The sequence below is a fragment of the Nycticebus coucang genome, chromosome X (genome assembly GCF_027406575.1).
Source record: "Nycticebus coucang isolate mNycCou1 chromosome X, mNycCou1.pri, whole genome shotgun sequence".
Classification (NCBI taxonomy): Eukaryota; Metazoa; Chordata; class Mammalia; order Primates; family Lorisidae; genus Nycticebus; species Nycticebus coucang.
In genome coordinates this window covers 22,403,353-22,547,531 of record NC_069804.1, presented here as the reverse complement: position 1 = coordinate 22,547,531, position 144,179 = coordinate 22,403,353, and the positions used below count along the sequence as shown (strand labels likewise).

The window sequence follows — 144,179 nt, the reverse complement described above, 5'->3', positions numbered from 1 at the left end:
GAGATGGAGTCCTAGTTGGTTAATTAGAATCTCCAGAAGGGCAGGAGGACCAATGTCAAAGATACACAGCTAAGATAAATGCCCCTCAGTCGAGTCAGATGACTGATCTGCTGCAGAACCCATTGCTACTACTATCAAAGACTCCACCAATTTTACTAGAGTGGATTTAGTGATATTTCTGCTTTATTCTGTTATTGCTTACTTTATCAGGAAGGGTTCTGACAGGAAATAGATGGCATGCTCCAAGTGGTCATCAAGAGAATTTAACAAATGGATTATTTTCAAAGGAACAAGAGGGGATGATGAAGCACACAGGAGCTAGAAACAGAGGGGAGACTTTACCACCTCTTGGTCTTAAGGGGCAAGGAAGGGAGCAATTACAGGAATCCAGCAAGATTTAGTACCATAGGAGAAGGTCTGTGGCCTTTTATAGAGAAATGCAGCCATCTCAGCATGGAAGAAGCAGGGGAATAGATATTTTAATAATACTCTCCTTTGGTCCTCTGATCTCCTTCCAGTAGTTTTCATTGGCTAAACACAGTGGTGGGAAGGAGTCCCAGGAGATGTGATGTCCCGAGGTTAGCTTCTTGGTAAAAGGGTAAAAAATGGATTCAGAGGGGTATATGAAAATATCCAGGACAACTTCCAATTCAAACCATGATCGACAGATCCTAGATAATTGGCAGACCATGACTTGACTTCCAAGGAACTTAGGGAAGCAAGTCTCTGGCATTTTCAGAATATATACTGAAACACAGGCTATGTTCAAATAATAGGGGAGAAAGTTCAGTCACAACAAAATGACAGCTGTCCCCTCAGTGGCCAAGGATAGGGACACCGACATTCAAGATGGAGGTGTTTAAAGAGCACACTTGGAAAGGCAACTGAAATGGTGTGACTAAAGGAGGAAGGAAAATCGGGAGACAAGAGTCACGTGAGCAGAGTTACCAATGTCAGGGGCTTAGAGGGGTGGATTGAGAAAAGAGCTGTTTCTGTGATGTGGAAAGCATGGAAACTACTACATGGAAAAGTGAATGGGAAGGGATGAGGTGATGAAAGGGCATGTATATTACTCTTTTAGAATCTTAGCATTTTATTTTATTTATTATTATTTTTTTTTTGTCGAGACAGAGTCTCACTGTACCGCCCTCAGGTAGAGTGCCGTGGCGTCACATGGCTCACTGCAATCTCTAACTCTTGGGCTTACGCGGTTCTCTTGCCTCAGCCTCCCTAGCAGCTGGGACTACAGGCGCCTGCCACAACGCCCGGCTATTTTTTTTTTGTTGTTGTTGTTGCAGTTTGGCTGGGGCTGGGTTTGAACCCGCCACCCTCGGCATATGGGGCCGGCGCCCTACTCACTGAGCCACAGGCGCCGCCCTGAATCTTAGCATTTTAAAGGAATTTTTTAGGAGAGATAGAATAACTTGTTGGAGGTCATGAATTTGAATTTGAATCTCCTGTCCTCCTGGAGATTCTTCCTTTAAAGAAGAGGAGACTTGAATATTTTTCATATGTGTGGAAAGAGCTTCCACGTTATCCACTACAAAGAGAAAGCATTTCTCTGTGTCTCCCTCGTTCTTTCATGTCAATGCTTATTTTTTAAACCTACCTACTTATTTTTAAAAAATGGGATTATTCTGCTTATGCTGTTTATAACATATTTTCCATTTTCATATCAATAACTATATGCTGATGCCATAATTTTTAACTGTTGTAAAAAATAATACAATTTACCACTTAACTCTTTTCAGTTATAAGTATAATAATGCTATCTATGTGACCTTCATTGTACAACAGATTTCTAAAATTTCTCCATCTTGAAAAACCGAAACCCTATGCTCACTGAAAAACAATCCCCCCTTTTTTCCCCTGTACCCCAAATCTGGCAACCACCTTTCTGCTTAGCACATTGTATCCCATAAATGCATTAATGTACACATGATATGTGTTTATGATTTAATAAAAAAGAATTGAATTTGACTACTTTAGATTCCTTGCATAAATAGAATCTTACAGTATTTAACTTTTTCTAGATAGCTATTTTACTTAGCATAATGTCCTTAATAATCTACATTGTTGTATGTTTCAGGATTACCTTCTCTTTTAAAGCTGAATAATATTTCATTGTATATGTCATATTCATTGTAATGTCATATTCCACTGACATTAACCTCTTGGCCAGTGGTTCTCAACCTTCCTAATGCCTCAGTGTATTTTCATTGTTAAAAAAGGGTTGCAACCCACAGGTTGAGAACTGCTGCTCTTGGCTATTATGTCTAGTGCTCTATTGACCATGGGCATGCAAATATCTCTTTGCAATTCAATTTTCAATTCTTTTGAATACATACCCAGATGTGGAACTGTTGGATTATATGATAATTCTATTTTTAATTTTTCAAGGCACTTCCATACTATACTTTGTTGCATTAACTACACCATTTTACATGTTCACCAATCACTGAACAAGGGTTCTAATTTATCGACAACCTTGCCAACTTGGGTTTGCTGGAGTATTTTTGGAGGGCAGGGGGAAAGATAATAGCCAATGAAGAACTAGCTCATTGTGGTTTTGGTTTGCTTTTACCTAATGATTAGTGATGTTGAAAATATATTCAAATCAGCCATTTGATTTCTTCTTTGGAGAAATTCTACATAACTCTTTGGCCCATTTCCAAATTAGGATATTTTGTTTGGTTTTGAGTTATAGGATTTTTTAAATTGTTTGTTGTTAGTGTATAGAAACACAGCTGATTTCTGCATGTTGAACTGCAACTTTGCAGAATTTGATTTTTCTTAGTGTTTTTGTAGACTCTTTAAAAGGATTTTTGTACACATAAGATAATGTCCTTCATCAACAGGTATCATTATACTTCTTCCTTTCTAATTTGAATACATTTTTTTTTCTTGCCTAATTGCTCTGACTAGTAGAAGAATTATGTTGAGTAGATGTGGTAAGAGCAGGCATCCTTGTCTTGTTCTTGATCTTAGACTGAATTTTTTCAGTTTTTCAACGTTGAGTATGATGTTAGCTGTTGGTATTTTGATATGTGGCTTTTATTATGATGAAGTTATTTTATTGTACTCTTAGTTTGCTATATGTTTTTATCATGACACTGTTTTTAATTTTGTCAAATGTATTTCTATACCAATGAAGATGATCATGTGCTTTTTTTTCAGTTTCTGGCTGGGGCTGGGTTTGAACCCACCACGTCCCTACTCCTTTGAGCCATAGGCGCCGCCCATGATCATGTGCTTTTTAAATGTAGTGTATCCCATTTATTGTTTTTTAAATTTTATTTATTTACTTTTTTGAGACAGAGACTCAAGCTCTCACCCTGGATAGAGTGCTGTGGTGTCATAGCTCATAGTAACCTCCAACTCAGGCTTAAGCAATCCACTTGCTTCAGTTTTTTTTATTTTTAGTAGAGACAGGGGTCTCATTTTTTGCTCAGGCTGGTTTCAAACTCATGAGCTCAAGCAATCCACCCACCTTGGACTCTCAGAGTGCTTGGATTACAAGTATGAACCACCACACCTGGCCTATTGTTTTTTTTAATGTTGAACTACTCTACATTCCAGGTATCACTTGTTCATGGGGTATAATCCTTTTAATATGCTGCTGAATTTGAATTGCTAGTATTTTGTTGAAGAGTTTTGCATCAATATTTACCATTAATATTGGTCTGTTATTTTTCCTTTTTAAAGTATATTTTTCTGGTTTTGGCATCAGGGTAATTCTGGCCTCATAAAATGGGTTTGGAACTGGTCCCTGCTCTTCAATTTTTGGAAGAGTTTGAGAAGGATTGGTGTTAATTCTTTTTTAAATGTTTGGTAGTATTCTTCAGTGAAGCCATCTGGTTCTGGGCTTTTATTTGTTGGGAGGATTTTGATTATTGACTCAATCTAGTTACTAGTTATAGGTCTGTTCAGATTTTTAATTTCTTCATATTTAATCTTGGTAGATTATATGTTCCTGGGAATTTATCCATTTCTTCTATGTTGTCCATTTTGGGGGGCCAATAGTTGTTCATAGCAGTCTCTTACACTCTTTTTTATTATTTCCATGACATCAGTTACAATGTCTCATGTTTCATTTCTCATTTTTATTATTTGAGTATTCTTTCTTTTTTCTTCATTAGTCTAGCTAAGCATTTCTCAATTTTATTGATTTTTTTCAAAAAGTCAACTCTGTTTCATTGATTTTTCCCCCATCGTATTTTCTATTTCATTTATTTCTTCTCCATTTTTTATTATTTCCTTCTTTCAACTTTGCATTTGTTTTGTTGTTTTGTTTTTTTTTAGTTCCTTGAGGTGTAGGGTCAGGTTGTTTATTTGAGATCTTTCTTCTTTTTGAATGTAGGCATTCACCACTATAAATACCCTTCTTAATACTTCTTTTACTCCATCTCACAGGTTTCAATATGTTTTATTTTGTTTTTGTCTTGAAATATTTTCTGATTTATCCTGTGATTTCATCTTTGACCCATTGTTTGTTCAAGAGTGTGTTTAAAAAGGTAACATGGGTGATATAAATAGAAGAGGGTTTATGATATTTGGCCTTTTGTGTGTTGTTGTATGTTGCTTTTATACCTAGTTTGTTAATTGTATTGATCATTAAGAGATGTGAAATTTTATACATTGCTTTTTCTGAATATGTTGACATGGTCATAGGTTTTTTGTCCTTCATTCTGTTAATGTGGTATATGATGTTTATTGATTTGTGTACGTTGAACCATCCTTGCATCCAACTGATATATTTGACTTAATCATGGTGAATTATTTTTTTCTTTTTTTTTATTGTTGCAGATTCATTGAGGGTGCAAGAAACTGGTTACACTGATTGCATTTGTTAGGTAAAGTCCCTCTTACAATTGTGTTTTGTCCCCTAAAGGTGTGGCATACACGATGACCCCATCCCCTCCCTCCTTCCCTCTCTCTGCTCTTCCTTTCCCCCACCCTCCCTCCTCCTTTCTCTCTCTGCTCTCCCCTTCCCACACCCCACCTTGTCATTAATTGTCATTAATTGTCCTCATATCAAAATTGAGAACATAGGATTCATGCTTCTCCATTCTTGTGATGCTTTCCTAAAAATAATGTGTTTCACTTCCATCCAGGTTAATACAAAGGCTGTAAAGTCTCCATTTTTTTAAATTGCTGAATAGTATTCCATGGTATACACATACCACAGCTCGTTAATCCATTCCTGGGTTGGTGGGCATTTAGGCTGTTTCCACATTTTGGCGATTGTAAATTGAGCTGCAATAAACAGTCTAGTGCAAGTGTCCTTATAATGAAAGGATTTTTCTCCTTCTGGGTAGATGCCAAGTAATTGGATTGCAGGATCCAATGGGAGGTCTAGGTTGAGTTCTTTGAAATTTCTCCATACTTCCTTCCAAAAAGGTTGTATTAGTTTGTAGTTCCACCAGCTGTGTAAAAGTGTTCTCTTCTCTCCACATCCATGCCAGCATCTGCAGTTTTGAGATTTTTGTGATGTGGGCCATTCTTGCTGGGGTTAGATGGTATCTCAGGGTGGTTTTGATTTGCATTTCTCTAATAATTAGGGGTGATGGACATTTTTTCATATGTTTGTTAGCCATTCGTCTGTCTTCTTTAGAGAAGGTTCTATTCATGTCTCTTGCCCATTGATGTATGGGATTGTTGGCTTTTTTCATGTGGATTAGTTTGAGTTCTCTATAGATCTTAGTTATCAAGCTTTTGTCTGATTCAAAATATGCAAATATCCTTTCCCATTGTGTAGATTGTCTATTTGCTTTGGTTGTTGTCTCCTTAGCTGTACAGAAGCTTTTCAGTTTAATGAAGTCCCATTTATTTATTTTTGTTGTTGCAATTGCCATGGCAGTCTTCTTCATGAAGTCTATCCCCAGGCCAATATCTTCCAGTGTTTTTCCTATGCTTTCTTTGAGGATTTTTATCATTTCATGCCTTAAATTTGAGTCCTTTATCTATTTTGAATCAATTTTTTGTAAGTGGAGAAAGGTGTGGGTCCAGTTTCAGTCTTTTACATGTGGATACCCAGTTCTCCCAGCACCATTTATTGAATAGGGAGAGTCTTTCCTCCAACTTATGTTCTTGTTTGGTTTTTCAAAGATTAGGTGTTTGTAACATGTTAGTTTCATTTCCTGGTTTTCTATTCGATTCCAAATGTCTATGTCTCTATTTTTGTGCCAGTACCATGCTGTCTTGACCACTATGGCTTTGTAGTACAGCCTAAAATCTTGTGTGGTGATGCCCCCAGCTTTGTTTTTATTATTAAGAACTGCCTTAGCTATACGTGTTTTTTCTGGTTCCATACAAAACACAGAATGCTTTTTTCCAAGTTTTGAAAGTACAATGTTGGTATTTTAATAGGCTTGGAATTGAATTGGTAGATTGCTTTGGAAAGTATAGACATTTTAACAATGTTGATTCTTCCCAGCCACGATCATGGTATGTTCTTCCATTTGTTAATATCCTCTGCTATTTCCTTTCTGAAGATTTCATAATTTTCTTTATAGAGGTCCTTCAACTCTTTTGTTAGGTATATTCCTAGGTATTTCATTTTCTTTGAAGCTATGGTGAAGGGAGTTGTGTCCTTCATTAGCCTCTCATCTTGGCTGTTATTGCTGTATACAAAGTCTACAGACTTGTGGACATTGATTTTATATCCTGAGACATAACTGTATTTTTTTATGACTTCTAGGAGTCTCATGGTTGAGTCTTTGGGGTTCTCTAAGCATAAGATCATATCATCAGCAAAGAGGGAGAGTTTGACCTTCTCTGCTCCCATTTGGATTCCCTTTATTTCCTTGTCTTGCCTAATTGTATTGGCTAGAACTTCCAGCACTATGTTGTAGTAATGGTGACAGAGGACAACCTTCTCTGGTTCCAGTTCTAAGAGGGAAAGCTTTCTGTTTTACTCTATTCAGTAAAATATTAGCTGTGGGTTTGTCATAGATAGCTTTGATCAGTTTAAGAAGTGTCCCACAAGTGCGTATACTCTTCAGTGTTCTAATTAGGAAAGGATGCTGGATTTTTATCAAATGCTTTTTCTGCATCTATTGAGAGGATCATATGGTCTTTGTATTTGCTTCTGTTGATATGGTGAATAACGTTTATGGACTTGCGTATGTCAAACCAGCCTCGTATCCCTGGGATGAAATCTACTTGATCATGATGTATGACTTTTTTGTTGATAAGCTGTAATCTATTGGCTAGGATTTTGTTGAGAAATTTTGCATCTATATTCATTAGTGCAATTGGTCTGAAATTCCCCTTTTTAGTTGGGTCTTTTTTTCCTGGTTTTGTTATCAGGGTGATATTTGCTTCATAGAATGTGTTGGGTGAAGATTCTTTCCTCCTCATTTTTTGGGAATAATTTCTGCAGTACGGGAATAAGCTCTTCTTTGAAGGTTTGATAGAATTCTGGTGTGAAGCTGTCCAGACCAGGGCATTTTTTATTGGGAGATTTTTTATTGTTTCTTTGATCTAGGTGCTTGAAATTGGTCTGTTCAGGAGCTCTATTTCTTCCTGGCTAAGTCTAGGGAGAGGGTGTGATTCCAAATATTGATTCGTTTCTTTCACATTGTCAAATTTCTGGGCATAGAGTTTCTGGTAGTGTTCAGAGATAATCTCTTATATCTCTGTGGCATCAGTTGTTATTTCCCCTTTATTATTCTGATTGAGTTTACTAGAGATTTTACTTTTCTATTTATAGTTAGTCTGGCCAAAGGTTTATCTATTTTATTTTTTCAAAAAACCAAGTCCTTGTTTCGTTAATTTTCTGAATGATTCTTTTGTTTTCAATTTCATTAATATCCTGTTTCATTTTGGATATTCCTTTCCTTCTGCTGAGTTTAGGCTTAGATTGTTCTTCTTTTTCCAATTCCATAAGATGACCTGTGAGTTTGTTGAAGTGCTCTCTTTCTGTTTTTTTGGATATAGGTGTTTAAAGTGATAAATTTTCCTCTCAGGGCTGTTTTTTCAGTATCCTGCAGGTTTTGATAGCTTGTTTCATCATTGTTGTTATGCTCAAGGAAGTTAATTTCCTCTTTTATTTTTTCCTGCACCCAACTGTCATTCAGCATAAGGTTGTTAAATTTCCATGCCTTTGTGTGGGGTTGAACGTTTTTGTTGGAGTTGAGTTTCCCCTTTCAGGCCTTGTGCTCTGAGAAGATACAAGGTAAAATTTCAATTCTTTTGATTCTGTTGAGGTTTGTATTGTGTTCTAGGATATGGTCAATTTTGGAGAATGTTCCACAGGTCGATGAGAAGAATGTATATTCTTTAGCTTTGGGATGGAGTGTTCTATATACGTGTATCAAGCACAGTTGTTCTAGGGTCTCATTTAAGTCTGTTATATCTTTGTTTATTTCTGTTTAGAGATCTTTCGAGCTCTATAAGAGGAGTGTTAAAGTCCCCTATAATTATGGTATTATCAGATATCATAATGGTTAGACTGAGTAAGATCTGTTTCATGAATCTGGGAGCATTTAAGTTGGGTGCATAAATACTTAGAATTAAAATGTCTTCTTGTTATATTTTTCCCTTCACCAATATGAAGTGTTCATCTTTGTGTTTTTTGACTTTAGTTGCTTTAAATCAATTTGTATCTGAAAATAAGATAGCAACTCCTCTTTTCTTTTATTTATTTATTTTTTATTGTTAACTTATAGCTGTGTGCATTTGTGCAATCAAGGGGTACAATGTGCTGGTTTCATATACAATCTGAAATATTCTCATCAAACTGTTCAATGTAGCCTTCATGGCATTTTCTTAGTTATTGTATGTAGACATTTGTATTCTGCATTTAGTAGGTTTCACCTGTACCCATTCTAAGATGCACCGTAGGTGTGGCCCCATCAATTACCCTCCCTCCACCCTGACTTCCCCCCTCTCTTTCCCTCCCTTGACCCATTCCCAATATTCTTGTGCTATAGTTGGGTTATAGCCTTCATATGAAAGCTATAAATTAGCTTCATAGTAGGGCTGAGTACATTGGATACTTTTTATTCCATTCTTGAGATACTTTGCTAAGAAGAATAAGTTCCAGCTCCATCCATGTAAGCATGAAAGAGGTAAAGTCTCCATCTTTCTTTAAGGCTGCAGAATATTCCATGGTATACATGTACCACACTTTGCTAGTCCATTCGTGGGTCGATGGGCACTTGGGCTTCTTCCATGACTTAGCAATTATGAATTGGGCTGCAATAAACATTCTGGTACAGATGTCTTTGTTATATTGTGATTTTTGGTCTTCTGGGTATATACCTAGTAAAGGAATTATAGGATCGAATGGCAGGTCTATTTTTCTTTCTTTTTTTTTTATTGTTAAATAATAGCTGTGTACATTAGTGTAATCAAGGGGTACAATGTGCTGGTTTCATATACAATCTGAAATATTCTCATCAAACTGTTCAATGTAGCCTTCATGGCATTTTCTTAGTTATTTTATGTAGACATTTGTATTCTGCCTTTACTAAGTTTCGCCTGTACCCATTCTAAGATGCACAATAGGTGTGGCGCCACTCATTACCCTCCCTTCACCTTAACCTCCCCCCTCCCTTCCCCTTGCTTGGCCCTTTCCTCATAGTCTTGTGCTATAGTTGGGTTATAGCCTTCATGTGAAAGCTATAATTGACCTTCATAGTAGGGCTGAGTATATTGCATAATTTTTCTTCCATTCCTGAGATACTTTGTTAAGAAGAATATGTTCCAGCTCCATCTGTGTAAACATGAAAGAGGTAAAGTCTCCATCTTTCTTTAAGGTTGCATAATATTCCATGATATACATGTACCACACTTCGCTAGTCCATTCGTGGGTCAGTGGGTACTTGGGCTTCTTCCATTACTTAGCAATTATGAATTGGTCTGCAATAAACATTGTGGTACAGATGTCTTTTTTATATTGTGATTTTTGGTCTTCTGGGTATATACCTAGTAAAGGAATTATAGGATCAAATGGCAGGTCTATTTTTTTTTTATTGTTAAATCATAGCTGTGTACATTAGTGCAATCAAGGGGTACAGTGTGCTGGTTTCATATACAATCTGAAATATTCTCATCAAACTGTTCAATGTAGCCTTCATGGCATTTTCTTAGTTTTTGTATGTAGACATTTGTATTCTGCCTTTACTAAGTTTCGCCTGTACCCATTCTAAGATGCACAGTAGGTGTGGCCTCATCAATTACCCTTCCTGCACCCTAACCTCACCCCTCCCTTCCCCTTCCTTGGCCCTTTCCTCAGAGTCTTGTGCTATAGTTGGGTTATAGCCTTCATGTGAAAGGGCTGAGTATATTGGATAATTTTTCTTCCATCCCTTAGGTACTTTGTTAAGAAGAATAAGTTCCAGCTCCATCCATGTAAACATGAAAGAGGTAAAGTCTCCATCTTTCTTTAAGGCTGCAGAATATTCCATGGTATACGTGTACCACACTTTGCTAGTTCATTTGTGGGTCGATGGGCACTTGGGCTTCTTCCATGACTTAGCAATTATGAAGTGGGCTGCAATAAACATTCTGGTACAGATGTCTTTGTTATATTGTGATTTTTGGTCTTCTGGGTATATACCTAGTAAAGGAATTATAGGATCGAATGGCAGGTCTATTTTTAGTTCTCTAATATTCTCCAAACATCCTTCCAAAAGGAACGTATTAGTGTGCATTCCCACCAGCAGTGTAGAAGTGTGCCCTTTTCTCCACTTCCATGCCTCTGGTTTTGGGATTTTGTTATGTGGGCTACTCTTACTGGGGTTAGGTGATATCTCAAAGTAGTTTTGAATTGCATTTCTCTGATTAAGGATGCTGAGCTTTTTTTTTTTCCATGTGTCTGTAGATCGTGTATCTGTCTTCTTTAGAGAAGTTTCTCTTCAAGTCCTAGCCCACCCTGAGATGGGCTCCCTTGTTCTTTTCTTGCTAATATGTTTGAATTCTCTGTGGATTCTGGTTATTAAACCTTTATTGGAAGTATAACCTGCAAATATTTTCTCCCATTCTGAGGGCTGTCTGCTTGCTTTACTTACTATGTTCTTGGCTGTGCAGAAGCTGTTTAGTTTGATCAGGTCCCAGTAATGTATTTTTGATACTGCTTCAGTTGCCTGGGGAGACCTCTTCATAAAGTATTCACCCAGGCCGATTCCTTCAAGAGTTTTCCCTGCACTTTCCTCAGGTATTTTTATAGTTTCATGTCTTAAGTTTAAATCTTTAATCCAGTGAGAGTCTATCTTAGTTAATGGTGAAAGGTGTGGGTCCAGTTTCAGTCTTTTACAGATCGCCAGCTGGTTCACCCAGCACCATTTGTTAAATAGGGAATCTTTTCCCCACTGAATGTTTTTAATTGGTTTGTCAAAGATCAAATAATGGTAAGTAGCTGGATTCATGTATTGGTTCTCTATTCTGTTCTAGACATCTACTTCTCTGATTTTTGTGCCAGTACCATGCTGTTTTGATCACTATTGATTTTTAGTACAGTCTCAGGTCTGGTAGCATGATTATTCCTGCTTTGTTTTCATTTCTTTTTTTTAATTATTAAATCATAGCTGTGTACATCAATGCGATCATGGGGCACCATACACTGGTTTTATAGACCGTTTGACACATTTTCATCACACTGGTTAACGTTGCCTTCCTGGCATTTTCTTAGTTATTGTATTAAGACAATTATATTCTACATTTACTAAGTTTCACATATACCCTTGTAAGATGCACCGCAGGTGTAATCCCACCAATCACCCTCCCTCTGCCCATCCTTCCTCCTCCCTCCCTTCCCTTTTCCCCTTCCCCCTATTGTTAGGTTGTGACTGGGTTATAGCTTTCATGTGAAAGCCATAAATTAGTTTCATAGTAGGGCTGAGTACATTGGATACTTTTTCTTCCATTCTTGAGATACTTTGCTAAGAAGAATGTGTTCCGGCGGTGCCTGTGGCTCAGCGGGTAGGGCGCCGGTCCCATATGCCGGAGGTGGTGGGTTCAAACCCAGCCCTGGCCAAAAAAAACCCACACACACACAAAAAAAGAAGAATGTGTTCCAGCTCCATCCATATAAACAAAGAAGTAAAGTCTCCATCTTTCTTTAAGGCTGCATAATATTCCATGGTGTACATATACCACAATTTATTAATCCATTCGTGGATCGATGGGTACTTGGGCTTTTTCCATGACTTAGCAATTATGAATAGGGCTGCAATAAACATTCTGGTACAATTATGTTTGTTGTGATGTGATTTTTGGTCTTCTGGGTATAGGCCTACTAGAGGAATTATAGGATTGAATGGCAGATCTATTTTTAGATCTCTAAGTGTTCTCCATACCTCTTTCCAAAAGGAATGTATTAATTTGCATTCCCACCAGCAGTGTAGAAGTGTTCCCTTTTCTCCACATCCGCACCAACATCTCTGGTCTTGGGATTTTGTGATATAGGCCAGTCTTACTGGAGTTAGATGATATCTCAAAGTAGTTTTGATTTGCATTTCTCTGATGATTAAAGATGATGAGCATTTTTTCATATGTCTGTAGGCCGTGCACCTGTCTTCTTCAGAGAAGTTCTTTGTTTTTATTTCTTTTTTTTTTTTTTTTTAATTTTTTTTATTAAATCATAATTGTATACAATGATATGATTATGGGGCATCATACACTCACTTCATAAACCATTTGACACATTTTTATCACAGTGGTTAACATAGCCTTTCCGGCGTTATCTCAGTTACTGTGCCAAAACATTTACATTCTACATTTACCAAGTTTCGCAAATACCCCTATAATATGCACCACAGGTGTGATCCCACCGATTCCCCTCCCTCTACCCACCCCCCCCTTTCCCACTTCCCCCTATTGTTAAGTTGTAGCTGGGTTATAGCTTTCATGTGAGAGTCCCAAATTAGTTTCATAGTAGGGCTGTGTACATTGGGTATTTTTTCTTCCATTCTTGGGATACTTTACTAAGAAGAATATGTTCCAGCTCCATCCATGTAAACATGAAAGAGGTAAAGTCTCCATCTTTCTTTAAGGCTGCATAGTATTCCATGGTATACATATACCACAATTTATTAATCCATTCGTGGATCGATGGACACTTGGGCTTTTTCCATGACTTAGCTATTATGAATTGGGCTGCAATAAACATTCTGGTACAAATATATTTGTTATGTTGTGATTTTTGGTCTTCTGGATATATGCCCAGCAGAGGAATTACAGGATTGAATGGCAGATCTATTTTTAGATCTCTGAGTGTTCTCCATATATCTTTCCAAAAGGAATGTATTAATTTGCATTCCCACCAGCAGTGCAGAAGTGTTCCCTTTTCTCCGCATCCACGCCAGCATCTCTGGTCTTGAGATTTTGTGATATAGGCTAGTCTCATTGGAGTTAGATGATATCTCAAAGTAGTTTTGATTTGCATTTCTCTGATGATTAAAGATGATGAGCATTTTTTCATATGTCTGAAGGCCTTGCGCCTGTCTTCTTCAGAGAAGTTTCTCTTCAAATCCCTTGCCCAGCCTGCGATGGGATCCCTTGTTTTTTTCTTGCTGATGCGTTTGAGTTCTCTGTGGATTCTGGTTATTAAACCTTTGTCAGAGTTATACCCTGCAAATATCTTCTCCCATTCTGAGGGCTGTCTGCTTGCTCTGCTTACTGTGTTCTTAGCTGTGCAGAAGCTTTTTAGTTTGATCAAGTCCCAGTAGTGTATTTTTGAAGCTGCTTCAATTGCCCTGGGGGGTTCTCCTCATGAAATACTCACCCAGACCAATTTCTTCAAGGGTTTTCCCTGCATTCTCCTCTAGTATTTTTATAGTTTCATGTCTTAAGTTTAAATCTTTAATCCAATGAGAGTCTATCTTAGTTAATGGTGAAAGGTGTGGGTCCAATTTCAGTCTTCTGCAGGTTGCCAGCCAGTTCACCCAGCACCATTTGTTAAATAGGGTATCTTTTCCCCACTGAATGTTTTTAATTGGCTTGTCAAAAATCAAATAGCGGTAAGTAGCTGGATTCATCTCTTGGTTCTCTATTCTGTTCCAGATATCTACTTCTCTGTTTTTGTGCCAATACCATGCTGTTTTGATCACTATCGATTTGTAGTAAAGTCTGAGGTCTGGTAGTGTGATTCCTCCTGTTTTGTTTTTATTTCTGAGTAATGTCTTGGCTATTCGAGGTTTTTTCTGATTCCATATAAAACGAAGTAATGTTTTTTCAAGATCTTTAAAATATGACAGTGGAGCTTTAATAGGGAGTGCGTTGAAATTATATATTGCTTTGGGTAGTATGGACATTTTGATAATGTTGATTCTTCCTAGCCATGAGCATGGTATGTTTTTCCATTTGTTAACATTTTCAGCTATTTCTTTTCTTAGAGTTTCATAGTTCTCTTTATAGAGATCTTTCACATCTTTTGTTAGGTAAATTCCCAAATATTTCATCTTCTTTGGCACTACTGTGAATGGGATAGAGTCCTTAACTGCTTTTTCAATTTGACTGTTGTTGGTGTATATAAAGGCTACCGATTTATGAATGTTGATTTTGTAACCTGAGACGCTGCTGTATTCCTTGATCACTTCTAGGAGTTTTGTAGTAGAGTCCCTAGTGTTTTCCAGATACACAATCATATCATCTGCGAAGAGCGAGAGTTTGATCTCTTCTGACCCTATATGGATACCCTTGATCGCCTTTTCTTCCCTAATTGCGGTGGCTAAAACTTCCATTACAATATTGAAAAGCAATGGAGACAATGGGCAGCCTTGTCTGGTTCCTGATCTGAGTGGAAATGATTCCAATTTAACTCCATTCAATATGATATTGGCTGTGGGTTTGCTGTAGATAGCCTCTATCAGTTTAAGAAAAGTCCCTTCTAGACCAATTTTCTTGAGTGTTCTGATCATGAAGGGATGCTGGATATTATCAAAAGCTTTTTCTGCATCAATTGAGAGAATCATATGGTCTTTGTTTTTTAATTTGTTTATGTGCTGAATTACATTTATAGATTTACGTATATTGAACCAGCCTTGAGACCCTGGGATAAAACCAACTTGGTCATGATGTATAATTTGTTTGATGTGTTGTTGGATTCTGTTTGTTAGGATCTTGTTGAATATTTTTGCATCTATATTCATTAGTGATATTGGTCTATAATTTTCTTTTCTTGTTGGGCCTTTTCCTGGTTTGGGGATCAGGGTGATGTTTGCTTCATAGAACGTGTTGGGTAGTCTTCCTTCTTTTTCTACATTTTGGAACAGGTTGAGTAATATAGGTACTAATTCCTCTTTAAAGGTTTGGTAGAATTCTGACGTGAAACCATCTGGTCCCGGGCTTTTCTTTTTAGGGAGGTTTTGTATAGTTGATGCTATTTCTGAACTTGATATGGGTCTGTTCAACATTTCCACTTGATTCTGGTTAAGTCTTGGAAGGTGGCGTGCTTCCAAGTATCGGTCTATTTCCTTCAGATTTTCATAGTTCTGAGAATAAAGTTTCTTGTAATATTCATTAAGGATTTTTTGGATTTCTGATGAGTCTGTGGTTATTTCGTCTTTGTTGTTTCTGATTGATGATATTAGAGATTTTACTCTTTTTTTCCTGATTAGGTTGGCCAGAGGTTTATCTATTTTATTGACCTTTTCAAAAAACCAGCTTTTTGATTTATTGATCTGTTGTATTATTCTTTTGTTTTCAATTTCATTTAATTCTGCTCTAATTTTGGTTATTTCTTTTCTTCTACTGGGTTTGGGGTTGGAATGTTCTTCCTTTTCCAGTTGCATGAGATGTCCCATTAAGTTGTTAACTTCCTCTCTTTCCGTTCTCTTGAGGAAGGCTTGCAGTGCTATAAATTTCCCTCTTAGAACTGCCTTTGCAGTGTCCCAGAGGTTCTGATAGTTTGTGTCTTCATTGTCATTTTGTTCCAAAAAATTGGTGATTTCTTTCTTAATCTCATCTCTGACCCAGCTGTCATTCAGCATAAGGTTATTTAACTTCCATGTTTTTGTATGGGTATGCAGATTCCTGTTGTTACTCAATTCAAGTTTTATTCCATGATGGTCCGAGAAGATGCATGGAATAATTTCTATTCCTTTAAATTTACTGAGGTTAGACTTGTGACCTAAAATGTGATCAATTTTGGAGTAAGTTCCGTGGGCTGATGAGAAGAATGTGTATTCAGTTTTGTTGGGATGAAATGTTCTGTAGATGTCTGCTAAATCTAAATATTGGATGGTTAGGTTTAAATCTAAGATTTCTTTGCTCAGCTTCTTTCTGGAGGATCGATCCAACACTGCCAAGGGAGTGTTGAAATCTCCAACGATTATGGAGCTGGAGGAAATCAAGTTACTCATGTCTGTTAGAGTTTCTCTTATAAATTGAGGTGCATTCTGGTTGGGTGCATAGATATTAATAATTGAGATCTCGTCATATTGAGTATTACCCTTAACAAATATGAAGTGACCATTCTTGTCCTTCCTTACTTTTGATGGTTTAAAGCCTACTGTATCTGCAAATAAAATTGCAACACCTGCTTTTTTCTGATTGCCATTTGCCTGAAATATGGATGACCATCCTTTCACCCTGAGTCTGTATTTGTCTTTTAAGTTGAGATGTGACTCTTGTATGCAACAAATATCTGGCTTGAGGTTTGTATCCAGTCAGCTAACCTATGCCTCTTTAGAGGACAGTTTCAGCCATTCACATTGATGGAGAGTATTGATAAGTTTGGTGGAATTTTGGGTATCGAGTTTTTCAAAGGTCAAGTGGACATTTTTATTCCTTTCGCCAGTGTGGAAGTTGGAGTTTGATCCGAAGTTTCTGAGTGAGTTTACTTTTGTGGTATAGGATTGGGTTGGTCATTGTGGAGGATAGGTCTGAGAACATCCTGAAGAGCTGGTTTACTTATGGCAAATTTTTTCAACATATGAATGTCATTGAAGTATTTAATTTCTCCATCATAGATGAAACTCAGTTTAGCTGGATACAAGATCCTGGGTTGAAAGTTTTTTTGCTTTAGGAGATTAAAAGTTGATGACCAGCCTCTTCTTGCTTGAAAAGTTTCAGCAGAGAGATCTGCAGTTATTCTAATATTCTTACCTTTGTACGTTATAGTTTTCTTTCGCCGGGCTGCTTTGAGAATCTTCTCTTTCATGTTAACTTTAGTGAAGCTAATTATGATATGTCTGGGAGATGGCTTATTGGGATTGAATCGTGCTGGGGTTCTGAAGCTGTCTGCTATCTGAATTTCAGATTCTCTAGGCATGTCTGGAAAATTTTCTTTCATAATTTCATGTAGAAGGGCCTCTGTGTCCTTGGCAGCTACTTCATCAGTCTCCGAAATTCCTATAACCCTTACGTTGTTTTTTTTTCGAATTATCTGAGAGCTCTCTGAGTGAGTGATCCGTTTTTGCTCTCCATTTCTCTTCCTCTTTGAGAGATTGGGAGCGTTCGAAGACTTTATCTTCAATGTCAGAAATCCTTTCTTCTGCTTGCTCCATTCTGTTACTGAGGGATTCTACTGTATTTTTCATATCTTTGAGGGCTGTAAGTTCTTGTTTCAGTGTGTCTAAGTCTTTGGTGGTTTTGTCTTTAAATTCGTTAAATTCTTGAGACAATTTTTGAATTTCTCCTCGAATTCCTAATTCCATTTTATTAATCTTGTCTGCAAACCAAATTCTGAATTCGACTTCTGACATCTCAGCCAGTTGTTTATGAATGGGATCTTCAATCACATCTGCCGTATCTTTTCTTGGGGGGGTTGATCTAGTCTGGTTATTCATGTTACCAGAGTTTTTCCGCTGATTCCGCCCCATGGTTTACTCCCTTTGGTTTTTCCCCTGGGGTTTTATCGAGGGCCCGTACTGGGGCCCTGTCTGGTGTGGTGGAGCAAAGTGGTTCTGTCTTGTTTTCAGCTGGTTTCTGTTCGATCCTATTGCAACTTCTACTCTGGCTTGAAGTCTCAGCTGTGTGGAAAAATCAGCAATTAAGTCACCCCGCCTGCCCACCTCTGGCCCCAGTTGGAAAAGGAGAATCAAACCTTCCTACAATCGCACACCCAGGGCACCGCCTAAAGAGTCCTCAGTCTATTAGCCCAGTTCAAAAGGTCCGAATCAACTGTCTCAATCGGCACTTGTCTCGGGTGGAAGGGTTCAAGAGGTCTCTGGGAACTGGATCACAGGGGCCTGGTGACTCCTCTGACACGGCTCACCCCAGTGCAGCGTGGAGTCAGGAGGAGCCACCCCGCAAACAGAGCAGTCTGGGAAGGTTGACGTCTCCTTCCCCACTTTGCCCCTCCGTCGGACCCAGTCACTGGTATCTCTGCAGATGGCTAACCCAGTTGCCTGCAGTGAACAGACACTCCAGGGGTTTGCACCTGCCTGAATCGCAAGGAAGTCTGCCAGGCCCCCGCAGACTGCCGCTATCTAGCAGGAGGAGATGGGGCCTGACATCTTTGAGTGTTTGATGCAGGTGATGGGAAGGAGGTGTTCACTCAGGCTTAGCCCCGTCCCTGATGCATGCTGCTAACAGAACAGAACAGAACAGACAACTTTGTGAGGTTCTGTCTCTGTTCTTGTCGTCGCCTACAGGAGACGGGCTGTTTTGAGTTCAAACGTCTTTGCTGCTGGAGAATTGCGTCTGAACACCTCTCTGGGTCGGCCCCGCCCTGGAGGCTTCTGGGTTTGTGAGCCGTGTCACCGGTGGCCTCCTCTGGTTGCCCAGGGAGACAGGGGCTGTGGCCTCAGAATATCCAGAAGTGAGCGTTCTGCCGTTAAAGAAAAAACGGCTGTTGATCTACCTCCAGGGAACTGCTGCTCTGGTGTGGGCACTCAGGCGACCCTTTTCTCCTCTGTCCCGCGCCCCAGAGTCAGCACTGAGCGGCCACAGTTTGTGCTGGGTCCACACCCCTTAAGAGATCCCCCAAGAATCAGAACTCTTGGGGGATGGGCCCCCAGACCCCGATTGGGAGTGGGGCGGGGGGAAGCTAGAATTTCATTCAGTTTCACGCAATACTACGGTCCGGGGAGGGCTCCTGCACTGCACCGCAGGGAAGTGCCGCCAAGGCTTGATTTTCCCTCAGCAGAGTGCCCTCTCCTCGCTCACGTATCCCAGAGTCAGCGCTGACCTGACGCAGCTCAGGCACTGTGCACTCCCCTCGAGAAATCACCCAAGGAGCCGAACTCCGGAGGGATAGGCCCTCAGACCCCGAGTGAGAGTAGGGGCTCTCAGCTCTCAGCGGGGAGGCCAGAGTCTTATTCAGTCTTGTGCCCGGGGAGGGCTCCTGCACTGCACCGCAGGGAAGTGCCGCCAAGGCTTGATTTCCCCTCAGCAGAGTGCCCTCTCCTCGCTCACGTATCCCAGAGTCAGCGCTGACCTGACGCAGCTCAGGCACTGTGCACTCCCCTCGAGAAATCACCCAAGGAGCCGAACTCCTGGGGGATAGGCCCTCAGACCCCGAGTGAGAGTAGGGGTTCTCAGCTCTCAGCGGGGAGGCCAGAGTCTGATTCAGTCTTGGGCCCCGTATGCCTGGGGAGGGTTGCTGCACTGCACCACAGGGAAGTGCCGCGAGTCGTGACTCAGCCCGGTGCCCTCTCCTCACTTGCGCGCCTCAGAGTCAATGCTGACCAGTCGCAACTCGGGGACTGTCCACTCCCCTTGAGAAATCACCCAAGGATCCGAACTCCTGGGGGATAGGCCCTCAGACCCCGAGTGAGAGTAGGGGCTCTCAGCTCTCAGCGGGGAGGCCAGAGTCTGATTCAGTCTTGGGCCCCGTATGCCCGGGGAGGGTTGCTGCACTGCACCGCAGGGAAGTGCCGCGAGGCGTGACTCCCCCTCAGCCCGGTGCCCTCTCCTCACTCGGCGCGCCTCAGAGTCAATGCTGACCAGTCGCACTCAAGGGGACTGTCCACTCCCCTTGAGAAATCACCCAAGGATCCGAAGTCCTGGGGGACAGGCCTCCAGACCTCAGTGGGCGGGAGGGGAGCGCCGGGGATTCAGGGTTGCCGGCAGAGGATTCCCAAAGTTTTATTCAGCCCTATGTCCGGCAGGAGAACGCCACGGCACCCCAGTAGGGGAGGTAGGTCCAGTTTTTAGAAGGTCTCTCCCGTGGAGAGACCGTGGAAATTAAAGGGCTCTAATTTCTGCCCGCTTGTTCAATTTCTGCCCGCTTGTTCAATTATGGGGCTCTAGAGCCGGTCTCATGGGGGAGGGGGACTCCCGTCCGCTTGGTGGTGGATTTTGTACCTTTTGTTTGCGTCCTTGTGATCACAACTTGCCTCAGTGGTGTTGATGTGCGTTCTTCAGCCTTCTCTCTTGGTGAGGCTCAAGTCCACCAGGATACTTACTAAATTCCTGTCCCTTAACTCTCCTTCTGGACGGGAGCCTTTGTTGAAAGCTGGCTTCAGTCCGCCATCTTGTCTCCCCCTCCTTTGTTTTTATTTCTGAGTAATGTTTTGGCTATATGAGATTTTTTTTCTGATTCCATATAAAACAAAGTATTATTTTTTCAAGATCCTTAAAATATGACAATGGAGCTTTAATAGGAATTTCATTAAAATTATATATTGCTTTGGGTAGTATAGACATTTTCACGATGTTGATCTTCCCAGCCATGAGCATGGTATGTTTTCCATTTGTTAACATCTTCAGCTATTTCTTTTCTTAAAGTTTCATAGTTCTCTTTATAGAGATTTTTTCACGTCCTTTGTTAGATAAACTCCCAAATATTTCATCTTCTTTGGCACTACGGTGAAGGGAATAGAGTCCTTGACTGTTTTTTTCGTTGCTATTGTTGGTATATATAAAGGCTACAGATTTATGGGTGTTGATTTTGTAGCCTGAGACATTGCTGTATTCTTTGATGACTTCTAAAAGTTTTGTAGTAGAATCCCTAGTGTTTTCCAGATATAGGATCATATCATCTGCGAAGAGTGAGAGTTTGATATTTTCTGACCCTATGTAGATATCTTTGATCACCTTTTATTCCCTAATTACAATGGCTAAAACTTCCATTACAGTGTTAAAGAGCAATGGAGACAATGGGTAACCTTGCCTGATCTAAGTGGAAATGATTTCAATTGAACTCCATCCAGTATGATAATAGCTGTGGGTTTGCTGTAGATGGCCTCTATTAGTTAATGAAATGTCCCTTCTATACCAATTTTCTTTAGTGTTCTGATCATGTAAGGGATACTGGATATTATCAAAAGCTTTTTCTGCATCAATTTAGAGAATCATGTGGTCTTTATTTTTTAGTTTATTTATGTGCTGAATTACATTTATAGATTTACATATATTGAACCAGCCTTGAGACCCTGGGATAAATCCCGCTTGGTCATGGTATATAATTTTTTTGATGTGTGGTTGGATTCTGTTTGTTAGGATCTTATTGAGTATTTTTGCATCAATTTTCATTAGTGATTTTGGTCTATATGTTTCTTTTCTTGTTGGGTCTTTCCCTGGTTTAGGGATCAAGGTGATATCTGCTTCGTAGAATGTTTTGGGTAGTATTCCTTCTTTTTCTATACTTTGGAAAAGGTTTAGTAATACAGGTACTAGTTCTTCTTTAAATGTTTGGTAGATTTCTGAAGTAAAGCCATCTGGTCTTGGGCTTTTCTTTTTAGAGAGATTTTGTATAGTTGATGCTATTTCAGAACTTGATATGGACCTGTTCAACATTTCCACTTCATTCTGGCTAAGTCTTTGTAGGTTGCGTACTTCCAAGTATTGGTTGATTTCTTTCAGATTTTCATATTTCTGAGAGTAAAGTTTCTTGTAATATTCATTATGGATTTTTTGAATTTCTGAGGGGTCTGTTGTTATTTCATCTTTGCCATTTCTGATTGGTGAAATTAGAGATTTTGCTCTTTTTTTTTGGTTAGGTTGGCCATAGGTTTATCTATTTTATTGACCTTCTCAAAAAACCAACTTTTGGATTTATTGATCTGTTCTATAATTCTTTTGTTTTCAATTTCATTTAATTCTGCTCTGATTTTGGTTATTTCTTTTCTTCTGCTAGGTTTGGGGTTGGAATGTTCTTCCTTCTCCAGTTATTTTAGATGTCCCATTAAATTATTAACTTCCTCTCTTTCTGTTTTCTTGAGGAAGGCTTGCAGTGCTATAAATTTCCCTCTTAGGTCTGCCTTTGCAGTATCCCAGAGGTTCTGGTAATTCGTGTCTTGATTGTTGTTTTGTTCCAAAAATTTGGTGATTTCCTTCTTAATCTTGTGTATAACTCATCTATCATTCAGCATAAAGTTATTTAGCTTCCATGTTCTTGTATGGGTATGCAGATTCCTGTTGTTATTGAGTTCAACTTTTATTCCATTAAGGTCTGAAAAGACACAAGGAATAATTTCTATTTTGTTTATATTTGCCAAGGTTAGATTTGTGGCCTAGGATGTGGTTGATTTTGGAGTATGTTCCATGGGCTGACGAGAAGAATGTGTATTCAGTTTTGTTGGGATGAAATGTTCTGTAGATGTCTGTTAAGTCCAGGTGTTGAATGGTTAATTTTAAATCTAAAATTACTTTGCTTAGCTTCTTTTTGGAGGATCTACTCAGAACTGCTAAAGGGGTGTTAAAATCTCCAACTACTATGGAACTGGAGGAAATCAAGTTGCTCATATATATTAGAGTTTTTCTTATAAATTGAGGTGCATTCTGGTTGGGTGCATAAATATTAATAATTGAAATCTCATTGTATTGAGTATCACCTTTAACAAATATGAAGTGTCCATCCTTATCCTTACTTATTTTGGTTGGTTTAAAGCCTATTGCATCTGCGAACAGGATTGCAATGCCTGCTTTTTTCTGCTTTCCCTTTGCCTGGAATATAGATGACCATCCCTTCACCTTGAGTCTATATTTGTCTTTTAATGTAAGATGAGGTTCTTGTATGCAGCAGATATCTGACTTGAGTTTTTGTATCCAGTCAGCCAACCTGTGCCTCTTTAGAGGACAGTTTAAACCATTCACATTAATTGAGAATATTGATAAGCCTTTCAAGAGTCCAGTGGACATTTTTAATCCTTTTGTGACTGTGGAAGTTGGAATTTGATCAAAAATTTCTGTGTGGGTTTACTTTTGTGGTGGAGGATTATGCTGGTCTTTATGGAGGATGGGTCTGCAAATATCCTGGAGAGCTGGTTTAATTGTGGCGAATTTCTTCAACATGTGAATGTCATTAAAGTATTTAATTTCTCCGTCATAAATGAAGCTCAGTTTAGCTGGGTACAGGATCCTGGGTTGAAAGTTCTTTTGTTTTAGGAGATTAAAAGTTGATGACCATCCTCTTCTAGCTTGAAAGGTTTCAGCAGAGAGATCTTCAGTTATTCTATTATTCTTTCCATTGTAGGTTATGGTTTTCTTTTGTTTGGCATCTTTCAGAATTTTCTCCTTCATATTATCTTTAGTGAAATTGATTATGATGTATTTGGTGGATGTCTTATTCGGGTTGAGTTGTGCTGGAGTTCTGAAACTGTCAGCTATCTGAATTTCAGAATCTCTTGGCATGTCTGGAAAGTTCTCTTTCATAATCTCATGGAGAAGAGACTGTGTGCCTTGTGAAGCCACTTTATCAGTTTTGGGGATCCCTATAAGATGAATACTGGTTTTCTTTTCTTTTTTTTTTTTTTTTTTGTAGAGACAGGGTCTTACTTTATGGCCCTCGGTAGAGTGCCGTGGCCTCACACAGCTTACAGCAACCTCCAACTCCTGGGCTTAAGCGATTCTCTTGCCTCAGCCTCCCGAGTAGCTGGGACTACAGGCACCCGCCACAACGCCCGGCTATTTTTTGGTTGCAGTTTGGCCAGGGCCGGGTTTGAACCCGTCACCCTCGGTATATGGGGCCGGCGCCTTACCGACTGAGCCACAGGCGCCGCCAGATGAATACTGGTTTTCTTCGAATTTTTCCAGAGCTCTCTGAGGGAGTCATCTGTTTTTGCCCTCCATTTCTCTTCCTCTTTGAGAGGTTGGGAGTGTTCAAAAGCTTGTCTTCGATGTCAGAAATCCTTTCTTCTGCATGTTCCATTCTGTTACTGAGGGATTCTACTATGTTTCTCAGATCTTTGAGGGCTGCAACTTCTTGACTCAGTGTGTCAAAATCTTTGGTCATTTGGTCTTTGAATTCGTTGAATTCTTGATGCATCTTTTGGGTTACTGCTTGGAATTCTAATTTGATCTTATTTGCTATGTAGATTCTGAATTTGATTTCTCACATCTCAGCTATTTGTTTGTGCATGGGATCTTGTGCTGTGTCTGCCCCATTGATCCTTGGGGGAGTTGATCTACTCTGATTATTCATATTGCCAGAGTTTTTCTTTTGATTTCGTCTCATGATTGTTTTTCACCGTTGTCTCTGGCTGTCCTCAGAGTTTGGGTGATGTCTCTCCGAGATTAGACCCTGGTGGGAATCACTCTATTGTTGTTGGATCTTTGTAGTGAGTGACCCTGTGTAGCTCTTCTGGTGCTGTCCCAGCCAGGGAGTTCTGGTTGTGGGAGCAGCTCTGGGGTGTGACACCCCCAGATCCAGCAATAGGGCGGTGGGTGGTGCACATGGTTCTGGAAGTTCCTGGCACCCAGTGACTTTGGCACAGAGGGCCCAAGGCTCCAGCAGTATCTGGTCAGGAGAAGGGCTCTACACAGATGCAGGGAGGGCTCCGGAGTGCACACGGCCAGATGAGCAGGCCAGTGTGGAGGCAGGGAGGATGTAGGGTTGTGCGGCTCCTGGAGCTCCTGGTCAGGGTGTGGGGAGGCCTGGTGGCGGGGTAGCGGTCCTGGAGCAGCTCTTACTAGGGTCCGGGTGGGCATAGCTCTTACAGAAGTCCAGGACAGTGCTGATCGTGGGTCCCGGGGCAGCTTTTCCTGAGGTCCGAGAGGGTGCCAATTGCAGGTCCCAGTGCAGCTCTTCCAGAGTTCCAGGAGGGTCACAGCCCAGCTCTTACCGGGTTCCGGGAAGGTGCCGATTGTGGTTTGTGGCACTACTCTTCTGGTGGTCCGGGAGGATGCTGATCACGGGTCATGGTTCAGCTCTTCTGGAGGCCCAGGCGGGTGCCAATCGTGGGTCGTGGAGCAGTTCTTCCAGTGGTCTGGGAGGATCCTGGCGCAGGTCTTCTGGAGGTCTGGGAGGGTCCAGGCACAGCTCTTGCCGGGGTCTGGGAGGGTGCTGATCCCAGGTCCCAGCACAGCTCTTCTGGAGGTCCTGGATGTCGCTGATCACGGGTCCTGGCGCAGCTCTTCCAGAGGTCTGGGAGGGTGGCAATTGCACGTCTTGGCACAGCTCTTCTGGAGGTCTGGGAGGGGTTCTCGGTGCAACTCTTCCAGAGTTGGGAGGGTGCTGATCACGGGTCCCAGAGCAGCTCTTCCGGAGGTCAGAGAGGGTGCTGATCACGGGTCCCAGCATAGCTTTTCCAGAGGTCTGGGTGGGTGCCGATTGCAGGTCCTGGTGCAGCCTGCTACTCCTCTTTTCTTCTGAATTCCGTTTGCCTGAAAAATTGTCTTCCAACCCTTAACTCTGAGTTTTAATTTGTATTTTGAGGCTATGTGTATTTCTTGCAGACAGCAAGTGGATGGCTTCTGTTTTTTTATCCAGTCAGCCAATCTATGCCTCTCTGGTGGGTAATTCAAGCCATTAACATTTATTGAGATAATTGATGAGTGTAGTAGTGTTCTATTCATCTTATTTTGTGAAAGTCAATTGCTTAGTTTTATCTTTTCCATCACTGTGGAAGCTAGGTTCTGTCCTTTAATTTCTGGGTGCTACTTTGCTGGTGGTCCATTGTAATGGTCAGTGTGTAGAATAGGTTGAAGTATTTTCTGTAGAGCTGGCCTTGTGGCAAATTTCCTCAGTGTTTGCATATCAGTAAAATATTTGATTTCTCTGTCAATTTTAAATCTTAGCTTAGCAGGATATAGAATTCTGAGCCAGAAATGCTTTTGTTTAAGTAGATTAAAGATAGATGACCATTGCCTTCTGGCTTGAAAAGTTTCACTAGAGAAGTCTGCAGTCACCCTGATGGATTTGCCCCTGTAGGTCAATTGGCACTTATTCCTGACAGCTTGGAAAATATTTTCTTTTGTCTTGACTTTCAAGAGGTTCATCACAATGTGTTTTGGAGAAGCTCTATTTGAGTTGAGGTGACCAAGGTCCAATAACCCTCTGGAAGGAGTGTGTTAGACTCTTTGGTGATATTTGGGAAATTTTCTTTTATAATATTCTCTAGTATGGCTTCCATTCCTCTGGGGCATTCTTTTTCCACTTCTAGGATTCCTATAACTCGTATGTTTGAAAGCTTCATAAAGTTCCATAATTCTGTCAGTGAACAGTCTGCTTTCTCTCTCTTTTTTTCTGCATCTTAAACTGTGTGAGTTATCTCCAGAGCTTTGTCTGCTACCTCTGAGGTTTTTTTTTCTGCATGATCTAATCTGTTGTTTATACTTTCTATTACATATTTAAGTTCCCTAATGGACTCCTTCAATTTCTTAACTCTGTTATATCCTTTCTATATTCTTTGTATTATTCATCTCTTATTTGATTCTGTTTTTGGATTTCCTTTTGGTTATTTTCCACTTTCTCAGCAATTTCCTTCATTGTTTTCATCATCTGTATTTTAAATTCCCCTTCTGTCATTTCTAACATTTCCTTATAGGTGGATTTCCTTATGGGTGGAATCCTCTATAGTATCTACGTCCATGGTCCCTTTGCTCTGGACTGGTTTTTCATGTTTCCAGGATTTTTCTGCTGATTCTTCCTCATGAGTGTTTTCTTTTATCTGTTTTTTTGCCCTAATTTTCTTTTCACTTCCTCTTGCTCTTTAAGTTACCATGTCTCTGACCCAAGGTTTTGATGCGTCCTTTTGGTATAGGACTAAAAGGATAAGAAGATTGAAGAGCAAGAAGGGGAAAAAGATTTTAAAAAAGAACACAGCTATGATTTAATAAAAAAAAATAATTTTAAAAACAAATTTTAGGTCAGGCATGCTGAGTACTTCTGAAAATGGAAAGATTTTGGTGGCGCCTGTGGCTCAACGGGGTAGGGCGCTGGCCCCATATGCTGGAGGTGGCGGGTTCATACCCAGCCCCAGCCAAAAAAAAATTACAAAAAAAAAAGATAAAAAAATAAAAATAAAAAAGGAACAAAGAGAAAGGAGAGGGGTGAGTAAAAGGGAATATTGACAAAAAGAAGAGAGATACAGAAAGAGGGAGACAGGCAATAAAGTTGTAAACTAGGGTACTTTGACCCATACCTTAAAATCCCCCAACCTCTGGTGGTGCTGGGTTGGGTGGTTCCCTTGATGTCAGCAGCTCTTTGCCAGCCTGAGCAGATATGGTACCCCACCTCCACCAAATAGAGAGGAAAGACAAAAATACTATAAACCAAACCAAACCAAACAAACCAGAAACCTTACAGAACAAAATTGGGGGGAAAAAACAAGTAATGGGGCCAAAACACTAGCAAACATGAAGTTCTTATTATTAAAGAAGACAAGAATGGAAAATTATATTTAAACTAGAAAAATGAAGAAAGAGAGAGTGAAAAAAAAAGAAAAATCTAGGGGAAAATCTTGAAATAATGAAAATAACCCCAAACCAAAAACAAAGCAGTATATATGTCTTGCTGAATATATTGTCTGGGCAACAGGTGATCTTCTGGGGTATGAGATGCAATCACAATGCTGATACAGCTGAATGATATGGAGACTGGACGCCTTTGCTGACCTCTTTGCCCTCAAACCCCACAGGGTTGAGAGCCTAAATCTCTCCTCAGCCTGCTTAAAAGATACTTTAAACCATTAATCTTGGCTAAGCAGAAGTTTTCCCAGGAGAGCACTTGTCACTGGGATCTCTCCTCATGTGGCTGCCCACTTATCTGGTACACCAAAACAAGCCTCATTCTATGCCTCTGAGGGCCAAGGCTGCAAGGCAGCCCTCTTACTGCTAAACAGTGAAAGCTCTGCTATTCCCTGGCATCTCAGTCCTGGCCTTTGGCGCTGCTCACAGTCACTAGATCACTTGCCCAAGGTCTCCCAGCCCGAGCCTTGTTCCACGAACTTGAGGGTGGAGTCTGCAGGGAAGTTCTCTCTCAATGGATGTGTGTGGCCCACAGCCCAACAATGTTAGCTTTGTTCCAGCCCAGCGGTTCAGTCACAGATCCTGGGCAGTGCTTAAAGTTATCCACACTCTTGCCCAAGTTCTTCCAAGGCAATTCAACTGAGTGCCCAAGTCCAAGAAAACAAAAGAACCCACAGGGAAGGCCTTCCCTGTCTGCAGTGTTGCTGCTGTTGTAGGTACAGCTGTGGCAGCTTCAGACCGAGTGCAACCACTGCCACTTCTCCACTTTGTCCTCCTCCTGGGGTCCAGAAGTGTCTCACCATCTCCGTGCATCCCCAAAGGGATGTTTCTGGGAAGAGCCAATAAGCCAGAGATGCCTGGAGTCTTTTCTCTCCAATCTCACTGTGCCCGGTTGCAAAGAAGCTTTTACTTGGTTGCTATCTTGCTCCCTCCCTCCAAGTAGTGATATTTGAAAAGTCAATGTTCTCAATTCTAATATGAAGCCAATTCATGGTTTACTACATGCCCACATAAGAGGAAAAACTCAAATCACAAGGTTGGGGTGGAGCAATGAGAGAATGGGGAGAGGGAGGGGGATGGGGATGGGTGTGCTCCAACTCAATGGGCACAATGTTAGGTTATGTGCCACACCTCTTGGGGGTGGGACACAATTATAAGAGGGGCTTTACTTAACAAATGCAAAAATGTAACTGAATTCATTGTACCCTCAATTAACTTGAAACAATAGGGGAAAAAAGGAGATGTAAAAGACATTAGAAACCAAGAAGGATGGTGGGAGGGAGTGAAGAGTAAAAATGTTCCTATTGGGTAAAATGAGTACTATTCTGGTGATGGGCACACTAAAAACCCCGACTTAAGCATTTATTATAAAGGTGTATCCGTGTAATAAAAACATTTATACCCTTTCAGTATTTTGAAAAATTTTTAAATTGGCTCATTCTTGTTGGAAAGGAATGAAATATTTCTGAACTCAGGCCTATATGTTCCATATCCTCACCTTTTTCAAAACACAAAAAACTAGTCTGGGGTCCCTTGAAGCTTATGGTGCCAGGAGAACAGTAAGGAAGGAAGGATCGAAGATGGTGGTTTTTCCTTGTAAGAAAAATTGTTCTTCTGTGGTCTTCCTTTTCTAGCCTAGTAATCACAGAGGTATTTCTGTATAGATTTTCCTCAATTTCCGAGTTTTGAATCTGTTTCCCCAATTGCTTTTGAGAAAAACAACCCCACCCCTCATTCTCAGAGTGAGCTATATCACTTAGGCCTGAGATTCTCAGAGTAATCTAATTCCTTGACACAGATACTGGTTCAGGGCTGGATTTGTGACATAATACTAGGAACTCCTAGAAAAGAAGTTTCTAGGGTCTTTAGAGCTAGTTTGATTGTCTTCCTCCCTTAAAGAGTATGTAGTTCTGAGAGTCACTAGAGCTATCTTGAGACCAGGAAAGGAAAACATCCTGAGGATAAGGTTAGCATATAGAGGAAATAATCTGGGCTTTATATTTCACTTTTGAAATGCTGAATCAAATCTACCCTGAAACCTACCGGCCCTAACACTAGGCATTCAAATTAAATAAGCCTTTTATTGTTCAATCTATTTTGTGTTGGTTTTTCTGTTACTTGCAATATCCTTCACACTAATAATAGAGTGAATGTAAATGGGATTTGAGGAGGATGATTAGATGAAGACAGATTTCCACCATGCTTCCAAATTAGCAGATGAGATCTCTTGGAGTTGCTGGAATTCAGAGATAGATGGAAGGCATTTCTGACATGAAGGCATTTCTGGGATGCTAGTATTAATGTACGTATCTTTTTTTTCAGTGTCTATGCATAAGCCCTTGAGTAAACTGAATTTCTGCCATAACTGCCTAATATTGAGCAGGTACTCAATGACTATTGCATAGAATTGAATGAAAGCAATGTTATACAGGTGAGAAAGCATGTAGACCTCTTCCATTCACTTTTTGATCAATTTAGTAGTATCTTAAAGAGGTCATAGCCACAGTCCATCAGATTGGGCTTTATAGCGAAGAGATCTTTGGGATTATAGGTGATGAACTTTTGCAGGACATTGGAAACACAATCAGATGTTCTCAAACTTTTTAAACAGGGGGCCAATTCACTGTGCCTCAGACCGTTGGAGGTCCGGACTATAGTTTAAAAAAAAAAAAAAAAACAACTATGAACAAGTTCCTATGCACACTGCACATATCTTATTTTGAAGTAAAACAACAAAGCAGGAACAAATACAATCACACCGCCTCATATGGCCCGCAGGCCACAGTTTGAGGACCCCTGATACCATAGAGCAGAGGAAAGGCAGGTGGCACAAATTAAGCCTATATTCTTGCTGCAGTTGCCTCCAAAATATTTGATATTATCTTGCCTTCTTTAGTTCCTTTCTAAGTCGTGTTGACCTCTGTCTTTCAGTGTTACTTGTACTATATACTTATTATTCTAGAATGAGTGTGTGTCAAAGAACTTTCACTTTGTGTAAAATCAGTCAAGAATGAATAACACACTGTTTGCTCCTAAAGGAAGCTAACAGTACATACTGGCTGCCAATAGGATGACTTATATGTATTTCTCTTGTGGAAGGGGTTCCCCTGTTACTCTTCCTATTTTCTTGGCCCCACCATGGGTCTTATCACCATTTATGCCCATCACAATGTAGAGTCAACAGTTGATCTGAGTAGACTCACTTTTGAAAATAATTGACTTAGTAACTGTTTCTAAAACTGAATGAATGTAATCTATTTTACAATACCTCTAAGCATCAGATTAGAGGTAAACAACAATTTTAAGACTTAACATATAGGGTATCCTTAAAATCCCTGTGAGAGTCGAAGTTTTAATCAATTTATTTGTCTATAAGATAAACCATTTACAAAATGCAATAGAAAAACATTAACACAAGATTTAAGTAAAATTCTTAATGACTTGTTTGAATTGATTTATTTTTATTTCTTATGCTAAATACTCTTTGAAGTAGTGGCAACAGTTTACAAGTATCTGTTTCCATGAGGTATCAAAATTTCTCTGATTTCAGAGAATAATTGACCATTTTCATCAACTGAAATTACTTATTACTTTGGTAGTTAATTAGAAGTCAGGAGAAAGATTAAAACCTACCCAATTTTTCACCACTTTCCTCTCCTGTGTCATGGATTCTGAGTAGCCTCTGTTTTTTCTTTTGAGTGACATGAGGAAAATTTAGGTGACTTTTGTCTAAGATATTGGAATATTTGGTGGGTGAATGGTTGGACAGAGTTGAAAGAGGAATTGATAATTGATAGGAACAGAACATTATGATTTGTGTGCAATAACTAATTAGCAAGTTCATGCCTTATAAAGGATGACTGCACCAGACATACCATTTTTCCCATGGACCAATTCAGTATATACAATTTGTAATCAGATCAACAAAGCATGTTTTTTCTTTTCTGTCAGTGAGGAAGTAACCTTGTTCTTTGAACTTTTCACAGTGATGTATATTGTGATACTGTTTAACCAAGAGATTCTTTGAAATAGCAGTTTCCCTAGTAAATTAAGGAATTTTTGTGGCAATCATTAGTGAAAAAATTGATGGGTTCAAGCAAACAGTAAAAACGTGAACACTAGTTTCAAAAACATTCGCAATGTATCATTTACAAAGGTACTCAATGCAGATTCCTTTAAAATAAACAGAGAAAAATTATAAATAAAAAAGATTGGGCAGAATAATCCTAAAATTAATTTAATTGAGAATTAATTTGAAATTAAGAAAAACAGTCTAGGCTGATAATATGACTCAGTAGGGTTTCAACAGAAAACCTTTTTTATGATATGATATGATTTTTTTGTAATATGATTTTTTAAGAAAGAGGTATATTCTTTTCATTGACTAGCTCAGAGATAGCTTAAAAATGACGGCTCCAAACACCAAGCATCATCTTATGATAAAAAATACTATGTTAAGGAAATAAAGTTTACTTACATACAGATTAAGCACTCCACTCTTCCCCTTCCCACCCTCATCCCCTATCTCATGTACTTCTTGCCTTCTCGGGTACCCAAATGTCATAGTGATTCCCAAGTGGCAGGTTGCCATCTTGAATCCTACCACTGCCTCTGGAACTCTAATAAATTTTAAAATGAAGAAGAGAGCCTAGAAATGTTGCCTTAGGACTTAAGATGTTAGAAAATGTTAAATTTGACACATTATTACTACCTAGAACCAAGAGTATGTACTTGGGAAAAAATACAGGGGGTGCCAAAAGTACGTATACACTTTTAAAGAGATCTTGTTGGAAGTAAAATCTGTCATTGCCCCGGGGTGTACAAATTGCTGGTAAAATGGATGTATGTAGCATGTCTATGTACACTTGACCAGTAACAGCCCCTTTAATTCAACTTTGAAAAGTAATACATAGATAACATCTCTTAAAATGTATATACATTTGGCACCCTCTGTATATCAGGCAATATTCCTAGTTGTACAATAGTCAGTATTGTTTTCCTAATGGTTTCTTCATTAACAAGTAGTACCACGTGGCTGATATGGACAGAAGGGTGCAATGTGCTATAGTAGAAAATGAAATATTGTATAGATCACAGTTTCTCCAAAAGAAAACTTTCAGGGAATGGTAAAGAAATGTTTCTATTTGAAAACCTCTTAAAGAAATGTTGGAACTACATTGAAAGGTTCTTGTTTTACACATTGCTATTTCCTGATACCAGTCCTCAGATAAGAGCATGACTTTGTACAAAGGAGTTTAAAATCATAACCTTGATCAGAGCCAAGGGGCAGCTACTATGAAGAGAAGCCCTATAAAGACTGAATTATAAGCCACAGAGTGGTTTCTTCCTTGAGATGCTTTCTGAATACTACAACTTCCAGAGCAATATATACTAATAACTGAAACTTTATGCTAGTTTTTACTCCAGTTCTCCAATTGATGTAATTAAGAACTTATTTGTCATAAAATATGGGCACAGAACTCAACTCAAACCAACCACCTTAGCAGTAAAGAGGGCCAGCAAGGTGTAGAGAAAGTTTACTGAGGTGAAAAGAAATCTGAAGCGTACATGAGAGATGTCTTAGTAACTTTTCAAAAATTATTTTTTCTTTTTTAAATCTTACTAGATTTAAGGGGTACAAGTTGAATTCTAGCACATGTATATATTGTCTATTGGTGAAGCGTGGGCTCTTAGTGGAGCCATCACCTGAAGAGTGTCCCAGTGTACTGCGTAGGTAACTTTTCATCCCTTACACCCTCCCATCCTCTTGAGTCTCTAGTGTCCATTACACCACTCTGTGTGTCCTTGGTAGCCATAGTTCACTCCCACTTATGATTGAGAATATGTAGCATTTATTTTTTCTGTTTCTGAGTTACTTCACTTAGGATGATGGCCTCCAGTTCCATCCAAGTTGCTGCAAAAAATATTATTTTATTCTTTCTTATGGTGGGGTAGCATTCCTTGGCATATTTATACCACATTTCCTTTATCTGCTCATCAGTTGATGTATATCTCTGCAATTGTGAATTGTGCTATGATAAGCATATGAGTACAGGCATCCTTTTGATATATTTATTTATTTTCCTTTGGATAGGTGCCCAGCAGGGGCTTGCAGGATCAAATGGTAGATCTACTTTTAGTTCTTTGAGAAATCTCCATAATGATTTCTGTAGAGGTTCTACTAATTTACATTCCCACCAAGAGTGTACAAGTATTTCCTTTCCACCACATCCATGCCAATATCTATTGTTTTTTGACTTTTTTTTTTTTTGAGACAGAGTCTCACTATGTCATCCACAGTAGAGTGCTGTAGCGTCACAGCTCACAGCAACCTTAAACTCTGAGGCTTAAATGATTCTCTTGCCTCAGCCTTCCTGAGTAGCTGGGACTCCAGGTGCCGGCCACAATGCCTGGCTGTTTTTTCGTTGCAGTTGTCATTGTATAGCTGGCCTGGGCCAGGCTTAAACCCACCAGCCTCGGTGTATGTGGCCGGTGCCTTACTCACTGAGCTACGAGCACTGTGCTATTTTTTGACTTTTTAATGATGGCCATTCTAATCGAAGTAAGATGATATCTTATTATTATTATTATTTTTTGAGACAGGGTCTCACTCAGTCACCCAGGCTGGAGTGCAGTGATGTGATCATAGCTCACTGCAACCTCAAACTCCTATGTTCAAGAGATCCTCCCACTTCAGACTCCAGAGTGGCTGGGACTACAGGTACATACACACCATTACACCCTGTTAATGTTTATATGTTTTTTTGTTTGTTTTAGAGACAAGGTCTTTCTGTGTTGTCCAAATTCATCTCAAACACCTGATCTCAAGCAGTCCTTCCACCTCAGCCTCCCAAAGTCCCAAGATTACAGGCATGAGCCACCCCAACCAGCCCTTCATTGCGGTTTTAATTTGCATTTATCTGATGACTGGTGGTGGACTTTAAATTTATGTCAAACCAGAGAAAGAGAAAAGAGGATATTTTACTTTGAAAATGGATATACCTTTCTTTTTGAACACAGAAAAAACAACCAAGAGATTGGAACAGAATTCAGCATGAATTCTTAATACTTAATCCAACACAGAGAAAGAGGGAGGGGGTGAGGGTAAGGAAAAGAAAAAAAAAAGAAGAAGAAAGAAAATAGTGACTAAGTCTCACATAAATTGGATTCGATTTTGACTAAAGTACATTACTTAAACATGAATTTTCACCTGAACTTGTTAATATGTTTAGGATACAGGATACTGCATCCTCATTTATAAGTGAATTATGTTTGTAATTTCCCCTTTATAATAATATATTTTTTATAATTTTAATATCAGATGTATCCAGAGTAAGTAGAATGATTTTGAAGTATTTCTTCTTTCTCTATTATTTTCTTTCTTAAATCTGAGATAAGATTTGGCATGATCTGTTTTTTGAAATTATCTTTTATCTTTTTTTGTAAATATTAGTTGTCTATACTTTGATACTTTTGGGGGAAAATATAATAATAAGAAGTTAACTGACTCCATACTGAACCTCAGAGTCAAAGCATTCTATAATAGACATACTCTTATTTGACAATGTGAATGTTACTTTCTTTGCATTAGTATTATTATTATTACTTAATACTTTGTTGCAGCAATAGTCTGATTTCTTTTCTGAATGTATTTGTCTTCATTCATTCTTTGCAAGGCTTTTTTTTTTTTTATTGTTGGGGATTCATTGAGGGTACAATAAGCCAGTTACACTGATTGCAATTGTTAGGTAAAGTCCCTCTTGCAATCATGTCTTGCCCCCATAAAGTGTGACACACACTAAGGCCCCACCCTCCTCCCTCCATCCCTCTTTCTGCTTCCCCCCCCATAAACTTAATTGTCATTAATTGTCCTCATATCAAGATTGAGTACATAGGATTCATTCTTCTCCATTTTTGTGATGCTTTACTAAGAATAATGTCTTCCACTTCCATCCAGGTTAATACGAAGGATGTAAAGTCTCCATTTTTTTTAATAGCTGAATAGTATTCCATGGTATACATATACCACAGCTTGTTAATTCATTCCTGGGTTGGTGGGCATTTAGGCTGTTTCCACATTTTGGCAATGGTAAATTGAGCTGCCATAAACAGTCTAGTACAAGTGTCCTTATGATAAAAGGATTTTTTTCCTTCTGGGTAGATGCCCAGTAATGGGATTGCAGGATCGAATGGGAGGTCTAGGTTGAGTGCTTTGAGGTTTCTCCATACTTCCTTCCAGAAAGGTTGTACTAGTTTGCAGTCCCACCAGCAGTGTAAAAGTGTTCCCTTCTCTCCACATCCACGCCAGCATCTGCAGTTTTGAGATTTTGTGATGTGGGCCATTCTCACTGGGGTTAGATGATATCTCAGGGTTGTTTTGATTTGCATTTCTCTAATATATAGAGATGATGAACATTTTTTCATATGTTTGTTAGCCATTCGTCTGTCATCTTTAGAGAAAGTTCTATTCATGTCTCTTGCCCATTGATATAAGGGATTGTTGGCTTTTTTCATGTGGATTAATTTGAGTTCTCTATAGATCCTGTTTATCAAGCTTTTGTCTGATTGAAAATATGCAAATATCCTTTCCCATTGTGTAGGTTGTCTCTTTGGTTATTGTGTCCTTAGCTGTACAGAAGCTTTTCAGTTTAATGAAGTCCCATTTGTTTATTTTTATTGTTGTTGCAATTGCCATGGCAGTCTTCTTCATGAAGTCTTCCCCCAGGCCAATATCTTCCAGTGTTTTTCCTATGCTTTCTTTGAGGATTTTTATTGTTTCATGCCTTAAATTTAAGTCCTTTATCCATCTTGAATCAATTTTTGTGAGTGGGGAAAGGTGTGGGTCCAGTTTCAGTCTTTTACATGTAGACATCCAGTTCTCCCAACACCATTTATTGAATAGGGAGTCTTTCCCCCAAGGTATGTTCTTGTTTGGTTTATCAAAGATTAGGTGGTTGTAAGATGTTAGTTTCATTTCTTGGTGTTCAATTCGATTCCAAGTGTCTATGGCTCTGTTTTTGTGCCAGTACCATGCTGTCTTGACCACTATGGCTTTGTAGTACAGACTAAAATCTGGTATGCTGACGCCCCCAGCTTTATTTTTGTTACTAAGAACTGCCTTCGCTATACGGGGTTTTTTCCGGTTCCATACAAAACGCAGAATCATTTTTTCCAAATCTTGAAAGTACCATGTAGGTACTTTGATAGGAATAGCATTGAATAGGTAGATAGCTTTGGGAAGTATAGACATTTTAACAATGTTGATTCTTCCCATCCATGAGCATGGTATGTTCTTCCATTTGTTAATATCCTCTGCTATTTCCTTTCTGAGGATTTCATAGTTTTCTTTATAGAGGTCCTTCACCTCCTTCGTTACGTATATTCCTAGGTATTTCATTTTCTTTGAAACTATGGTGAAGGGAGTTGTGTCCTTAATTAGCTTCTCATCTTGACTGTTATTGGTGTATACAAAGGCTACTGACTTGTGGACATTGATTTTATATCCTGAAACATTACTGTATTTTTTGATGACTTCTAGGAGTCTTGTGGTTGAGTCTTTGGGGTTCTCTAAGTATAAGATCATGTCGTCAGCAAAGAGGGAGAGTTTGACCTCCTCTGCTCCCATTTGGATTCCCTTTATTTCCTTGTCTTGCCTAATTGTATTGGCTAGAACTTCCAGCACTACGTTAATAGTAAAGGTGACAGAGGACAACCTTGTCTGGTTCCAGTTCTAAGAGGAAAAGCTTTCAGTTTTACTCCATTCAGTAAAATATTGGCTGTGGGTTTGTCATAGATAGCTTCAATCAGTTTTAGAAATGTGCCACCTATGCCTATACTCTTCAGAGTTCTAATTAGAAAAGGATGCTGGATTTTATCAAATGCTTTTTCTGCATCTATTGAGAGGATCATGTGATCTTTATTTTTGCCTCTGTTAATAAGGTGGATAACGTTTATAGACTTGCGTATGTTAAACCAGCCTTGCATCCCTGGGATGAAGCCTACTTGATCATGATGAATGACTTTTTTGATGATAAGCTGTAATCTATTGGCTAGGATTTTGTTGAGAATTTTTGCGTCTATGTTCATGAGTGAGATTGGTCTGAAATTCTCCTTTTTGTTTGGGTCTTTTCCTGGTTTTGGTATCAGGGTGATGTTTGCTTCATAGAATGTGTTGGGGAAGATTCCTTCTTCCTCAGTTTTTTGGAATAATTTCTGCAGTACAGGAATAAGCTCTTCCTTGAAGGTTTGATAGAATTCTGGAGTGAAGCCATCTGGACCAGGGCATTTTTTAGTTGGAAGCTTTTTTATTGTTTCTTTGATCTCAGTGCTTGAAATTGGTCTGTTCAGGAGGTCTATTTCTTCCTGGCTAAGTCTAGGGAGAGGGTGTGATTCCAAATATTGATCCATTTCCTTCACATTGACAAATTTCTGGGCATAGAGTTTCTGGTAGTATTCAGAGATGATCTCTTGTATCTCTGTGGGATCAGTTGTTATTTCCCCTTTATCGTTTCTGATTGAGGTTATTAGAGATTTTACTTTTCTATTTCTAGTTAGTCTGGCTAATGGTTTATCTATTTTATTTATTTTTTCAAAAAACCAACTCCTTGTTTCATTAATTTTCTGAATGATTCTTTTGTTTTCAATTTCATTGATGTCTGATTTGATTTTGGATATTTCTTTTCTTCTACTGAGTTTAGGCTTAGATTGTTCTTCTTTTTCCAATTCCATAAGATCTCTTGTGAGATTGTTGATGTGCTCTCTTTCTGTTTTTCGAATGTAGGCATCTAAAGCGATGAATTTTCCTCTCAAAACTGCTTTTGCAGTATCCCACAGGTTTTGGTAGCTTGTGTCTTCATTGTTGTTATGCTCAAGGAAGTTAATGATTTCCTGTTTTATTTCTTCCTTCACCCATCTGTTATTCAACAGAAGATTGTTTAATTTCCATGCCTTTGGGTGGGCTTGAGCATTTTTGTTAGAGTTGAGTTCCACCTTTAGTGCCTTATGGTCTGAAAAGATACAAGGTAAAATTTCAATTCTTTTGATTCTGTTGATATTTGTTTTGTGTCCCAGGATATGATCAATTTTGGAGAATGTTCCATGGGGTGATGAGAAGAATGTATATTCTTTATCTTTGGGGTGGAGTGTTCTATATGCATCTATCAAGCATAGTTGTTCTAGGGTCTCATTTAAATCTCTTACATCTTTGTTTAATTTCTGTTTAGAGGATCTGTCCAGCTCTGTAAGAGGTGTGTTAAAGTCCCCTGTTATGATGGTATTATCAGATATCATATTGCTCAGACTGAGTAAGGTCTGCTTCGAGAATCTGGGAGCATTTAAATTGGGTGCATAAATATTTAGAATGGAAATGTCTTCTTGTTGTAGTTTTCCCTTGACCAATATAAAGTGACCATCTTTGTCTTTTTTGACTTTAGTTGCTTTAAATCCACATATATCTGAAAATAAGATTGCAACTCCTCTTTTCTTCTGAATTCCGTTTGCCTGAAAAATTGTCTTCCAACCCTTGACTCGGAGCTTTAATTTGTCTTTTGAGGCCAGGTGTGTTTCTTGCAGACAGCAAATGGATGGCTTGTGTTTTTTAATCCAGTCAGCCAATCTACGTCTCTTCAGTGGGGAATTCAAGCCATTAACATTTATTGAGATAATTGATGAGTGTGGTAGTATTCTATTCGTCTTTATTTGGTGAGAGTCCATTGCTTAGTTTTATCTTTTGCATCAGTGTGGAGGTTAGGTTTTGTCCTTTGATTTCTGAGTTCTTACTTTGCTGCTGATCCATTGTGGTGGTCAGTGTGCAGAACAGGTTGAAGTATTTCCTGTAGAGCTGGTCTTGTTGTGGCGAATTTCCTCAATGTTTGTATATCTGTAAATGATTTGATTTCTCCGTCAATTCTGAAGCTTAGCTTAGCAGGGTACAGAATTCTGGGCTGAAAATTGTTCTGTTTAAGTAGGTTAAAGGTAGATGACCATTGTCTTCTTGCTTGGAAAGTTTCATTAGAGAAGTCTGCGGTAACTCTGATGGATTTGCCCCTGTAGGTCAACTGGCGCTTACTCGTGGCAGCTTGCAGAATCTTTTCTTTTGTCTTGACTTTGGACAGGTTCATCACAATGTGTCTTGGAGAAGCTCGGTTAGAGTTGAGGCGACCTGGGGTCCGATATCCCTCTGAAATCAGTGTGTCAGACTCTTTGGTGATGTTTGGGAAATTTTCTTTTATAATATTCTCTAGTATGGCTTCCATTCCTCTGGGGCATTCTTCTTCCCCTTCTGGAATTCCTATAACTCGTATGTTGGAACGCTTCATAAAGTCCCATAATTCTGACAGTGAACGTTCTGCTTTCTCTCTCTTCTTTTCTGCCTCTTTTACTGTCTGAGTTATCTCAAGAACTTTGTCTTCTACCTCTGAAATTCTTTCTTCTGCATGGTCTAACCTGTTGCTGATACTTTCCATTGTATCTTTAAGTTCCCTAATTGACTGTTTCAGTTCCTTCAGGTCTGCTATATCCTTTTTATATTCTTCATATCGTTCATCTCTTATTTGATTCTGTTTTTGGATTTCCTTTTGGTTATTTTCCACTTTATTAGCAATTTCCTTCATTGTTTCCATCATTTCTTTCATTGTTTTCAACATGTGTATTCTAAATTCCCTTTCTGTCATTCCTAACATTTCTATACTGGTGGAATCATCTGCAGTAGCTACCTCATGGTCCCTTGGTGGGGTTGTTCTAGACTGGTTCTTCATGTTGCCTGGAGTTTTCTGCTGATTCTTCCTCATGGGTGATTTCTTTTATCTGTTTCCTTGCCCTAATTTTCCTTTCACTTCCTCTTGCTCTTTAAGTTCTTGTGCCTGTGGACATTTCCTGGATTCCAGGGTGGCCTGGCGTCTTCTTTACTGCCCGTGCAGGTCATAGAGCGAAGGAGGTGCTGGCGGAGCCACCTAAGCCTCTCAGCTAAGCAGAGACTGAACCCCGACCTTGGTGGAGGCAAGAAAGCCTTTGCAAGGCTTTTGTTTCTGGTCCCTATCTTAAACATTGTTATTGTTGTTAAATTTTAAGCCTTTTTAATTTTGTGAAGGCAAAAAGTGGAAGCCTAATAAACACACGTATATGTGAAAAAAATTAAAAAAAAGCTTTCATCATAATAAATATTTAAATCTTTGCCAAAAAAAAGAAAAAAAGAAACACAAGTTTTAGGTTATATAAGTCTCTTGGGAGGCAATAATAATTTTAAAATATCAAGGTTACAGTAAATGCAAATTAGTGTTGTTTACCTGTTTGAGCCATAGCTTACAGAAAGGGTAGCTTCTTATACCTGTGGTTGACAATGATATATGTTAGGATTTGTGGGGACATATAGGGATCCCTGAACTCTTGAGTGGGGAGAGAAAGCCAGATGTATGAACTGAATATGACTGTTGAATTGCATGTGCAATGTTTTTTGTTCATGGCTTAGGGCAGACATAATCTACATAAACTATGATACCTGGAAGATGGTTGAACACATGACTGTGATCCAGTAAGTGTTCATTAACTTGAGTACTCAGGACTTCTAGGTTCTGCCTTTGGATGGAAGTATAGTTTAATTTTACTTATAAATACATGGAGCAAATAGTGGATAAGCCATTGGAATAGAGTGGAAAAGACAAATTATAGATGCCAATGTGCAGGTGGAGGTAAAAGATTGCCAAAATCTGACCCAGAGGTACTTTCCTCCAAATAATAATTCCAAATCCAAGGAACTTCAAAGGCTGTGAGAAAGACAACAGTGAAGGAGAATCAGAGCCCTCCAGGAGGTCAGCCTCTACTGAATAGCCTCAAGACCCAAATCAGTGGTGTTATCCTCACACAAAAGTACTGAGGTAGTTAGAGGCATAAGCTTTGACATCAGGAACTGGGTATGTTTCAGTGGTTAGTCATTAGCCCTTCAAACCTTAAAAAGTAGCTGGATATTGAGGGAGAAATGCAGGCAGTGATGTGCTGGAGCTGGCTCAGGTCAGTTTGGGAAAGCCAATTGTTAATTTTTTAGATATTTGTAAGTCAGACAGCCAGGTGTTAAACTTTATTGGCATACAACTGGATATCAAGCTTCTTGGACATCAGAAGATAAGCCTAGAATTATAGCTCTTCTTGGTCCTGACACCACATCCTAGTTTTTCCCCAGTCATCTGGTTTCTTTCTTTTTTTTTTTTTAGGCCACGTTGTTTAATCCCCTGAGAGGAGCAGTCATCTTAAATGTGATGAACTGAACTATGATTAGTTCAAACGTCAGAGCTGCTCTCATTTGGGGTCCCGGACTATATTAGTTTCCAAAAGCAAGGTGACAGCAGAGCTGCACTGGCTCAAGAAAACAATCTGTCCCGGGACTCTCACCTAGCTCTTGGTGGTTGTTGGCAATCTTCAGCATTCCTGGCTTTGTCGCTGAGCTCCCTCCAATCTCTGTCTGTCTTTCTACAGCCTCCTCCTCCTTTCTACAGCTGTATCCCTCTCTCCTGTTCTTTGTTGGCTTTTTCCCCTTAGGACACAGTCCCCTGTTTCCTGGGCTAGAGTGCAGTGGTGTCTTGAAAGCTCATTGCAGCCTCAAACTCTTGGGCTCAAGTGATACTTCTGCCTCAGCCTCCCAGAGTCGTCATCTAGGTTCTTAATCCTGTTTATACCTGAGAATGATGTAGCTTCTAGAATACCACATGAGCTGTGGTCTTTATCTGTGTTGACTGTGTCTATGGCCTTAATTTTTTGTTATCCTTAACTTGAGGGATTTGGAGAACATTCTCCATCACGAGAATGAAAAAACAAGCACCACACGTACTCAATACTTAATTAGAACCAGTAGATTAACAACTACGTGCTCAAGTGAGAGAAAAACTCAAATTCAAAGGGAAAGGGGTGGGGGAAATTCCTACGTAACAGGTACATTGTATGAGTATATTGCACACCTCCTGAGTGAAGGGCACAGATTTTAGTTTTCTCTTTATGGCCTTATTCTGTTGGAGAACTTAACTAGACTTGACTTTACTTGCCTTTAGTCCTGGTTTAGGTCCCTGTAGCTCCAACACTCATGATGTCTTCGGGAACTAAATAAGAATCTGTTCACTGTGTATATATCTCTCTTGAATACTAGCCCTCATGGTAGCAGACCCTGCTGGTACTCTGTCCATATCCTTTGACACTCACCATTTTGGTGTCTGATAACACCATATACTGCAAAGACCTGCAGTCCTTTCCCTGAGGGCTCTTTTTTCAGTTCACAGATGAGGCAAATTAATGAGGAGTTGATAATTGTGAGTTAATAAGGAACCTTCATCCAATGTCTCATGGCAATGGAAATTAAATACCCCAACTTCCGCATTCCTCAGGTGAAATAAATCTGAAGCATGTTCTGCAACCTTTCCAGTAGGATTGGGGCTCCACTTGCCCAAAAAGGTAACCCATTCAGCAACATACCCTGTTGTCTTCCTTCCCTTCCTTTTCCCCTGCTGGTGCTCCTGGATCATTTCCTAAATAAACCACTTGGGCACACATCTTTTCTCCCAATCTGAGTCTGGGGGAGACCCAACCTGAAATACTTAACACTCTCATTATTATTCTAGTAACAAATTACAGGACATTTATGAATCAAATTCTGAAAATGCCTTAGTTTCAATATCCAAATAAGAAGATACTTGGCTAGCAGATCATACATTAGCAAATGTTCAGCTCGGCATCTGCTTTATTTGTAATGCCGGGTAATAGCCAAACAGTTTGCAGTGGTGTTTGTTGTGTTTTCCCTTTGCCATAATCAAAGTAATGCAAAAGGGACACACACATAATTGTGTGCTTTACTTTTAAATCTGTATAAATAAATATAGAATGATAGAGGTGTCTATTTACTAAACACTGCATTTGGTTGTGTGACATTATATAATGTGTCACAATATTTCAGCTCGTAATTGTGTCCTTTAGGTGCTGATGCATAATTCTATAACTTTTAAGATACAATTCATCTGGGAGCTGCGTAAGTCATGCTTTAGTGGAAATCAGGAGTGCTTACAGTCATAAAGGTTTGGGGAGCATTTGAGCCATACTGGCTGAAGTCTAGGGATTTTTAAAGTCATCTGAAACAGTAAAATAATAAAGGATAGGGAGGAGCTCTGCTAGGGCAGAGATTTTCAATTGATGTGCCACAGCAGACTGGTATGCCATGAGAGGCTACCACCCAAGATGTGCTGCGAAAAATTTTAAAGATCATTAATTAGATTATTTGCAAAAGAAATTTAGGCTTGGTGCCCATAGCTCAGTGGTTAGGGCACCCGCCACAGAAACCGGAAGACTGAGTTCAGTTCTTCAAGAATTCATTCTCTTGGCTTGGTGCCCATAGCTCAGTGAGTAGGGCACCGGCCGCATGCACTGGGGCTGGTGGGTTCAAGCCTGGCCCAAGCCTGCTAAACCACAATGACAACAACAATAAAAATAGCCGGGCATTGTGGCGGGTGCCTGTAGTCCCAGCTACTTGGGAGGCTGAGGCAAGAGAATTGCTTAAGTCCAAGAGTTTGAGGTTGCTGTGAGCTGTGACACCATAGTAAGACTCTGTCTCAAAAAAAAAGGAAATTCAAAGTATAGTAAGTATATTCTTTTTTTCACTTTTTCTTTTTGATCAGCATCATAATTTATGCCACAGAAGTTTAACTATAGGTTCAAGTGTGCTGTGAGAAAAAAAGTTGAAAATCACTGTTCTAGAGAGAGGAAAAACATCTAACTTAATACAATGATCTCTAGTTACGATTTTCCATTCCTTTAATAATGGTAAGGAAATTCCCAGACCCTACAGGGAGTAAAAGTGAAGATGTATTGTGATTTTGTATAACGTTACTGAATTTCCAGATTCTTTTCATATTTACAGTAGGAATGTTGGGATACCAATCTTAGAGCACCACTGTAGTCAGTGCAAGTTCTCGTTGTACTCGGTGTGTATAGGTACAGAAATTATTCAGTACTATTAGACCTTTCTAAAATTTACTTTTTAGCTCTGAAACTTCAATTGGCAAGCCCTATTTAACCACATTTAGCACTGCTTCCAGCTTTTGAGGTTTTGAGGGGGTCATTTTCCTATAATTTTTTTATAATGCAAGATCAAAGGGAAAACTAAGTCGACCTTTTTTGCTAACAACGCTACATTTCTTGATCATATAAATGCAGACAAATACAATAGCCTGAGATACTTTATTTGATGGCTTATAGTTCATGGGACTAAGCATTCTTACAGATTTCACATCTCTATTTCTGTTCAAGCTGTAATGATGGGTACTTATTACATATTCTTTTAGGGTTCCCTCTCAATTAATGTTTTTGAACTTGATGGTTAAGTGCTGTGGCTTCCGAGATCTTTTGTTCTTTATGTTCTGTGAGTCAGTGGCGCTCACTGCAGAACTGAAGATTTTCATGTAGATGATGAAATGTCACCTCAATGGAACACCTGGAGGAGATAGCACTTGCCTGTAAGAAGACAGAGCCTAGCATCTTGAACTATCCCCCAGTATAAGAAATTTAGTTTACCCACCTCTCATTCTTCATTACTGATTATTTTTTAATTCTACAAAATGACTTTTCCATTTTATAAAGTAAGATTATTGTCCCCCTACAATTAATAGACCCAGTATTTCCTCTCCCTCAACCTAAAGTTTTGAATGCAAACTTTAGCCCTTTATCAATTTTCTAATTTTTAAAATCATAGTTCTATTTTATAAAATACAATTGTTGCTTCACTCTCCTCAGTTTGGAATACAGACTATCAGCACCCTCATTCCTTTAAAAGACTACCTATTCCCTATTCAAGTATGAAGCACAAATGAGAATATGCTGCAGAGACGTTTAAAAAAAAACCACTTAGGTTTAAGATCATACCCTATTGTCCTGTTATCTTTGCCAGCTGAAATATACGGCTCTTCATCTTGTATAGGATTCTGGCAAAGAAAAATACTTCATGAATTGCAACACTCACCAACTTTGCAGAGGGGTATGGGAAAATAACCTAATTCAAGATCCAAAATCATCATCCAGAGTCCATTTTAAAGTGAAAGCTCTCTAAAAAGAAATCCTATTTTTATATTTTCTCATAGAATAAAGGAGCAGAAATAGGAAGTAAAATAGCTCTCCCTATTAAAATCTGTCCAAGTATAGAAGGCATCCAGGCTTCCTGATGACTTCATTGGCACAGTATGGAAAGGGACAGTATTCATTTTTCTTCCAACCCTACTGTAGGTTTTATCAGTGCCCTTTTATAGGCAGCAACTTGAATGTCGGCCTGTCTTCAAGGGGGATGTGGACTAAAATGAAATCATTCATTATAAAATATCTCCATAAATATGGAATGTGCACATATTTTTGCCATTATGATGGCAACTTAACCAAGTATATGTTAAAAAATTAAAACAAACTTATTCACTTTCTCTTTTCCCTTAGCCTTTATTTTCTGGGCTATTTAGGGAAATGTCGATGCTTCGGAGTAAAGCAAAGTGGGCAAAAATCCAAGGGATTAAATTTAGTTTCTGTGGATATATTCTTACCATAAAACATTTCCCAGTTAGCTAAATTAATTGAACATGCAGTTATGAAATGGAATGCCCCAAGGAATTTGGTAGCAAAGGCCTGGTGTGAAATACTTACTTTTCTAACCTTGGTTTTCCCATCTACATTAGGGGTTTGGCTTCTTAAAAAGGAAGTCAGCCTGGATTGCTGGCCCTTCTACCATTCTTGAAGAGTTATCAGTGATGAGAGACTGTTTATGCAGAAATTATCCTATGTATGCTTGTACACACAAACACACGCACACACATGGGCAAGATGTCTAGAATTTGAGGTGTGCGTGTGTGTATATGCGCACGCGTGTATGCGCATGAGTGAGATCTGATTTCAGTTTCCATGGAAATGGGCTAAATAAGGACTTTTAACAGACAAGAGTATGGGTGCGACTTCTTTAGCTGTTCCCAGCTGCTGGGTTCCAGCTCAGTACTATTGAGACAAAATCTGAAATTATCTCAATCCTTTACATTACGAGATCAATATTGTAATTTGGTACCTATAACATGTAATTTTCTTTGCAACAGTGATAATCACTTATCCTTTCAGTTAGCCCTGTGAAATTAACTAAAAAAGAACACCCACCCACCAACCCTCAACAATTGCTTTAACACCCCATGCGTATATACTGCTTTGTTACTCCCTTCCCAGGTTTTTCTTCTCCCTCTCCATACAGGTGTTGACCTACAATTAGTAGACCCAGTTTTTCCTCTCCCTCAACCTTAAGTGCCTATGGAAAACCAGAAGTATACAGGAGAAGGAGGCTAAGCTTATATTTTTCTTAGAGTTCTGTTGACTTCCTATAAGGCTGGACATGTAGGGTGTTTCACGCTACAATTTTATTGTTTTCTTTCTCTCTTTCTCTCTCTCTCACACACAGACACATTAAACTAAGGCCAGGAAAGGATTTGTCTTTTCTTTCTCCAGAGACAGAGGTGTAACACTGTGACTGTTAAGCCAATGAGGCACCATATGCAAGGTTTTAAAAGAAGACATCTGCTGCTAAACAAGCAAACACCCCTGCCTCCCAACCTCTGTAGGATATTGAATCCTTTTTTTGATTGCTCACCTGGAAAAACAAACCAAAAAAACAAATAAAAAGAGCACATACTAATTGTTTTTGAAGATCATTGAAATATATAGACAGAAAAAAGAAAGTAAAAGAAAACGTAATCAAACTAGAGGCATTCCCCTGGTGCACTGCCATTGTATTCTTTGGTGTGTGTCTATTAGAGCTGTGGTCTCCCAACCCTCAGGCTGTGGACTAGTACTGGTCTAGTGGCCTGCTAGCAACTGGACTACACAATAGGAGATGAGTTGCAGGCGAGCAAACAGAAGCTTCATCTGTATTTACAGCTGTTCCCCATCCACTTGCATCACTGCCTGAGCTATACCTCCTGTCAGATAAGTGGTGGCATTAGATTCTCGTAGGAGTGTGAACCCTACTGTAAACTGTGCATGTGAGGGATCTAGGTTGCACACTCCTCATGAGAATCTAATGCCTGATGGTCTGAGGCAGAGACGTAATATGCTTGAATCATCTCCAAACCATCCCCTGACCAGGTCTGTGGAAAAACTGTTTTCCAGTAAACCTGGTCCCTGGTGCCAGAAAGGTTGGGGACCACTGTATTAGAAGATTAGAAACATGTCTGAAAAAGTGAAAGCAAAAAAAGTATGTGAGGTGAGGAATATATTAATTAATTTGATTTAATCATTCCACAATGCATACATATATCAAAACATCACATTGTATCCCACAAATATATACAATTTGTAAATGTTAATTAAAAATAAATGAATAAAAAAGAAAAGTTGGAAGCAATAAATTTGAAATATCCTTTACATTTGAAATTTGGTATCAAGATCGAAAACAGGATGCTTCATTAGATAATGGGATTTTAATATTAAAGGATAGTCAGCTAAAGACCCAATGTATTTGGCATGAGCCATTTCCCGGGTTTAGTGCGCTAAGTGGTTTGGGGGCTTATACAATCTATAAACTCCATATGCAAGCATGAATTGTTGCCCTTTGGGGAAAGCTGGTCATATGGAGAGGAACTGTGGGATTGCCAATCATCAGTGGGATGGTTTTCCCTGCTGATTTTGTTTCTGTGTAGGCGTGAGATGATGTAAATACATATTTTAGGCATCAGAGAAACTCAAGTAGTATAAAATGTAGGGCATTTTTCATTACATGGATTTTCCTTAACTATCTTTTAAAGAGAAAAATATTGTAGACATTTGCCTCAAATATAGCTAGGTTTTAGCTTTATTTTTATTAAGAAATGCAGGGGTCTGGGGCGGTGTATGCAGCCTCTTCAGATCAAACATTTCTGTTTAGATCCACGGGGGCTTATCCAATCTATAAACCCCATATGCAAACTCCCCAGTATTTCACATCGGTAGTATAAACATCTAGGCTTGTTAATGCACAGAAGGGCCTTGCTATGATGAATTAGAGGGGCACCAAAAAAGGTGTGTGTGTCTCTTTAGTAAAAATTATAGTTTACTAATGCTCCTTGCTGGAAAGTATTTTAACCCTTTGGGAAATTGTTCTGGGTCAGTTTTGATTAAATTTGACTGAGCAGGAGCTGCCTGTCATGAATAAAAGTAATATGGTGAGGATGGTGCCTGTGACTCAAAGGAGTAGGGTGCTGGCCCCACATGCTGGAGGTGGTGGGTTCAAACCCAGCCCTGGCCAAAAAAAAAAAGTAATATGGTGATATGATTCACACTTTACCAAGCTTAGGGTTTGACTATATTATATTTCCTAGTATGGTTTTATGCTGATCTGTCTCAAAAAGGACCAAGCTGAACTAATAAATTGCTCTATCTAGCATTTGGATATCTTTCCTAGTTTAAAAATAATTTATTTGTATTAGAATCACCTACTTACCTACTGTGAATAAATGCAACTAAAATACTAGAAAACACAACTATGGGATCTTTTTGGAGAAATAGATGATTTCTGCATTAGTGGTTACTCTGGTTGACAAGCTGTGGTCCTATGATCTATTGCCATGATTGTAATTTAAAGATTTATGGTGATCTAGCCCAAAACTTTACGAAGTAATATGCGATCTCAGGAATTTTTTCACTAGCAATGACAAAAAAGGGGCCACATTTTAATATTTAAACTATTTTACATCTAGGGTGAGGATCTTTTCCAACATCTAAATATTGGGCATATCCTCTATTCCCCTTTGTTTTCCCACCTACTAAAATTGGACCTTTAACAGGACATTTAACAGCTATGACTTTTTTGTCAATAATTATTGGCAGAGGTTATCTTTGATGTTAAAAATGAAATGCATTGGCTATGCAGATGCACTTTTTACAGATTTGAAGTATTTGCAGATTTAGAAGAATGAGAGAAATTTGACCAAGGAATTACTAAAACCAAGCTGAAATGTCCTTGTTTGGGCCTCCCATTCAATAATTCTGTACGTGGGTTCTAGGCTAGAGTATAAATGCACAACAAATGGTGGTTGAATGATGGGATCATAAACAATAGTAGAGAAACTGAGTGTATTCTGACTAAGTTACTGAGGAGGAATTATGGGTCAATAATTAAAAAGAAAAGGGGGGTACTTTTACTTTATTCAAAAAAGTGCCGATTCAGTTTCTATATCTTTATCTTTTAGAGAATCTGAACAACTCCATTATTCTCAACTCATATATTCAGTCATTTCCCACAGATTTGATTGTTTTTCGAATCTCAATAATTACTTTTTTTCCTGAAATACTCTGTACCTAAATTTTTTTAGGCACTAAGAGTCTGCTAAATGTCCACTTCCCAACTTTGTGTGTGTGTGTGAGAGAGAGAGAAATTTCTGGCCTTGGATAGTTCTGTTGTTTGTGTGACTTTTCTCCTAAACTGTTGTTCTTATCACTGGGGTTTCCTGGATGGCACTTTCTTTCCTTGAGGTGGATGAGGTGCACTGATTTCCCCATTAAACTTATGCTAGGGTAAATGGAAAATGTCCACTGCTACATAAGATTTCTACTCTATATGTCCTTCTTTTTTCCTTCCTACTCATTTTCCCCTTGTCTGGATCACCAAAGATTCTACATTAAATTTTCACAATTCCAGACCTTGGGAGAGATCTCTGTGGTTTTCAGTCTTTGGATTCTTGCTTATGACCTGGAAAATTCCAACAAATGCAGCTTTTCCACTATGAAACTGTAAGTTAGCAATTTTTGTGTTGCAAGGCACATCCACTTCCCCAGGTTTCTGGTCTTTAAAGTGTGTTGCTTTGATGCTCACGCACAAGAAACATACAGAAGGGGAAGATAGTTTTTTTCATGGTTTCCTATAGACAGCTGAAGCCCTTGGCCCGCCAAACTCCACAGAACCACAGGGCTGGGCCTACCAAGACATTTTAATGTACCTCAAAAATGTCAAGGCTATTGTAAAAGGTGGGGTGCATGTGTGTGTGCACATGTGTGTCCACGCTTATGGGTAAGTGTGCACACGTGTGTATATGTCTATCTAAATGTGGTAGCTGTGTTATGCACACATATGTGTACATACATGTCTCTGTTCAGTCTGTGTGTATGTGTTTGTGTACGTGTGTGTGAAGCAGAGCCAATGGATCATTAGCAGTTTTTCCCAGTCATCTATAGTCCTGGGAGACATCATAGTAACTGCCTCGGTGATTCTAAAACAGTAGACAAAGGCAATTTTGGCAGGATGTTAATTTACAGAATAAAAATCTGAAAGGCTGAGTCAAACATGTTCGAGGTTCATCCTGGAAAATTAAGGATACTGTTTTGCCAATGATAATCTTATGAGATTTCCCGAGCATAAGCCTGGAGTGGGTAATGGAAATAAACTGAGTCTTTGCCATTTTGTAGGACTTAGATAAAACAATTTGTAGCCTCTAATGAACAAAGTCCTCAAACCTCATATCAGATGCTACAAAAATGGAACTAATACTCCTCTATCTCAATTGAAGGCTTCTTTTATCATGGCTGGGCAGGGATGATGTAAGTGGCACTGATCAGCTGTTGGTGCCTCCTTTGTGCTTCAGAGAAGGTCAAGCAGTGATTCCCCCAGCTTTGCCTTTAGGTCAACCCATGTGGATTCCATTGTGCCTGAAGATATACTAGAAGAAGGAGAGCTGGCAGATACAGTAGAGTCATTCATTTATTCTCCGATTTTCTCCATATATCTGGTTTCTGACTAGGAGTCAAGAGAACTGGGCTTCTGAATATGTGTCCAAGACACACCTCTCCTTAAATGTACCCATCTGTCCATGGCCATGATTGCTTATTTGCCAACTATGAATATTATCAAGATTAATGAGACTTACTTTCTCCATTTGTTTACAAGTAGGCTGCTCCAAGTGTGTACAAACATGACTGGTGTAGACATCTCACAGTGGGGAGCAGCCCTTCCAAGGATATGGTATGCAGAACAACGTGTGACTGTGACTGTGTAACGTGGAAATAGGCTGCCTTTCTCTTGGTTCTTTGACAAGGAATGCTTCTATATGTTGGCTTTGTGGGCTTCCCCCCTCTCTCTGTGTGTATGTGTGTGTGGTGGTTACTCTAATTCCGAGGCTATACATATTTTGTTGCAAAGTTGAGAGTATGGTAGCAACCTGATATTCCTCCTGCAACAAGAGCACAGTGCAGAGGGGTTTTTCCTGGTCCTTCCCTGGATGACACGTTTAGCTGGTGCTGGAATATAAACTGGCACTGAAAATATGTTTGCAGAATAAATAAGCACATGAACAAATCAAAGAATGAATGACGAATACACTTGGTATGAAGAAACCAATATTTGGAAGCATTGTTTTGCTCGTTGGAGAAAAGGTGGTTCAGAAGTTCTTGATTGCCTATTAGCCAGAACGGGGACAGCAGGAGCACACTCCCAATGAGGTCTTTATTAATTTAGGACAGTGGTTCTTCCCCCTTTTTAGGTCACACACCTCCTTTGGAATCTGATGACAGCTATGAGTCCTCTCCTTAGGAAAATGCACATATTGAACATACACGCACACCTTCCCATGTAAGTTAATTGTAGGGAGCTCAGAGTCTCCTCTCCCACTCATTCATGATCCTCAGGTGAAGACCCCATAATTTAGATCTATAGAATTTGGCAGGAAAGTGGCAGAATGGAGAAAGAATGGAGGCTAGGAAATAGAATTCAATTATAGTGCCATATCTGATTCTATCTCGTTCTGTGACTATAATTTCATTTCTCCAGGTTTTAGTTTTCTCATGTGAAAAAGGAGGGGGTAGGCTTAATTCTTTCCAAACATTTGTCCGGTGTCAACATTCTGGAAGCAGCAGCAGATTCCACAAGATCATCACTCCTTCCACCAAGGTTTCTCTGCAGGTTGCCTCCTTGGTGCACACTGCTTCCTTTGTACTTTGAAAAGGCTTCTTTCCTCACCAAGTAGGTTGCTAATCAGGTGGTGCTAATTTTAACTTGACAGTCTGTAGAGGCCATCAGCCTCCAGTCACCTCACTTCTTCTTCCTTGTATGGTGTCCTCATAGATATCAAAAGGACTTCAAACGGATCACCTGGGCAGAAGGGGGCAGGTGAGAGGCAGGCTGGGGAGGACATCCTGACACTGCTTATTCGGGTGAACAGATTCTAGCTCATTCACTTTCCTCTTTGCTTTCTCCTGGACTGGCATGAAACAGAAATAAACAGTTGTAACCACCACAGGGAGGAACTCTGCAATGTGTTGGCTACAGCCATTTTCAGTTCTTTGCCAGCAAATCCACTGTAGTACTAACTTAGTATTTTTCTTTGTATTGCAACTTTAACATTCTTTTAAAAAATAGTAACTCTATGTCCTCAGATACCTGGTGCTTTTTATTCAGCACGAAATTGAAAGCAAATTACACAAAGGGAATGTTCAAATTAGCTCAGATAAACCAGTTGTAGTTATTTATCAGTGCTGTCCCTTCCCCACCCTCAAACCCAAGTCCTGCCTGTATCCCCTGTTTTTTTTTTTTTTTTTTTTTTTGTGGTTTTTGGCCAGGGCTGGGTTTGAACCCGCCATCTCCGGCATATGGGACTGGCGCCCTACTCCTTGAGCCACAGGCGCCGCCCAGTATCCCCTGTTTTTAAAGATCATAGTCCAAACCCAATATCCTGGGCTTGTACCTTCATTCCAGTTGCCCTACTAAGTGGTGATCCAGCCTAATTCTGAATGTCCTAAAATGACCAGGAATTAACTACCTTCTGTAAAAACTCATTTCATCTTTATATAGCACTAGTCTTGGGCCCAAATCCACTTCTTTGTAGCTTTGCATCCTGAGCCCTAATGCTACTATATGAGATTGATGAATGAGAAATAATAATGTCCTGAGTTTCTTCTCTTTGCCAGGCCTTGCCATGAGAGCTTTGTGAATGTCTTCTCACTCAATCCTCACAGTACACGTACAATGTAACTCAAAGGTAGGCTCTACAAGGGCAGATTTTTAAAATATGACTTGTTCACTGTTGTGTCCCCAGTCTCTAGAACAGTCTCTGGGAAATAGTAGGCACTCAGTATTTGTTGAATTTAAAGATATTTACTGTTATTATCCTCATTTTACAGATGAGAAAACAGAGTTACAGAGGTCAAACACTACTACAAGCTGCAGGGGTACTTAAATAGGATCCAAAGGAATAAAGCCATTGTGAGGAACATACCACATGTGTCCAAAGGCGTTGCCTCATGCCACACCCCCAAGGCCCATCCTACCTGTTCTTGTGATGGGAACAACCAAGCTCTCTCACTGCTACTGGAGAAAAGTGGTGTCATGTGGTCTCAGAATGCCACTTACAATTGGGTAATGGTTAGTTGAAAGAAAAGGGTTACCAAGGGCCTTGTTTAGAGTGGTACAATGCATAAGGAACTATGGCCATGGGGATGGCATCTTATTACCTCACTTCTAACTGAAAATTGAGGGGGTAAAAGTGGTAGCAAAGGGAGAAGCAAATCAAGCCAACACAGACAAAGACCAAAGGCAAACCAAGCAAAACAAACACACACACAAAAAAATCAAAAACCCCAAACCCTAAACAAAACAAAACTTATGAGCTGGAACAGTGGAGGGGAATTTTCATAAGCGTTTATCTTATGTTGTCCTCAGGAACAAACCTTACTTCTTTTAGCCTGAGGAGCCCTGATGCTACTTGTGGGAACATAGGACTAAACAATAATGCCCTATTTCAAGTATTATTTTCTGTCTTGCAAACTCCACGTTCCTTGTGAATTTATATTTTCTGCTGAGTTTCACTAAATGAGAGAATATCACCCTTACCCTAACATTTTTATTTATACTCAGGCTGAGTATCACAGTTTTTTACTTAATTAGGAGAAATATTTTTGATGCATGGAATGTTTTCTTTGGTAAACAACAAATACCAACTCAAAACCAACCAAATACATTTCTTTGGTAAAGTGGACATTAATGTCTTGGTTGGAATTAATCGAAAGAAAAAAAAAACTTCTTCAAGTGTTTGCTGGAATCATTCCTTCCCTCTTTATAGCAATTAAGAAAGTAAAACTTGATGAAGCAAAGACTTGAATTTTATGAGGAGGTGATTCTGAGTTATTTTTAAAGTGGTTTTTTTTTTTTTTTTTCCATAGCGGGGCTAAACCGATGCTGTCAGAGTAATAATCAATATTAACAAATAATTATCTAACAATAAATGAGAAATCTTGGCATGCATAGTCCCCAATAGAAAAATTCATTTCACAGTCAGAATTCCATAAGCCTGATTTCAAGTGCTGAAAAGAAGTTAACAAGTTTGAAAATGCCCTTCATTTAAAAATACAATATCCCAGCATATACAGAGACTCAATCAAGTTGGAAAATACTTTCTGTCATAAAACAAAGTTCCACAGTAAGTCTTCCTGGTTGACCAAATTGAATGATTAAATTCTCAACAAAATCCATTTAATTGGTGTATATGTGTCGTGTCAGTTATGTGGAGTCACTTTAAGCTGAGGTGCTCCACGTGGTTGACACTAAATCAATGACTGATTTAGAACACACTGTTCAGAAAATGATTTAGCAACATATGATTTCAGAATAAAACCAATCCCCTCTTCAGTTGTGTTTTATAAATAATAGCCTAGCTGCAGGCCCCTTAGAGAGAGAATTGATCGAGTATCTATTATGCAAACTTGCCCTTTTGAGAGGACTGCACTTGTCCTCAGATTAAAGCTTATTATCTCTAGTTGAGTGCATAACACATTGCATTGGCATGATCACTTAGTGTGTCTGCAGGGGAGGCTGAATAAGTGTGGAATGCACTAGCTATGATCCCCTGAACATGTATTCAGAACTATGTGGACAACAGTATAGGAAATAGAAAGCACAGGTTTGCACTGGGTGTGGTCACATCTGAATCACATGGGATATATATTTTTTCTGTTTGGTAAGATAATGGCCAACCTATACCCCAAACATTTTGATCCCAGACATTAAAAAAGTCTTCACTGTGGTCAATAATGTCCTATGTTCCTTCCTTAGAAATGGACTTTGAGGGGAGTAGTAGTCATCTTATAAGAAAACCTAAAATTGCCCTGCCCTGTCTTAGGCATGCCCAGTATGGCTGCTAAGGTCCAGAAAGGTAAGATGCTTTTGGGAAATGCTTACCACTATAGATGTCTAAATAAGCTACATCTCTAAAAGGGAAAAATATTGTAGATGCTTGTTTCAAATGTAACCAGGTTTTAGCTTCTTTTTTATAGACTTAAAAAAATACGAGAGGAGGAGCATTTGGGCAACATACATAGCCTCTTCATTTCAAACCATTTATGTTTAGATCTGTGAACCTCCTGTAGACACTGGAGGTCAACAGCATAAACATCTACGCTTGTTAATGTACATAAGGGCCTTGCTATGATGAAGTAGAAGGGCACCAAAAAAGGTAAGGGTCAAGGAGGGTGAGGTGCAGCCGGTTTAGCAGAAGAGTTTGCCATCATTGACAGACTTGTACTGGTGATTACTTTACCCAGTCATTTCTAACCTATGTCCTTTTGGGCCATCTCCCTCCACTTCTATAGTTTCTCAGCATCAGGACTTAGAATCACCAAATGTCTCCCCTCGCCTTAAGTCTCTGAGCAGGCATGTCTCAAAGCAAAAGCAGACTGGCGCTATGAGTTGCAAGCTATAGCAGATAACTACTTCAGTGTTCATTTTGTCTTTCCTCAACTATGTATGGGCAGATGTTTCTGGGCATCCATGCAAAAAATGCATGTTAGGCCAAACCACAAACACCTGTACACAACTATTGTTTTTGTTAAAATAGAGACACTGTCTCTGGATTACATATACACTTGCTTTTCCTCTGTCATGCCAGGTATTTGGATTTGGCTCTGCAGTTTTGGTCCTCTGTCCCTCCTGCCCAAAGCTATAACTAATGAAGCAGGCCTATTTGGTGATAAGTGACAAGCTATTCCAAAATATAATCACACCAAGTCTGCAATGTTGTCTGCAAGCTGGCACTGGTTTCAAGGTGTGTTAACCAAACTATACAAATTTTAAAAGTATACCAATGGGGAAATGTGATAAATTCACTTCTAGACAATAAAACTGCCTCACCTGGGTGAATTTAGTCCATGGGTGATGGCCACTCTCCCACATGTCTGTTCCCAAGGGTCTGGCTTGCTTTTTTTCTGGTCAGAACTTTTACAAGCATCTCCTTGGGTGGTGGGGAGCTAGGTGAGGTGGCTAAGACTTCAAACCACAGACCATGACTGGAGTACTGCTTTGCAGACATTCTGGAAGAGCCTTAGTGTTGAACAATGCTTAAAGCTATTTCTGCCTTTTCAGTTGACCCTTCAATAAATAGGTTTTGTCACAATACCAGCAATATCTGCAGTGTAAATAAAAGAGGATCCTGCTCTCTTTTATTTGATCTGGGTTTAAGAGCCTATAGATCTCTTAGGGGGTACGTGTGCGTGCACGCGTGCACGTGCGTAAATTCTCATAACAATCTTTTGTTTTAAAGATTGAAAATATGCCATTCCCATTTTCCCTCCTTGTTCTTTCTTTTTATTTATTTTGGCAATGTCTGTTTCCTATCCTTAAAAAGGAACAAATTTGAATTTAATTGTTTCATTAATATAACCTCCTTGTTCTTGATAAGACCTAAGGTGAAAATATACCGAGCAGACACTATCACACTGTTGTAATTTGGTCAACCACTCGGGTACTATCAATATCCACCATTTCTACACACTCAATTTCCTCCCTGTTTTCAGGGTTTTTCTTCTCTTTCCTTTTTTTCTTCGAGGGTGGCAGGAAAGTCAGTATCACAGGTAAAATGGCAAAGCAGTGAAAGAAGGTGACAAATGCTATTAAAAACAAGCACCTGAACAGTGTACAGGTCAGATTTGAAGGCACAGCTGCAAGAGGAATCAGACCAACAAGATAGCAGAGGTAACTCTGTAAAATAGCTACCCCGTGCACTTCCAGGGCATTTTTTACCCATTTAGTTCTCGTGAAATCCTTACCCAGAACAAATGTGGATAACAGTGGAGCACAATTGTCAATTGTGTAATTAATTCCATAAATTAAGCATAGCACAGAAATGCAGTCCAGTTGTACTTTCCATAATGTCATGAAACCTATCACTCCAAACTCCACGGACACAACTGTTAGAGTGATCCAGACATTAATCATAGAGTCTGCCACTAGGAATGCTGAGAAGAATAGCAGGAACAAAGCACTGATGCAGGAGTTGTGCAGGGGGGCTCCCAGAGAGGAGGCATATCGATCCATGTACACAAAGGATGGATTGAACACGATGAACTTCACCTTGGAGGTGACAGAAAGTCTCCTCAGGGTTTCCAAGAGATTATAGAGTTCTTCCCGGTTTGTTTCCATGGTCTTAGCCACCAGAAACATTCTGGAGGCCACTACATCGACCTCGTCATTGTACTTTTTAGAGAAGATGATGTCCTCTTGAAAATGTGAAAACTGGGGGGCTTTCAGGAAGGAATTCCTCAACATGTCTGTGAAGTTTTTCTTAGGCAAGCCAGTAGATACATTGAGTTTCCGAAGGTAATTTAAATAGCTCTCAAACCAGGAGATTCGCACAAACCCCTTGGTGTATTCTAGAACATCTTCTTGGACACTAGTGTTCCAGTATTCTATGGACTCGTATATGTAAAACCCAATCACAGGACTGTAGTTACTAAAGTACTTTTGCTGGGCAGTAGTATACTCAATGGTTTGCGTCGCAGTTGCTACGATGTTACTAAGGTCTGACCCTTCACTGACCTGCAGATAGCCCATTAAGGCAAAGGAAATATAAATAAGGTAAAAGAGAACTACAAAAGGCTTAACATAGGTGTTGGTTATCCAGTCACAGTAATAGCGTTTGAGGAAACATACCAATAGGTGACCCTCGTAAGTGTTCGCTTCCTCGCCTTCTGCTGTGTCCTCAGTGAATCTGGCTGTCAGGAGAAACCTGTACCATGCCGGCTTCTCCTGCAGTGCCTCAGGCTTTGGGACTTTTCTACAGAAGATACTATGCTGGTAATTGTTTTCTATGTAGCCAGTGAACACCAGGCTGGAACCATAAAACGAGAGTACATAGAGGTAGTTGAAGAAGATTGCAATACAGGAATTGCAGCAGAAAATCCTGGCTGCCTCAATGTTCGTGAAAGGGCTGGCCCCTATGCCAAAGGTGACCAGGTACATGGCAGTGGTGAGAGAAAAGGAGAGCATGGAGTCTGCATAGACTTCTGCAGTTCTCTCTTTAACATGTTGGTCTTCTCTAGTTTTCCTCCAGGAGGATAACATTTCAAAAGTCCCATATAATCCATGACCTGAGGGGGACAGAAAAAGACCAGAACAAAAGTTTAAAGAACAAATTCTTTTCAAAGGGGAACCAACTTGATCATGAGGGTTGACTGGGTCAAGGGAAATATAATCATCCCCAGTGGTGACCAGTTTGTAAATTCTGATGATTTCTCCTCTAGGGAGTTGGGGCCCGTGTTTCGGTGTATCCTACTTGCTCCCTTTTGTCGTAAGAAAGCTGGGTGAACTTTTACCTACAGAAATCTGAGTAGACTTGTGCCTTTGTCCCTTGGGGATTATATACACTGAGAGCTTACGGTTGTTGGTACAGTTTGGTTGGTGGAACACTCCAGAGAAGATGTCTGGACACTCATAATTTTACTTGCTGTCCCCACAGGTCTGGCTGAGGGTCAGTACAGAGGAGAGCAGTGGGCAGAGGGTTCCAACTTAACATCCCATCACCTTATTTAAAAACTGGCCAAGTGGAGGGCTTTAGTAAGGAAGAGGCGATGTATTTAATTTGAGTCTTGACAGGAAACTAAATCACAGCCCTTTTGTTTTGCTTCCCCAAATATCAAGGGCAGGAAGCAATAAATCTAAGAAAGGAAGCAAAATAAGTAGGAACAAGTTTGAGCAAAGACAAAAGAAAGAAGAGAATACAGATGGAACAAGATTCATACGAACTCTTATGGCTACTGATACAAATTAGAATTCAGGCTGATGTCTTTAGGGATCTATTTGGCAGTGGCCTCTGTGGGAGAGAGCCAGGTGAGTAACCTCTTGCCTTAACTGCTTAAGGCCTTTGTCTCCCTGGTTAGTATTCCTGCAAAACTGGAACAGCAGAGGTATACTAAGTGCCCTTGTTCTGACTCTGTTTTACTGCCTGGGACCTCATCTAGCCCAACTTCTACCATCTCTCCTTGCTGGTGCTAGTCACTTCCCTGCTGAATCTTCCTCAGTTTTCAGGTGACTGCTACTTGTAGAGCCCACCAAGTGACCCACTGTGGCTTTCTATAACCCTTATCTTGGTAGTAGGATCAGCAGATCCAATTTTCTGCCTCCATGCTTTGGCATATGCAATGCCATTACTGAGGTTAATAAAATCTTTACCCTGTAGCACAATAGTCTTGTTTTTAAAAAGGAATTTAAAATCTCCAGCCAAGCATAATGTTGAACAAAGTGAGTCACTGTTATCTTGTGTGTACAATAACTAAGCACACGTCTTCCCTCATGCTCAAGCTGATATTTAAATCTTATTGTGAAGTCCTGGCCTCAAATCCAAATGCCCATTTCATAGTAATGATATAGGCCTGTTTCCTCAGAGGGATTTGGCATTTATCTTACTTTACTAGGCGTCATTGTACAGCTACTTTTTAGAGGTCAGGCCAAGACTGTCAATTTGATAACTAGTACTGTGGCCCTTATTAAATTGGGCCAAGGGAACTGTTAAACAGGAGACCCCCTTCTAAACTCCCCAGACACAAAGTAAAAACTACACTCATTGACTGGCATCCTGTTGCTAATTATGTTTTTGGTAGTAACATGGAGTCTTAGAAGCTATTAAATCTGTTTCCACTGTGTTCTCAAGGTGGACCAACTGACCTTTTATTAAAAGCATCTGGTCCCTTTACAATGAGGGTGACAAGAGAATTAATACCTCTGAGTCACTGGCACCCTGGGGAAACAATATTGACCATTTTATCTGGGGCCATGTAGACAAAGTGGTAGACGAAGTAAGCTTTGGTGGGCAAATCACACTTCAAAGGGTAACCATAAGTGGCAAATGAAGTTTTTTATGGTATTTACTTGGCAGAAACATATATATATATATATTTTTTTCCTTTTTTTTTGAAACAGAGCTTTAGTACTGAGTCATTAAGTATGATAAGAAAATAAGGATATATATATATATATATAGCAGAACTAGAATTAGTCATAAAGTAGAATTTAAATTAAGTCTGTTTTTCAGTCCTTTTAAAGATCAGCATGATGTTTTATAATGACATTATCTGACCCTGACTCTTGTTGGAAAATATAGTTAAGTATCCATTTTTTTTTACCATGCTGTTGAATAATCTTAAAGGCTAATTGAGACAAAGAAATCTGAATTAGTAGAACTATTAGATGACAAGAGTGAGGTTCTAGGGTCCAGAATGAAAACAATCAAACTTAGGAAAGGTGGAAGTAGGCCGTTAGCTTGTCTCTTGAATTCTATTGCTGCATTTTAAATGCCTTGTCCTTCTATAGTTTGATCTTTTGTACTGAGTCCTGACTCTTTTCACATATGTTCTTGGTTCAGGGGCAGCTCCAAATAGAATTCTAATTTCATTTTTAGGGGCTTTTGGAAACAATGCCTTTCCTTTGGTCCTTTTACTACGGGTATGTGTGTGTGGACATTCAGAAGAGGCCAGAGGAGGCTCTGAAGAAAAATCTGCTCTACCAGATCATTCAACATTTGTTGCTAGTCATTGTTGGCTTTGCCTCCAAAGGCCCCAAACACCCTACCTGATAGGCCAGATTCTTGTTTCTCCATCTACAACTCTCTAACAGATGCCTATACCCTAAACCCCAAACCCCAAACTGGAGTTGTATGGTGTCTTATAAGAACTCTTGGATTTCTGGGACTATTTCTGGGCCTCCTTCCTGAAGCTCAGTCAGTTAAGGGAGGAAGGAGTGCCATAGCTATGGATGCCTCCCAGGGTTTAACAGCCTGGGATAGGTGCCTGACTGCCTCTGGAGCCAGTTCACAGCTGGGTATTTATGTTAAAGAGGTCAGTCTATTGCCCTAAAGGAAAGCCTGACTGTGATGATTCTGTTTCCTGGCCCGGACTCAGGGGAAGACACATTCCAAGAACCCTAGAACAGGAGGAACAAACACCCTGCCACCCCCAGAATCACAGCTGAATTCCCTTTGGTTTTGGTCTTCAAGGGTATCCTTTTACATGCAAACTCCTCTGGGACAGTGGTCTCCTGAAGCAGCTTCCCTTTGGTGTGGGAAATGGGACAGAGAATGGGAATAGGGAGAGAACAATGAGGAAATGGCAGGTAGGAGAATTTCACAGAGACCAACTTCAACTTCACAGTTTTTCCTCCAGCCAGCCTTGGCCTTATCTTTTACTGCCAATCCAGAAACTGGGCCAATCAAAGTCAAGGCAAGGCAGAGAAGAAAGATTTTCTTAAGTTCTATTCCTCTGCACCTTTCCTCTCTCAGCAGGAGACCCTCTTCTTTAGCATCACCATCATCCATTGCTTTCCTAACACTGGAGCTGGAGTCCAGTATGAAAGACTCTGAGGCCAAACCTTACAGATGCAGGCAAACAGATCATTTTGGACTGACAATAATTTTCAGAGGTTTGACTACTGTTTCCTCCATTTTAAAAAAGGTATTTTAAAAGCAAAAGTATTGCTGTTTGCTTTGGGCTCTAGTTAAAAAAAATTCTCCATGAAGTTTTCTATATTCATAAGAATATAGAAATATTCTATATTTCTAAATATGAGCTTTCTATATTTCTCTATTAAGTCTGACCAAAGGGCCTATGTCACTGACACAAAGCATCACTTTGGCAAGGGACAATTTCCCATCTCCAGGGCCCCAACTCTGTTCCCAAGGACTCTCTGGTAGCTTGTGGGGGAGGTGCTACCTAAAATATGAAGTTCTAAACAGATTGTGAACTTGGTGATCAGGGGCCCTCTGGTGGTAATGGGAGTCATGGCTCATTATCAGAGGGGCAGGTTACAGCCCCAAACCTGGAAGTAAAAGACTGTATCATAGTGAGGGTGTCAGGAACCACTACATCCTGACATCCTCACATTCCATCAAACACCCTGGATGATGCAACAACATCCAGGGCTTCGATCACAGTATAAGGCTGAAGAGTTGCCAAAGGGAACTGTTAAACAGTGCATACTGATTCTGTCAAAGCTGGACAATAAAGAGGCTTTTAAAGCATTCACTTGTCTTTTAAATGCACATTCAAGATTTTGTTTGTTTTCTATTTCCTTGCATATCTGTATTGATACATGCATATGAACACGTGCGTGTAAGTAGGTGTCAAAACACACACACACACACACACACACATACATACACACACAGAGGTCCAAGTTCTAATTATTCATGAGTAAATGCTTTCATGCAACATGGGCTTGTAGTCGGGGCCTGGGTTAAGAACAAGAGAGCATCTCACCAATGTTCGGATATGATCTGTACCAGGGGTGTAATTTTTAAAAGGACGTTGTTTTATTAATTTTATTAGCAGTAGATTTTGGGGTTGTTATCTAGTAAAATCAAATACTAAAGGATTTAGGCTAATAGCTTTTCTTCTTTTCCAAGGAATTTTTATATCTGAATGTGCAGTTAACTTTCAAGTTTTGGAGCCAATGAAGAGGAAAAACAGCATAGATGATAAATAACAGGGATGGTGGAAAAAACTCAACTGGCTAATCCTCCAGCCACTTAAGGTGACTTTCAGGCACACTCACAGATTAAACCTCATTCTCACCCAGACCCTTTTCTGGGGCCTGACCAAAGCCTTCAGGATTGTTTATAATTCAGTAAGGTGAGAATCCACTAAAAATAGTTCAAAGTTAACCTAACTTTACCCAGTAGATAAGTCTCTGCAAAGTTGTAAAGTAAATCTTATTTTAAATTTATTTAATGTTTTTGCTATCAGAGACAGTCCAGGTGATTTTTTTTGTCACTATCTATGAATAATCATTGGCAAATTGATTTACTTTATATACTTGATTTTGTAAGTCTGATTTTTCTTCAGGCCCAGATTCTCCTACCTACCTTCCCAGTACACACAGCCACACATAGAGGCTGATTGATACCTTCAGATACCAGTCAAATTTTAATTCTTTCCACATTAGCAGGATTTCCTCATTCTTAATTCCTTAAAGTGAGGAATTGCTGAGAAGATGAGGAAGTGAAATGGGATGGTTTGCTGATGGATGATCTTTCAGTTTCGGTGTAAAAATGTTTAATATTATGAGTCAATGAAGCCATGTATAGCATGCTTGGGCAGTGCCGGATTTCACATATGGAAATAAAATAACTACATTCTTCTTGAAAAATCTATAGAGTATGATGCCTGAGCAAAGTATACTTAAAACATATTTTATCTCTTAGATGAGCTCCACCAAGTACCTCATGTTTATAAAATGCTTGTCTTTTGATGACAACCACACAAAATTCATGATTTTTTTGTGTGTTTTTTTTTTTAGAAGAAATCTGAAGTATATATATGTCTAGATTGAGTAACATCTATTTTCAGGAAGAAGTTCATTAAGTGGGTTACATTTACACTTTGCCAGTTATAAACATTTACTTTATAAGCTGAATTGTTTGGTTTATCCCAGCCTGTTTTGTCTCACAGTTAAGAGTAATAGTAAAGGTGTACTCTGCTCAAGTAAAGACAGATGTTCACCTCAGGGGGAATACACACAGCTTTTTTTTTTTGTACCAGAGAGTGGTTACATTTTGTTAATTCTAATCACAGCACTGGGTTTTAATCTTAGAAATTATTTGTCTTTACTAGATAGCTGCAAAAAAGACCCCTAGAAATGAATTTGCTAATAGCTCTTCCTTATTTAAAGATAAGGTAGATGTTGTATGTACACGCACTGTATAAAACCAGTAGGTATAAATGTGGCCCATAATATATGCTATGGTCATTGTACAGTATCTTTTCATATAGAAAACAGATGTAATATGTAGATACATGTATATGTGGAATATCCTATTCAAATATATTTTATATAATTACATATAAAATGTTTGAATATATAGTATATAATATATACAGAGAAATATATAGCATTTCAGGGGTCCTCAAACGTTTTAAACCGGGGGCCAGTTCACTGTCTCTCAGACCATTGGAGGGTCGGACTATACTTTAAAAAAGAAAACTATGAACAAATTCCTATGCACACTGCACATATCTTATTTTGAAGTAAAAAAAAACAAAACAGGAACAAATACAATCACACCGCCTCATGTGGCCCACGGGCCGCAGTTTGAGGACCCCTGATTCAAACACTATTACATAATATATATTATAAACACATTGCCTATGTTATGCAATATATTTGCATAATGTATGTATTATATGCATACATTTAAGTTCATAGCATGAACTTATGACACACCATATTATATATAACATACAATATAGCAAGTGTGATATGTATTATGCACACAGATTTTACACACACACACACGAGATGGACAGTAGGCTGATATGAAATTTATTTCCCTGATGAGCACAGAAATGTTAGTGCTGCTACACCAGTCAGTGCAAAAAGCAGGGGCTATAGAAACCCTCTTTTGGGCTCCATTTGTCTATATTTTGGTTCTGGGCTGATAAAGGAGTCTAGGTGAAATGCAGGGTTTCCTTGACAATGACTATGAGTCTGCTTGGGCTGTGAGTTCTTATAGACCCATATGGTCAAGATTGAGATTCTAGTCTAAATGTAGAGAGGAGGTGTTCCCCCTCATGTTCTATTTTAACTCAGTGTCCTGATCTTGTTTCTTGCTGCCTGACCTTTTCTGTCTGCCACTCCTCCATTTCTTAGGCAAAACCAGGTAGATAGACCATCCAGAGGAAACCCAGGGGTCCTGAGCCAAAGACAAAGCTCCCTTACATTCCTCTGCCTGAGTTCTACGTTTCTGGACCTGTGCCCCCCGTCCTACTCTTGTTTTACTTTATAGTTACGAATAGAACAAGAGAACTTGCTTTGTTCCGTCTCCCCAAACCAATTTATCTCCACCTGCCCCTCACCATAATATGATTGGTGAAGATAAAAAGGAAAGGGTGACACCTTGCCACAGCACTCTACCAAGGGCAACAAAGTGAGACTCTGTCTCAAAAATAAATCAATACATAAATAAATAAATAAAATAAAAAGGTGAGAACTAATCCCAAAATGAGATTATACAATCTCCTTGCAAATTATTCCCATAATGACCATGGGCCATTACAAAAAAAGGTATTCAAGAAACAAATTTTGAAAATATTATAAAATAAAATCTCTTATTTTAAAGCAGACATACCAAAAGATGTGAACAACAAAACTCTTATAAATCAATTTTTTTCAGAAACCACCGATCCTGTTATGATTGATAGCTAAGCAGAGTATTTCCACAGCATTCATTCTGCCCCAATGTGCAGATTGTCATATAGTTGCAAAGAATGGATTTTTATGATAATGTATTAGGTTGAACCATACCAAATTACCATTTTGTAGTTCAAAAATGGCCAGAAATGGTTGGATATTGGCAATTTCATATGGTTTAAACTTTATTATCATCCCCTCATGTTCTCATGACTTTAACAATATATCAGAATACTCATCAGGAAAGCAAAACCTTTCAGGTTTAAGTTTAGCGCAAAAGTAATTAAGAGTTCCAGTTTTTCAACTGGAATAACATTTCTTTAACCAATAATTTTTGCCCCTCCCTCTTTATGAGCTCCATATACTACATCATATTTCCAATGGGATCATATAAGAATAAATTCTTTTTTTTTTTTTTTTTGAGATAGAGTCTTACTATGTCACCCTTGGTAGAGTGCTGTGGTGTCACAGCCCACAGCAACCTCAAACTCTTGGGCTTAAGCAATTCTCTTGCCTCAGCCTCCCAAGTAGCTGGGACTACAGGCGCCCGCCACAATGCCTGGCTATTTTTTTGTTGCAGTTGTCATTGTTGTTTAGCAGGCTTGGGCTGGGCTTGAACCTGCCAGCCTCAGTGCATGTGGTCAGCACCCTATTCACTGAGCTATGGGCGCCAAGCCAAGAGAATAAATTCTTGAAGAACTGAACTCAATCTTCTGGTCTCTGCTAAATACAGAATGTACAGCTGAAAGCAGCCACATTCCCTTGCTATTATTCTCTTTCTAACACTAATTTACACCCTTTCTTCCTTTCACATCCTTGACTCTGAGTGGGCTGGTTGGATAATTCAAAAGGTAGGAAGAGGGCACCTGGAACTGACATTTGACCTTCTCAAAATCCCAAACATTTAAAAAAGGGCTTGAGGAGTATTTTTCATCTCATCCAACCTACTGAATCTTGATAAATGCAAAGTGACCCTTATAAATTAGATTACCAAGTAGAAATGAATACTATTCAAACTATATTTCACCACGAATTCAATCATCCCTTTTTAGCTGTACAGAATATACATGAAGCAATAAACTTTCCGGATGCAGAAGGAAGAAAACCTTCCTTCTGTTCTTTTCTATATTCTCTAACATTTCATCCCTTTCCTGATTTGTGTCTGTCTCATCCGCAGAGCTGTGGAAATATTAAGACTATAAGGAAAGCTTGCACATACAAAACGTATGCCAATTTCTTAAATCATACCAACTAGAGATCAGTGGCCTAAATCCTTATCCTTTATGGTAAATTCCATAACATTAAAATGATGAGTATTATATATTTACAAATGGTAATTCAAGTACCTCGCTACTTGATATCAATATAGTATAGAAAGAAGGGGCATTATTTTATGGATGATAAGGGGAATAGACCAAATAAACTCTTTTCCAAATTATGGTAACTAAAAAATGTCAATGAGCATTTATAATAGTGTAGACCTTTTGGGATTTCAGCTCTAAATAAACTTATCTGATTCATCTGGACAGAGGTTTTGCAGAAGTGGGATCGTGTAATATGCAAAAACTCTGCTTAAAAACATTCTAAATCATGATGTCTCTATGCTTACATCATTGCCAAAATGATTCATCTGTGTAGCATATATTCTTACTGCCAGAGATGTCACGTATCGTCTTGGCTAGAAACACACAGTCACATCCCATTATGGTGAACTCTTAAGAGTTTATCCAAATTCTTTCCTCTTCTGGAATTTTGTCAGGTTAATACTACTTGACACATGTGGTCTTAAAATTTTCCATTCTAAATCTACTGCCATTTTGGCATTTGGCTGAATTTGGCCTTATGTGACCAGAATCACACTGAGTATGTTTAGTTGGTTGAATTTTAAATCTGTGTTTATCACATTATAGAAGTATTAACAGCCAAGGAAATATCTGCTTTGAGACTGTAAGGTACTCTTCTTCCTAAATGAGGCTATATATATATTTTTATTTGATTTGATATTGCATTTATATAACATGCTAAATCAAGAAATTTTACTTAAATCTTCTTAGGTTAAGCATAGCCATTTTATGTTATAGACAGGCAGATTTAAATACTGGATGAACAGTTTATTGACTCTGTGTAAAACCATTAGCACTGCACTTCTCCTTGATCATCTGAAATATTTATTGGCATTTTAGGACTGGTCATCAGAACCCCAGAATTAAACATTGGCCTTGACTGCATCCTTTATGAACCTGTCCTTTCTTATATTTCATTTCATAGTCAAACTCTAAAGAATAAAGCATTTATCTGAGAAATACACGAAGGGCAAGCATCCTAAATCCAGGCACTGTAGGCTTTATGAGCATATTAAGCACCCATTACATCGTGCAAAGTATTTATTGCAAATGGGCCTTAGCTACTAAAATGTGTAGCTTCCTTTCATGTTGTAACTAAATAATGTGAGAACCCTTTGGGCTGGAAATATAAAGGTTGCACACTGATCGTCAGCAGGGAAAAGTGCTGTCAAATCAATGCACATAACATTCCTCACAAATTGCAAACGAGCGTATTGGGCACCTGGGGTGCCTGGTCTCTTTTACTGCAAATGCCATATTTTTCTGAATTGAACTCTGATGTAGAGTTCTGTGATGCCCAGTCTCCGTGTGTTATGGCACTGCTATTTGTGGATTTGATTTTTAAAGACACTCCCCTGCTAACAGCATCTTTTCATCCTACCATTCCTTATATCTTTTTCTCCGTCAGTATTATCTGGCATAGTCTTTTTTGTGTTGATTTTTACTTACAGTATCTTAAAATTCTTAAAGTATCAAAAAGTTTTTGATATTGTAATTTAATAAAATGAATTTTAAGAAGTTTGAATATTATAATTTCGTTTTACTTAGAAAAATTAATTTTTAAGATGTTTTATGTATTCTAATATGTTTTGGGCTTACTGGTAGCAATCTGGAATGTCATACAACCAGCACGAGTGGTCCTTCTGCTAGCTCCAACCTCCTTTTTTTTCTCACCTTAAGAACCTTACTATCTCCCTTCAGTTGCCCACCCTTTTCTTATTCGTTTGTCTTCCTCCTGCAAAAGCAATAACAAAAAACACTGTATTTTGAAAATTGAAAGCTAAAAAAAGCCCTGAAAAAAATCCCCAAACCATTCAAGCATGTGACTAATCGTGAGCAAAACATCTTAATTTAAACTTTGACTCAAGCCTTTGTGGAAGCTACTAATGCTCAGTCCTACTCACTCTTCAAGGAACAATCTTGCATTCCACAATCAACTCACATGGTCTTGGGGTTATTTTAAAAAGGGAAGTTGTGCTGCCTTTTTAGCAAACTGAATTCAGGAGGCAACACGGCAGCCTCCTGTGTTGTTTTCAGTAGTTACAAGTAAACTGAGAGAGCAAATTCTTAGGCTGCTCAGTCTCCTCGCAGTGCTCAACTTTTCACAAAAGCTATAGTGTATGTTTATTGACTAAGTCTCAATTCCCACAGGCCATACAGCATCGAGGGCAGAATGTAATTCTGTGGCCTTACAGCCCCACTAGCCCTGCTTATCATTTAACCATAACACAGCTGAGATTTCCTAAGGAAATTCTTGTCTTTTCGACTACTCCAAAACAGGGCAGGAGGCATACTAATGAGCTCAATCATGGTTATTTCTCAGTCAACGAAAAATGCCACTTCATTTGTCATGTTAGTATCTGATTCCAAATGACATTTTAATTTTGCTAAAAGAATTGATGAGAAGTTGCCACAGAAAAGGGGGAAAGCTAACTGCTTCAACACTTGGCCCGCAGAAACCCTGCCATCAGGCTTGCTGGGCATGCCATCTTTGATACCAGATGGACAGGGTAAGCCGATGTTATGACCACTATGGCTTTTTTTTTTTTTTTTAACCATAATCTCTATCAGGGAATTCCTGCAGTCCCCCAGACTAAATGCACCGGAAGCACACCGTAACCATTACTATCACTTAAAAGTATTCTCCTGAGTTCATACGAAGAATAGGAAGAAAGTTACCTTCCTACTGATGTCTCACTTGTCACTTTCAAAGTTCTTGTATATTTATCATGTCCTTTTGTGTGTTTGCATCACTCTGTTCAAGGTGGTGAAACTGAGAGCAGCAGGCACCATCGGGGCCCAATCCACGTGCCCTTCCATTCCCCATTCTTGAGCTCATTGACTTATTACTACAAAGTCACCTGAGGCCTTTCTCTGCCTATAGGAGTAGGTTCAGTCTTCCCTGGAAAGTGCTGGGGAGTTAACTACCCCAGGGAGTAGCCCTCAATGAACTGTAGGGTTTCTGGGTAAATAGCCTAGCCTCCTCACCCCTCAGGGAGGACGTCTCTGAGGTGTGTTTCGTAATGTCTCCCAAAGGTTCCCATTGGGACTGATTCATAGGTGCTCACAGCAGCCACCCAATCATTAACATACCCTGAACTGTCCATGATCCTATCTCACTCCCTCACTCCCATACTGGTGCTTCTGGGGTTCACCTCCCAAATAAACTACTCATATACAAATCCTTATCTTGGGGTCTGCTTCTGGGAAAGCCCAACTTAAGACCCTGGGGCACAGACATTACTATGTGTTAAATGTCACATAGGTACATAATGAAGACCAGGGGCTAGAAGCCAGGACTTTGGATTTCTGGTACATTTACCAGATTAGGTTGCTTCTTACTGATGACCAGCACTTTATAGAACTGGCTGCAGGACTTCTTGGCAAAATGAAGACACTACAAATGAAACGAAGTTGTTAGACGGCTACTCCTGGCCTTTCAAGAACACAGCACCACCCCCAGGAGGAAACAGAAAAATAAAGGGTAGCAATTACCTAGCATGACGAAAGGGACTCCTAGGAAGGTGGAATTGTATTTTCCACCAGTAAGATTGATGATCCCAGCTGCAGTCAGAGTGGCCAGGCTTATGGTCACCAACCCAAGCAGACCTAGCCAGGGTTTGCTGCGGACACAGTCCTGCATAGAGCAGCAGAGGATGGCCATGGTAACCACCAGGATCAGGCTGGTGACCAGGTAACGTTCTGACACGCGGCTGGTCTTCTGGAAATCTTCCCTCAGTGACGAGGACGTGTAAGGGTACATTTTGACTTTGCTGTTGGATTTCTGGAACAGTCTGACAGTGTCGCAGAAGCTGGACTCCCACCTCTCAGCCACCATGTCGTTAAGACTGTTGATAGACTGCAGGTAGTAGGTGAGCTGGATGGCTTCCGCAGATTTCACCCGGTCCTTGCTGTGCACGGTGACACCCCCAAGCTGATGCCCATTGTACACGGCCCTCCCATCCTTTAAGTGAGTGATTGGATACGTGATAGCAAAATTGGTCCGGTTGGTAGCCCGAGCATTCTTTAGCTCTTCCAGGACATGCACTATGTCATCCACGATGCAAGTCTTATCATTATTCAGGATACATATGTGGGCAAACGTGTAATTAAAGCCAGGCCTCGGAACCTGGATCTTGGTCACAGCAGCATGCAACTGTGGAGAAAAAAAATGACAGTGTTCATTACCAAAATTAGATGTTAGTAAGACAGACATTTCCTCTGTGGATTCAAATATTTCTGCTTTTTGTTTCTTGTAGGATTGAGGTCATTCATTCCATCTCTAAGCTAAAGAATTCAAATTAAATGTTATAACCTTTGATCAGAAATCGGTAGTAGGGAATGCAAAGCACACATCTGACCAGAGGTTCTCACAGTGTCCCCTAAACCAGCAGCATCAGCACAACCTGGGAGCTTGTCAGCAATGAAAGTCCTTAGTGAGGATGGTGGAGCCTAGGAATCTGGGTTTTCACAAGTCCTCCAGGGGATTCTGATGCAGCTAAAGTTTGAAAAGTGCTGCATTAAAAAAAAAAAGAGAGGCAAAGTAAGTACCTGTGAGGAAAAGTGCTGCATTAAAGTACCAGCATTATTTCCACAAGGTCTGTATTTGCAACCCAATTTGTCTATAATGTGTGAAAATCTTACATAGGTCCCCTGTTCAGTCTCCCTCTTGAACATGTAATGTAAAAAGCGAACTAAGGTGCAATTCTGAATGCACAGAATTAATTACAGTTAATCTGTATAAAGGGCCTAGAACTGTGTCTGGCACACATTAGGGGCTGTTAAATGAGTGCTTGTATTCTCATGTGCACTTTGATGGCAGGCAAAGTGCTGGTCATCAGCAAGAAGCAACCTAATCTGCTAAATGTCCCAGAAATCCAAAGTCCTGGGTTGCAGCCCCTATTCTCCATTAAGTACCTGTGTAGTATTTGACAGATAGTAATCTCTGTGCTTCCCCAGAAGCAGACCCTGAGACAAGGATTTGGATACAAGAAGTTTATTTGGGAGGTGAGCCCTGGAAGCACCAGTATAGGAGTGAGGGAGTGAGACAGGGTATGTTAAAGATTGGATTGCTGCGGTGAGCACCTATGAATCAGTCCCTATGCACAGTCCTCTGCAGGTCCATCCTTGGCTGCTGATCTGCAGGGTGATCTCTCATCTAATTCTCATTGAATTAGATGATCTCTCATCTAATTCAATCATTCTCGACTATTACAGACAAGAAGTTCACCTTGACAGTCCTTGCATTCTTTGGTTTTACTTGTCTGCAATATGTAGGAAGAGAGCTATAACTCTAACAGCCTGGCTGGGATACATGGGGACATGCTAAAGGAGAGCACTGGGATTTGTTCTGCACACCTTGCCCCATGTTGAATCTGCTGTGCCCAGGTACTGTATGCCTGCCATCAAAGTGCACGTGAGAATACAAGCACTCATTTAACTGACCCTACTATGTGCCAGACATAGCTCTAGGCCCTTTATACAGATTAATTCATTTAATCCTTCCATCAAACTACAACATAGGTACAGGTGCTAGCTTCATTTTACTGATGAGGAACCTGAGGCAAAAAAAGCCAAGTCACTTGCTCAAGGTCACCCAGATAATAAGGGGCAGAGCTGGGCTATACCAGGCAGTAGGCTCTGAACTTGTGCTCTTAGGCCCTCACCACACACTGGCAATGCCAGTAGCTGCATGAAGGTTCTTGCTAATAACTAATTCATGAATTTGTGTTTTTATTACCCAACCCCTAAAAACACAAGTGTTCAAGTTCAGATATATGTAGAAGTATGTGTAATCTATTGTCTAACATAAGAAGACAGGCAATATGTGGAGGGTGGGTAAGAGTGAGTGACTTAACTGAGCGACTACCATGTGTCAGGGCTTCATAGCTTAAATTCTCTCAACAATTCACTTTACAGGTGAGATAAGAGGCCAGGGGAGGGCATGGAGGGAGAGGTGGTAGGGCTAATGGTTGTCTTTTTAAATGGTTTCTTGATACTATTTCGGTGGTAGCCACATAGGTCCCTCGTTTAACTCTTTTGACTAGCCAGCTGCTTGCTCTCATGGTGGCTTTGCCTTCTCCGGATAAAACTTGGCAGGTCTGCAAAGGCAGGCTGGGGCAGACGCGTACTTGAGCGTTAAGTAACTGAGGGTATCTAGGACTGTGCCTAGCACTGAAAGGGCTCTCCCCAAAGCATAGATAGCCATTATTGCATAGCTGATGAACGAAGATCATTTCACATGTAAAGAAAATAGATTTTAACACACACAAGAGTAGTTGTACCGTAACTGTGCTATGACAGCTCATAATCTTTTGAGAATCTCTGTGACCCTGATACATTTTCTCAGATTTCTGTTCTAGACAGAGTATTTGTTAAGACATTTTGCTGTGCACATGCCTGGGTGAGTGGGATATTTTGCTTTTAAAAAATATCTGAGGGGTACCAGCTGTCTTTTCCTTAGCACAGAGCATGAGTTGTTGATCTTAATTTTCAGTGCCTCTTTCCCCTCATCTCTTCATGGGTATCAATCTTCAGATTCACAAAACATTCTATTACATTATGTTTGCCTGAAATATTTTGAGTTCTTTCATATATTTAAGTGTATATATATACACACACACACACAGAGAAACAGATAGATACACAGGGACACCTAAGGGCTATTTTCACAACCCTAACCATATGCTAATTGCTTGTTTTGATGCTTTAGGACTAACAGTGAGCAAAATGTCTTCAGTGGTTTTGAGCTGTAAAAGTGTGTTTTTAGCCATTCTTCTCTAAGCATGGCCCAGTGAATTTTGATTAAAAGAACTCCTAACTATAAAAAATTTCCAAAATGTAAAAGATTATTTTGGACAAGAGAAGAGCCAAGAGGAATTTAAAGACAAGAGAGTTTTAATAAGAGTTCAAAGAAAGACTTTGGGAAAAGATTCAAAATAGGCTAGAAAAGGAGTGGTATTGAAAGCATGCATATGTGTAATATTCAGTGCATTGTTTGTTCCCACGAGCAGTGTAATAAATCTTCCTTAGAGTGATTACTAAATATGTCAAGAGAAAAAGATTGCCAAATAAGATGGTGTTAAGCCACAGGGCTGAACCCAATTATAGCAAGGGGGATATTTTCCATCCATTCTCTAAGGCAACCATGCCCTGCTGAGTGGGGGGTTGTAAACTATTTAGCAATCTGCCAACTCTGCAGATCTATTGCTGTGACCTCTGGGACCATACCTTAAAGAAAGCAGACCCCATGTTAACCCCTGTACCACCAGACCACAGGAAAACGAGAACCTTACTGAAGTCTGAGAGGGAAGTTTTCTTAACTCAGCACCAGAGCTGTCTTGACTTTGTGATGGAGTGGTGGGTAGAACATGTGTCACTCTTGCTTCTGAGTGGCAGGGTAATACAGGATGACAAAGCAGCCAGGCAGAGGGTGTTGGTAGAGGCCACCCACCTGGTGGGGGGAGCCTTGACATTCTACTGTGGGATGAGAGGTGAGAGGAAAATGAGAGGCATGGGAAAGGAGAAGTAAGATGGACTCTCTTCTATGACTTCTGAAATGGCTCAGTTCTGAGTTTTGGTTCTTATGACTACACATCAAGCACACACAGTCCAGTCTTGGACATCCACAAAGTCATGGACAGACACGCAGCACATGCTACCTGAACATCTACCCACACAGGATTTTAGGATGTCCTGGATTTCCTGAAGGGGCCCCACTCAGGGCAGTAGAAATATTAGATGTTCTAAACTGTGGTACCAAGTACATTCACAGGGGGAAAAGGAAGCTGGAGATCAAAGCTATGCCTCAGATAATATACAAAATGTACAACTGCTATCCACACAAGCTTCATATTGAATAGGTAAGACACTCTTCTCAGAAAAGGAATGGAAAATGACACAAAGTCATAGTTCTGACCCTTAACATAGTCTGAACCTGTCATGTGAATCAACATATAGTCCGTGTTTCTATTGGTATGTACAGATTCTAGATGATTCACTCAACACACATTCAACAAGTACTCATCAAATCCCCTATGTTGCCAATAATAGGATCATTTATCTGAATTTAGTGTACTTACAACTTGCTGGGAAAATCATCTGAGACATAATGTCCAAAACAAAGGGAATAGCCTGACAGTAAACAACACCACGTGCTTTGTACTAGTAAAGCCCAACCAATGTCAATTCTGATCCCAATATCCTTTATTATTATTGTATTATTGAGAAAGAGGCTGCACTAAACATTAAATTGAGAGTCATTCTAATGCTCTGAATATATCATTTAAATTATTAGCTGCTTTGTTCTCATCACCCATCAGGTTAAGAATGATATTATTATTATAGTAGTGCTTTCTGTACAGTTTTTAAAATGTATTAAATACAAAGAGTCTATGAAAATGGTTCAGTAATTGTCCTCATTTTATAGCTGGTGCAACGAAAGCCTAAAGAATTTCAATCACTCACCTAAGATGACCCGGTTTAAGTAAAGGGCAGATCCAGGATTCTAAGTCAAGTCTTACTGCATAGCAGGACACTTACTCCAAACCAACACAAATTGAGCAGTGAGGATGTAGGGAAGAACAGTCAGCTCACCGGGTTCAAAATGACTGAGCTGTGGCACAGTCACACGTGGACACATGGGGTCTGATAAGAGCTAACAGAAATAATCCAAACAGCCAAACCACACTTCTGGATGGCAGTATTCCATGGCAATTCTAACAAGTAACGAAGGGGATGGGTTTTGAGTTTACTGATTTTTCTTAATCTCCATCCAACCTCTGAAATTACTAAATAAAATTTTTTAAAGACAGGCTTAAGAAAACAAGGCTATGGGACACAATGGGATCCAGTAATACGAAGCTGTGGCTTCCAGTATGGCTCCTGCCACTTACCTTAGGCATGTCAGAGACCTTAGGAATGTCACTCTACTTCAGCAGTTCTCAACCTGTGGGTCGCGACCCACAGGAACTGTATTAAAGGATCACGGCATTAGGAAGGTTGAGAACCACTGCTCTACTTCTTTAGGTCTGAGACTTCCCATCTTAGATTTATCAGTTTAAAAAAGGTGTTGATCGAGCTAATCTTTAAGGACAAACCCTTCCAGTTATAACGCTACATAATTCTAAGATGAGTGATATCCACAAGCTGTATAATCAGGTACTGGGTGAGAAAGTTAACTTTGTAAACATCAGTTTGAGATTTTATTATAGCTACTTGAGGTACGCCTTTCTGAAACACTTAAGTTCTTTTTTAGGGTAATGACAGACCTGATAGTAGATGAAACCCAGAAGGAAAACAGGGTAAAGAAAATAGGTTTACTGAAAAAAAAACAAAACGTAACAACAACAACAAAAAAAAGATTCCCTTTTCTGAGTGAATTCGCATTCTGGGGAGGCACTGGCTCTTCTAATCCCCTTCTGCCAGAGCCTGGGACAAAGCCAGTGTGGGCTGCCGGTCACGACAGGCCAGAGTCTAATTTCCTCTCTGCCTCTCCTTGGCACACTCATATCTTCCTCAGAATACAGCAGGGACACCTTGTAGAGCAGAGTACAGAAGGGATCTGGGAGGAAGGAAGTATCTGCTCCTGAGTGGTGACTAACATAGGAAAAATACCTGTGGGTTAGACAATCTTATACAATACCTTTCAGCTCCTTTGTGTTTGTTTCTTGTTGAAAAGAGAAGGAAGCCAGGAAGGCCACTCTGCCCATGCAGGGCAAGTAATGTGCTCCGGGAGCAGGCTCAGGCAGTCTTCAGGAATCTCATGTGCTAGGGAAGACTAGGAGGAGGTGCGGGTTCCCCAGGTTCCAGTGGGATTGAGTCTGATGATCCCCCCCTTTATGGGCTGCCTTCCCTTCCTGGGCTCACATTCCCACCCCTGCTTCTGCTCCTCCCAAAGAAGATGCATACATTTTAAAAACGTCAAAAAGGAGACTGGGGTTTGCCTTCCTAACCTATATCACTTGCCCTCAAATATTACCTTCCAAATGACACTAAGTCAAAATTACTTAAAAATGCTTTCAAGGAATATCTGTTTTTCACCCCTAAATGAAATGTTTTCCTCACTGAATCCCTCCAAATCCCAGGTCTTGATCTGGGTCTATATTCTGCAACTGTAAGTGGGCAGGGACAAATTGGCAAGGTATCCTCGCTCAGGACGCAAGCAAACACCTTGAAGTGGATGGGTCTGGCTGCTGCAGTTCATAAATTACGCTAGCTCCCTTGGTGTTATGTTCTGTCTTCGCATGATCTCACTCTCACCCACTCTCTTTCCTCTTCTTTTAATAGAAATGCATTACATCAGAACACCAGAAGTCGCAAGTTGGGGATTGTTACCGTGATTCATTTGTAGTGCAGCCAAAAGCAAGTTAGTCATCTCTTAATAAGTGAACAGAAATATCATTCTGCCTTTGAAACATTACATTTTCAGAGGACACCAAATCTAAGCGGTGGATATAGCCAAACAAGTGACTATCTATCCATACGCTTCCTCTGCACATGTGTGTCTGGTGTCATGCTGACTGGCTCCAGTGACAAAAGACAAATGGTCACCTCTGTCAATACTGCAATGTCAGTGCAGGTCCGGGAGAGTGGAATGTTCTGTTTTGCTCCTTATTTTACAGAGGGGTAAATACACTTCTTGCGGGTGTTGACACTGAAAAGCAGCCAAGGCAGCCCCACATTGTAATTCCCCAAACAAGCTGAGTTTGTCTTTGCAGCCTTGGCTGGAAAAACAAAGTAGCTTTGGATTTGAAGCAGATAAATCTGAGACTTTAGAAACAAAAAATAGTGATGGTGAAAAAAAAAAAAAAAACGCAATAGCAATATCTCATTGTAACTTTTGCCTGATTCCGTATTTGTCCGGATGAGAAAGATAATACAGTGAACCACAGGTCCAATAATCTATTTCCATGGTCTGGGAGAAAATCTCCCTTGGTCTTGATTTTTTAAAAAATCCTTGATACCATGAAGACACCTGGCGATCTGTAAAGTTAAACTTTCCGATTAGAGTGGTTATTTTTTCATTCTCTAAATCCTCACTTGAATTTTAGGGTCAGTTTTAAACTCTACTTGAACAAGTTTGTGGGTGATGAGGAAAGGCTGCTCAGAGAAATGGGAGAATGTTAAAGCTGACTGCTGAGCCAGACTGCAAAGGGAGGGCCCAAGGAGCCAAATGTGCAGGAAACAGGCAATAGTGGTCTTAGGACTTGGCTAGGAGACCACAAATCACTATGCAAGGAACAGGAAAAACAGAATGCCAAGGACATTTAGGTCTAGAGTCAGTCAGCAGGCTTCGGTTTTAGTCCTGGTTTGGGGTCTTCCTGGCCATGCGACTTAAGAGCTGAGTAAAAAGATGAACCTGTGAAACCATGCCACTTCCCTGCTCTAAATCCCCCTGGGTTTCCCATCATGCTCAGAACAAAAACTCAAGTACTGACTACGGCCGATGACATGAGACAGCGTCTGTGTTGTCCTGCCCCAGACTAGCATCTCACTGTTCCCACATTGCACTCCTTGTCTGGCTCTTGATTCTGCCCGAAATGGTCTTCCTCCAGAAAACCTACAAAACCACATTGCACTCCTTGTCTGGCTCTTGATTCTGCCCGGAATGGTCTTCCTCCAGAAAACCTACAAAACCACATTGCACTCCTTGTCTGGCTCTTGATTCTGCCCGAAATGGTCTTCCTCCAGAAAACCTACAAAACCACATTGCACTCCTTGTCTGGCTCTTGATTCTGCCCGGAATGGTCTTCCTCCAGAAAACCTACAAAACCACATTGCACTCCTTGTCTGGCTCTTGATTCTGCCCGGAATGGTCTTCCTCCAGAAAACCTACAAAACCACATTGCACTCCTTGTCTGGCTCTTGATTCTGCCCGGAATGGTCTTCCTCCAGAAAACCTACAAAACCACATTGCACTCCTTGTCTGGCTCTTGATTCTGCCCGGAATGGTCTTCCTCCAGAAAACCTACAAAACCACATTGCACTCCTTGTCTGGCTCTTGATTCTGCCCGGAATGGTCTTCCTCCAGAAAACCTACAAAACCACATTGCACTCCTTGTCTGGCTCTTGATTCTGCCCGAAATGGTCTTCCTCCAGAAAACCTACAAAACCACATTGCACTCCTTGTCTGGCTCTTGATTCTGCCCGAAATGGTCTTCCTCCAGAAAACCTACAAAACCACATTGCACTCCTTGTCTGGCTCTTGATTCTGCCCGAAATGGTCTTCCTCCAGAAAACCTACAAAACTCGTCCCCTTACTTCCTTTACTTCATTGCTTAAATGCAATCATCTTCCCTGACCCCATTCCCAATTTTAAAAAGGTAGCATCCTTTGCCATGACCATCATCTTTTCTTGTTCTAATTTTCTCATGGCCCCAATCATAATAGGACATTATCATATGTTTCGTTGTTTCTTTAAATATTAAGGCGGTATAAATATTTTCATTACACGGCTAGCTTTATAATGTTTTAGTCAGGGCTGTAAGTGTGCCTATCATCTGAACATTGTTCATTGTACCCATTAGGTAGGCTTTTATTCCTCCCCTCCTTCCCCCAATTCCCTTTTTTGATTTCCAACAGTTTTTCTTTCTTTCTGTGCCCATCAATTAGTTCCAATTTAATAATGAGTACATGCAGTGATACAAGATGGTCATCAGATACGGAGAAGAAAGTACTGATCCTTATTTCTTTATTCTGCTGCCCCCCACTAGAATATGAGTGGTGCCGTGGTGGAACCTCTGTTTGGTCCATCTCTACATCTCTGGCACCTAGAAGAGTGTCTGGAACACATACTCAATAGCTATGGATTAAACACATGAATATAGTAATCTCATGAGTGAATGGGCTTCAGTCCGTCTCATGTGCATGATGACGGCCAAAGGACGTGATGGATATGCAGACGTTGTGTAAACTTCGTCTGCATTACATTGCGTGCTACGCAAATGTAATGACTTTATTATACAGCAGGCAGCATGGATAACATCTCCTCTGGTTAGTGGGCTTACAGATGTCCAAACATAACCTAGAGTTGATTCCTGATTGTCCTGGACCCCTGATCTTTCCTAATTTGACATCTTATGCTTTTGTGGGAAGGATGTGAGTTATGACATTAGAATGCCACAAGTTCAAAACCTGCCTCTGTGGGACTAGCTGTGGGACTGTAGCAGACACAGCTGGGCCCTGCCCATGTCTTACCTTTCCTGCCTCAGTGCACCACGCCTATTTCCAGCCTGCTATGGAAGTGCTGGGGAATTAACATGCTGTCTCAATCCCAAGCAGCCTAGACTTATGGCTAAGACAGTTTGTGCAGCTCACGTGCCCCCCCAGGTAGGATAACCCTGCAGCATATATTCCTCACCATGTCCCAGAGTTCCCCACAGGGCAACGGGCTTGACAGTGTCTCCAGAGCTGGCTGCTTCCTGTCACTGCCTCCTGTCACTGTTCTCAGAGCTTCCTGGGATTGCCTTCCATACTACTTGCATGGAGTCCTTGACTCCGGGTCAGCTTTTGGGGGAATCCAAACTAAGTCAATGACTTTAGGCATTTAATTCAGTTCATTACCTGTAAAATGGGGATACTCTTTCTTATGATAACCTACAGAAGGTGCTTGGACTGGCATTTAGTATTAGGTCAAACCATATAAAATTGCCATTTTCATAGGTTAAAAACCAGACTGACCTTCAGTGAGTGAGTGTTCTTTCCCCCTCCTGACCCCTCCTTCTCCCCAACATTCCTGTCAGAACCTAAGCTTCCCTAGTGTGTGTCAGAAAAATGTTTTTCGCTTCCAAGAAACAATGTGGTGGTACCAGGGCAGGCTTTTAAAAAACAGACAACAGTTTGGGGCTTGGAGAGGGCACACAAATCTACTCCTTCCCTTTTCCACAAGCAAAAGTAGAGCTGCCCAAGTTCGGGCATAGGTCCCCACGTGCAATTTGTAATTAATACTTTTTTTGTGAGACAGAGTCTCACTTTGTTGCCCCTGATAGAGTGCCATGGCATCATAGCTCACAGCAACTCTTGACTCAAGCAATTCTCTTGCCTCAGCCTCCCAGGTAGCTGGGACTACAGGCGCCTGCCACAACACCTGGCTATTTTTAGAGATGGGGTCTCGCTCTAGCTCAGGCTGGTCTCAAATATAATTCATACTTTTAGTAGTTTTGGCTTAAGAAATCAAAAAATCAAAATGCCACATAATGCATGTCCCTGAAATGCCTGAAACTGTGAATAATTAATAACAATGTTAAATCTAAAAAATGATGAATGCATGTCTCCATCAGATGAGCTCTTCAGCATGTTTCTCCCTTGAAAGGATTTTCTAAGTTTTTTATGGGTACTGAGCTTGAGAACAGTAAGAATTATGGCTAGTGAAAAAAAGAAGAAAAAAATCCCACTTAATGACATATTAACAGCTCTCCTGAATGATGGACCATGAGCCTTACAAGAATGACTTGATGTCATTCATAAAAGAGCATTTTTTTCCCAACAATTTTTCTGTCCAAGGTTCCCATACAAAGCTACTGTTCTTAAAAATTGTAGCAGCATTTCAGCCACTGTCCTCTTTTTCCTGTTCTGAAGAGAGGTCTTATAGAGCAAAAAGTCAAGCTATGATAGTTTCTGTGATTCAGCTTGCTGAGGCCTTGACCTTCTGGGAGGTGCTGATGTTGGTGGCATGGTTTGGTGTGATAAAGGTACACTGTCTGAGCTCAAGCTCAGCTTTTAATTTAGCAGATGTATGATCTTGGACACCAATCTGTTATTTAATGGTGCCTCAGTTTCCTCATCTGTAAAATGGGGACAATAGTACCATCTCATTAGAATTGTTGGAAGATAAATGAGAAATTGGTGTGAACTGCTCAGTAGTGTCTCACACGTAAGTAATACCCTGGAAATGGTTGACAGCAAAAACAAAACCCCACTACTATCCTCTGTTTTGCTTTGCTCCACCTCAATTTTGTTACACTTACATAATGGAACTTCCTTAGTTGTTCTTGAAAAGCATGTTTATGAAATGCAAAGGTGACAGATTTTGCTTACATCTTTGCTGAGAGAATAAGGGATAATTGGGGCTAGAGGCATGCATCAGTATAAATATTTGAAGAGAATAGCTGAATAGGAATAGTATGTGTTCAAAGGTGGCACTTCTGAATTCCATTATAAGCTTGCAGCCTGAAAACTAGTCCATCTTCTTCAGGTGAGCCCCCTGGTTAGATTACCATGCACAACCCCTAGACCAGGCAGGTGGGCATAAAAGAAGGGAACGAAAAGGTATTAAGTGTCTATTAAGTGTTGGACATTGTATAAAGAATACTACATCTATCATCTCATTTAATCCTTACAGCAACTCATTTCTAAGTAAGGAAATTGAGTCTCAAGAAGCTTAAATAACTTGCTGAGGGTTAAGTGGATCAGCCCAGATTTAAATCCTGGGCTCAGAAGTTTGTCCCCTAATGGGAGTTCCTTTGGCAAAATCCCCTAATCTCTCTGCTTTGGGCATTTCAATACTGATAAATTTGCTTTCTGGTATTAAGCTTAAGAGCAGGTGGCCCACAACATGAGATGGCGACCATGCAGCAAAGTCAAGGGGTCACATATGACAAAGTAACCTAGGAAAAGCAACAAGATTCTGACCTGTATTGAACAGTGAAGGCTGGCAAATGACAGGTATTTATAATAGAAACCTCAGAGACAAGCCAGGACCCCATTACCAATGACAACCATGCTCAACCAGCTAGAGATGAAGAAAACAGATGTGAAAAGAGACAAGACGTTCATCCGTCTGGACAGCATCCTTTGCATCATGTCTGTTTCCTATGTTACCCTTCCCCACCCAGATACACACATAAGGGCAAAGAAAAAACAAACAAAAATTTACTGAAAATATTAGCAAAAAGGCCTGGCAGTATGTGGATATATCAAAAACATCAGAATGAAGTTAGGGTGTTAGTGGACTTGAGTATCATCCCTCCCTAATGCCCATCCCTCATGAGGGCAGGGGCTTTTTCTGTTTCATTCAATCCCATATCCGAGGCACTTAGAATAGTGCCTGGCACAGAGAAAGGGCCAACAAAGATCTGTTGACTGAACCCTCAGTGTTTGTTTCTTCTTGCTGATTTATATTTTCTCTGGTGACAGTGAATGATATTTCATTTGTACCCAAAGGTCATCATGCTACATGCATATAATTTACATCTTAAATAAACAGATGACATTGAATTTGGTCCTGTTGCTTACATGCTACAGACAACTGGCTGGTCTCATTAGACAAATGGATATGGTTAGACTATAATCTAAAAACTATAAGAGCAGAGAAACAATTTAGGTAGGCAATTGGGGACTGAAATAATTATGTGCTATGCTTAATTATAGGGTAGTTTGAATTTTTCATGTGTATTTGTTTTTTGGGTTTGTTTTTGATTTTTTTTTTTAAATAAGGAAGTCTAGAGACTAATATAAAAAAATCCTGTGTGCCTACCACCCAATGTCATGTCTATTTGAAGATTCTGCTCCTGCTGTTAATGTTGTCAATGAGTACTGTGACCATATAATTTATCATCCAAACTGGAACACTTTTAAAAGTGCAAGGGCACTTTTGTTGTTTTGTAGGAACAACAAGCATAAAATGGGACCATTCCAAGCAAACCAGGAGATATACCCTCCCTATCTAGGGATGGCTAAGAGGATGCAGGCATTGATGTAACTTCATCTGTTTATGCTCACAATGCTTCCTTTGGTTTGCAGTCCCATCACTGCCAATAAAACTTGGAGTATTGCACATGACACTATCTTGTCATCATAAAGGCCTCCAGGAAAATAATTTGGAAAAACCCTTCTTGTCTCTAACGACTTCCAACCACACTGCCCTCCCACCAGTTCAGTTTCCTTCCATGTCAAGTCTCCAATGTTTTATCGGATTCAGCTACCCTTAGCTCAGTTTTGCTTGCTATTTCAGAGATAGAGGGCCTCCACAGGACTCTCAGAACATTTCGTCTACCTCCCCTGAGCACACCAGAACTACTGAAATTGACAGATGGCTTCCATTCCTGTCTCACTGACACGTGGCTTCTGGAAGTGGACTGCTCAGCCAGGAGCAAAGACCGCTTTCATGTCCAAAGATGTCACTCTGGATGATTCTATCTTGCTTTAACACCGACAGTGGATGGCTGACTTGGCTAATGAAAATTTTCAAGGCTTACAGATGTGAAGTCTGTGATGTGTCTCAGAAATCAGGCAGGTAGGAGGCCAGAGCTTTTTTTGCTCTGTTGAGAATTAGAGGTCATGCTGATGAATTCTTCTGTATCTCATCACCAATATGGTAATGACCCACTTACTCAACATGTATTAAGTGTCTATACTATAGTTGGTATTATGTAAGCCCTGGGGAGATAAAGGACATTAAGACATAATTTTACCCTCAAGAAACTTAGAGTATAGCAGAGGAACTTTAGGCAGATTCTTGGAATTGGTGAGCACAGGAAAATCACAGAGTTAAGTATTATAGTGCTATGATAGGAGTAGCTACAGGGTGCAGTGGGGGTGCAGGATGTCTAGTATGTCATTAAGTAGGGTGTGTGTGTTGGTGAGGGAATGTAGGGATGTGTGTGCACATGAGCCTGTGTATAATAGTGGGGAGCATGCAATGAAATACAAAGTTGGATAGGAGACGGAACAGATGAGGGACGAACTTCTCATTCATCCACTCAACAAAATTTATTAGTACCTGTTAGCAAATCATAAGCAACGTGAACAAGACAGATACGGCTCTTCTCTCACAGAACATGCAAACTAAGGAGATGAAAAAAGTACAAATAAAAAACTAAGGGAGATGAAGACAAACAATGAGGAAGTTACAGGATCTTTGTGGACTTCTATGATGGGAGAAGTGCAGGGCATTAAAGGAAGGGTACCCACACTGGCCTTAGGATCATCAGGGAAGGCTTCTAGGAGGAACTGACCTCTTCATTAGGACCTAAGAATGAGGAGAAGTTAATTTGGACAGAGGCTTGGCCAGGGGTGTGTAACTGAAGCAAAGGGTATTTCAGGCAGAAACTATGGCAGGGGAAAAATTTCAGAGGCACAGAAAGGATGTCTGGGGAAATAGAAATACAATAAGGAAAGTCAGAGAGGCAGGCAAGGTCCAAATCACACAAGGTCTTGTTTGTTGAACTTGAAAGACAGATTTTGTCCTGCAGGCAAGTGAGAACCAATGGAAGTTTTCAGGCAGGGGATGAGATGATCAGAATTGTATAATGGGGTCATCACTCTGCCTGCAGTGTAGTAGCTGGATTGGGAAGGGTAAAAAGAGTGGAGGCAGGGAGATGGGACAAAATACTAGTGCACTAACTAGTTCATTGGTGAAAAGATCTGAACCATAGTGGCATACGAGCTTGAAGAAAGAAAAGGGTTTAAGTCCCTACCTTTTTATAGATCTGGACAGCTGGGCCTACAGAGTAAGCCAGGTAGTAGAACTGGATGCTCCACGTTACTGATTAAATATTTGTGCTGCATTTCCCAGGGCTTCATCATGTGCTATCATTTGTAGATGTATAGATGTGCAGATTTAGCTTACGTGTGGCCTTTCACTTTTCTGTATGTGCACTTCTAAAATGCAGTCATAGACCATACAAGTGCAGAAGTTCCTGGCCAATTGCTTCAAGTTCCTCTGTAGCAGATGTGGTTGGCACTCTGCTCATATCCTCTAGCCCTTATCTCTTGAGAGCACACCTGCCCGACTTCAAATGCCAGCACCCACACTTCTTTGTCAGAAAGCCTACTTTGCCATCTGCTTGGCAGGACAGAAGTGCTGGAGAATTAACACCTCTTGGGAGCATCCCTCAACCAATGACAGATGGAGTTGGCCTATAAATACCCAGCTCCCTCCCCATGGGCGGGATCACTTTGAGGTGAGTATATTTTAAACTGGTTCCCAGAGCATCCCCAGTGGGATTGTGCTCCGGTTGCCCACAATAGTGGTCTGCTTAATTACCCGTCCTTTTAGGCTCCATCTCCTTTCTGTCTCACTCCCTTGCTCCCCTTCTTGTTGCCCTTCACTTCCAAATAAATTATTTTTTACTTGATTTCTTGTTTCAGGGTTGGCTTCTGGGGAACCCAAATTATGACAATGTCCAATAATGCTCAAAGTCTCCTAGTGTCCTCAAAACATCCAACCATTCTAAAACCCACTTCCCAATGTCCTGTGTATTCAAATGTGATTATGTGGAAATAAAACTTAACCCTGAGGGAGTCAAGTTAGTCTTTTGTGAGCTTCTCTTCATACTAAGTCTTTTGATGGAGAACACATTTTTCTGATGATGCACACAGTAGGTATGCAATAAATAGTTCTCCAGGAGGCCCTGATAAGTTTATGAATATAGATGGCCTGATGCTACCAACTGTATTTTCCCCTCATCTGGAACACAGTCCAATGTTTCCATTAAGGCTTAAAGCTAATCATACGTTGGGTCCAGAGTATACTGATGACAAGAATGCACATAACTCCTCAAGAAGAGCTTAGGCCTGCATCCTGCTGGGACTGCAGAACTGTGAGATGACATGAGCTCTCATTTTTCTTCCTGCTGATGATAAGGGAAGCAGGCATTTCTTTGGCTTTTACTTTATTTGAATAAAAGCTCAAGAGACGTAGTTAGAAGCCTCTTTGCATCCTCCTGGAACATCTCAGCAGGTAAGGTCTCAGGCTTCAGTGTTCTCTGTTGACAGCAAATGCTGGAATATTGCCCAAGTTGGACGAGAGGCCCTATCTTTACATTTTTGGATTTCTGCTGTTGTGGCAGTAGGTGTGTGGGAGAGACAGCTGATGTGTTCACTGGATTCCTTCCCAGGCAGCGATGTGCCTGGGGAGTATGTGCTGATGGAGACAAATTCTCCATGCGTTGGCTCTGCTGCCAGGACAGGTGTTGAAAGTCTCCATGATGGCAGTGTGTTGGATGTCAGTAAAACTGCGCTGATGTGTCTGCCAAGATTCAGGCTGCCTCTTTTCTCATTGGTACTCCCCATTGTTGGATGCTCTGTACTGCTAGAATGGTAGTCTAACTCTTCCACCTTACTAACAGCGTCACTGAATAGCGTGCGTGTGTGCGCCTCTTCATTATTACAGTATAATATATACACACATAGTAGAACCTCTGTAGGTTGACCACCCAAGGGACTGTAACAAACTGGTCAACATAAGGAACTAGGCCTGCTATACTGATACGTACATGTGGTGCATGTCTGGTCTATGAAAGTTAGGTCAACTTTCATAGTTTTCTGGAGATGGTCAGTGTAGTGAGGTGGTCAGCTATGGAGGTTCTACTGAATATATTATAAAGTGGACAAATATTAGGCATACAGTTTACTGCATTTTTGTATGTATATACCCATGAACATTGCTCAGATCAAGACATAGACTATTTCTACAGCATCCAGAAGGTCTCCTCCTATCCTTTCCTAGTCAATACCCCCACCACCCCAGGAAGAAAGCTACTCTGACTCTATCAGTGTCAGTTAGTTTTGCTTGTTCCTGTGCTTCCTATGAATGGAATTATATGGTATGTACTTCTGTGTCTGCTATCTTTAATCCAACCAATGGCCTGTGCAATTCATGTTGTGTCTGTCAGTAGTTGGTTAGTTTTATTTATTTTTGTTGTATAATATTCCATTGTGTGAGATACTACAGTTTATTTTTCCATTCTCCTGTTGATGGGCCTTTTGGGATTGTTTCTAGTTTGGGGGTTTTATAAATAAAAATGGCTACAGAGATTCCTATACATAGTCTTTGGTGGACATACACATTCATTTCTCCCAGGTATATACAGCGGCATGTCAGTAAACGTTTAACCATTAGTTCTCTAACAAAAATAGCTCTGATTTATAAGTGTTTGTAAACACCTTCACCACAGCCAATTTCAAGCTACTGAGGGTATGTGAGTTAGGAAGCGATGTGCCCAATCATCTTTCAAGGAGTCAGCGGGAGCTAGCCCCAGCACACCAATGGGTATATAGACCCGAAGGGTGGAATTTCAGGATCATAGAGTAGGCATATATTTAATTTAAGTTTTCAAAAGTGATTGTACCATTTTATAGTTCCACTAGCAATGTATGAGAGTTCTGGTTGGCTCATATCCCCAGCAATGATTGGTATTATCAGTCTAATTTTTACCATTTTATCATCCTGGTGGTTGAACATTGCTATCTCTTTTTGTTTTTAATTGGCATTTCCATAATTATTGAAACGAAGCACCTTTAAACATGCTCACTGGCCCTGTTACTATCCTCTTTGCCAAAGTGCCTGTCCAAGTCTTTTGCTCCTTTGGATATTAAACTGTACTGTCTTTGAGACTAACTATAAACACTGCAACAGAGAAGAGCTCCAGAGGCAGCCTGGTATGCTATAAAGAGCCTGACACTGGAGTCAGATCTGTGTTCACATCCAACTAAGTCACTTACTGATGACCTTGAGCAAACCACCTTTCTGGGGCCTCAGTTCCCTCATCATCGAAATGGGATTACTGTATTGTAGTGTTAATTCTTGAATGAGACAATGTAGATAAAATGCCTAGAAGAAAAGCCCATCACAGGTGCCCAGCACTCTTCTGTGTACTAAGAAACCTTTCCTCATCTCAATCAGAAATGTAGTTGGCACCTTTACCCAGGTGTGAGGTGCACGATGGTTTTAATTCACTACCACCAATCCCATATTCTTCCTGGCTTTCTAGTGGTGTTATTGTCACAGAGCAGCTGCCTTTTCTCATGATGTGAGGATTGTATTATTTATGAGAAGCTGCACTTCTCTTTTTGTGGGAGGTACAATGGCAAGGTTTACCAGATATGATATTCTGCTATGATGTATTTGATGTGAGACAGGAAGGATCTCCAGGGTACTTTTTAGAACTCTGTACTATATTTGGGGGGAGAGGCTGTTGCAAATCAACACTAACAAGAAACAGAGGCTGTTTGAGAAAGGGCTGCATAGTGAGCAGCCAAGTTGCCGTCCCCCAGTGTCTCTCCTAAGAGTTTGGACTTGTGAGGAATGATGGGCTCAGCTGAGGCGTCACCTCCTCCAGGAAGCCTGCCATGGAAATACAGATTAGCCCTGATCCCCTGTGTGTGGACACATCCGTTTCATCACTTGCCATATTAGAATGGCATCTTCTTTCAGCTTTTTGAGAGAAGGAACTGAGTTTTGTTCTTTGTTATATCCCCATTGCCAGCACAGTGCACGCAGAGAGTAGGCACACCAAACTCAAGATAGAAACATTCTGGACATGCCAACACACTCTTGTACAATCTTCTTGGCATCACCAGTATGCATTAAACAGCTTCCCCTGGAATGTCCTGAAACCCAGTTAAATGCTGAGAAGTGATTAAAACAAAAGAACTAGTTAGTTCTCAGAGACTCAGGGAATAAAAAAGCAAAACGAGCAAACCAAAAAAGCAAACAAACATGAGGAACCAGAACATGTAGGAATAGATGATTGTTAAAATGGGTGTATGGACTTTTACGCCTATAAAAGTAAAAATATTGTAGCAATTTAAAAACAAAACAACAACTATAACAATGCTTTTCTGGCCCAGCTCTCAAGGGCATACACAGGCAGATATTAACATATGTTTTTCTAGAAAGGACAGCATATTAGAATTAGGAATGAAGGTATTTTAAGATTCTCAGCCTATCATTTCTTTTCTCCTTTTCCAGGCTGAAGTAGCTTTATAAGAATCAATATAAACTAAGATCTCAAACTAAGTTTGGGTTCATTTCAGAAATGGATGAGCTTAGGGGTTACTTTGTTACCTTATAAATTTCATAGCTAGGAGAAAGCTGAGGCCTAATGTAATCGAAGAAGCTGAAACACAGTATTTCTCTAAATGATACCTTAATATTTTCCATCTTAAAATTGTTAAAATCTGTGATGGGCTTATTATGTATTATGAGATGCTTATGCAGAATGAGTACTAGCGGTCTTTGTAATGTCTCTAAGTCAAAGAAAAAGCGGGAGCAAAAAGGGCCTTAACAGGGAAAACTGCAATGCTAAAGAGCAGAACATTTTGAAGTGGAAACATTTTCACGGTGCTTTGTACACAGCTTTATAAAGAGTGATCCCAGTAGGCAGAAAACAGCTTTCAGTAGGGAAACCTCAGATTGTTTTTATGAGGTGGAGAATAGTGGCTTTGGCAGAGCACCCAGTAAAAGACAGTCTGTCAGCCATTGGCCACTTCCCACTTGTGAGTGTGGGGCCAGGGTATGTGCTCTCAGAACGCCTTCAGTGGAATCTTGGGGTCTCTTAGCAGTGAGTGCTGAGGCGGCTTTGCTGCACCTGCTGCCCTGTGGCCCTGGGCGAGGGGAGAAAACAGCCACACTCTGAACCTGCATTTGGCTGGATTCCAACCCCCTTCCCCACCCCTAGCCTCAGAGGAGCAAAAACCAACCAGGGCAAACAGAGACTGTAGTGGAGGAAGATGGGAACACGTGGGAGACAAGTGAGGAAGGGCTTTGCAGACACCCAGAGTGGCTAACAGCAGTTAAAACAAAGAATTTCACCTTGTTCCCGACCCATTCTAGCCCAGTCTCCTGAAGATTTCCTTCTATATACTTCAAAATTTGGGATTGATAATAAAGTTGTGTGTGCCTTTCTTTAAGTAAGCTGAGGTTATGTTTAGATGGCACAAACAATTGAACTGTTTTATTTCCTTTTAAAAATATATTTGTTTAGATAGGCCATGGGAAGATAGCTGGGTGGCAAGGATTATGGCTTTACACATTTTAACTCAACGTTTTGTGATTTTTCTTAGCATAAAACAAAGGGAAGAGGAAGAACTGTCTTCCTCATTTTTCCTGCCTGTACCTCTGCTGCCGCCTCCTCATCCCATGCTGGTTACTGACGCCCTTGGGTAACCCTGTGAGGCTTGCTCTGCACTTCTCGCCTCCTCAGCCTGAGCCTTCTATCCAACCCCTCACAACTCTGCCCGTTTCAACCACCTGTGGAACTTCACAAACTCATATGCCTGGGTCCACTCTCACACCATTAAATCAGAATCTTTTGGCGAGGGCTTAGCCATCTGTATTTTAAAAAGCTTCCCAGGAGACTAGAACATACAGCCAAGGTTGGCAATCCTTGCATTATTCATCAAATCTTGTCAATTTCACCTCCAGAATCTCTCAAATTCACCCTCTCCTGCTCCCTTCCCATTGCTCCTGATTTGGTTCTAGCCCTTATAATCTGGATGACAGAAATGGCTTCCTCACTTACTTCTTTTTTTGCTTTCAGTCTACCCTCCACACTGCCACCAGATTTATTTTTCTGAAACAAATTCAAACTTGTCTTCCCTCAGCTTTAAATCTTCCAATGGCTCTCCTCTGAAGGAATAATGGGGCCTGCTTACTTCTTAGATGATGATGGAGAACAGATGCCTCTCATCCTAGGCAGGCTCTCTATTAGCTTAAAATGTTTTCTTTTTAACTTTTTATTTTAAAATAATTTAAGACTCAGGAGAATTGCAAATATAGTTCACAGCTCCCATGTATCCCTCACCCAACTTCCACCAATGATAACACGTTGTATAACTACAGTACATTATCAAAACCACAAAACTGACTTTGGTACAATACTATTAATGACAGGCCTTATTTGCATTTCACCAGTTTTTATAAACACTCCTTTTTATTGATCCATGTAGAATACAATGAGATTTTATCACATGAACTTAATGCAATTTTTTAATGATCTATTTTTCTATCCAGCAATGGTTCTCAACACTGATTGCACATTAGAATTATCTAAGGAAGCTTCAAAAAGGTACCCATGTTTGGACTCTACTCTAGACCATGCTTTCATTCAGCACTTCTCAGACTTAATCAACTGAGGATCTTGTTAAAATGCAGATTCTGATTTAGTAGGTCTGAGTGGAGCCTGAGAGTCTACAATTCTAAAAAGATCCTAGGGAATGGTTATATGGCTGACGCTACCAGTTTGTGGACTCCATTTGGAGTAGGTCACCCTGGTTTTAGACCACTGGAATGAGAATTTATGGGTTTGAGGCCTGGACATGGTATGTTTGAGTTACTCTGGTAATTCTAATATGTAGCCATCATTGAGAACCCCTGAAATATGTGATGGAGTTTGAAGATTCTGTGGTCCTTGGAGGCCACGTCATCCCAACCTTTATTTTAAACCATTCTAGGTCATTCTAGTTTCCTCTGGTGTGCTACTCAAATGTCAAACAACTCTTGGAGTTAACAAGAGTTAACTTCCTTATAATCCATACCCTTCTTCTGAAATTTAAACATATCCGGTGTGAACTCTCTCAATTTGCCTCACTTCGATTTCTTCTCTATACTTTTCCCACTGTGAGACAAATGGGAAGAAAAAAATGTCCCTTTGTTGTCATACTCAAATGCCATAAAAGAGATTGTTTCTACATCAATACCTAGTCTCTTCTCATTCCCTGCCAAGTGGTCACCAGGCCCACAGATATTAGAAAGTTCTTTCTTTAGTATTTGACAAGATTCATTTTCAGCTGTTGACCTTGGTTTCTGTCTTAACAAAGAAAACCCAAGCCATCAGATGGGAATTATCTTTAACTTGCCGCCACTGTATAAATAACCTCTATCTCAGCATTTCTCAACCTGTGGGTCCCGACCCCTTTGTAACAATGAAAACACATCGTGGCATTAGGAAGGTTGAGAACCACTGTTCTGTTTCCATCTTCCCCCTCCTATGAAAAATCAAGGCCATGACTCTCCATTTCTCTAAGGTCAATTGCTTTAATTGAGTTCTGGCTTTCCTCTCCTCCTTCCTAGTATTAGTTTATCTCTTCTTCTCTCATGTTCTCAAACTCTTGCTACTCTTTCCCTTTGGCTTTTTTATTTTAATATACTTATGTCTTTCCCTTATTTTTTTAAGGCTTCATTAACCCTGTGTCTGTTCCAACTTCTGCCACATTTCCTATTCTTCAAGGGACCTTTTACGTTTGTTGTCTGTAACTACACTTCAAAGAGTAATTCATTCTCGCTAACTTTATTTCCTCACCTCCCACTCACTTCTCAAACCACTACAGTTTAGATTGTATCCTAGCACTTAACCAAAACTCAACAATGACTTCTAAGAAGATATATCCAATGGCTACTTTTTAATCCTCATCTTCTGAAGCTCTGAGCAGACACAGTTATATCAATAATAAAATGTCAAAGGAGTGCTTGAAAATGTCTGACAGGGTTAAGCATGTTGAAATCTTCATGGGAATTAAGGCATGGGCATGGTTTCTTCCCTGCTGCATTCTCTAATATGTGCCTGGCAGACAAAGGTGCTGAGTAAATATCTGTAGTTTGACCGAAACCCTTCCTCTCTTCCATATTGCAATTTGGACACCTCTACTTTGGTCTATTTGTAAATTTGGTATTACTTTGGACTATGTCTCTGTTTTTTTCTAATCTTGTCATATTAGAATAAATTCTTCATGGGCAAAGAATTCCACCTTGACTTGTCATCTTTATTTTGACCAAGTTCTAATTCACATTAACACCTCACTCCCCTTTCGAACTCCAGATCTGAATTTCCATATGCCTCCTAAAGGTTTGCAAATGAACAGAAGAACAAATTTGGAGGGTAAGATTATTCAAATCTTATCTGATATATAACATTATTTCAAATTATTCACATTTGAATAATCTTATCCTCCAAATTTGTTCTTCCACCTGTTTCATATAATGGTTAACAGCATCATTCTCTTTCTACACACCCAGATGAGAAATTTATATACCCATGTCACCCTTTTCCCTTTGTTTACTACCACATCCAAAGATCCTCAAATCCTATTGATTCCATCTCCCTGATTTGGAGCTAATATTTATAGTGTATGTTCTGAAGCACAGTAGTTCCTTGGGATATTAATAGGGGTCAACAAAAAAGTAAAAAATATCCATATCAAATGGATTTGAGAAATGCTGCACTGAATAGAGTTAAATAGGTTTCTTTACAGAGGAACTTTTTAGAGCATTTAGTATGATAATTTGCATTTAATATGGGGGTCTGATAATGGGGATACCACATGTGTTATGCGCCAAAGGCCACAGAGCTTAATTTTTTTTTTTATTTGCAGTTTTTGGCTGGGGCTGGGTTTGAACCCACCACCTCCAGCATATGGGGCCAGCACCCTACTCCTTTGAGCCACAGGCACCACCCAAGCTTAATATTTTTTTTGCAGCACCAAAAGGACTTTACCCAGAGGACATTTTGGAAAATGGTGATTCAATCTATCTCCTTCCTTCTCTTTCTGCAGTTGTCCTATTCTAAACTTCTTGCTTACAGGCTTAGAGGTCTCCTATCTCAAGTATCTTGCTTCTCCAATTTAATCTCTATGCTTCTGTAAAAACACTTCTCATAAAAGTTTGATCAGGAATCTTTCCTAAATAGTAGACATCCTTTACCTTACTCTGTCTAGGTCATCTATATCCTTATTTTTTTTGCTTGCTTATTCTATCAATTACTGACAGGAATCTTGGAGTCTCCAACTATAATAGTAGATTTGTCTATTTCTCCTTTCAGATTTGTCAGTTCTTGCCTTGTGTATTTTGATGCTCTGTTGTTAGGTACATACACATTCAGGATTGTTGTATCTTCTTGGAGAATTGATCCCTTTTTGTAATACCCCTCTTTATTTTTGATAATTTACTTTGTTCTGAAGTTGTCTTTGTCTGAAATTAATATAGCTACTCCAGCTTTCTTTTGGTTAGTAGTATTAGCATGGGATATCCTTTTTCCATTCCTTCACTTTTAATTTACATGAATCTTTATACTTAAAGTGTGTTTCTTATAGACAACTTAAAGTTGGGTCTTGTTTTTTGTAATCAACTCTGACAATATCTGTCTTTTACTTGGTGTAATTATAACATTAGCATTTAAAGGGATTATTGTTACAATTGAATTAATATCTACCATAGTGGTAACTGTTCTCTATTTTTTTTATATTTGGTTTTCTTCCTCCACCCCCTTTTCTGCCTTCTCTGGTTTTAATTAGCTTTTAATAGCCTCTCTTAGTACATCAATTATACCTCTTTTTAAAAACATTTAGTGGTTGACCTAGCACTTACAATACACATTTCTACCTAATCTAACTTCACCTTAAAATAATACTACCTTGCTTCACATATGGTGCAGTTAAGTTACAACAGATATTCACAATTTCTTCCTCACATCCCTTGTGGCATGGCTGCCACCCATTTCACTTATCTATAATATAAGCATGTAATACACTGTTACTATTACTAATTTAAACAGTTACCTTTTAGATTAATTAAGAATAAGAAAAACAGAAGTATTTTACCTTCATTTATTCTACCTCCAATATTCTTTATGTAGATCTGAGTTTATGACATATATAATTTTCCTTCTTCCTGAACAACTTCTTTTAACATTTCTTGCAGGACAGGTTTGCTGATGATGAATTCTCTTTGGTTTATACCTGAGAAAGTCTTTACATCTTACCATTCTTTAACAAGTGTTTTAAGTACTTTTTTTCTTTAACAAAATCACAGAAATGGGGCCATGTCTTAGAAACACAGAAGATATCTCCTACCTGTGCCTGCAGTACCTTATGGCTTGCTTTAAAGGAAGTTTCTGCAAAGGCTAATGGAGGATGACCCTGTGTGGGCAAGTCCTTGGAAGAAAGGAAACTTTGGCAATCATGTATGTGGTGGTTATTAACAAAATTCACCTTGTGTGTGTATGTGTGTATGTATTGGGGGGATATCTCACTTTGTCCATCTTAGGGTATCCTTTCCTCATCTTACTCAAAAACTTGGGGACAGGCAGTGGAGCAGGTCCTTCTGTCTAATATGCCTGCTTTATACAGCAAACTTCAAATATGCTGTTATAGCAAAATTAATTGCTAAACAAATAACTTTTGCACCCTATTTGTAACTGTTGGCCAGCTTCTATAGGGAGAGACTGCATCTTTTTTTTTTTTTGAGACAGAGTCTCATTATGTTGCTCTTGGTAGAGTGCTGTGGCATCACAGCTCACAGCAACCTCTTGGGCTTAGGTGATTCTCTTGCTTCACCTCTGAAGTAGCTCACATTACAGGTGCCTGCCACAATGCCCGGCTACTTTTTTGTTGTAGTTGTCATTGTCATTTTAGCAGGCCCAGGCTGGGTTTGAACCTGCCAGCCCCAGTGTATGTGGCCGGTGCCTTAACCACTGAGCTATAGGTATCAAGCCAAGACTGCATTTTTTTTTTAATTAGTTCTGGCAGCTAATTACTAGAATGCTTTATAGCAGTGGCTCTCAAAGTATGGTCCCTGGGCTAGCAAGAACAGCATCACCTTGACAACCTGTTAGAAATGCAAATTTTCAGGCTCTATCCCAGACCTACTGACTCAGAAACTCTGGGGGTGGAGCCCACAGTCTGTGTTTGAAGAAGCCCTCCAGGAGCTATCCCTTCAAGTTGGAGAGCTAGTGCTTTAGCTTATAGAGACAAATAGCACTGCATAATTAGTCCAGATACACAAAGGTTCTTCAAGGTTTCTCAGGCCCACTAATGTACTACTCCACTGAAAGTCTGGTCTGCAGACCAACAGTATCAGCATCCCTGGGAGCTTGTTAGAAGTAAAGAATCTCAGGGCCGCTACCCCAGACCTACTGAGTCAGAATTTGCATGTTAATAAAAATTCCCAGGGAATTTAGAACCACAGTCAAGTTTGGGAAGCACTGCTAACCTTTACTTACACCAACGTTAGTTTTGTTTGAAGAGATTATGTATAGAGAACAAGGTAGGTAGAGGATTGTCTTTGGTAGATTTGATGCAGAGCCTAAATAATATTAGATATCTCACAGGACCCTATAAAAAGAAATTTTGTAAACGGATGAATGGGGAAGCACATTGATCTAAATGATCCAAATCCCCCATCAGCAAAATTTTACATTTCAATTTCAAAGGGCTTTACAGTTATCACTTTGCCTGGTTCTCCTGATCTGATGGCACTCTTCCCTGTGAAATATTTGCAGATCTACTTATGTGGGCAAGATTTCTCAGGGAAACACTGTAGTAATGTAAATTAAGTAAGAGAAGAGAATTGTTAACCCTCTTACTTAAATTGCTGGAGAATCCCTTTTTGCTATGCTCTGCTGTGGATGTGCCAAATAGAATCTTGAAATCAGAGCCCTCAGTATCCCAGAACTTTTAATTCCAAAGGTACATCTCTGGGTAGGAAGAGAAGGCTTCCTTTCTGTATGAAAACCCTGTCAAGTGTGAAGATGAGGCTCCCAGCCCAGAGAAACAACCTTGGTGAACTGGAAAGCATGCACCCATCCTCATCCACCACTCGCCCTGCCTAAGAACTTTCAGGAGAAGAGGAGCTGGATTCTCAGCAGTGGGGTAAATCCAATCATCTCTACATTAAAGACCAACAAATTGCCAATCTGAGTATCGAGAATGTAAGTTGAGCATACATGATTGACTGTTGGATCAAAGAAGAAAAACTGCCTACATGTGTCTTTACTCAACAGGCAATAGTGGCTCCAAAAGAACTGGGATACATGAGGAAATAACAGTAATTTTTAAAGTAAATAGAAAAGATAACATACCTTACAGAAGGCTGTGGTTAAACAGTGCCTTCAAATACTTTATCTCATTGTGTCTTTACCTTAAGAGGGTGAAGGAGATGCTATTACAATTCAGTGCAAATGAGGAGCTTGCTTCTCAAGGAGGTTAGGTGACTTGCCCAAAGTCATATAGTTAGGAAAACAGGGACTTGAGCTCAGCTTTTCTGACTCCAAATCCAGTTATCTGTTTACAACAGGTAAATATGAGCCTTGCCACTTGAAGTGAGGTCTGCTGACCAGTAGCATTAGCATCACCTGAAAATTTGTTTAGACATGCAGACTTGAAGGTCCCATCCCAGACCCACTGAATCCGAATTTGTAGTTTAACAAGATGCCTAGGTGATGTGTGTGCGTGTTTAAACGTCTGAGAGCAATCAAAGTTTACTCAGTTTGACTGCTTGCCCAGGTGCTATACCGCAATCAGAACAAAAACAAAAGGCAACAACTCAAACCTCACAAAACTAAAGTGCTAAATACTACAAAGATTTTGTTGAGCACTTATAAGGAGGGCTCTGTAGCAGAGATGCTTTTTTTTTTCTTCAAACACTTTAGAAATAATTGATAAGGCCATTGTATTAGTGACAGTAGGAGAGCCTCATGAAAGAATGGCCAAAGGATTTGCCACCTTTAATACTAAAAAATTAAGTTTTAGTGTTTTCAGTAAACTCATAGAAACATGCTGACTTTATACCAGTATCATTGTTTTAAGTTCACTTTTTTTGTTGTTTGTTTGTTTTTTGCAGTTTTGGCCAGGGCCTGGCTTGAACCCGCCACCCCCGGTACATGGGGCCAGGGCCCTACTCCTTGAGCCACAGGCGCTGCCCATAAGTTCACTTTTTTAAAACAATACTTTCTGTTACCCTGAGCTCACTCTTTTTTTTTTTTTTCTTTTTCTTTTTTTTATTGTTGGGGATTCATTGAGGGTACAATAAGCCAGGTTACACTGATTGCAATTGTTAGGTAAAGTCCCTCTTGCAATCATGTCTTGCCCCAGCACCAAAGTTCAAAAGTTCACCATTCTGATGTTACTTAGCCCCTCTCTTCTTAAGAGTGAGCTGAGGGGGCCTTGGTGTGTGTCATACCCTCAGCTCACTCTTAAGGAGAGAGGAGCTAAGTAACATCAGAATGGTGAGCTTTTGAACTTTGGTGCTATGGTCAGGAAAACTACGTGTTTTTGATTTTTCAAAAGTGTGTTTCATGTTTACATTTGAGTATGGGTGTGGTCAATGTTTTGAGACTTTACTTCCAGCAAATAAGGTCATGTGTAGCGTGGAGAGCTGACTCACTGGAAGATGCTCCAAGATGCTCACTGGAAAATGCAGAGTGCTTCACTCTCCTACATGGAAATGGGCTTCTGAATGGAGACTGAGGTCAAGTTCACACCTTCCCAAACTGTACTGGGATGAGAGGAAGTGGTAAGGTGTTTGGTTTTCTAAGAATTTTTCTTCGTGTAAAATAAATGGCAAGATCTGGAAGCAGAATAGATGCTTATTGCCTATCAACGAGTTTGAAATCAAGATTTGTCAAAGATGAAAAATGATATCACTATAAAGAAGTCACATGGTCATGCTACCAGGCAAAATTATATTTGACCAAAATAAATCATTAAGGAGGGAGAGCATATTTCCTACCTCACAAGCCATCAACCAGCAACAATTTATTAAGCACCTGCTGCACATCCCACATTACGCTAGGCTCCAGAAGAGATGTGGCGGTGTCAGACATTGTTCTTGCCCTTGAAGAGTTCATGATCTTGCTCAAGGGAAATAACTGCATGACAATACAGCAAATTATATAAGAGCCTACAGTTAAGCATTAAAGAATGTGGATACAAATGAAATCAAGACAGATTTAAGGAAGAGAAGAAGGCATGAATCTGAGAAAGCCACATAAAGTAGGAGGCATGTGAGTTGAACCTGAAAGAAAGGAAGGAGGGCATTTCTAGGGAGAAGAACAACAAAAGCAGGTGTGTGAAGGTGGGACCTATGAGGTGGTGGTCTTCTATAATCATAAAGGAAAGAGTGGTTGCATAAGTGCCACTCAGATGTAGAGGTCTGCCATCTAAAACCTCCTGGTGGCATCTAAGGCCTATTTGGAATGAGCTTTGCCAGCATCCAGTGGTGCTTGTCAAACTCAAGAATAACTAAACGTCTATACTGGATTATTCTGGACTGTACGCTTTATGCAGATAAGGTCATGCCCATCTTGTTCAGTGAAGGGATGACTATCTCCTAGAAATCTGAACCCTAAATTCCTAGATGTATTAACTCCGGATGACTGTAAACCCTTTAGGGCTGATGCTCTCAGGGTTCCACCCTCTCAGCTTACACTTACCTCTATATGCCAAGGTCGCTTACTGTAAACATCTGTAACTCTGTGCCCAAGGTTTAAAAACAAAATTCTAGTCGTAGGGATGAATACAGCATATGGAAATGATAGAGATTTAATGCGCCCATGTGCAGCCAGATCAACCAAGGATGCCTGGAGTTAGGGAATAAATCTAAGTATCCAGCTTCTTCACCCACATTTGAGATTTCTTGAAAACATGTCTCCTGGAGTTCCCCAGTGAGACTGAGCCCTGATTGCCCACGGTGGACATTTGTTTGATAAATACTCTCCTGACTGGCTTCCTGCTATGCTCTATTTTACTTCTACACTCCCCTTCTGGCCTTTCTCATATCACCCCCCAGCATAACTGACTGCATTTAAATAAATCCTCATCTCTACTGTACTTGCAGCCCATGAGTTAAATCCAAAGTGGAAGATCTAACAATGGGGATTTTTCAAAATACCAGAAACAATATTCTTTAGAGCATTTCTTAGAGAGCAAGAAGATAAAAATAGCTTTTCTATTTCCTCTTTGCCTTCTTTTGTTCAAAATACAGATTCTGAAGTTGAAATCACAACATATTATTCAGGGCTTCCCATATGAAATAACAACTGGTGTTGATTTCCTTTTTTTCTTTTCTTGTCTTTTAAAGGTTAGAGATTACTCACCTCCCCTGCTGGTCATTAAATCAGTCTGGCAGGATTCCTTAGTAGCTCTGTGGCCTTCCGGGTATGTGGCGGTGACACAGGCAGTACTGCAGACAGGCCTGCTTGCTGTGATGTGCTACCAAGCAGGTGACTTCAAAGGTCTGCCTTAAGCCTATCTCAAGTATCACTTGGGGCTCACACTGAGCCCCAAAGTCAGGTAGCAGATGGCACATCCCACAAAGTTAAAGTTGATTAGCTCACCAGGATCTCACATTTCCCTAGCTCTGGTGCCAAAGGATGTTGCAACCCATCAGGTAGAAAACAAACAGCTTCTGTTAGTCTGCTTCTCCTTCTCTTATCAAGGAGTCACCAGTTCAGTGCTCAAGTGTTCTATGAGGATTTTAGGTCTGGTGAATCCTGAGAGATTCAGTTTTTGGGTTCATTTAAAAAAGAATCATCCTTCCCTAACTCAAATGCAGCATTTATCGAGATGCCATGAATCATTAGGTGGGCTTCCTCTCACACTATGGCTTTATATTTAAATTTCAGTTTACTAAGTTTAAAGTTTGTCCCAAATGTGTACGTGAATAGGGAAATAAAAGATTGATTCCCCGTATCTAAATGAGATAAGTGGGGTGGGCACTGTACATACCAATCTCACAAATGAAATGTGCTTATCAGTTCAACAACCCTAGAATGAGATTACAGTTAGATTATTTGGATGCATACCTAGGAAATGAAAGGAAAATGAAAAACAATCTCAATCTCAACTTAATTCTTCCCTAGTGCAACTGACGGCTCCAGCAAATGCACAAATGCTGTTTTCAGGCCCGGGCTCAATTTTTTCTAAGAGTTTCTGCCACTTTGATAACTCACAGAAGGGCCCGGACTGCCCAAGGCTTCATAGTACCTGTCACTAGACAAAACACCCTGAGATGCTAAAAGCAGATTCTAGCATTAGCATCTGCAGAGATGACCTTTAAGAAGCCTTTTAAACCCAAGGTTCTTTGATTCCCTGTTCCTTGGATGCAAGCTCTTCTATTGTCATTTACACTCGGAAAAGCAGAGCTGCTAGGATAGGCAACAAAGCACCAGCCCTGCCTCCTCGCAGGTCACTGCTCACCGTGGGGTCTCACGCACGTCAGAAGAACCCTGGCCCAAGTGGGCAACTGCTACAATTGAGGCTTCTGGCAGCCAATGATGAACATTCTACTAATTGACAAGCCTCAAAGGCCAGTGTCACATTAGCATAGCAGCTTTGTCATTCAAGCAGTTCAAATGTTTGGGTTCCTCTCCAGTGGATGGCATTTAGACCAAAAGGGACAGAGCTATAGGAGAGGTCACTATCACTGCATCTTGGGGAAAATTACACTAGAAAATCTGGTCTCTGCTCAACTTCCCAAAAGAACATAGCCTCAGGGGTCATAATACTTGTCCCCAGGGAAAGTTCTATAAGATTTTTTTAATGTGAACTTCTTTTTTGGCATTTTTTAAATTTTATATAATCAACATAGCTAAAAAAAAAAAATCCTAAAAACAACCCCCCCCACACACATAAGTGGAGAGTTTCTTTCCCTTGGCACTAATAACATTTGGGTCCAGGTAATTCTTGGTTGTGGGGCTATGCTGTGTACTATAAAATGCTTAGCAGCAACCCTGGCCACTACCCACTAAATGCTAGTAGCACACTCCTCTCCCCAGGTGTGACAACCAAAAATGTCTCCAGGCACTGCTAGAATGTTTACTGCAGAGCACAGTCACCCCCAGTGAGACCTATTGCCTTACCGGTTGTTTTAACAGTATTAACTTCCTAAAAATTGCCCTAGTAATGGAGTTTTGGAATACAACGTAGGAACTTACAATGTAAAGAATGGTAAATATTTTAGGCTTTATGAGCCACATACAGTCTCTGCTGCATAGTCTTGTTGGTTTTTGTTTTATTTTGTTTACAATCTTTTAAAAATGTAAAAATACATTCTGAGCTTAAAAATAGGCTGAAATTTGCTGATCCTTAGAGTGTACAGGAAGAAATGATGGTGAGTCCTGTAATTATTTAAAATGTTGAAACAGGCCAGGCATGATGCCTCACGCCTGTAATCCTAGCACTCTGGGAGGCTGAGGCAGGTGGATTGCCTGAGCTCAAGAGTTCAAGACCAGCCTGAGGCAGAACAAGACCTTGTCTCTAAAAAAAATGCCAGACGTTGTGGCAGGTGCCTGTAGTCCCAGCTACTTGGGAGGCTGAGGCAAGAGAATCGCTTGAGCCTAAGAGTTTGAGGTTGCTGTGAGCTGAGGGTGACAAAGTGAGACTGTGTCTCAAAAAAATAAAAGAAAAGAAAAGAAAATGTTGAGACAGTATTTGGGAAAACTTGGATCTTGGTCCTCATGAGCTAGCCGTTATGCTACTCTTCTTAGAAAACCTGAAGTAACTCCAAGTTAGATTTATCTTCTTTGAAACTTATTTTTTTTTTCTTTCTGAGATAGGGTCTTGCTCTGGTTGCCCACGCTATAGGTGCAGTAAGCTTCATAGCTCACAGCAACTTCAAACTCCTGGGCTTAAGCGATTCCCCTGCCTCAGGCTCTCAAGTAGATGGGACCACACCTCACCTGCCTAATTTTTCTATTTTTTGTAAAGATGGGGGTCTCACTTTTGCTCAGGCTGATCTTGAACTCCTGGCCTCGAGCAATCCTCTCCCAAAGTGCTGGGGTTACAGATGTGAGTCACCACTGTGCCCAGCCACACCTTCATTCTACTTAATGTATTTAAACATAAAAGGTTAAAATAAAATAGAGACTCAATATTTGAACAAAATGAGATTCCCTAGTAGTAAATGGAAGAATGTTTGCTTAGTGAGGATGTGTCCTTCCCTTAGTTTGGAATAAAACATCCTATGAGTTTCCTTTGAAGAAGACAGTGTACAAAGGAAGTGCCCTCTGCCCAATTTTAAAACTGAGACATGCTTTGATATGACTTCACAGGTTATCAAGGCTAGGAGAATGGTATCTTGCAAAAGAAGCCTAGAAACTGCCTCTAAAGTTGTAAAAATAAAAGTCTCATTTAAAACATACATTTCAAAGTAGTTTCTACGGAATTTTTCTTGCTCATCAAATAAATGTCTGAGTAAACTAGGGAAGGTCCTTCCAACCAGTAAGTTTTGAGTGGCTACTCTGTGCTGTGGACTGTGTGAGGCACTACAGTCCAGAATCCACCTGGACCCTGACAATGAACAGCACTCAAACAGGAAGCTGTTACACTCAATCATCCAGAGATTTTTTTTCCAATAAAATCTTCTATCTTTGTATATTGCTAATTATGAATATCTTATGCTTTACTTTCAGCATTTTGAGTTTCTATATGTGGATTTTAATTGACACCAGACAGAATCAGTCAAGAAAATGTCCTTATGATCCAATTACCACTGTTAGAACAACAGTATGGGATGGGACTTTGGTCAAACATACTTCATTTAGATAAAAAATGTATTTTTTAAATGTTTCAAGTAGTGTATCATATGAAAGTAAATTACAGTGAAAAAAGCAGCAGACTTGAAATCCAAAACCCTGGGTCCCAGTCCTGGTCTTGTCCTTGTCCCCTCCTCCCCCATGGACAAGTTAGTTAACTTCTAAGGATTAGGCTTCTCATCTATAAAATGAGATAAGAGCACTTTTCCCAGTTTACTGTATTTAAATATACTGTATTTTGTAACCTATAAAGTACCATAAAGGTGATATCATTATCAGAAGGACTGGGCTATACTGATTCTTCATTCTACACAGATGATTCTGGAAGAAATCAAGTATTGTTTTAGTCACAGCCTGGATCAGGTACCAACAGGATCTTCTTACACTTCATTTTCGGTCATCACGGAGAAACTTATCTATAAAAGCTTGTGAGGCCTCACTTTGAAGTTTGCTCTAAGATGAACATCATAGATTTTCCGTTAAAGGATATAATGAGTTAAATTTAATTTTCTAGTGAAATGAAGACGTTTGAAGAGCAGCATTTAAAGAGGTTCAGAAATTAATGGTTGAGCCCTTACCAGCATGATCAGGTCCCACCCACTTTTCTTAAAACTACATCTTTGCCCTGTGGCCTTCAGAGGAAATCACTGTTAGGAAAACACATTCCCTTGTAGTGTGGGGTCAAGTTCTACACTACAGAGTACTGTAATCATATCGCTTGCACAAATTTGAGAAGCTCCTCCAAAGCAGGTCATCTGGATTTTCAAACGTAGATTTTTTTTTTTTTCTGTAACACTCTCAATTACATTTTTAAAAAATCAAACTGGGTTTTCATTTTTTTGTCATCACTCCCCACCCTGGTCTCTTTTTGGTCAGCAAGTAGCTGAACTAATATTCCAAGAAGGATCTCCTTCAATGAGAGTGTACAACCCCAAAACATTAGGTGGACAGAATGGGTCTACTCTTCATGTTTGGAGCAACACCCTACATAGTCCAACAAGTTACTCCCTCCAGTTTTGTAATGGGGCCTGAGAAAGCCTCAACACCTGCTTATGCTCTGACCACTTTACTTCAAATGCCATGCCATAAAACAGACAGGGACTGTCTGGTGTTGTGTACAGTGTTAACTGTCAGGGCTATCCTTGATGCCAATAACAAAGTATCAGAATAACACTAGTAATGGCAGTAACAATGACTCTTTCACTCCTGACACCTTTTGTAAAGGACAAGTCAGCACCATGTCTCTAAATGGAAAGAAAAAAAAAGATGTGATCACTCCTACTCTTTACATTACCATGACTACTGAAGGTCCATTTTCCTGTCCCCCGGTTCCATACCTACCAAAAATAGGGTTGGATGCAGAAAGAAAAATGGGATATATAATTTAAAATCAAAGGCAATTTCCTTAGTTTCATAAGTTAAGGTTTTTATAAGTAGTATGAACTAATTTGACCAGAGAGTCATGAGCCACAAATGAGTCCAGATCACTGTTAGGCTTGGTTTTGATTTTACCCAGACACCTACAACATGAAAAACCATCTGTTTCTTAAAACAATCCAGTCATTCAACCTCTGACACAGAGGCAAAGCCAGCCTCTCCCACTCTCTCTCTCTCCAGTTCCAACATTCACTTGTAGTACTGTTTTCTGTCCTGAACGGATCAAAATCAAACAGGAGAAAAGGATTCCAGTTGAAAAAAGAGATCTGATGTGCCTGTTGATGTGTCATTAACCTTGAGAGTGAATGTAACTGTCACTGTGGCTTGATGGGGGCGGAGGAAATAGCCACTGGAAACATCATTGGGGGGGGTCAGACATGAAGAGAAACATCAGTTAATCACTTAGTAGCTCATCAATCAAAAGATGGGGGCATTTCCAACTGTCAGGACTGGCTAAATTATAGTTTTCTTACGCCCATGATGAATCTTCTGCATGTTTTCTTGGGAAGGCATTTGGAGCAGTATTTATCTGTGTGTCAAAATATAGTCACTTAAGTATTGAAAAAAACCACTTGGATGTTGGAAATATAATTATGAGAAAAAGCAAACATCTTGGGATTAACATTACTAAGGTTCTGCGATAAGTGAATGTGTGATGATTTGTATGCCATTAAAAATATCACCAGCCACTCAATGTAAAAAGGTCCTAATTCCACGGAGTCCCTAGTCAGATTCCCCTCATTACTAATTACTGATTGATTACATGTCAACAAACAGAGGGAGGGAAATAATAAAGGAAGATTCGTTTGTCTCTAGGGACAAATTGTAATCTGCAGAGGAAAAGAAGAGGGAAGAGTTCCCCGCGTTTACTGGCAGATTCCCCTTGGGATAAGTAACACTAGAAATCTAACTGGCCCCTACTCACAAATCTGGACAGAGACCCACATAAAACTAGCACCTTCCATCCCTCTGCCCCAGGGTCCCACTTGGGACTGGTTTCATCTGCCCTCCTCCAAAGAAAACATCAAGTAAACATGTCCCACAACCCCCAAGGGGGTTCAGATGGAACATTCTCACTGATTTTTCCTTTTCTCTCCTGGGATCTCTACTTTTCCATCTCTAGTCCTCACTCCTCTGCTGTTCTTAGGAACTTCCTGAAAGTTACCACCATTAACCTCACTTTTCACATCAAATCCCCACTTCGGTGGCTTATGGCACAACCAGTTTCTGCCAGTGTCACCCTCTAACTAGCTGCATTCAGTTTCCTGTGCTCTTTCTTCTCACCGCCATACAGCATAGCTTCTGTTCTCACCCTCAGGCTCTGCTCCTCACCCCCACTCTCCAATGCACCCAAATAAAAGTGGATGGATCAGTTCCCTCTTTTCCCAAAGTTTTTGCATTTCAGAGGAGAGGAGCTACTGTGAAAGGTGAAGTAACTGCGAATTACAGACATGATTTCCTTCCTACCCTAGAAGACAGAGATGGCTACCTCACTTCTCTGGGGAAGCAGGACAGCCCTGTTTCGCCAGGGACCACACTTCTTTCTGGGTGGGGGAGAGGCGTTTTTCTCAACATGTCGCCTCACATTCGTATTCCCCCTCCATCCCCCAACCCCAGTACCCTTTTCCCAAACACTCCGGGGGGCCAGAGGAAGGGAGAAAAGATTGGGGACAGGGAGGGTATCTCGGGATCCCCTTCAAGCATAGTATTTTGTTCTCAAGTAGCAGGACTTTCTAGAATGTCTTCTCTTGTTCTGTTCCTTCCTGGCCCAGTTACCCAAAGCCTCCCCACCCCCAGGTCCACTGCGACCAAAACAAGCGCATCGACCACAGCACTGGGGCCGCCGCCGCCCCAACTGTTGCAGCAGCTGCGAGGTGGCGGTGGACGCGACAGGGCCAGGGCAAGACCCGGACGCTCCCTGCCCAGGAGTCTGGGAGGCTCTGGTCCGCCGCTTTGGGGCGCGCGGTGCAGTCGGGAGCCCCTGCGGCAACCGCCTGGGATAGGAGAGGCGGCGCTCTCAGCTGGGACCCCAACGCAGAGCCAGCCCGGCCGCGGCTGTGGCGCCGGCGGAGACTGCCCGCACCGCCCCTCTCTCACCTTTAAGATCAGGTCGGTGTGATGCTGGTCCAGCATGTTGGCTTTCTGGAAGGAGGTGACGATGACCCGGCCGTAGCGCCCGGGGGTTTGCAGGTCCGAGTAGAGCCGGTGCTTGGAGCGGTTGACCGGGAAGAGGCTGTTGACGAGGTTGCGCTCGATCTTGGCCAGGCTGTGCTGGGGCGCCAGCAGGTGCTCCACGCTCTCCTCGACCTGGTAGCGGCTGAAGCTGGCGCCGAGCAGGATGGAGATGAGCACTGGCGCCGAGGCGAAGAAGACCGGGTGACTGGCAATGAAGTGGCCGAGCCGGGAGAAACACGTCCTCAAGCCCCTGTGCAGAACCTGCCGCAGCATCCTAGAGCAGAGCGGGCGCGGGAGGAGGGCGAGGCGCACGCTCGGCGCGGGCTCGGGCGACGGCGGCGGCGGCGGCGGCGGCGGCGGTGGCGCCCGCGGCGGCGGCGACGGCGGCGGCGGCGGAGGCGAGACCCTGAGCTCTCCTGGAGCCGGGGCACCACCATCGGGGAGTCCCGCGCCGCGCCTCTGGAGGGTCCCCTCGGGCCGGAGACACGCCCTCCTGCCCGCGGCCGCGCCCTCCCAGAGAGCCCCCCAGCTTGGCGGCCTCCGCGCCGCCCCCACCCCGCCCTACCCCGTGCACCCTCCCCACCCCCCGCCGCCTCCCCGCCCGGGGGGCTCTGCGCGGCGCGGCCGCGTTCCCTCTCAGCGCGGGCGGGGCCCGGGGCAGCCCCCGCGGCGCGTCATGACCCCACTCACCCGACCCCCAAGGCCAACGACGGGGTGGCGCGGGGAGTGGCGGCGGCGCTATCGCCGGAGACTCTGCGCGCCAGCCCAGGAACACGAGGACAGAGAATTCCAGGCTACACCCAGTCCCCTCCCCTCCCCGCGCTCCCCTCCCCCGTCCCGGCCCGCCGAGCTCGCTCTCTCCTCCTCTGCCCTCCTCCTGGGAGACCCAGAGATAAATAAAGAAATGGCCCCGATTTTCCAAACAAAAAGTAAAGAGTTCTCCCGGGGGAGGGGGTGTGGGTCGGGCGGACCCGCTGAGAGCCAAGTGTCCCCAGAGACTGAAAGGTGCAGGCTGAAGACTGCGTGCGCCCCGGCTCTAGCCAGGCTCAGGTGGTGGCGCGCACTGGCTGGTGCCGAGAGGGGGTGGGGAGCGAAGACGCTCGAACGTGGAAATCACGCCTCTTCCCAAGTAAGAGCCTTTGAAAATACCCCCAAGACTGCGGCTTCGGCGGGACCACGGGTCCGGCTGTGCGTCTGGAGCACGTCCGCTCAAAAGGTGTCGGTGGAGGCTCGCTCTCGCCCTAATTTATGGTCGCTCCGGAGTGGATTGGAACTGAATAGCTCCGCTGCACACCTCTTCCAGCTCACTACACGGTCCCCCAGTAATAAAAGTGCTGTGATGACGGTCAGCCGATGGAACCGTCCATCGCTAGGGCTCCCGGGCTCCCGGGTCTTCGCTCTGCCTTCGTCTCCTCCTCCCTTCTCTGTCGTCACTGGCAGGTCTGGGGGACCTGGCGTGGCGGGGCTGGTGAGGGCGTCCCTGCGGGTGTTGAGTGTTTGAAAAAGGCTGGTCAGGAAGTCAGTAGCCTTAACCCCCTTCTCTCCCTCGCCCTGCCCCCCTCCTCGTCCACACGCGAGGGTGTGAGAGTTGGGGGAACCTTATCTCAGACCACAGGAGATACGAGTCTCCAAGCGTGTCGAGCCGCAGGGGGCGCGGGGGAGCCCGGGGGGCGCCGACAGCTTGGCAAAGTTGGGCGTGTGCGTGTGCGCGCCAGCCGTGAGCTAGCAGGCAGCCACCGTGCTTCCCCTCGCACTCCCCCTCTGGAGAATTCCCGAGAAGGCGGGCGCCGGCTTTGGGCCCGGGATAGACCTGCGGCGGCGGCGGGAACGGCCACGCACAGGTACAATTTAGCGCGTTTCCTTTCGCGCTCCAAGCCCCTGGGCTGGTCCACTGCAACGCAGACCGAGCCGGATCTCAGAGTCTGGGTCACTGAGGCGCTCTCTCTGGTCGCGGGAGGGGCGGGGGCCGGGGCGCGACAAGGGGTCCTCGGGCTCTATCTCTCTTAGCACTCGACCTCCCCATCCCAAACCTCTGGTCGCTCCTGCTCGGCCCTCCAGTGTCCAAGGGTCAAGCAGGAGGCGGTGGCCCGCGCTACTAAGCATGGACATGCATATTAATCAAAGCTGAAGGAAGACGGAATAGGGACAGGAGGAGGAGGAAGAAGAGGAGGAGCAGAGGCGGGAGGCGGGGGGAGAGAGATGACTGGGTGGGAGAACGCACCTCAGGGAGGCATTTCCCTAACGTTCCCGTTCCAGACTCCCCTACGCTAAGCAGCTCTCTACTTCTCAAACTGAACTTGGGAACTTGCACGTTGGAAACAGGAAGTCACAGGCTGGGAAATCCTCCTTTTAAAAAATCTTCTCCTCCCTTCCTCCATACCAGACCCTCCTCTCTAGATTCCTTGGCAACATCTGCACCTGCTGCGCTGCCCACCCCGGGAGCACCTGCCTGCTCTGTCCGTGCCCCCCAGGCTCTTCCATCTATCTCTCAGAGGAGTTCTCTGTTATCCTCGCTGTTCCCACCCGCTCCCTGTCTCCAAAGGCTCCTCAGGACGCTGGAGTGCAGCAGCGTCCAGCCTACCCATCTTCCCCAGTATTGCCATCTGTGGGAGGGACACGTTTGAAGGGGCTAGAAATTCCCCTGCCACATCCACTCGTGCCCTTCCCCCGGCATCTTAATTTCTGCTCGCTGAGACGCCGCTGCTCTGCAGCGCTTTGCTGATTCACGATGATCGCGGAGGGAAAAGCCTCATTGACTTGTGCCCCTGCAAGTGGCGAGGCGAGCGCTAGTGGCTGCGAGGGCGCGCGCTTTGGGAAACCACCCACCATTGCGCAGCCAAGGTGCTAAATGGCAGGGTGGGTGTCCTGCGTGGCTTTCAGCTGGGGCAGACGGAAAGACGGAAGGGCGGGGGGAGGGGGTGGCGGTGGGAAATACTGTGAACCCAGCTCTTTGCGACTAAGCCAGCGGCATCTAGTGGGTGGGCACCTCTCAGGAGGCCTAAAATCAGTCTGCGCAAGGAATGAACGGAGACGTTTCATGTGTCCTCGTACTAGTGCAGGGACAAAAGTGAGAGAAAGAAAATGAGCTTAGAGGTCTCTTTGGGCGCCTTTAATAGTTTGGCAAAGCTCTTTTCATTATGAAGTCTTTGACCCTCCAAATGATTCCCTCCCAACTTTGGTTCATCCTCGTCCCTAGAATTAACGGGCTTTTAATATCATCCCTCACGCAGGCTGAAGAGCAGAGTGCCCTCTCAGTGCCAGGACTGAATCTTAGAGCGGGAGAAACCCTGCATTGGCTCAGCTGGCGGGGGCGGGAGCGCTGTCGTCCTACAGGGAAAGGGCCTTTCCTTTGAGACCAAGGCATTAGCCTCTAATCCTCCCAAATCTATTCCTAATTGTCCTTATGTATATTTTTTGGGGGGGGGCGATTTCCACCCTGCTTGTTTCAGTTCAGAGACAGAACTGCCTGAGAGCGGATCTTGGGCCACCTTTACTGTGGGCAATCTAGTTAGTGTTGTCTACGTTGAGTTGGAGAGAGGAACAGAGTGAGGCAGCAGGGGAGAGGGTGTTGCCCCCGTCCTGATTTTTCTTCCCTGTTGAGTGGGATGTTCAAGGGAGTGTTGCCACCACCCAAAGACTTGGGTTTGCATTCAGGACAATGACCTTTGAACAGAAATTATCACTTTTTCTGACTAAAAATTAATACATATTGATTGGGGGCAATTTACAAAATAAGAACAAGAAAAAGAATGAAGGAAAAACACCCATATCGGTGCATACCCCCTAACTTTCAAAAGTAAACCTCTGTTGATAATTGTGTACATAGGTGATATAATATAGAGGTTAAAGCTATTGGTTCTGTAGCCACTGAGTTGAATCCTTGCTTCACCACTTACTAGTTACAATACATTGGGTGAATGAATAGATTTACCTCTTTATGCCCCAATTTTTCTCTTCCTGAAAATGGGAATAATAATAATTCTGACCCCATGGGGTTGCTGTGGGGATGAAATAGAATAGAAGATGTAAAGCACTTAAAACAGTGCCTGAAATAGCATCAGTATCTAACAAATGATATTTTAAATAATTCTAGTCTTTTCTATATGTGTGTGTGTGAAAAGCAAGTCAGTCCCTGACATCCAGGAGCTGGTATTATCAACGGGGCCTTGGTATTGCTAGGAGCAGGCTTGGCACTCACAACTAAAGCTTTGTTGTTCTCTCATTGAACATAAACCATTTCCCAAAATATTAATGTCAGATAAGAGTATTATTTATCTTTCATGGATTAAGACAAAATTAGGATTACTCCATAATCATGTCTGAACAAAGATAAAACATGAACCTTGTTCAAACCACAAAAATGACTAAACACGTCCTTATCCTGGCTAATAGGAGTAGCAATTGTGGTCTTTTAAAAACAAATTACAGCTTTAGCCTGTTCTAGTCTCCTCTCTCTCTGATAAAGATTTAAGTCATCCAATCATAAAACTATGCCTGCTTCCTGATGGCCTACAATTCAGAGCAAGCCCCCTGGTGGTTTCAACCTTCTCCCCCCCACCTTTTATTGAGATACCCCTTAGTTCTCCATGGTGTGCATTCTCCCTTGCCACAACCAGAAATAAACCCAGCTTGGTCAACTACTGGTGTGGTCCTAGTGGTCTTTGGCAGGATGATCTCGACAATGTTTATGCATTTTCTTTTTCTAAAATTGAGGATCGTAGTAAACGTTCTGTTTGGTAACCTTTCTTTCTCATTAAGCATTTCCCATGAACATTTTCTCATGTCAATTAATATTGCTGTAATAGATTTTAATGTCTATGTAGAATTTCATTATAGGGTTGAACTTTATTAAACTTATGCAATATTGTTGGACATTTAGTTTTTTATTTTAGTACTATAAATAATACTGAGATGAACATCCTGTACATAAATCTCTGACTGTATCTGTAAATATTTGCCTACGGTCCAATATCCAACACTGTATATAAGTATACAAGTCCTAATGGATGCCTTTCTAATTGTTGTTAAATTGAAAGGGACGAGGACTTTCTTTCACCCAGATTAAATTATTTTATAAAATACTGAGTTAGTCCCACTTTACAGGGATTTCTATCATGTGTTACATTTGGAATCAGTCTCTTAGCTCAGTCTTGCTTAGATATGCCAGAGAGATCGATCATAATGTGGAAAAGAGGTTATTTGGTTTGATAAGATTAGAAATAAAGGACTACTCTTATCTAGAAAATGTTTCAAGCATTAGCTTTTAATCACATCCTCATTTTGGGCTGAGAACAACAAAATATATTCATGCATGTATTTTAAATCGGAACAGTTGTAAGTCAACCCTGAAATCACTATGCATAGCAGGTGATATAATGCAAGGGACATTGGGGAGGCTGCAGTTGAGGGTGGCTCTTAGTACTGTGTGTTTATCATTATTTTGTGCCATCTCAATCTCAGTAACACTGATACGGTGCTACGTGGTGGGTGTTTTCTGACATCCTCAAAGAGCTAGGCAAGATTTCTTGGATGTGGAAACACATGTAGGGAAGGCCAAAGTACAGCAAGGATTGTCCTTTGAAAGTGGGGAAGCTCTTCTGGCAAACATCAGAGTTGATGTCTCTGTGAGTTATCTATTGGGTCTCAGTCCTGTTTTGACCAAGAAACTGTTTTATGCAGAGCAACACTGTACTCCCCAAAATGGTACCCAAAGGGAGTCTTCTAAAAATAGTTTAAACATTCAGTTGAGGAGAGAAAGCGTTTGTGGCAAGCTAATAGTCCACTTAAGATAAAGAGAGACACTGCTCTGTGTAGGATGATTCCTTCTCAAAAGTGCACTAATTGTATGTCTGGGTCTTTCAGGATGTTCTGCCAACTTAGCAGGCTCTCAGTATCGTCATGAGTCTTTTAGAAGAATGATCCCTGATTATGTAAGGAAAAATGCCAGGCAAAATTATTTTCCTGAGTAAACATAGAACTCAGGGCTAAAAGAGGGATATTTTGTGCCTTGATTTGGGGAAAACGTTTTGGCACACATTCACACATTCTCTGGATTTCTGTGCTCACAATGCCACTGGTGGGTTGAGATGGCCGGTTCCAAACTTTCGCTTTGCTTTTTCCTAACAGAAAGCCCAGCTATACCCTCTCTGCACCTTTCAAAATCCTTCCATTCTTCAAGGTTCTCTCAGAATCTCAGACAGCATATCTAATAAGCTTTCTCTGACTACTAAAGCCAACACTGATTAACTCTATTAAGCAATTTTATTTGAATTATTTCAGTGAGCAAGTTCCTACTGTGGTTGATGACTAGGAGAAATTGAGCAAAGGATTCCCTGCTCTCAAGGAATTTTTAGTCTAATATGGTTAAGTAACTATACAGAGAATTAAAATATAAAAGTGTGTAAGGTAAATTCCAGAGAAGGGGTCCGGGCCCACCAGAGTGTGGGGCTCATAGAAAGAATAGATGATATCTGGCTGGTCTCTCGGAGTCCCTGGGAATACCTTTAACTTAGAGTTACATCTTGCTTACTCTTTTGAGATTCTTTGTTATGCAATGTTTTTTATATATATATATATACATTACATAATATATATATATTTTCTTATTATCTTAAGATATTAATTTTCTAAAGGCCAGGAACTTTACCTTGAACTTTTGATTTCACTTTCAGACCCTCAGTGTCAGGATTTGCACAGAGCTGGCTTAAGTAAATACATGTTGGTGGCTTGTTAGAGTAAAATACATAAACCACTCAAGGACGATAAGGATGTTGTCACATTTAGACAAATAGTTTTAAAATCATTTCATTGGCTATGTTAACCACTGTGATGAAAATATGTCAAATGGTCTATAAAACCAGTGTATGGTGCCCCATGATTGCATTAATGTACACAGCTATGATTTAATAATAAATAAATGAAAAAAATCATTTCATTGGAACCAGTGATCAGTGATAATGAAAATGAAGGAAGAAGTTAATAATTCTGATTTCACATATTCAAAATACGTGTTAATCTAAGAAATTTGGGCTGTAAATAAGACAGATGGGGGGCTAATTTAAGAGAAACCCTTTAAATTGGATGCGTATATTTTATTATGCAAATTCATGTTACTAATTATAAATGAGCGTCTTTTTGCAAAACTGGGCTGAATGGGACACTGGCTTAGATGCATTTTATAAGGAATAGTTTGAGGCACTTGGGACATTAAAAGCAGTAAAGTGTATATGCATTTAAAAACTGACCTATAACTCAGTGCATGGGCAGGGAATCCTGTCTCAGCATACAGTCAGCCCTTTGACAGCCTTTTATCCCTGGCTAGGGTGGTGGAGGTCTCCTTCCTCTCTCTTCCCTGGGGTGGTCCTGAAGTTTTAAGCTTGGTCAAAGAGGGTGATCACTCTTTTCTGAGGATACCTGAGTAATGTCACTTTCCTAGTAGCAAACAAAGTACAATTCAGGTTTTTCATAAAGTTAAGCTAGTTTACCCTCCACTGCATCTAAATGAGAGTTTAGGAACATAATATACTTTACTTTCAGCACCAGGGACAGATCTGATTCAACCTAACTGTTCCTATCCTTCCCAGTGTCCATTATTTGTAATTTGGTTTTAGAGAAATTTTAGGGCTAAAGAGGTTTTTTAAAAAACTAATATAATCCAGGTGTTCATCATCTTTTTCTAAGCCAGGCAAATTGAAACGTAAATAAATTCAAATTGGTGGACCACTGGCCATATTTCAATAGTTTTATGCCCCCTGTGTTGTGTTTGTATGCAGAGGGGGACATTTATAGGGAAATGTTAGAAATTACTCTAAGATATAATCTCTTGAATTTTAGGCCTAACTGTGCTGAACATTTAGAGGAATTTTAGAAAACGGGGAAAGAACATTTTAATGCATTTTATGTGCCAAGTTTAGCCTTAGGCACTTTCAAGTATCTTAGTCTATGTAATTTGCAAAATCACTCTGTGGGGCCATTAAGTATTATCAAACCCATTTTAAAGAGAGGAAATTGAGGGTTAAGGAGATTAAGTGTCCTGTCCAGGGTTACACTGTAATGGAAGTATAAATAGAACCCAGGACTATCTGATATCCAAATCTATGTTTTTCTGTTCAGTTATTCTACTTTTAAGCAAAAAAATTTACTTGATTTGCTTTCCAAAATGCCTTGACTGGATATCATAATGTGTCTAAAACATCTTGATCAGATGGTATAATGTTCCATTAATATTATAAACAATTCAGTATCATTTCTGTATTTGCTATTCATTTAACAGTGCTGTAAAGTGGCAATATCGTGGCCTATCCCTTAATCAGTTTTTCAGTGTTTGGATTCATTTCTAATGTTGGTATTCTTTAGAGCAGTTCTGTGGACCAACAAAAAAATATTGTATGGAACCCAAAGTGTTTGCTAATCTAATCCAACCCACTCTTTTTGCAGATGGCAAAACTTCTGCAGTCCTTGTCTGAATTCTACTAAGAAAAATCCCTCAAAATGTTAAAATGGAAAACTGTCAAGCGGTTCCAAAATACATAACAGAAAAAGCAACTGAGTAGACTCTGACCTTACGGATGTTGAAATTTTTCCATCTTTTGGTGGCTCACCAGTAGTCATTGTATTGCTAAGGGAAAGCTTCTTTAATTCTCTTCCTTTACTGCAAAGTGAACCGGGACCATTCTAATCACTAGATCTGTTGCCTTATGTTTGAACATAGGGGACATAAGAAAGCACGGGGTTTCCTGATACAACTCGTAGCTTCAGGGCAGTCTGTCTTTGATGTTTATATATTTAATGCTTTTAAAAATCATACTCCAGAGCATAACCTAAGAACAAAGCACTTCATCCATTCTGTTATTAGAACTGTGTACTTCTTGCTTTGACTTTTAAAAATGACAGCACTACAAGGCATTTTGTTCCCCATGGCTAATCACTTCCTTCTAGTGAAAGGCATTATGTTGGTGAATTAATTAATAGTAAAATCAAATTTACACATTCACAAATATTTGAATTGTAGACAAGTTAAATGAGGAGGCAGCTCTGGAGAGGCTGAGAGAAGAAAAAAATCAATGCTACCTTTTTCACACAAAACACAGGACTTGGCATTTCTAGGGCTTCTCTGCTTCCACCTTCAGACATCTTCTGAATATTGTTGTACAGAAGATTATTCTGGACACGGAAACCCTGTTCTTACTATGGGCTGAAATATTTAGCCTCAGATGATTACCATTATTTCCTAGTGCTCTAAGCTACAGAAACTAATGTAGTTTGGGTATTGTCCTAAGCATCAGCAGATATGGTCTTTCACCTAGCTCTGTTACATTACTGTACTTCAGATTTCTGTCCATAAATTAGAATAATACAGATGATAATGATATATCCTTGCTAAGGAGAGTTTCCAGTATAAAACTTGAAGATGAGTGTAAATGCTTTGAAACAACCACTACGTCCAGGGCACTTTGCTAAATGTGGAGCAGGACGAAATGTAAAGACCTCCCCTTTAAGGTATTCACAGTCCAGTGGAGGGAGGTCAACAAATGAAACAAGAAACTTACAAGGTATGGCAGGGACTTTGGTGTGCTACAGGACCGGTGAGAATGTTCCTCTACCCAGCCTAGGAAGCAGAGGTAGGGTTTGAAAAAGCTTTAAAGAGAACGTGTGCAGATGTGTCTGATGCTCCATCCTATCCTCTTGGCCGAACCTGGAACTTTACTCAAGGCCATTCCTTCATATTCTCACTGCTTCCTGTCTCTCTCTGGCCATGGGATGCACTTGAAGTGTGAGAGAGCTCACAGAATGAACTTTGATTAATAAGGGGTGGGAAAATTAGATAAATACATGCACAGGCTTCTTGCTTCTTTGGGGACAATTCAGAGATGTGTTTCCCATAGGTTCTCCAAGAATTCCAAGCAGTGTGGAGCTCAAGTCGTCCACAGCAATGACACACTTGTGCTCATTAGCACACCTTTATTGGTCTGTCTCTCTCCTCTGTCTCCCTTCTCCACTTCCTCACTCTGCTTTCTGAGACTGTCCTCGGAAATAAACTACTGGCACCCAGATCTTTGTCTTAGAAACCGTATTGAGGGAACCCAACAGAAAACAGCAGATGACATCCAAATGGAGTCTCAAAGTTAACTAGTCAAGGCTAGTGAACTTAATGGTATGTCAATTATACTTCAGTAAAGCTGTGAAGAAAAAAAGTTAGCTATCCCTCTATGGCAAGAAAGAATATCCCAGGCAAAGGGAATAACATATGAAATTATTTGGGTGGGATAGAGAGCTTAGCTTGTTTTGAGAACTATGAATAGTTCGGTAGGGATAGATAGGGATTTGAAAAAGTAGAGAGGGGCTGGGTTAAAAATGAAGCTTAGATAAAGAGCTGAGATTTATTCCGAAAGGGACAGGGAGGCATTCTAAAGCCTTAAATGGGAGAGTTTATGTTATTTATGTTTTACAAATATGGTGGCCACATAGAAGGTGATAAGGGAGAACAAGACTAGAGGCAGAGAGATCAGGTCATGACAATAATTATGACAAGAAATGATTAGGACCTGAAGCAAAGTAGGGGAGATGTAAGATATGGTGTCACGGTTGCTGAAGACACAGTACCATTCCAAACAGCCACTCCAAACTATATCCAACCCCAAAAGTATGAGTTTATTTTTAGCACATTCCACAGAAGAGAGCTTCTTGTCAGGATAAGGAAAGAAAAATGGTGGACTGTGTTAAGCTCAAAAGTATAACAACGAGGGGTTGATTTTGATGGTTTTGGGCATGAAAGCTGGACGAGAGGGGCCAAGGCCTGGAGGAGTCCACATAGTGGAGGATACAATCCATTAGGTCGAATCCATAACGTGGAGATTAATGGATTAATAAATGTCCTTGCTCCCAAAATAATTGAGTTAGATTTTAGAGCCAGTTGCTTAAATGGGACTGAAGGAGAAGGAAAGGAGGTAAGTCAGGAGGGTGAGGAGAAGGAGGAAGGGGAGGAAATTATTGGCGTTTGTGAGTGAGATTCTCTTGAAAACCTCCTGTCTTTGGTTCATCTCAAGTATTTTTCTTTTTGAGAGAATGTCTTGCTCTAATGCTCAGGCTGGAGTGTAGAGGCCTGATCATAGCTCACTGTAACATTGACCTCCTGGGCTCAAGGGACCCTCCAGCCTCAGCCTTCCAAGTACCTGGGACTACAGGCACATCCTACTGCACTAGGCTAATCATAAGTGTATTTTTTATTTTTGTAGAAATAGGTTTTGCTATGGTACCCAGGCTGGTCTCCAACTCCTGACTTCAAGTAATCCTTCTGCCTCAGCTTCCCAAAGTGCTGGGATTACAGACAGGAACTGCTGGGCCCAACCCATCTCAATTATTTTTACTTTATAATGCAACTTGAGGATTTTCCTTCTGATAACCTACTAGAATCCATCTCTGAAGGTGACCAAAGACCATACATTCTATACACAAGGCCCCCATTCCCTGATGGCAACTTGTACTTCTGTTAGGACACATACAGATACACACACACACATACACACACACTTGCTCAAGCATATGTGCAAAACTTGCTCTATTTAACACAGTTGGCAATCACAAGGAAGAAAATAGGACTGATATTTTACAGTAATTAGACACTCATTCTTTCATTGACACCTGTGTGGGGGCAGTATAAATATTAAATAATTTTAATGAAGTATTTTAGTCCTATTATAAATAATGCTGCTGTGAATATTCCTGTGCAGGTTTTTATGTGGACATAAGTTTCATTTCTTTTGGGTATAAACCAGAAGTGGAAATACTGGGTCATATATAACTTTCATGCTTAACCTTTGAGGAACTGCCAGACTGTTGTCCAAAGTGTCTGATTCCCACCATTTTTTAATTTTGTGTTTGTGTGTGTTTGTTTGTTTTAAATCATTATATATGCTATTTTTTTCCCTCTACTTATTACTGGATGCTAATTTCATGAACATGTGCAATCTCAGTCTTCATTTGTTTATCTTTTAAATGCTTCTTTTTTGATAAAAAAAATTTAAAAAATACCTTAACATGTTACCTGAAAGTCCCCATAATATCCTAATAAGAATCAGTGAGATTGTCCAGAAAGTGTATTGGATTAGACCAATTTATTACTTAGATAAAGTAATAAATATCTATCTGGAAGGCTCTTTGGGATCCTAAATTTCAGATTGTGATGTCCACATCTTGCTGTGGCATCTCAAACCTTCATAAAACCTCCAATTCAGGGATATTCTTTAAAGTCATGGATGAGCAAACATGGAATATAGGGACCACTACGGTTCTCTCTCATTTTACACTCCGAAAGGGAAAGATAGGAGGTGGAGACAAAAAGGAAGTGAAAGACTCAGAGAGTTCTGAGATGGCCACAAAGACATAATGTGCCAGCTGTTATTTATGGCTTTGCTGGTAGGCATGGGGCTAGTGTCTAAGTTACAATAGTGGGCCTGGGTTGGACCCACTTGGAAGCTCCCCAATTTGGGTCTTTCCCCCTTCCCAGTTCAAACCACTCTCCCCAATTTACTCCTTCCAGTTCCACCCTACATTTGTCCTTCTCATCACCATCACTCTGGTAAATGGGTGGTGAAAAAAATTAGGGAATGAGAAGAGAGGAAAATGCAATTGTTTAGGACCGCTCCCCTTCTGCACCTCCCTCTGTGTTGTCAGTCTGGTGGGCATGCTGTTTTGTTTGCTGCACCTGCAGCCAGTAACACTTTGGTTTCTATAAAGCAGTTAGTATCACCTAAGCCATGAAATGAACCTCCCTATAGTACAGTAAAGATGAAATAAGGTATCATAATAAACAATTGAGTGCTGAAAACATTTGTACCCCCATAAGACTTTGAAATTTAGAAAAGAAGATATAAAATAAGGTAGTGACAAAAATCCCATAGGAAGCACTATTAACTAATATTATTAAGTGATACTTTCTAGGTGAAACATCTCTTCTACTGCAAGATTTTATTAATAATCCTTGGGAGTTTAAATAAAAGAAAGATCTTTTTTATTTCTCTGGCTTGGTCTCCTGCTATTCATATAGGCATTGAGGCTCCACTTTATGATGCCAAAAACCACTGGTCAATCCAGTCAATCTGGCAATCGAGCAACAGTCAACCACATTATTTGGTGGTGTATACACAAAACAGCTCATTGTTTGACTGAAATATTCACATGCAAATCAATTATTTTGACATCATATGGGCATAGTCCAAGTCAATATTTAAAGAGTAATTTAAAAATCATTAATTGAAAGCATATTTGTTGATTATCTCATATGTACAGGAATATTTCTCATTTAACAGATGGCTTTGTATCAATCCCATCTTAGAAATTAGTAAACACAGATTTTCCCAACCATGTAATGGAAGTACATGCATAAGAAAGGGGCCAGAGGCAAAAGGCAACTTTTGATAAAATAAATTTGATTGTGCATATTTGAGGCTTACGACATGATGTTACGAGAAGGCAACTTAAAGAAGATTAACTCTGAAAAGCAAGGTAGTAGTGGTAATTGTTCTGGGGTGGTAAGATAGTCTATGGAATAGAGCCCTTGGAAATTCAAACATTGGAGGTCTTGGCTATTAATCTGATGTGTTAGGGGTGCCATAACAAAATACCAAACCCTGGGTGGCTTAAACAATAGCAATGTATTGTGTCAGTTCTGGAGGCTGGAAGTTTGCGATCAGGTCAAGGTGTGGGCAGGGATGGTCCCTTCTGAGGGCTGTGAGGGAGAAACTGTTCCTGGCTTCTCTCCTAGCTTTTGGTGGTTTGCCGGCAATCCTTGGCTTGTATGTAGTAGCTGTGTCATCCTGATCTCTGCTTTGGTCTTCACATTGTGTTCTTCCTGTGTGCATGTCTGTGTCCAAATTTTCGCTTCATATAAAGACACTAGTCATATTGGATCGGGGCCCACCCTATTCCAGTATGGCCTTGTCTTAACTAATTACATCTGCAATGACCCTATTTCCAAATAAAGTCACATTTTGAGGTACAGGGGGTTTAGGACTTCAACATATAAATTTCGGGGGTACACATTTCAACCTGTAACATCTGATAAGAAATCAGTGCCACCTTCACAGAGGGTCAGCAGTCTCTGGGAGCTCTGGCAAAAGTCACTTTTGATTGGATGTTTGGGGGTGAAGTGGAAAGACTAATCTGGTCTTTTATAAATCTGCTGTCAACTGAATGCTAGGAACATATAATCCTATTTTTTTACTTAATGCCCTCTGATGCCTCCTCTCCACATTTCAAAGGATGGGGACTAACATTTCAAAGGACTGGGAATAAAAGTTGATTTAGTATTTGAGACCCAAGAGAAACTTGAACTTTGGCAAAAGTCTCACTGTTTTTTTTCAGGGTGCTTTAGGTCTCCTTTAGTCTTGAAGATTATAATGCAATAATTGTTATAGTCTGGGTGTTTCATATATTTTCTAGTCCAGCTTGAAGTTTTATGTTAGAAGATCCACAGGTATTTTCTTTTTTTCTTACTTTTTATAAAATTATCATCTCCCATAGGAAGTACTCTTTCCCACTCTCCAGGAATTTTTATTTTCTTAATCTAAGAATATCCTGTCAGAGTCTTTCCTTCTCCTTTGTTTGAAAACATGTACCCTAGTTACTCAGCTTACCTGCCACATCCCCCTCCCCAGTCAGCATTAAGCCCATTTCCACCCCTTCCTTACCTTTAGGTGATTTTCTATTTGGATTTAGTAGAATTACTTGGCTATCTACTGTTTCCTTTTTGGAAGAGAGGGGACCAAGGTGATCTGTTTAAGTATCCTAAACATCTAGGTTGTACCCATGACCTCTGAGTGGTCAGCCCTTGCTGTGAGTGATGGACTGTGCTTTGCAAGGCTATCTCTTGATATCACTGGAAATATCCTGGTAGACTATGGACTTTTTGTAAGTAATGTCACAGGAATTTGTACAATGTTAAACTAACCTCAGAAGGCACCATGTTCTTACCTGTGGTAATACACACCCCTCTCATTTTGCTTAGCTTCATTTGGTATTTTCTTCAGAAGTGGCTCCTTTTAATTGTTGTCAATTTTTGTTGCAAAACTTATGGTAAGAAAATAATAGAGGCTGTTTCTCCATGATACAGGACAAATTGGAAGGTCAAGTCTAAATACTAGGCAATTTGGTGGGAAAACAAATTATCAGGCCAAGCTTTCATTTGGCACCTGTGGCTAGGCATTATTTATGTTTATACTAATATATACATGTTTCATGATTAAATATTTATATAAAGGCATATGCCAACAAAATCATGTTCCTTAGTTGTTACTGAAGTGAAACACAGCATTCTCTCTATACAAATTACTGACCAAATATTTGTTATAAGCTCATTGTATACAACACTTGAGGGATCCAACAAGGCAAAAGTCAAGATTCCTATTCTCATGGAGCTTGATATTTTGATGGGTTGGTAAGATTCTTCATTCATTAAACAGATATTTATGTGCCATGGCACAGATAATATGTGCCATGCCCAACTTTAGAGCTGTAAGTAAGCCATCATCCATTCCCATCTCATGAAAGCAAAAGTTCATTGGAGGATGTAGAGAAGTTCACAGAAGGTGGCAAAAGTGTGGTGAGGATTTTGCTAGCAGACATCACAGGGCATTATAATAGTTGGTGGTGGGATATCTGACTCAGACTGAGAGAGTCATGGAGGCTTTCTTGAGGTGAAAAATAACTGAGACCAATGCTTAACTGTGCCAGATGTGTTAAGTGATGATGGAGCGGCACCAGTGCAAGTGGCAGTCAAAGATGGGAGAGGTCACTTTATGCTGGGTGTTGAGGGGAAACTTCTTGGGGGTGTGGGATTTGAGATAAGCTGTGAAAATTGGTGTCAAAAACTGCACATCCCTGGCAACTATGCACCTATGCATTATAGGAGCTCTCTGTAGAGAGAGGTGGTGATGAGACAAGCCTGTGTGCTAGTATGGTCAGAGATAGATAGAATTAGCCAGAAGAAAAGGGCTTGGCATTGAATCTGAATTCAGTATTGATATTCAAAAGGTGTCACCTGAGTCATCAGTATATGTGTGGGTTAAGGAATTACTAGGGAGGAGTGGGGCTCAGAGAAGATGGATGTGGAAATGAAGCAGCATGGTTACTTTGAGTTGCTCAAGAGATATTAGAAGGAAGGGGCTATTCTGGGGCATGAGTTAGGAGTACTTTTGTCTGCAAATAACAAAACTCAAATAAGGGTGGCTTTAAGAAAAAAAGATTGATTTTTTTCTGCATAACCCAAAGTCTGGAGGTAAGAACTAGGATATCAGTTCAATAGCTCAACAATGGCATCTCTGCCATTCTCTTGGCCTTCTCAACATTTTTGTTGCCTTATGATCAAAACACAGCTGTCACAATTCTAGATATCGGGGCTGCATTTAAGAAATGAAGAAGGGGGAAAGTTATTTCTGTTTCTTTGATAAGGAAAGTAGTATCATCTCCAGAACCACTCCAGCAGATTTTCCTTTATGTCTTAATGGCCATACTTCTAGTGCATGACCATTCCTACAGTCAAGAGGTTGGGAAAGAGATAAGATTTTTCAGCTTCTTGCAAAATGGAGAAGGAAGTTGGAAATGAGTCTTAAGAGGACCATGTAGGAACTAGAGTTTGTGTATATATTTTTGTGTGTGTGCTAGGGGCTCTAGGGTTACCTGTGGCTTGGGCTGTCCAGAGCTAGGTGCAGTACCAGTAGGATCCCTCAAGGGGGAGCCAAAGAAAAGGCCACTCAGATGGACCCTGCAGTGTGCTCATTTCATGATTCTTTGGGGTAGCTCCTCTCCACCATTGTTCCTTCTAAACCCCTCCCCCAGATCCGTATCCTCTCCCTTCCCCTCAGATATTGGCTTTCTCTTGGCTTCTGCTATTGGCCTCTTCTTTTTCATCCTGCGCACACCTGGAGAGAATTCAGGAAGCTGACATTGGCAGAGCCGGAGACTGTTGCCAGGCCTAGCAGCCGTGCCAACCATGAGCTCCCTCTGGGTAGGGTTTGGAGTTGCCAAGTCTTACATCTCAGTCATACAGAGAGGAGGAAAATAACAAGGGCTTAAGTGCCCAGTGATCAGTGCCAGGCCAGTCAGTGTTAAGCTAGACTGAAGTCACCCTGGGATAAGAAATCTATTCTCAGAAGACATGCCTGATTTCAGATTTCCGCATTTTCTACGTGGTTTCTATCTTTCCTTTTAGTGTCTTGGTAAACTTGTTTTTCAGAAACCTCACCCATGTCATCTCAGAACTAAAAGAGAAAAGGGAATTGCCCCCCTCATACCAAGGAGACTCTCTTTCTTACCTCCCAGGCCAGGGACAGGAGAAGCCAACCTGTCTTAGCCTGAGATTCTAGAGGAATGGGGTAGTTAGTGAAGGAAGTACAGAGGACAGCGTACCAAGAACAAGGATGGTTTCTACTGTCCTCTCACAAGAACATTCATTTAGAATTCTCAGTGACAGTTGCTGGTGAGATTAAGGAATCAGAATTTCTGATGAAGTTAACATATGAGGGTTTAACATAAAGAAGTACTTAGCCTCACTTCGTGGCTTTTAATCACAGTGTTTAATTTATTTTGCATTTCAGAAAGCATTAAAAGTGGTGGGCATAAATGCTTATTAATGAGTAGTGTGGCCAGGTTGGGCACATTGGCTCACACCTGTAATCTAACACTCTCAGAGCCCAAGGCAGGAGTGTGTCTTGAGCTCAGGAGTTCGAGACTGGCCTGAGCAAAAGCGAGACCCCCGTCTCTATTAAAAATAGAAAAATGAGCCAACTGTTGTGGCAGGCACCCATAGTCTCAGCTATTTGGGAGGCTGAGGCAAGAGGATCACTTGAGCCCAGGAGTTTGAGGTTGCCATGACTAGGCTGACACCCTGGCACTCCAGCCTGGGTGACAGAGTGAGGCTCTGTCTCAAAAAAGTAAAAAATAAAAATAAAATAAAATAAAATAAAATACAAAAAAAGGGTGGTGTGGCCTATGAAGGCTGAGAAACACTGCTAGGGACAGTGATGCAGGGCAGAGTAGGGCATCATGTGGAGACAGGTAAGACAAACCTTATCTGAATTGTAAAGTTGCCTAAGACAGAAACTTCTCTGATGCCTTGCTGAGCAGATCAGGCCATTTTACTGTGATTGAAGGCAGGAGCTGGGGCAGGCATTCTTAATCTTTCTGGAGCCACAGATAGCTTTGGAAGGTTTGTGAACTCCCTCTCATAAAATAGTTTTCAATGCATAAAATAAAATACACAGGATAACACAGGAAATTAATTATATTGAAGTATAGCTATCAAAATATATTTTAAAAAGCAGGTTTGTGATAAAGTAATACAGGTGCTTCTTTATTAATGTGTTAAAATAACAAGATCTAGCGACAGGTCTAATAACTGCTGTAATTTTGAAGTAGTGATGAGTGTTAACAGGATTTTGAGATATCTGCAACAACTGAAATGTGATATGAAAATAACTGTGAATTTTATGGGTGACAAAGTCACAGGCAGTGCTAGTAGTGCTGCAGTTTGTTGCCTATTTTGGGTTGAAGGATGTGCCAAATTTCAGTTAAATATTAGAGGGGGAAAAGGGTAAGATTTTCCCATCTAACTTACAGACCCCCTTGATTCTACCCATATACCTCATGAGGGTCCACAGGTTGAGAACTCCTGGCTACAGAGAGGAGAGAAGAGAGGACTACGTGGCAGCAGATCAATGTCACAATTAGCGAGGGCAGGCAGTAGAGCAGACACTAACCATATCAGTTGTCCTGGGTGATATCCCTCCTTTCATGAAGGAGCTAGAGTAGAAGCTGCACTCCATTTTCAGGGTCTGTTTGGACTCTTAGATACTGCCAAGTTCAGGAAATGGTGTCATTAATTTTTTATTGGCAGTGGACTTGGTTATCTTGCAGGAGATTAATGGACTTAGAGTCTGGTCTGAGCCTGTGAGGGTTTGTCATGCTCCCAGCTTTCCTGCCCTGACTGGATGTGATGAGCATTCACACGGTGTCAGCCAGTGTAATGTTTATTTGCCTCCTCCCTGAATGTGCTAAAAGCAAATGAAAAGCCAACATCAAATGCAAAGGAAAAGGTGCTAGAAAAGATTTGGCTCTGGGTCCTCCCTCATTCTGACCATGGCACTGGAAGTCTAATTACTAACCCACATCGAGCCCTCAGTCAGAAGGTCACCTCAAGACTTGTGTTAATCATTATTCTCATTTTGCAAACAGAAATTTGAGAGCTAGCAATGAGTTCAAGGCTGAAGAGCATGCCAGAGTGTGATGAATAGAATTTCCAAGTAAAGAATCATAATCCTCTGGCCATGGATGCAACTAGTTATACTTACCAAAAAACACACTCATCAGTAAGCAAATAGTTATTTACTGTCTGGCACTTGACCAGCAAGATGGGGAAGAGGGTGTCTTTTAGCTATGGTGGTCAGGCAAGGCCATTCTGAGGAAACGAAGTTGGAATTGAAAACTACATGGGAATCAGGCTGCCATGGAAAGATCTAGATTAAAAGGTGCTCCAAGGGGATGGAGACAAGACGGCTGACTGAAGCCAGCTTTCCACAGAGGCTCCCATCCAGAAGGAGAGTTAAAGGACAAAAATTTAGCAAGTAACCTGGTGGATTAGAGATGCACCACGAGAGAAGGTTGAAGAATGCACATCAACCCCACTGAGGCAAGCTGTGACCACAAGGATACAAACAAAAGGTACACCAAGCGGACGGGAGTCCCCTCCCCCATGAGAATGGCTCAGAGTGCCCCACAAAGAAACGAGCAGAGTTCAAAGGTCCTCCCACTACACTCCACGGGACAGACCCTCTAAAAATTGGACCTGCCTCCCCTACTAGGGTGTCATGGTCTTCTCCTGCCAGGCATAAAAATGTATAAAACTATATATATTCTCTACCTGCAACTCTGAGCTCCCACACTCCCCTCCACTCTCCTTCTGAGGTCTGGAGGCCTGTCCCCCAGGAGTCCAGATTCTTGGGTGATTTAACGAGGGGTGTGGACAGGGCCTAAACTTCAGCTGGTCAGTGCTGACTCTGGGGCACAGGAGTGAGGAGAGGATGGTCGGCTGAGAGGGAACCACACTGGAGTGGCGGTGCCCTGAGGCTCAGAGCAGCAGCCGTCTTTTAGCAACAATAGGGCTTACTCCCGGATATTCTGAAGCCACACCCCCTGTCTCCCTGGGCAACCAGAGGAGGCCCAGCATCTACTCCGGTAGCAACCACCACGGAACAGGTATGGGATGGAAACGCAGGCCCTGTGAGTAAAGGGTTTGCCTGAGGCGGTACCGGCCTGGGTGGAGCACGGGGACTAGAAACACACGTGCAGAGCCGGGAAGTTCCCAGGGCAGGGCTGACCCAGAGGACTGCTTTACTGAGCCTAAGATGCACCTGGCCCTCAGGGGATCATCAGCCTATAGACAAAGGAAGACAGGAGGCTAGAACTGACAGGTAACCAAATACAAACCTGCAAGAGTAAGACAGGGCTTGAGGCGCAGGCTCTGGGAACTCAAAATAGCTTCTCTTCTGCAGGAGAATTTAGCAGGGACAGAAACAAATTCCCGCAAAGTTGTTCTGTTCTGTTCTGTCAGTAACATCAATCAGGGGCAGGGCTGGAACTGAGTGAACACCCCCCAGCCTCCATCAAGTGCCCGAGGTTGTCAGACCTCACCTCCCCTTGCTGGATAGAGGCAGAGCACAGAGGTCTGGCTGAGGAGAAATAGATTTCCTTGTGATTTAGGCAGGTGCAAACCCCTGAAGTATCTGTTCATTACGGGCAACTGGTTCACAGCCCTGCGGGGCTATTAGTGACTGGGTGTGACAGAGGTGCAAGGTGGGGAAGGAGGCATCAACCTTCCCAGACTGATCTATTTGCTGGGTGGGTCCTCCTGACTCCACAGAGCACTGGAGCAAGCCATAGCAGAGTAGTCACCAGACCCCTGTGATCCAGTTGCCAGAGACCTTTTAAACTCTCCCACCTGAGACAGGTGCTGACTGAGACAATTTATTTGGACCTTTTGAACTAAGCCAATTGCCCAAGGACTATTCAGGTGGTGCCCAGGGTGTGTGGTTGTAGGAAGGTTTGATTTTCTTTTTCCAATTGTTGCCTGTGGTGGGGGCGGGGTGACTTAATTGCTGGTATTTCTCCACAGCTGAGACTTCAACCCAGAGTAACTGTTTCGCTAGGGTCAAACAGAGACCAGCTGAAAACAAGACAGAACCACTTAGCCCCACCACACCTAACAGGTCCCCAGATTCTCATGCCATAGCACTATATGGGTCCTAGACAAAAGTCCAGGGGAAAAATCAAATGGTGTAAAACAATCATGGGGTGGAATCAGCGGGAAAACTCTGGTAACATGAATAACCAGAATAGATCAATCCCCCAAGGAAAGCTATGGCAGATGTAACTGAGGATCCCATTCATAAACAGCTGGGCAAGATGTCAGAAATAGAATTCAGAATTTGGATTGCAAACAAGATTAATAAAATGGAGGAAAATTTAGAATTATAAATTCAAGCAGCAATTCAAAAGTCGGAATTAGAAATTTGAGGAGAAATTCAAAAGTTGTCTAAAGAATTTAACAAATTTAAAGACAAAGCCACCAAAGATTTTGACACACTGAAGCAAGAATTCGCAGCCCTCAAAGATCTGAAAAATACAGTAGAATCCCTCAGTAACAGAGTGGAGCAAGCAGAAGAAAGGATTTCTAACATTGAAGACAAAGCCTTTGAACGCTTCCAAACTCTCAAAGAGGAAGAGAAATGGAGAGCAAAAACGGATCATTCTCTCAGAGAGCTGTGGGATAATTCGAAGAAGGCTAATATCTGCCTCATTGGAATTCATGAAAGTGATGAAGTGGCCTCACAAGGCACAGAGGCCCTTCTCCATGAAATTATGAAAGAGAATTTTACAGACATGCCAAGGGATTCTGAAATTTGGATAGCAGACAGTTTCAGAACCCCAGACGACTCAATCTGAATAAGACATCCCCCAGGCATATCATAATTAACTTCATGAAAGTTAATATGAAGGAGAAAATTCTGAAAGCAGCCAGACGTAAGAAACCCATTACCTACAAAGGGAAGAATATTAGAATGACTGCAGATCTCTCTGCTGAAACTTTTCAAGCTAGAAGACGGTGGTCATTGACTTTTTTTTTTTTTTGTAGAGACAGAGTCTCACTTTATGGCCCTGGGTAGAGTGCCATGGCCTCACACAGCTCACAGCAACCTGGTCATTGACCTTTAATCTCCTAAAGCAAAATAACTTTCCACCCCAGATCCTGTATTTAGCTAAACTGAGTTTCATTTATGATGGAGAAATTAAATACTTTAATGACATTCATATGTCATTCTTTTCTTCATATGTTGAAGAAATTTGCCATAACCAAATCAGATCTTCAGGATATTCTGAGACCTATCCTCCATAATGACCAGCCCAATCCTCTACCACAAAAGTAAACTCACTCAGAAACTTTTGATTAAACTCCAACTTCCACAGTGGTTGAAAGGATTAAAAATGTCCACTGGACTTTCAAAAAACTCGATACCCAAAATTTTACCAGACTTATCAATATTCTCCATTAATGTGAATGGTTTAAACTGTCCTCTAAAGAGGCTTAGGTTAGCTGACTGGATACAAAAACTCAGGCCAGATATTTGCTGCATACAAGAGTCACATCTTACTTTAAAAGATAAGTATAGACTTAGGGTGAAAGGATGGTCATCCATATTTCAGGCAAATGGTAATCAGAAAAAAGCAGGTGTTGCAATTTTATTTGCAGATACAATAGGCTTTAAACCAACAAAAGTAAGGAAGGATAAGAATGGTCAATTTATATTTGTTAAGGGTAATACTCAATATGATGAGATTTCAATTATTAATATCTATGCACCCAACTAGAATGCACCTCAATTTATAAGAGAAACTCTAACTGACATGAGCAACTTGATTTCCCCCAGCTTCATAATAGTCGGAGATTTCAACACTCCTTTGGCAGTCTTGGATTGATCCTCCAATAAGAAGCTGAGCAAAGAAATTTTAGATTTAAACCTAACCATCCAACATTTGGATTTAGCAGACATCTACAGAACATTTCATCCCAACAAAACTGAATACACATACTTCTCATCAGCCCACGGAACATACTCCAAAATCGATCACATCTTAGATCACAAGTCTAAATTCAGTAAATTTAAAGGAATAGAAATTATTCCTTGCATCTTCTCGGACCACCATGGAATAAAAGTTGAACTCTGTAACAACAGGAATCTGCATACTCATACAAAAACATGGAAGTTAAATAACCTTATGCTGAATGATAGCTGGGTCAGAGATGAGAGTAAGAAGGAAATTGCCAAATTTTCGGAACAAAACGACAATGAAGACATGAATTATCAGAACCTCTGGGATACTGCAAAGGCAGTCCTAGGGGGGAAATTTATAGCACTGCTAGCCTTCCTCAAGAGAACGGAAAGAGAGGAAGTTAATAACTTAATGGGACATCTTAAGCAACTGGAAAAGGAAGAACATTCCAACCCCAAACCCAGTAGAAGAAAAGAAATAACCAAAATTAGAGAAGAATTAAATGAAATTAAAAACAAAAGAAGTATACAATAGATCAATAAATCAAAAAGTTGTTTTTTTGAAAAGGTCAATAAAATAGATAAACCTTTGGCTAACCTAACCAGGAAAAAAAGAGTAAAATCTCTAATCTCATCAATCAGAAATGACAAAGATAAAATAACAACAGACTCCTCAGAAATTCAAAAAATCCTTAATGAATATTACAAGAAACTTTATTCTCAGAAATATGAAAATCTGAAGGAAATTGACCAATACTTGGAAGCACATCACCTTCCTAGACTTGGCCAGAATCAAGTGGAAATGTTAGGCCCATATCAAGTTCTGAAATAGGATCAACCATACAAAACCTCCCTAAAAAGAAAAGCCCATGGACAGATGAATTCACGTCAGAATTCTACCAAACGTTTAAAGAGGAATTAGTACCTATATTATTCAACCTGTTCCAAAATGTATAAAAAGAAGGAAGACTACCCAACACGTTCCATGAAGCAAACATCACCCTGATCCCCAAACCAGGAAAATACCCAACAAGAAAAGAAAATTATAGACCAATATCACTAATGAATATAGATGCAAAAATATTTAAAAAGATCCTAACAAACAGAATCCAGCAACACATCAAACAAATTATACATCATGACCATGTTGGTTTATCCCAGGGTCTCAAGGCTGGTTCAATGTATGTAAATCTATAAGTATAATTTAGCACATAAACAACTTAAAAACCAAACACCATATGATTCTCTCAATTGATGCACAAAAAGCTTTTGATAATATCCAGCATCCCTTCATGATCAGAACACATTAGAAAATTGGTATAGAAGGGACATTTCTTAAACTGATAGAGGCCATCTACAGCAAACCCACAGCCAATATCATATTTAATAGAGTTAAATTGAAATCATTTCCACTCAGATCAGGAACCAGACAAGGCTGCCCATTGTCTCCATTGCTCTTTAACATTGTAATGGAAGTGTTAGCCATCGCAATTAGGGAAGAAAAGGCGATCAAGGGTATCCATATAGGGTCAGAAGAGATCAAACTTTCGTTCTTCGCAGATGATATGATTGTATATCTGGAAAACACCAGGGATTCTACTACAAAACTCTTTGAAGTGATCAAGGAATAGAGCAACGTCTCAGGTTACAAAATCAACATTCATCAATCGGTATTATATATACCAACAATAGTCCAGCTGAAAAAACAGTTAAGGACTCTATTCCATTCACAGTAGTGCCAAAGAAAATGAAATATTGGGAGTTTATCTAACAAAGGATGTAAAAGATCTCTATAAAGAGAACTATGAAACTTTAAGAAAAGATATAGCTGAAAATGTTAACAAATGGAAAAACATGCCATGCTTATGGCTGGGAAGAATCAACATTGTTAAAATGTCCACACTACCCAAAGCAATATACAATTTAAATGGAATCCCTATTAAAGCTCCACTGTCATACTTTAACCATCTTGAAAAAACAATACTTTGTTTTATATGGAATCAGAAAAAACCTCAGATGGCCAAGACATTACTCAGAAATAAAAACAAAACTGGAGGAATCATGCTACCAGACCTGAGACTAGTATAAATCGATAGTGATCAAAACAGCACGGTACTGGCACAAAAACAGAGAAGTAGATGTCTGGAACAGAATAGAGAACCAAGAGATGAATCCAGCTGCTTACCGTTATTTGATCTTTGACAAGCTAATTAAAAACATTCAGTGGGGAAAAGATTCCCTATTTAACAAATGGTGCTGGGTGAACTGGCTGGCAACCTGTACAAGACTGAAATTGGACCCACACAGTTCATCATTAACTAAGATAGACTCTCACTGGATTAAAGATTTAAACTTAAGTCATGAAACTATAAAAAGAGAGTGCAGGAAAAAACCTAGAAGTAATCGGTGTGGGCGAGTATTTTATGAGGAGGACCTCCCGGGCAATTGAAGCAGCTTCAAAAATACACTACTGGGACCTGATCAAACTAAAAAGCTTCTCACAGCCAAGAACACAGTAAGTAAAGCAAGCAAACAGCCCTCAGAATGGGAGAAGATATTTGCAGGTTATGTCTCTGACAAAGGTTTAATAACCAGAATCTACAGAGAACTCAAACGTATTAGCAAGAAAAGAACAAGTGACCCCATCGCAGGCTGGGCAAGGGACTTGAAGAGAAACTTCTCTGAAGAAGACAGGCACATGGCCTATAGACATATGAAAAAATGCTCATCATCTTTAATCATCAGAGAAATATAAATCAAACTACTTTGAGATATCATCTAACTCCAGTAAGATTAGCCCATATCACAAAATCCCAAGACCCAGAGATGTTGGCGTGGATGTGGAGAAAAGGGAACACTTCTACACTGCTGGTGGGAATGCAAATTAATACGTTCCTTTTGGAAAGATGTTTGGAGAACACTTAGAGATCTAAAAATAGATCTGCCATTCAATCCTATAATTCCTCTACTAGGCATATACCCAGAAGACCAGAAATCACATGAGTAAAAAGATATTTGTACTTGAATGTTTATTGCAGCCCAATTCATAATTGCTAAGTCATGGAAAAAGCCCAAGTGCCCATCGATTCACGACTGGATTAATAAATTGTGGTATATGTACACCAAGGAATATTATGCAGCCTTAAAGAAAGATGGAGACTTTACCTCTTTCATGTTTACATGGATGGAGCTGGAACATATTCTTCTTAGTAAAGTATCTCAAGAATGGAAGAAAAAGTATCCAATGTACTCAGCCCTACTATGAAACTAATTTATGGCTTTCACATGAAAGCTATAACCCAGTTATAACCTAAGAATAGGGGGATGGGGGAAAGGGAGGGGAGGGAGGGGGTTGGTGGTCAGAGGGAGGGTGATTGGTGGGATTACACCTGCCGTGAAACTTAGTAAATGTAGAATGTAAATGTCTTAACACAATAACTAAGAAAATGCCAGGAAGGGTATGTTAAGCAGTGTGATGAAGATGTGTCAAACGGTCTATAAAACCAGTGTATGGTGCCCCATGATCACATTAATGTACACAGCTATGATTTAGTTTTTTTAAAAAAGGTGCTCCTGATGGAGGGGGAATCTATGTATAGTAATGCCCTGAGATAGCAGCAAATGGTGAGGGGCAGGGGAAAGGCCAGCATGGCCAGAATTGGAGATGGCGTGATAGGCCCAGAGCTTGGAAGGCCTTGGAGGCCACAGTGAGGAGTAGGGATTTTGGTCTAGTTACAATGGGAAGTTGCTGGAGGATCTGAAGAGGAGCTACCTGCTTTATCAGCATGCTCTGATTTCTGTTTCCCTTGCTAACTCTGGCTGCCAGGTGAGGTGGGACTGTCAGGGGCAAGAGTGCGAAAGAGGTGGAGACAGTTGTCCTGGTGGGGAGTTGTGGTGACTTGGACTTGGTGTCCTAGCCATCTCAGGCTGCTGTAATAAACTACCACAGACTGGGTGGTTTAAATAACAAACATTTATTTCTCCCAGTTCTGGAGGCTGGGAAGTCCAATATCAAGGTCCTGAAAAATTCAATTCCTGGTTTGCAGATGGCCACCTTTTCACTGTGTTCTCACCTGATGGAGAAAGAGAGCTCTGGGGCTTCTTCCTTTTCTTGTAAGCACACTAATCCCATCATGGGGACCCCAGACTCCTGACCCCCATTGAAGCTACCTTCAGAGGCCACACCTCCAAATATATTGAGGGTTAAGGCTTCAACATTTGAGTTTGGGAGAGGGCATAAACATTCGGTCTGTATGAGGAGGATTGTAACTGTGCAGATAGTGAGAAGTGGCTGAATTCTGGAGATAGTTTAGAGGCATAGAGAACAGGACTTACTGATGAATTAGGTACGGGGTATGAGAGAAAGCAAGGTCTTGAAGATGACTCCTCAGTAGCATAGGAAGAAGTTTCTGAGACAGAGAAAGTTACCTAGAAGTTTCCCGTGCTGACAGCACTGTGTGTGGGGAAAACATCCAGTTATGTGTAGTCGACCCTGTGATCTCTGATAGATTCCCCTGGACCCTTCTCAATCCCACCACCTTTTCTGTCTCTAATTTCCTTTTCTGCTTCTCAAGGGCTACAACCACACATCCCTTTCTTAGGAAGGAGCATAGGGTAGTAGATAAAAGGGAGGATTTAGAACACAAATGGACTAGCACTTGAATACTGGTTCCCTCATTAATTTTTTTTGTGATCTGGATAACTTGCTTCTCTGGATAACAATTGTTTGTCATCTATGAAATGGAATGAAATGAGTTTTAGAATTTTGGGGAGATTGAATAACACAATGAATTAAAAGTGCCTAGCCCAGAGCAGGCTGTCAGTAAACTCATCACAACTTCAATTTCAGTTTATCTCTCTGGTGCCCCTCTGGGGCCTAGCTTAATGACAGTTTGGCTAGGTGTTCACTAATAAACTAGTTCATGTTGAGATAGTGTCCTGATTCTCAAAACTGGCCACACACAAGGACAACTGGGCATGCTTTAAATACTCAGGCTCAGACTGCTAGGGTGTCTGATTTAATTGGTTGGGGGGATGTCCAAAAAACAGTATTTTGAAAACATTTTAGCATAAATATTCATTATAAAATGTAGCTTCCAAACAAATTTTCCAGAACAAAAAAAAAATAGTAAGGAGAGTGGCACTATTTCTATTTCTGCAAATCTCTTTACTGTCTGGTTTAATAGAAGACAGGTGGATTTTCCTATCTGCTCTTGCCTCCTGCCTGGATATTTATCATTGCAAGAAATGGTATTTTTAACAGCTCCCTGTGTATTTCCATTGAGAAGCTAGGTTTGAGATCTCCTGTCAACTTTGTGTACAGTTTTAGTGTAATTAATGACCATCAAGTAGGTAATTGTATTCTAGAAAATACTGGGGTTGTAAAGATTTACCCCAAGCTGGAGTTTCATTTAAAGAAGCGAGGGCTTTTCCTAAGATTCCCTCAGTAGCTAACATTTACTGCACGCTTAACTGTGTGTTGGACAATGCTTTAAGCCCAACCCCATCCCAATGTCTCTCTCTTGGCCCTAATCATATTGGCTAAGGTTTGTAGCCACTTTTCTATTTCTTCAAAACTTCACAGTCTTCTGGCCTGCCCCTTATACATTCCCTCTGCACTGAGAACTTCTTAGACCCAATGTTGTTTAGATTCTACTGTCACTCTCTTCTGAATGTAAATATCTGTCTTCTACATTCTACCGTGAGCTCCACAAAGACAGGGACAGGTCTGTTTGTTTACCACTGACTCCTCAGTGCTTAGCTCAGAATGGTAACAATTGTGGAATGAGCAAAATGGAGGACATTTCTTCCCACTGTGGAGTTAACAGTGTGGGGACAGAGTCCAATGGCAGCCTCCCACTCCAAGTGACTGTCTCCTTCCAAGCTGGGACCTGGTGCTAAAAGCAGTCAAGTCACCTCGTGGCCTTATTGTGCTTTCCTGTTATCTGGCCTTGGTCATGTGGTGGTTTTGAAAATGTTGAACCCCATGCAGAAAGGGTTGGAATCTTGGACTGTTATTTTTCAGAGACCTATTTGCTTCTGTGTAAATTCCTGGCTAGGAATTGATATGTGCTTTGAGAAGCTGTGAACATTTATCCTGAAAGTATTACCAATGTCTGTGTTGGGCAGTGGGGTACTAGTTGACTCAAATCCACTAGCTTAGCCCCCAGTTTAGTCAAGGTGTTTCATATTAAAATGCTGCACTGGCCTGTGTGTGAAAAGTAGTTTTTATTAGTAGTACTATACAGTAGATTTTGGTGCCTGCTTTCACTTCCTATGGGGGGAATTTTTTTTTTTTTTTCACATCAGATGGGTAATGTGCTGCTGTCATAACAAAGTTTGAGGGAGGCATATCTCACGTGAGCATGGAAACACAATCACCACACTTAGGATTATGAAAAGATCTGGTGATGTATTTTGAGGACAAAGATCCAAGGTCATTTTTATTCCTTCCTTCTCAACTATCAGACCTTTAATATTTCAAGTTTAAAAGACAAAAAGAACTATGTCCATCATTGAAAATATTTGCTGAATGGTTTGGGGATGAGATCCCTCATAGTCTGACCTCATAGTCTGATGAGACATGGGTGCAAGTATTTTATTCGGGAGGTGACTACAGGAAGCTCTGAGAGGGAAGTGAGACAGTAAGGGACGGAAGCCAAAATAGGCATAGTCTTTTTTTTTTTTGTCAAAAAGACATTTTATTATTATTGAGGATAGTTTGAATTGAGTTTTCTACTTTATGCAGCTTAAAGAACCCTAACTGTTTCAGAGTTGTCACTAGGAGTAGAGCAGAGTAGAGCACATCAAGTAACAATCCTTGGAAGTGGCTGTGTGGAAGAGGTAAGTCAGAGGGAAGCTTAAGTTTTCTGTCATTTTCACTAGGCATGGTCTTGATAAGGTTGTTCTCAAGGGTGGATGACCCTCAGTCCTGTTATGAACCTCTGGGATATTGTGTACAACATGGTTCAGAGTTATCCTACCTAAGGGGGGAGGAAGTTGGGGTGTGTATCCGTGCACTCCCATCCTTCATTGGTCAATAGCTTCTGTGGGAGGGGTATTAATTCTTGGCTCTTCCTGCCAGCCCCATGTGCACACAGAGCACGCTCTTAGGGAAAGCCTTCAGGTGGAGCACCACAGAGGCTTTCTGTAGGAGAATAGTGAGTGTTGGAAGGGGCACCAACAGCCTCGGCCATACCAAGGACCTCTTTTCATGTGCCACCATACTGGGAGTGGCCAGAAAGGTTTGGTATTTTGTTGGTGGCTTAGAGTTCAAATTGATGATAATTCAGGCAGATCTATAGGACATAATTTATGATAAATATTCAGGACACATGCTTATCTGCAACAAGTACAAACAAGTAGAAAATTATAAATTATATAATACAAATTACAAATGATAAAAGAATGCACCCTGTCTGCAAACTGATACGTTATACCGGCCAATGCTGGCCCCTTCCCCATTCTATACATAAACTTGTAGGATTTGTTTTTCGGGGGGCAGATTTAACAAATGTCATGGACATCAGGAAATAATTGTCATAACATGTGCATGATTACATTTATATACTTTACATATGATTTTTCCCACTACTGACAGGGAAAATATAAACAATTTTAAGCTGACACATGTATCCAAAAGTGTTTTTGCTGCCTATTTGATACAACTTCAGAGCTATTACTAATGCAAGTTGCCCTGTAAATTATGATACCAGCCCTGCTTCAAAGGCATATAGTAAAGAATAGTTGAGAACAATAGTGGTAAATACTGGAGATGTTCAGAGCTTTTGGTGCGTGAAGGGGAGCCGCGTAGTGTGTGGTGGAGGCTAGATGGAGGGTAAAGACCAGAATTTAAGGAATTGGTAAATAAAATAGCACCACTATGAAACATTTGTCTCATGCTTCTTCCTTTCTGAGTTCATGTGTTTTCCCCCACTGAAAGGTAAACTAAAGCAGGGGCTGTTAACTCAAAAAATTATTTATCAGGGTAAGGCCTTATCCTGCCAAACAAATGTCAACTGGAAGCGTAAGAAAAAGAAATATTTACTTTGGCTGGCTTGTATTTTGCTTTGGGTTTGACTAAAAGCCATTAGCATTTATTCCCAACTCCCCTTACCACCTCTAAATCACTGAGCCAAAGACTGGCTTCATTTTCTTGAGGTCATATTAGCTCTGGGCATGAGGGGGCCCAGTGATGCCCAGAAAGGGGAGCTAAATGATATAGTCAATATCTGCCTGAGCTTAGTTTTCAAGAGCTCACCTCGATGCATTGCATTAATAATTTTTAATAGTGATCTTTTTTAAAAAAACTAAAGTTATTTACTTAGGGAATCAACTTCATACGTTTCTTGAAATACTTTGTTGGTTAATATTTAATCAAAATATAACACACTAGAGAAATAAAGATACCCTACAGTTATAACAACATAATTATGGCATTCTTGTATGAAAACCAATATGAGTTTCCAGTTTTTTAAATTACACTTTGAGCTTGAATTCATTTCTGCACTCTGGCCTATGTTAGGATGGATGGAGTACAATCCTATTTTCTACAGTGCAGTTACCAATGGGATTGTGAAGTCTCAAGGGCTGGGAACCATTTCCAAAGATACGGGCTGAAGTTCTGCTTACTTTTTTTCCTCAGTGGGGTTGACTGTGTCCTCATGTCAGAGTATAGGCATGATTAGATGTATGGCCTCTAACTCCTGTGAGAGTTGGTACTTCATGTGCCACCTCCCTTGACAGGCAGGTGGAGGTAGCTGTTGAAAAACAGAGTGGTGAGAAAGGCGTGGCCATACTTGGTCTAGCATCATTCCAGATCATCACTATTGACACACATAAAAAAGGTAGATTTATCTGTGGGGTTAATGACTCCAATATACAGATGCTCTTTGACTTACAATGGGATTATGTTCCCATAAACCCATCCTAAGTTAAAAACAGTGTAAATCAAAACTTCATTTAATACACCTTTGGTTACCTACCCAGCATCATAGCCTAGTCTAGCCTACCTTAAATGTGATCAGAACACTTCCATCACTTCCATAGTCTGTAGTTGGCCGAAATCATCTAACATAAAGCCTATTCTATAGTAAAGTACTGAATATCTCATGTAATTTATTGACTATTGTACTGAAAATGAAAAACAGAATGGTTGTATGTGTACTTAAAGTATGGATTCTACTGAATGACCCCGACTTACACACTGCCATCAAGCTGAAAAATTGCAAGTTAAATTATCGTAAGTCAGGAGCCATCTGTATCTCTTCTGTGTGAGCTACCTTTGGATGTACACAGTGTGTCCTTGAGAGATGGCTGGGAAACCACGTTACAGTTGAAGGATCGGAAAGGGAAATGCAATATTATCAGAATCACCTCTACAGCTTCTAAAAATAACATATTGATCCTTTCCTCAATCTCTCACCAGAAATGGAAAAATCCACTCTTTTCCTTTATTGATAATCACTGCCTTGGTGAATCTATCAGTCAGGATCTAGTTAAGAAAAGAGAAACTACACAAGGAATTTAAATGGAAGGGATTTAATACAGGAATTAGCTACCCTGGTATTGTAAAGGCTAAAGAGCAAAGGGGAAGGCTGAGGGAAGCCAGAGATGAATAATTGCAGGAAGCAGTTATTAGCCCTGGGCTGAGAAAAGAAGAAGGCAAAAGTGGTGTTTTAGAATCCAGGAACCTGAGAGGGGCCCTGCTGAGGCTGGTGTCTGGACCTCAGAGGAGCAAGTGCTTTGCCACTGGTGCCTGGACCAATGAAGGGGTGAACCAGAGGGTGCTCCAATTGCCCCGATGGCATGGCCCAGTGAGTGAGGGGGAAAGGGCTGGTCCTCCAGCTGCGGCTGGCATCTCTGAGGGTACAAAGTGAGGCTGCTGTTAGAGAGATGGTGACAGAAACTGGGAAAGAAATAGGAAGTCCCTTTCCCCCTCTAGCAATACTCTAGTCTCCTCCAGGAGATCCCCAACATTCAATCTACTGCTGGTGGAACTGGACGGGAAGACAGCGAGCAAGGGACTCAGAGAAACATGGCTTTCAGAGTTCCAACTCTAGGATCACAGGGCAGAGTATAGGACTGTGGGCTTGGAGCTGAGAGACAGCAGGCTGCAATGATCCCCTGTCACTGACATGAGTCGGTCTTTGTCCTTTATCCTGGTTTCTTCTTTCCATTCCTACTCAGCCTGGCCTGTCCCTTGCTCAGACCCCCGATCAGGGAAGACTATTGCACAAAATGCAGATGAGCAGGCTTTAGTTGCTACTGCATGTCAACAATATTTTTTCCACTTCTGCACTTCTGGAGGAACTGCTAAAGCCTTGCATGTTAAATCGGATGGAATGGTGTAATTTTGATTTGACTTTAAAATATATCATTAATTTGAACAAGGTTTAAGAATATTGAGGCTGGAGAGAGACAACGAATGGAAGTGCACACATCAGAAAAGTTAAACTCAAGCACTAGATGAATGCAGCTCCCTCATAATCCCTTAGAAAATACTTTACTGTTTACAAGTCAAAAAATTCTTATTCTGATTAATTTGAGGGATTTAAAAAGGTCTTAAAATCCTCCTGGTTCACTTCTAAATGAACTAGCAAACTGTAAGATTCCCTTTGAACCATGTATGCCAATTGATCTTTGAGGCTGATGCAGGTGACAATGGAATTTTCCAACTGCACAGCAATATATACTTAATTATACGTAGTATTGTTAGAGACACTCATTTTTCATGGCATTATGAAGCTTTCACAACTTTGGCAAAGTCATTTAATAAAAGCACTACCCAGATTGTGGCCCTGATATTCTAAGTAACATCTCTAATCATCAGTGATTGGGCTTTGTAGGGGTTTTAAGTTTGTGATAAATAACTCTTTTTATAAGGGAGGGTGTGTGCTTTATTAAAAACATTTTATATTTGTCAGCGAAAGTTTTTGATAAGATAAGCTGCTTCAGTGGCTGACGTCATCATGTAAGTCCCAGCAATTAGCATGCTTATTTTTGGAAAACATTTGGGGAAGGATGGAAAGAAGGAAAGAAATACAGAAGGGGAAAGTTTGCAGGGAAAGGGTTGGTTGTTGTCTAAACAATCATTTGTAAAGTGCTGGAGCTGATGAACAAACTCTTGTTTGTGTCTGCCATTCATGGACATTGATTTCCTATCAAGGAAGTTAGAACCAACACCCAGAGAAGGTCATTCCATGCTCTGGGTTCCTTTTTTAGGTTTATGCCCTGGGTTCTCTCGGTCTCTGGGCCTTTTTCAATTTTTACTCCTGTTTTCTTATTCTTTGTCCTGGGCACATGTCTATCTCATCACAAGGCTTTTGTTTGAATCTCCAAACATCATCGCTTAGCTGCTGGGCTGGCAAGCATCACACTTTCATTTGCCATTTTAATTGTCTTCTCTCAGAAAGTGGCAACAGTGGTGACCTATGGTTTTAGATTCTGGGTATTCCTCCGTCCACTTCAAATTGTCTCAGTATCACAGACTTGGTTGTAGATAAATCAGGCACTTCTGAAAACAGGATGAAGTCTTTGAGACCTACAGCTATCTTTAATTATAGTACCTTATATTTGCATAATGTTTTAAAGCACCTTGTCTCCTATAAAGGGGCTTACCTCATTATATTTTCATTGTATTGTTTACAGGTCTGTCTCTTAATAGAATGTGAGCTTCTGGAGGGCCAAAAATATGTATTTCTCATCTGGCAGGCCCAGTGCCTGGCATGTGATTAGTGCTTTAATAACTGTTGAATATGGGATCAGTCTTGTACTAGATTTACTCACAATGTTATCATGAGGATTAGATGAGTCATTAGATGAGAAAAAAAAAAAAAAGGACCCTGATCACTGAGCCTGGTACATAGATGGCTTTCAGTAAATGTTTCTGAAATGAGTAGCAACTCTTGCAATGGGAACGAGATTGTTATCAGGGTACTTGTAAGGGCTAGAGCCCTGGAATGCAGATCTTCAGCTTCTGAAGGTGAGGGTTTTTCCATCCTACCTGCTGAATCTCACACTGACTGGCAGCCAGCAGAGCAGAGAAGCACTGTCCCATTGGTTCTCTAAATGAATACGATTATTCACTTGGATGAATACGTCATATGAGATCATCGTGATAATGCACCACAATAGAAGGGGAGCAAAGTGAAGAGACTTTGAAATAAATGAATGACTCCTCAAAGCACATATTCCTCTCAGAAATGCAATGGGGGTAGCAGGTAACTTCATTATTTAGTTTTGATTACATTTGGAGCAGGCTGCAGTGGAATTCATCTGGGTGAATGTTTAATCATCATTTTTGACTGTAAACTCGAGGAGGCCAGCTCTGTTTCCTCAGGCCTGGCACAGTGTCTGGGGTATGGTAGGTGTTGTTGTTGACTGTGTTAATGGGCTCAATTCTTCACTCCTCCCTTCCACATCTGTTGCCATCTGACTCTGCAGTTTGTCCCATGAAGGAGGCAGAATCTACTGGTATGTTCTTGCCTCTTGGTTTGGTTTTGAGTTTGGCTATGTGACTTGAATTGGCCAAAAGGCAGACCAAAAGCTTAGAAAGCACTCGAAAATAAGGCTTGTCTTCTTGTGCTTCTGCTGTTGCCAGGGGAGGTACATGACTGGGCTCACCTTTAGTCCCTGCAGGAGGATGAGGAATGTGGAACAGAGCTGAACTACCATAGCCGAACCCAGCCAGATCAGCCACCCCCAGCAAGAGCAGCAGAGTTGCTAGCTGAGCCCACCCTAGATCAGCTGACCATCATCCAACACACAGATCTGTGAGAGTATGACTGTTGTCTAAAGCTATGTAGTTTGGGGCATTTTTCCTATGGTATTTTTGTGGCGATAGCTACCTGCTTCTGATACATAGTGAATACTCTTTGAGTGAGCACATGACGGGTATCGCACAGCCAGGCGCCTTCTCAGGCGCTCATTTCACTTCCTAGCATTCTCCCCCACACCCAAAGAAGCTACTGGGCAGTGAAACATAGAAGAAAGTGCTAGATTGTGCATTAGGAGACTTAGGGAATTTATTTCTTTGGGCTTCTTTTGTTTATTTTACCATTTATTCCAGGAGTATAACTCCCTTTTCCTTTTTCTCTTATTTATGTATTTTAAAAATGTTTTT

At 40.7% G+C, this 144,179-nt stretch overlaps 1 protein-coding gene and 1 non-coding gene across 2 annotated transcripts; both read right to left on the bottom strand.

Annotated features, from left to right (window-relative positions):
* Positions 1–54,777: 54,777 nt before the first annotated feature.
* Positions 54,778–108,232, bottom strand: PTCHD1 (patched domain containing 1). Its single transcript, XM_053579763.1, has 3 exons — positions 107,880–108,232; positions 70,813–71,473; positions 54,778–58,887 (listed from the first exon to the last, which is right to left on the bottom strand). The coding sequence occupies exons 1-3, from the start codon at positions 108,228–108,230 to the stop codon at positions 57,233–57,235; spliced, it is 2,667 nt and encodes an 888-aa protein (XP_053435738.1). The 5' UTR covers positions 108,231–108,232; the 3' UTR covers positions 54,778–57,232.
* A 29,127-nt stretch (positions 108,233–137,359) lies between these two features.
* LOC128578897 (small nucleolar RNA U13) lies at positions 137,360–137,460 on the bottom strand. Its single transcript, XR_008377989.1, has one exon. It is a non-coding gene; the product is annotated as a small nucleolar RNA U13 (small nucleolar RNA).
* Positions 137,461–144,179: the final 6,719 nt, after the last annotated feature.

Coding starts and splice junctions, on each gene's coding strand:
- PTCHD1 (XM_053579763.1), bottom strand. CDS start 108,230: ATGCTGCGGCAGGTTCTGCACAGGGGCTTGAGGACGTGTTTCTCCCGG. Junction 71,474..107,879: donor ACACCGACCTGATCTTAAAG/GTGAGAGAGGGG, acceptor TTTTCTCCACAG/TTGCATGCTGCTGTGACCAA. Junction 58,888..70,812: donor AGTCCCTTTCGTCATGCTAG/GTAATTGCTACC, acceptor TGTCCCCCTCAG/GTCATGGATTATATGGGACT.